Below are 144179 nucleotides of genomic sequence, written 5' to 3'. Positions count from 1 at the left end.
CATGCCAGCACACCTGTCTTTCCATTCTTAATAGATTTTAATACCATGTCTTAGAATGCTCTTCCAACATCCTTTCCTCTTCTCTTTCCCCTTCTTCTTCCTCTTCTACCTTCTTTCTCTCCTCCTCCTTTAGTAAACTTCTCAAAGACGCTTTCTCTCACCATAGCTATGACCCATAAGGTTTGCATTCACTTTATTTTGTTACTTATTTTCTTATTCTACTGAGTTGGCTTCTTACTGTCTGCTTTGACATGTGCTGTGTGTGTGTGTGTGTGTGTGTGTGTGTGTGTGTACGGGTGTGATAAGCAGCAGACACTTGGGCTACACATTAAAGTGAAAATTGATGTGCACAGTGTGCATGTGGGGCAGGTTTACGATGCTCTCAGTATGTGGGCTTAGGGTAGAGACCTGTAGGGTAATTCAGGAACCTGCCTTTCCTCCTTTGTTCCTCCCTCCTTTCCTCTTCCCTCCCTCCCCTTTTCCCTATTTCCTTCCTTTCTTCTTCCTTTCCTTCCTTTCTTTCTTACTTCCTCCCTCCTTCCTTCTGCTCTTCCTTCTGCCTTTCTTCCTTCCTTTCTGCCTTCCTTCTTTCCTATCTCCCTTCCTCTCTCTCTCCCTTCCATCCTTCCTTTCTTCCTTCTTTCCTTCCTTCTGCCTTTTCTTCCTCCCTCCCTTCCTCCCTCCCTCCCTTCCATCCTTCCTTCTTTCCTTCCTTCCTTCCTTCTTTCCTCCCTTCCTCCCTCTCTCCCTTCCTTCCATCCTTCCTTCCTTTCTTCCTTCTTTCCTTCCTTCTGCCATTTCTTCCTCCCTCCCTTTCTCCCTCCCTCCCTCCTTCCCTCCCTTTCTCCCTCCCTCCCTCCCTTCCTCCCTCCCTTTCTCCCTCCCTCCCTCCCTTCCTCCCTTCCTTTCTTCCTTCCTTCCTTTCTTCCCTTCAGATCTCTACCTGTCATTATCTGGATACCTTTTCCCTGGTACCAGTCCTGTCTCCAGAGAAGCCAGGCAACCTCCTGCCTTGCCTAAGGGCTATCCTTGCTACCGGGATCCCAGGGTTGGAAAATGAAGAAGGCTGGGCCCCAGCTCAGCCTTCACTCTCTGGGCAGCACTTCCCCTTTGCTGTGCCACAGTTTCTCTGGATGGAGCCAAGGAGGGCAAGTGACTTCTTGTCCTCCCCACTCCCCACTTTTCTCTGATAAGGTCTTGCTTATGCAGCCCACAGTTGTCTCCAGCCCAGGCACCTGCTGGGGTTGCCAGCAGCCTCCCCTGTCCTATCTGTTCTCTGTTTTCTCTTTCCCTGGGGTCTCTCCCCGAGTTTCTCCATTCTCTGGGCTCAGGCCCTATTTGTTTTACTCTTTCTATATTTATTTTAGTGCAGGTCAGTGGGGAAGAGAGGGTTAACTATACTGTTCTTTCCTGAGTCCTCCTGGACACAAGTTTGCTTTTGCATTGGGTGTCTGCTCTGTTTCGGCTCTGGTTTCTCAGTCACCTCCCGTTTGGGGTGTTTGAGGGTGTCTTCAGTGAGGTTTGCTTTTGCATTGGTGTCTGCTCTGTTTCGGCTCTGGTTTCTCAGTCACCTCCCGTGTGGGTGTTTGAGGGTGTCTTCAGTGCCCCTCCGAGATCCATTCGAGCAGTTGCCACTCATCACTGGAGAGCCTGAGGAGGAAGCAGGTGGCCACGTACTCAGGCCCTCCTCAGTCTTCCCCGCTGCTCCTGAACAGCTCCTGACGGTTAAGGACTGAGCAGAAATAGCAAACTCCCACTCATATTGTGCCTTGTTTACCATGTGCACAGCTGTCTTGAGCCTTCTTGAGAAGTGCCTGTTTTACTTAGAAGTAATTGTTTCAAAGGCTGGTAAGTCTCCTTAGTTACCGAGAGGGAAGCTAATAAGAAAGGTCTCCCGACTGTGCCAGGAAAAGCAACAGAACAAAATGTATAGTGGGTTCCCCCCTGCCTAGCTGATCCAATAGGTCCTGTGCGTACATAACTGAGAGAAAATTGGCATATTATCTAAGATGCGTTTTTTTTTTTTGTTTTCTGGTGGGTACAAGTAGCCCTGGGTACTCGTGGGGAGTCCTTTGAGGTCCGGGAAAGAGCTGTGTGGGGAGGTGCCCTCCCCCAGATGGAGAAGCAACAGGGTGAGGCTCAGCCATGTCTACGTAACGTCCAGCAAGGGCCTCTGCCCATTTTCTAAGGCCACCATAAACATTTAGCTCAAAGGGGGTGGGTGCTTCAGACAACTTGCTTACTGTCTTATGGCTAAGCAGGTTCTAGTCCCAAACCAACAGGGTTGATTCTTCTGGATGCCCTGGATAAGTAGCCGTTCCATACCATTGTCCTAGCTTCTGGTGGTGGCAGGCAATCTGGTTCCTTTCTTTTATGACTCTGAAAAGAAAAGAAAATTTTTTTCCTTAGTTCTTACAGCTGGGACTGAATTCTGTTAACAAAAATACATTAGCATGGGAAAAGCCAAGAAGTTCTAATAAGATGTGCCATGTCTGTCACACGGGAGAGAAGCAACTCTCTTTGGAACATACCTTCTCTCAAGCCAGCCTGTCATGAATGGCGGTTTAACAAAGAGCCAGGGATATCAGCATGACCAAAGGAAGGGAGTGGACACTTCAATGTCTTAGAGTCAGAGAAACCAGATTGAGGTGGTTCCTGGATTGGTCTGGCATCTACAGGTTGATGAAGGTTTCCAGTTAGAGCTGTAGCAGTTCAGAGCGGCAGGAGGTGGTAGTCAGGGGGTGGTAGTCAGGTGGTGGAAGTCAGGTGGTGGTAGGCAGGGGGTGGTAGGCAGGGGTGGTAGTCAGAGGGTGGTAGTCAGGAGGTGGTAGACAGGGTGGGCATTTCCTTTTCTCCATGAAAATCTGTTCGTCTCTCAAGCACAGAGAAGTTTCTGACGATTGTCAGTATCTAGGGGAGAGTACTTTGGTGTTGGTCGTATTTAGTTTTTCTTGTCAATGTGACAAGAGTCTAGAATGACCAAGGACACTGACATTCTACACCTCTGGGTGTGCCTAAGAGAGTGGCTCAGGTTTAACCAAAGGGAATTAACTGAGGGGGTAACTGTCCCACGGGATGGGGGCTTGGACAGAATTGAAGGGGGCAGAGGAGAAAGGTACCTGAGTGTTGACACCCCATTTTCTCTCTTCCCTGGTCTGCCATATTGTGAAGTGAGGGGCCCTGGCACACCCTCCCTCTCATGATGAACTGAGCCCTTTGAACTCAAAATACCAAAACCAATCCTTTCCCCTAGTAGGGATTTGGTCAGAGCAACAGGAAGAAGCCTGACCGCGCTTCCTTCTGCTTGACAATGAATCTGTCATTTCTGTATCCACCTTCATGGGTCCTTCTTCCTTGTCACCCGTCACTGCCTTTAAGGACTATGTTAACCTAGCATGACTCGATCTCAGCCTCACTGCGCGTGTAAAGACCTTATCTCTAAATAGCAATGCGTTCTAAGGTTCTGAGTGAGCATGAACCCTTTCGGTTATCATTTGATCAGAACATTGCCTAGAACCCTAATCTCTCTGCCTCCTCCTACCCCAGTTCCGGTTACAGTCTTAGAGACATTTGTAGTCATGGCATAGGTGGGGACTCGGGAAGTCCCAGAGAAGATTCTGGAAGACAGAAAAGGTTGGGCTTGTGTGTGAGTCTCTCCTGAGCAGATGTTCCTAATGCGTGCTGTACATTGGAAGCACTGGCGGTCTTAAAGTCCTGCTTCCCAGGCCTCAGGAAGATTTTCAGTGCCATCAAGTGGTGCCAATGTGTGAGTCCAGGGCAGCTGACAGCCTCAGGGACTCTTCTGGGGACTTGTGCTGAGGATGCTGCTTAATGTGAGCACCTTGTCCTTCCTGATGCTGACCGCCAGTGCCTTGTCCTTCCTGATGCTCACCACCTCGTTGCCAGCTCTTGTTGGATGCAGAGAGTTTGGCATCCCTCTTTTGATTCCACTCCTTCATTTGCATGGAAGGAGAATAGCTCTGCTATTTCCTTCCCAAAACTCAAAGTTAATGTGGGAGGGGGGAAGAATATTTGCATGAGGGGGCGGGTGTGTGGGCCACACACCCACAGACAATTTTATATTTTAGAAGCAATCTTTTGTATTTATTATATCAAAGTAATGTGTGCTCATCATAGAAATGTAAAAACCATGAAAAGCACATAGAAGAGAAATCACCCAGGACTCCACTTCTCTGGGGAACGAAGAGATGGTGAATGTTCTTCTAATGATTCTTTTCTGTGCTTTTCAAAAACACAGTATGTGTCTTACAAATGCGGTGTTATGTGGCTCCAATTTCTTTTAACAAAATACCATAAAATATATATCAACAATGCATATCAATAAACACTTCCTACTAATTCTTTGGGTTTTGAATAACTGCATTCAATTCTTTTGCAATAAACAGTCCATAACTGTTTTATCAGAATGTAAAAACTTTGCTTATTGTCTAATTATTGGGACTAAAGGACAGTGGCTCTCACACCTGCTTCCCCAACCCCCTGCCATGGTCGGTACCCCATATACTCCCACCCCAACAATTTGTTTCTGTAGCTTGCCTCTGCCACCTTTATCTCCACCCCCACACCAGTCTACCCACCCAACACCCACGATACAGGGACAGGACAAGGCCTTGGACTAGAACTTCCTGGCTTATGGGAGAACACTCCCAGGGCCTGGTGAAGACAAATCAATCTTGGAGCTTGTGATCACGTAGACCCAGTGCTGTGCTTGGAGAGAGGCATTCCCTCTCTGGACCATTTGCTTTAAAATTGCCAAGCTGTATTTTGAACCCACTGTGAACAGAAAAGGAGGACCGGTTAGAGCGAGCAGGGCAAAGAAAGAAGATGCTTGCTGCTGCTCCACCCCCACTTCTTTATTAACTAGAGATGAATGGATTGTCTGCAGCCAAGTGGATGCTACAGACAGGAGACAAGTTTGTTCTGGCCCCTATCCAGAGGAAAATATCTGTACCAAGATGAAATTGGTAGGAAGCCTTTTTGACACAGGTGGATCGCAAAGGTTCTGCAACCACAGGATTGCCCTTCTATCTGAGTTAACTATGCCAAGGAAAACCTCTTACATGCCCATGTGATCCATGAGGACCCAAGGATGCCATGCCTAGTGCCTACAAGACAGGAAACCAAGGAAGGACAACAACAGGTAGAGAGCATTTTCCCTGTCACTTGTGCCCCTTCATTGGCCCTGTCCCCAAAGGATCTGGAATCAGAAGAGTGCAGAGCGTTGAGTCAGAGGCAAGAGGTGATAACTTGGCCAATTAAATCAGTGCTTGAGTGCCGTTGGCTTAGGCCTGGAAATTCACTCTGAGAATACAGAGATGTGTTTTGCAGAACAAACAACTGCTATACATTTTTTTTCTGTGTTCTAAGGAACCATAAGTTTTATGCAAAAAAAAAACAAAAAAAAAAAAAAAACAAAACAATGCTTTTCCACTACCTAACAGTTCACAGAATCACGGCTATTTGATTCCAAATGAATGTATGTGCATCTCTGTGTATGTATATGTGCATGTGTGTGTGTTCTAGAAACAGAGGTTTTAAGAAGGCATCAGATCCCCTAGAACTGGAGCTATAGGTGGTTGTGAATCACCAGACTTGGTGCTAGAAACTAAACTCTGGTCCTCTACAAAAACAGCAAATGTTCTTAACCATTGGGCCATCTCTCCATTCCCATGATGACATAGCTTTTATATAGATTTTGATACAATAGTCTTGATAATATATAGACTCACTCAAAATCTAAAGAAGGAGTTTTAAGCAGCTGGTCATTATTCAGTGTTGAAGACACAATGTTCTAGTTACTATTGCTGGCTAGAAGGAAAAAAAGGAAACTACCCCAAGTACAATAGTGTAAAATTAACAGCCACCGGATTATATTCAAGTGGTTTGTGGGTCAAAAATTAAGCATAAGGAACAACATGGTTACATGTCCCCAGAATCCTCAGGGTCCTGATATAAGAGTCCAAAAGGTTGTCCTGTGTCAAACCTCTGGGACTGGAAACATCTGGGAATGTCTTTATTCACATGGCAGGAACCTGGCAGAGATAACTTGATGGTTGGGCTCCTCTGAGACAATTGTCAGTGAGGCATTGCTGTGTGGCTCTGCCTTGCAGCTGTGGTATCCCATGGCACAGCACTGGGTCCCAGAAAGTGTCCCCAGAGGGAAAAAAATCCAACAGAAAATCTAAGTGACCTTTTATGTCCCAGTTTTGGGAGGAAGTAATGTGTTATTACACACAGCAGCTGTAAATCTCTGTCCTTTGTAAGGACCCTGTTTTTGAACAGAAATAGTGTTAAAATAGAATTCTCAATGAGTAACAAAAATATAATATCCCAGTTAGAGTCAATTCATGCTTTGTACTAATCCTCAATTATTAGTGTATATATACACACATGTGCACATAAGATGTAATATCACATACACACATTCATCTATCTTTATCATCCCTATCTCTAGCATCTATATCATGTATTTACTTCTGTATCTCTATCAATGTGTATCTGTATCATTTATACATATTTTCCAATAACAATGTTCCAACATCTACAGGTTTTCTGATGTCAGCACCCAACTCTGACCCTAAGTCCTTATTACTGTAATTAGCATGAGACTATAAGCTAAGGGCTCTGTTCCACAAGATGACCTCCACGTCAGGTTCCTGACAGTCAGAAGCCTTAGAACCCCAGTTTACCCTCACTTCTGCCTGACTTCTGACTTCTATCTTCTGACCCTCTTTTTCCAGTCTGATGATTTCCTAGAAAGATTTCGGATTCAAGAAAACACTTAGCTCACGATGAGAGGGTCTCAGAAAGGCCACATGGCAGAGCCTCGACTGAAAAGAGCTACCTTCTGAGCACCTGCATTTTTTCAGTCTAAACTCTAAGTTGGCCCGAGACCTACTTCTTAGACAGGATTATTTGACCCACTGACCACGGAGGCTTAAACTCCAGGTCCGGCTTCCTTCTCTCCCTTCTGTGGTAGACTGCTGAAAATTCTAGCAATCTAATCCTCTGGTTAATTGTTCTGAACAGCAACCACGCTCTACCAGTCACTGCTGAGGCACAGCAGATTCCAAGGCATCCGTAGCTCTGGCCCAGCAGCTGGGGGGAGGGGAGCAAAGATGAGATATACTGTGTAAAGTTGTTGCACAGTAGAATGGTCACTATTTATCTGCGGAGTGTGAAACTGGAGACAGTGTAGAGCTGCTGAAAGGGGACTGGAAATAAACAGGATTCTGAAAATTCTGTGAATTAAGTACCGAGGGGGACTTAAAGGAAGGTGACTAACTGCCGGAGGAAGTATGTGCTTCAAACATTTCTTCCCCAGTAATGATGAAATTATTTGCTTGCTCATATTCCCTGGTGCTCAAAACTGCTGCTGAGATGCTGCTGCTCCAAACGTTGACTTGCAGCCAAGGGTGCTATGTGAGCATCGGAGTGCTTGCTTTTCCCACCCACACAGTGGAAGGTTGGTCAACACCCAACAAACACAAACATGCTTCACAGGCATGTTCCTCCCGAGATGCAGCAAGCTTGCAGAGAAGCTGCTGGCGTGTGGAGACAGCCTCAGTGGTGTCACTTAAACACAGGGCTGGGTTCCCCTCAGTGTTGTGCTCCGAACCTTCCCAGGGACATCTGAAGCCATCTGCAGGCTGAGACGAAAGGTAGGAGAAAGTCCCTGGTTTAAGACGAGGGAGAGCCAAGCTGGGCCCTCTAAACTCAGGGCTGGGGCAGAAAGTGTTAGACAACAAGGTGAAATGATTTCAGGGAACGCCATTTGTCTAGTGAAAAGAGAAAGCCCTGACTAGGCCCTCTAGACTTCTACCTCTTCCCCATGGTCAGGTTTCTACCCCTGCTCCACTGCTGGTCAGAGCTGTTTTCCTTTTATCTCCTGCGGAGACAGGGCCTCTTCTCTCACCGTAATACTGGACTCATTATTTCTTTTTTCTTTTTAAGCAGTTGTGTGACTGCTTGTTGGCACTGTGCGGTTAATACCTATTTTATCCCCCACTCAATGTCCTGGGCTCAAACCAGCATTAGGCATAAAGCAAGTGACATCCCAGTTGGAAGGAAATGTAAGAGGCGCTCTGGTCGGTGCTCCAGGCAGGAAGGATGCTGGGGTGCTTAGCTGTGCTTTTCAGTTTCCTGCCTGGGCTGTCTTCATCATCATCCACTGTAGGGCTGAATTTAATAGACTGTAAGGTGGAATTCTTTTTTTTTTTTTTTTTTAATTTTTATTAGATACTCTGTATTTACATTTGAAATGTTATCCCCTTTGCCCACCACACTCCCATCCCCCCTCCCCCTCTACTTGTCTTCACAAAGGTGCACTCCCTCCCAATCACCCTCTCCACCTCAGTGCCTTGGCATTCCCCTACACTGGGAAAATGTGCCCTCCCTGGACCAAAGGCCTCTTCTCACATTGATGCCAGACACTGCCATTCTCGCTGCATGTGCACCTGGAGACCTGGGTCTCAGTGTGTGCTCAGTGGTTGGTGTTCTAGTCCATGGGAGCTGTGAAGGATTTGGTTGGTCAAGAATGTTGTTCTTCCCACGAGGCAGCAACCCCTTTCAGCTCCTTCACTACCACCCCAGCACCCTCACTGGGGTCACTGTGCTCAGTCTGATGGTTAGCTGCAAGCATGCTCAGCTGCATGACTCGGGCAGAGGCCCCTGGTTTCTGCCAGCAAGCACCTCCCAGCATCAGCTATAGTGCTGATGTAAGGTGGAATTCTTATATTTAAAACAGAACCTTAAAATTCTTAGTTGGGATTTTTGGTTAGAACATGTTTTATCAAAAAAAAAAAAAAAAAAAAAAAAAAAAAAATCTGTAACTAAAACGGTGTCAAACGCAAAAGCTTCATTGTTTCTGAACTAAGGTTCCAGGGCTGGGAGAAGAGGAAGACGCTGGGACACGGACAACAGGCCCTCCCCTTCCTCTTCCTGTTCCTGCTTTAGCTTTGCCAAAAACTGTTTGAGGCCTCACTTTGTGAGTGGCAGTCACTTCCGTTGTTCTATAGCACCGATCCTCCTCGGTCATCAGTATGTCCTGCGTGCTGGACCAGATTGGACCAGATGAAACAAGACCAGACCTGACCGGTCCAGACCAGAGCAGCGTAGTGCAATGCAGAGTCATGATTGATTGACAGCCAGACTAGCCAATAAGTAAATGCCAGGCTCAGCGAGCTGCTCCGTCTCAAAGGGAGGAAGGCATCCATTGTGGACCTCTGGCCTCCACGAACACTCATCATTTTATTATATATGTGTACACACACACACACACACACACACACACACACACAAAACCTAAAAGCAACTCACATCACAAAACATACCTAATGACAGAGGGGAAAAAGAGAAATAGGGAGAGAAGAAGACTTTTTTTCTTTAACATAAATCTGGCTCCCGTGAAGGGAACACAGCTGAAGCCCGGAGTTAAGGCAGGGTTTCTTTCGGGTTATGGAAACACGGATGGCAACAGGTCAGAGACCCATTTCCTTGATAGTTCCTTTGGAGGAGGGGTCTGAAGAAAGTGCCAAGTAGCACAAGCTCACAGCCTGAAACTATTTTCTCTTAATGAAACATTTTCCTGGAAGTGCAGGACAGACGCAAAAGCAGACATTTCTAGGAAGTAAGACAGTCCGGTGGCAGCAGGGCCACCCAGATGGAACACTTAGGTCCCAGGCCAGTCTGCTATAGAGCTGTGTGCACTAGGCTACGACAGGCAACCATGGTGCAGATGTGCACTTTCCAGCTGTGCTTGCAGAATAGCCACTAATCGCATGCTCTTCTTCCCAGGCTCACTGAAGGTCTACTGAAGGCTCAGCTCCTGTGAGTGCAAAAAGACAAGGAGAAGCCCCTGCGCATCCTGCTAGGCTGGAGCTTGTGATAGAACAATAGAAACTTCCGGTGCAAACAAAGAGCCGCAGGCAAGGGATGAGAGATCCTGCGGTAGCTCTAAGATGCCCTAAGCAGGTGACCAGGAAGCCACCACACATCTCCAGGTCTGCTTCTGCATTTATACCGTTAAAGGCATTGTAAGTGTAAGTTTGCTGTAAGTCCAGCATCCCGGGCCACTGTAAAATAATCTCACGGGAGTGGAATCATCAATTCTGGACATAAACTCTCATCTCCACAAGTCAAATGAAACTTGGGGCAAATCAAACAATGATTTTTTTGTGTGTGCTCTTAGATATTGCCGTTTGAGGGTGTCTTAGAGCATCTCTTCTCCCCAGTGCCCAGGCCCTGTGCCTAACCAGCGGTGTGAAGCAGTGCCATGCTCTCTTCCCCACCCCCTCCTTTAGTTCCCAAAGCCTCCGCCAAGTGTGCAATTGTCAGAGTCTCTGTTTGTGTCCTGGAACCTCTACAAGTCTAAAGCAAGTGTACACATGTGGTGTGTGTGTGTATGTCTGTGTGTGTGTGCCTGTGCCTGTGTGTGTGTCTGTGTGTGTGTGTGTGTGTGTCCATGTGTGTATTTCTTGAATTGTTTGCTGTAGTCTCCATGGGGACTGAAGCTCTCTCTGTCTAGCGCTGCCCAACACATTGTGTCACTAACCTCTGCTATTTCAGAGGACACCAGGGGAGTCTTTTTCTATGCTCTGTTACTTATGTCCCCACCTTGTCCCAGAATCCCTAGAGACATTTAATCAAAGTGGGTAAGAACTCAAGAACCAAAGTGTCTGGTCTGATTCCTGGTTTCTCTAGAAGCTGTGTGACGTAGGGCAAGCTTCTTCTCCTCTCTGGACTTCAGTTCCTCTTGCGTCAAATAGAGATGATAATATTATTTGTTGAGAGGGTTGCCGTGACAATTCATTGAGTTATCACACACGAAATGTTTGGGACAGTGTGTGTAAATGCCCAATACATATGTGTATTTGCACATTTCAAGACGGCTAATGGCCAAAGAGCTAGGCAGAGGCAATGTTTATTTGCGTCTGCATCCTGGCTCCCAGCACCTGCCCAGCATGGGACAGGTGCTCCTTTGATAAATGAATAAATGAATCAGTGAGTGAGCAGAGCAAACAGGGGCCAGAAGCATGCCAGAGGCTCCAGGTCGTCTGCTGCTCCTGGGGAGCAAGGGAGCCCCACCATGCCCACCTCCCACAGGCAGGACCTTCATCGGAATCAGTGCTCACATCTGCACTGTGAATGGCTCGCATTCTTACGCAGCCCTCACCTGCTGTGGAGGCCTGTTTTCTCCTTGGAGGCAGGGGAGGCGACGAGGGGTCTGAGGCAGTCAAAGAGATCTCAGTAAAAGACGGTCTCCATTGTGTGGGACTTTGAACTCCCTGGACCGCCAGTTGTCCACTTTTTTATTTCTGTCTCAATACACACCATGAAACAGAAGTTTCATTTACCTAGAATTGGGGCAGTTGAATTTACACTCCCTTCACATGCATGGCTGTTTTGTCATTCCTGTATCTCCAGTCCCTGCCTTCCTGCAATTCATTTTTGTTGCTTTACTGGCTGGTTTTGTGTGTCAACTTGACGCAAGCTAAAGTTATCACAGAGAAAGGAGCCTCAGTTGAGGAAATGTCTCCATGAGATCCAGCTGTAAGGCATTTTTTCAACTAGTAATCAAGGGGGGAGGGCCCAGCCCATTGTGGGTGGTGCCATCCCTGGGCTGGTAGACCTGGATTCTGTAAGAAAGCAAACTGAGCAAGCCAGGGGAAGCAAGCCAGTAAGCAACATCCCTCCATGGCCTCTGCATCAGCTCCTGCTTCCTGACCTGCTTGGGTTCCAGTTCTGACTTTCTTTGGTGATGAACAGCAATGTGGAAGTGTAAGCTGAATAAACCCTTTCCTCCCCAACCTGCTTCTTGGTCATGATGTTTTGTGCAGGAATAGAAACCCTGACTAAGACAAATTGGTACCAGCATAGTGGGGTATTCCTGTGACAACCCAACCATGTTTTGGGGAGGACTGTTGAAGGACTTTGGAACTTTGAGCTAGAAGAGCCATTGGGATGTTAAGAGCTCTGTGGGATGTTCTGTAGGAGCTTGGAAGATAATGTTGAGAACAGTGCAGAAGATGAAAGCCTGGCTCGTGAAATTTCAGAGGGAAGATTAAAGACTTTTATCAGGACTATATGGCTTTGATTGTGAAGATTCTGTGGTTTTGGTTAGCTGGAGCTGAAGATTAATAAGATGTGATTAATAAGATGCCAGAACTACTAAAGTGAACCTTTGCATTACTGGGCCTATTGATGCTGGTCAGCTGGAGCTAAGAAATTAATGGTGATTAAGAAGAGACCAGCATCACTGAGGTGAAATCTTCTAGGAAGTATTTTCTGAGAGCACAAAGAGGCTGTGTTCCAGAGATAACTAAGATTGTACCTAATGCTGTGGCTGGACTTAGTAATGTGTAAGAGTCACCCAGGTGGTACTGGTTTTGAGGGCATGAATCGATCATGTAGAGCCACTGAGGCTCAGCACTGTGAGAGGCCACAGAAGGCCATTGGTGAAGGTGCAGCCTCAGTTGCAATTGATGGCCCAGGACTGAAGGGATTATGCAAAGAAGTTGAGGCTTGACACCATGAAGAGAGCCTATGAGAGGCTATTGGTAAAGCCTAGTTTCAGGGGAAGACAGCAGTGATTTGGAGATGCCAGTACCATGAGATGACCACCGAGAACAGCAGAGGCAGTGTAGAACAGGCAGCTGGAGCCTAGAAGACAAGGTGTGTGCTACAAAGGGCAGAGCTGGAAGAGTGACCCAAGCTCTTGGAGGAGCCCAGAAGATCATGGGTGGATCCCAGACATTGGATGGTTAGAGATTGATTTTGCTTTTGATTGTGACTGTGCCCTGATATTTTTATCTCTTGAAGGAAGAAAGTATTTTAGTGGAACCCACAGTTAAGAGACTTGAAATTGAAAAAAGACTTTGGATTTTAAAAGAGATTAGATATTTTAAAGAGATTGAATTTTTAATATGTAAGAGTTTGTAAAGACTGTGGAACCTTTAAAATTATTTAGATCTTGAAGATGAATAAAAAAGTAAGGGTTGAGGCTTAATAGTGATTGTGTATCAAGCTGTCAAGGAGTGAATTGTACTGGCTGGTTTTGTGTCAACTTGACACAAGCTGGAGTTATCACAGAGAAAGGAGCCTCAGTTGAGGAAATGAGATCTAGCTGTAAGGCATTTTCTCAACTAGTGATCAAGGGGGGAGGGTCCAGCCCATTGTGGGTGTTGCCATCCCTGGGCTGGTAGACCTGGGTTCTATAAGAAAGCAGGCTGAGCAAGCCAGGGGAAGCAAGCCAGTAAGCAGCATCCCTCCATGGCCTCTGTATCAGCTCCTGCTTCCTGACCTGCTTGAGTTCCAGTCCTGACTTCCTTTGGTGATAAATAGCAATGTGGAAGTGTAAGCTGAATTAAACCCTTTCCTCCCCATCCAGCTTTTTGGTCATGATGATTTGTGCAGGAATAGAAACCCTGACTAAGACAGCTGCCAAAACAGAAAACATACAGAAATTTGAATGGGCTCAGGATTCTGAATGAGCAAAGTTAAAGAACCAGGGTTGATAATAGGCTTCTTGCTGGCGGTAGCCCAAGGTGATAGAGAGCATCTCAAGGCAAGAGATGGAGAGTATGCATGTGGAATCTGTTGCAAAGTCATTGTGCTCAGACATTGGGACACCACCATAACAACTTTATCCAGTCTTAATCACTTCCCCCAATCCACCCACCTGTAAACATCTCAGCTGGTTTGGTTCACAGGTTCACATTCCTACCCTTTTTGTAACTTACAGTGGGGCTTAAATTTTAATACTAATTGGCTTGGGAGGATTCAGGTTGAATACTGAAGCCGTACTGAGAACAGCATGTGCCTTTTAGGCAGACCAAAGCACTCAGAGTGGCCACCAAGGGCTCCTCAAGACCCTTCTCTTTGTCTTGCCATCTTGCCTGCCAGATAGAGTTTCATACTGTTTGCTCCCCATGATCCCTGCAAGGAGACCCAGGGCTGGATCACCAAGCTGGAAATGCTGACCTATGTCTGGGTTCTATGAGGACCAGTAGCTGGTGGCCACAGCCTCAAGAACATCAGGCAGCAGTGATCCTGAGTACTGGCATCATCACCCTCCACAGTTCCTGGTTCACATGATGTAACATTCATGAAGAAAATGAACTCATCACCTTCTCCCCGGATGAGGCTATAGATTTTAATTAGAAGACTCTGGAAAAACATTGACATTTAGCTGTAATTCCCCAAAAGAGTGTTAATTTCATTCAGTTTGTCAAAGAAAAACATTCTTCATACTCTGTTGGAAGGCAGATTGTGTTTATCAGGGGATACATTGGTTGGTCCTGAAGCCACTGTCCAACCAACCAACCAACACACCAAACAACACCAAACAACTAACCAAACAACCCACTCACCAACACATCAACCCATTAACACACCAACAACTAACCAACCAACCAACCCATTAACACACCAACACACCATCAACAAACCAACCAACCAACTGATACACCAACCCACCAACCCACCAACCAACCAATTGTCCAGTGTTTTATGGATGGTGGGGAGGAGGGATCAGCTTAACCCTAACTCCAGCAAAGATAAAAGGACATGCAAAGTCCCCTTTGACTTAAACAAAGAAAGTAATCTGAGGTAGTCTGCTGTTAGCCATACTGCCTCTTGATTGGTGTGTTGGTGGGTTGTTTGATGAGTGTGCTAGTTAGTTGGTTGATGGGTTGGTTGGTTGGTATGTTGGTTAGTTGGTTAGTTGTTGATGTGTTGGTGTGTTAATGGGTTGGTTGGTTGGTTGGTTTATTGTGTTGCTGGAGACTGAACCCAGAGCATTGTGCATGCTAGCCATGTACTCTTCATCTGGGCTCTATTCCTAGCCCCCCCTTTTTTAACTTTAAGACAGGACCTCAATATTGTTGCTGGTCTTGAACTCATCCTGTACTTCAGGGATTTTAAGTTCCACTTGTGCTGCTGTGACAAACTACCATAGACAGAGTAATGAATTTATTTTTAAGGCCTAAACATTTGTTTATTGCATGTACACATGCAATGCATGCATGCATGAGTGTATGTGCTATGACACTGTGTGGGTGTCATGGGCAGTTTGTCAGAGCAAATTCTCTCTTCCGTCATATGGGCGCCAACCTTCTCAGGTTGGTGGCAAGTGCCCTTACCTACTGAGTGATCTCGTCAGCCTGACTTATAAATAATAGTATTTTTCTTGCTTCTGGTGGGGGGGGTGTTTAAGATTGAGGCACCAGGAGATCCCATGGCTGGTGGGGATTGTTCTCTGCTTCCAGGATGTGCTGAAACCTCAATAGATAGAAGGGTTAAGGACAAGATGCCTAGTGAGATTTCTCCAGTCCTTTTATAAGGTTACAAGTGCCTTTTGTGAGGGCTCCACCCTAAAGCCTGAATATTATCACACTGACATAGAACTTAAACTATGAGTCTAATGTTCACATCATGACATTGCTCAAAGAAATCCTTTTATTTACTTATTTTATTCTATTTTGGGGGTGCCTATTTATTTCTTCTAAAGAGAGAGGGAGACATGAAATTGGGTGGTTGGGGAGCTTGGGAGGATCCAGGAGGGGTTGGGGGAGAGGAAACAATGATTAGAATGTATTGTATAAAAATATTTTCTGTAAAGTATATAGATATTTTAAAAACAATACTTTTATTATGTGTTTATACTATGGTTAGATAGAATTTATTAGCCAAGGTTTTATATGTTAGAAGCTTGATCCTCAGTGTTGTGATTGTAAGATACAAGGCCTCATGGGAGGTCCCTAGTTCATTGAGTTATGCACCCAGAAGGATTAAAGCAATTCTGTGAACCTTATAAAAGTGAAGTATTACAAGAGTGAGTTTAATACTTAAGTCACCATGATGGTTTGGACAATCCAAACCCCCATAGGCACTCTGGACTCTTTGTCCCCAGGGAGCAGTACTATCTGGGGAGTTGTAGCCTTCTGCTGGGGCAGGCTTTGAGAGTGCATAGCCTCACCCCATTTCTAGTCTGCTCCCACCTTTGTGCTTTGAGTTGAGGAGATGAGCTCTCGGTTTCTTGTTCTGTTCTTCTGTCTGCTGTTTGCTGCATTGATTCCCTGCCACGGTGGACCCTTAGCCCCCTGGAAGTGTAAGTGTAAACCAAAGGTTTGTAAGTGGCCTTGGTCTGGTGTTTGATCACTGCACCTGAAGAGTAGCCCGTCCGACCATGCTCTGGCTTCCTGCCTGATCATACAATCATTTCATGACTTCATCAGCTATCAGGTCATAGAACAAGCTGACTGAATGTGGTCCTCTAGTCTTAAACATGTTATCGTCTAAACCTGAGAACTAAAAAGAAATTATTTTCTTTATAGTTACCCAACTTCTGGAATTTTATTATAGTGATAAAAATTATTAACGGAGACCACATAAGGACACTTTGCCTTTCTCTGTTCTCATATCTTGGGACTCAGTTGGCCTCTAATTAATCGCTCAGAGCTGGAGTCATCTGGAGGTCTCTTCCTTTGGGATTTGTATTACATCTCTCATAGCTGTGTCAAAATGTCTTACAGAAACAGTTCAAAGTAGTGACTGGCCGTGGTTACTATTACTGTGACAAAAACAAACAAACAAACAAACGAACAAAAAAAACACCTATGACCAAAAGCAAGTTGAGGCTGAAAGGGTTTTTTTTTGGCTCACACTTTTACATCAGAGTTCGCCATGGAAGGAAGTCAGGACAGGGCCTCAAACAGACCAGGAACCTGGAAGCAAGAGCTGATGTCGTGGTCTTGGAGGGGTGCTGCTTAATTACTTTCTCTTTATGGTTTGCTCAGTCTGCTGTCTTATGGAACTCAGGACCATCAGCCCAAGGATGGCACCACCCACAATGGGCTAAGCCTTCCACATCAATTACTAATTTAAAAAATGCCCTAAAGGCTTGCCTACAGCCTAATCTTACAGTGGCATTTTCCCAACTGAGGTTCCCTATTCTCGGATGACTTCAGCTTGTGTCAAGCTGACATAAAACTAGCCATAATTGACTCCATGTCAACTCGACACACAAACACATTAATGTGTTTCTTGTTCATCCCCAAGATCCCCCATTAATATTGACAATATAAAACATTTGCAAACTTAAGTCTCACAGTCTTACAACTGAGGGAAGTTTATTTTTGCTCATATGATCAAAGGATGTACATCATGGTAAGGCAGGCATGGTCACATGACTGTGACAGTAGGAGGAACATGTGGCAGGGCTTGCTCATTTTCTGTCAACTAGGAATTAAAGAGACAAAATTGAAGCTAAGGTCACACTAAGTCTTCAAGGGCTTTCCCCCAGTGACCCCTCTGACAGTCAGGTCTCAGGGCCATCAAAGACTGTCATCAGTTGGATACCAGGTGTTCAAACACAAGAGCCCAAAGGAGACACTCAAGATTCAGACGTTAACACATGTGACTACTGATGTGGGGACCTCAGCGAGGTTATTGTCTAGTGTATCTGGGCTTCCACACAGCAAAGATGCTCTGGCAAGTGTCAGTTCTAAAGCAGACCTCCTTGGGAGCATTTTAAGAGCTCCTGTCATTGATGGGGCTGTAACTCAATTGTTGCATGCTTGTCTAGAAAGCTTAAGGTCATAGGTTCAATCATCCACACTCCCACACAGACAAATGTCACTGACTGTCACCCACAGAGTCTACTCAGACCCAGGAAGAGAGACATAGTAAAATGATCGGTATCTGCTCAGGATCTTCAAGACCAAGTTCTCAGTACAAAAGAGGTTTATTTGCCCCAGAGGGAGAGGGCAGGGAATAAGAAACAAGGACAGGAGACAGAGGATGAGAGAGAAGGGGAAGGAAATAAGGGAGAGGGGTGTACTGGCTGGTTTTGTGTCAACTTGACACAAGCTGGAGTTACCACAGAGAAAGGAGCCTCAGTTGAGGAAATGCCTCCATGAGATCCAGCTGTGAGGCATTTTCTCAACTAGTGATCAAGGAGGGAGGGCCTGGCCTATTGTGTGTGGTGCCATCCCTGGGCTGGTAGACCTGGGTTCTATAAGAAAGCAGGCTGAGCAAGCCAGGGGAAGAAAGCCAGTAAGCAACATCCCTCCATGGCCTCTGTATCAGCTCCTGCTTCCTGACCTGCTTGGGTTTCAGTCCTGACTTCCTTTGGTGATGAACAGCGATATGGAATTGTAAGCTGAATTAAACTCTTTCCTCCCCATCTAGCTTCTTGGTCATGATGTTTGTACAGGAATAGAAATGTGACTAAGACAAGGGGGGATGAATATTTGTCCCAGAGGAATAAGAAGAGACAGACATGGCCCATAGACAAATGGCAACTTATAAAGATAAAAGGGGAAAACCCTGTGTCAGGATGTGCTGAATTTATTTGGACATCTTAATGAGGCGAGTCAAAGGGGACTTTTGATTGCTGAACTTCGGTATCTTGATAGCTAGACCTTGGTAGTCAGCCTCAGGAGGAGGAAGTGACCGAATAAAGGAATACAGTTTGGTGGTTAGCTTTAGGGATATAATCTGATAGTTTTTAGCAAAGCAGATGGATTGTGAGACAGGCAAGGCTGGCCAGAGTCCCTTCATTTCTACCTTTTTGTTTTATTTTGAGGTTGCTGGGCATTGGGTAAGTGAGCATAATTCTTTCTGCTGTTTCTCACTGACACTGGGGCTTCATTGTTAGGGGGCCCAAGGAAGCTGGGCTGTTGGTCAGGGCCAGAAAGATCAGGCTGTGCCGGTTGATGTACAGGTTCTATGGGACCAACTGTGAGGCTAAGGAAGTGTAGTCTTGAGGTTGGACCAGATCGTAGATTTCAAGGAAACATCTGGGGCTGGGGTTGCTGGAACAGTCTGTAGTTCATTTGGAATCTGCTGGGACAGATAGATTATGGACAAAGATAAAGTAAAGAAGTTTAGAAAAAAATTATCTTGATTTTATACTTGAAACTTTTAGGTTTATGGCCCTGGTAGTTGGGAAGAGGAGTACCAAGACCAGGGAAAGGAGGAGAGGACCAGGGAAAGGAGGAGAGATCCCGCCCTTAGGAATACGCAATAGTCAGGACAACTAAGGCTGTTGGTTGGCAGGAAGACTTATCTGGAGTCTGTTCAAGAGTTCTTAGAGGAGCCGGGGAGATTCAGATCATCTGTATAGGGTAAACTGGGGAATAATTGTAATCTGAAAGCAGGGTCTTGTTGTATTGGGGACAATATAATTTTGAGAAGCTTTTGTTAAATCAAAATAGTCTTCCCTTGGGTGTTCAGGTGGGTTCTGACATTGAAGTATTCTAGGAACATAGGTGATTAAGGAGGCTCTTGGTGAACAAGAGTTTTAGGGTTGGCATGGAAAAGTTGAAAGAACCTTACTTTGGTTTCCAAAGGGGAACTTGAGTGCTGAAGGGGATAAGTGGTCAGTAGTGGGGTTAGTGGTGGCTGGGCATTGGCAACCAGGATATTGGAGGCAAGAGGAACCATGACTAACCTCAGTCAGAGCCTCAGCTTTGAAGAGATTTGCAAAGAAAGGAGTGGGAGGCATTGAAGGAGGGAATCAACAAGGGTTAAGAGAAAGCATGTTGGATGCCTTTACCAACATGAGGGTTTGGCCATGGGTGTGCATGTGCAGGTGCATGTTGGAGAGGAGATGGCTTGGATTTAGTTATGTCTTATAGTTGGGAATGTAGATTTCTTCAGAGTGTCTGATGACTGAGGACATCTGGACAGTTAATGAGTTTAGGGAAGTCAGTTGGCGGTGGATGTGTGGCAATCATTTGGTCAAGTAGGAGTCCGATAAGAGATGAGATTTGTGGAGAGTGTGTGGTCACGAGGGAACAGAGTCAAAGGATGAGGATGAACACTGAAAATGGCAGGGTCAGGGTTAGACTGATGTGGCTGTCTTACAGGAAGGAGCTGTCACGCATGTAAAAGTAGCTAGAGGACTCTCTTGCATAAGAGGGAGGAGAAAGAGGCCTTGAGAATTTTTAGACAGCAGTGTAGAGAGAGGATCTGGGAACACTGAGAAAAGAGACATGTGTGGAGTTTATTTATCTTACACTTTCAGACCATAGTCCATCATTGGATAAAGCCAGGACAGGAACTTAAGCAGGGCAGGAACCTAAAGGCAGGAGCCGACGCAGAGGTTATGGATGGATGGTGTTGCTTACCGGCTTACTCAATCTGCTTTTTTATAGAACCCAAAACCACCAGCCCAAGATCATGCCCCATTGATCACTAATTGAGGAAATGCCTTACAGTTGGGTATCTCTGATGAGTCTATCTTGTATCAAGTTGACACCAGAAACCAGCCAGTACACTAGGAATGTAGGCTCCCTCCGGAGCTGACATAAATATGCCCTTTTCTCCAAAAACAGCTCCCAGGTGCTATTGTATCCCTCCTCTTCTTCTCTTCAGCCTCTATTTCTATACTTCCTCATTCCAAAGTTCTGCACCGTTCATCCTCTGCCCTCTTCTCTAGTCAGTCTTGCTGTGGGATGCCACCCCTCCCTTGCTGTGCATCATAAATCTCTCCCTATCATACTCAAAGATACTTCTGTCTACAGCTCCAACTCCAACACTCCTACCCTTAACTAGCCTCTGCCTAGACCTCAAATCTATCATTTCTGCACCCCACCTTTTCACCCTACAATACTCATATTAACAGTCAAAAGACCTAACAGAGCCTCCCACCTAGTCCAGGAACTTGGCTTCATTAACTGTTGCCTCTTTGCACCCTAAGTCTCATATCCTCTCCATTATCTGTCACACTCACTTCTCAGTCCTAAATCTTACAGACACTTTCTTCTCAATACTCCTGGATATCTACTCCCAAACCCCTTTGTATTTGCATATATGGATCCTGATACTCAACAATCTGACAAGTTATTGGACTTTCCTCCCTTAGGGATTCAGAGAGAGTCCCTTCCTTTTTTTTTTTTTTTTTTTTTTTTAGCCAGGTACTAGCTAAGGACATCCTTCCTTTTCCTCCTGCATACTTTACTATATAGATGACTTCCTCCTTTATAGTCATTCCCTCTCTGATAGCCAACCTGACACCACCTCACTCCTCCATTCCGTCAGTTCCAAAGGTTACCAATCTCATCTCCAAAGCTCACCTCTCCTCCCTCAAGTCACCTAGCTTGGGTTCTCTCATGGGTATATAATTTAAAAGGTGCAACCAGTTCCTGGCACATTACCGTTCAGCACACCCAACCCTGCCACTTCTGGCCCCAGATGGTCTGTGAGCTACAGAGCTACAGAGCTGCAGAGCTGCAGAGCTGCAGAGCTGAGGTTCCTGAGCTGCCCCAGCATGGCATGTTGACACACTGCTCCCTGGCTTTAGTTCTGGCACTGGTGGGCCATATAGAACTTACATTAATTCATCTCAGCATCGGTCTCTCCCCTCTGGTGTCTCTCTCAGTAGAGGGCCAGCCATAAACTCTATCCATACTCAAACCCAGGGCAAGCCACTGAGGTGCCTATTTAACATATCAAAGCAGAGCTGGCCTCCAGGTTCTCCCAGCATCTCTCACTCACTGCCTGTTACAGGGTATGGCTGGCATACCCAGCCCTCTACTCTGAACTCCCCAGCCTAGGATTGGGGCTGCCGTTCTCCCAGAGGCCCTTCCCTATATTATCCAGACATTCTGGTTACCTGCCCTTTCTGGGCCTTCATGCAAATCTAGAAGATGTCTCAGAGACCTGCCCAGGTCCTTGTCTCCGAGGTAACTCTAGATCTCACGAAGCTGATAATCATTAACTATCATAGGAGAAAAGGTTTTGTTTGGCTCATGGTTTTAGAGAGATTTCAGTCCATTATGGTGGGGAAGACATGGCTGCATGCATGATGGGAAGGAAGCAGGAATCGGGGCAATTAGGCTGTGATGGGAGTAGGGATGTCTTGTCACTTCTGAACCACTCTCCAACAGTCAGGCCCTACTTCCAGTGTGAAGAGGCCAGACAGTACAGGAGTTCCTCCATCTTGTATTCTTGCTGAGACTATTTCAGGTTTTGCTAGAATTTGATCTACGTGATAAAAAATTACTCAAGTAGTTTAGGAAGAACCTAACAATTGTATGAACCACTCTTGAGTGAACCCTTATCTTAGCTCCTGTTAAAGCTGCTAGCTTCAGACTGCTTACTCTGCGAAGCAGCTGCTGAGTGGAAAGCCTAGTTGAGTTCCCTGCCCTAAGAAGCCCCTGTGTTCTGGACTCCCGGGGCCACACCTAGGCCTCTGAAGATTTGGGTATGGTCCCACAGGGATCCACATCACCAGCCGGGCACCAAATGCTCAGCATATGAAGCCCGTGGAGCATAACTCATATCCAAATACGAAGTTAGATTGAAAGCTCGAACTCAGCAAGCCCCCTGGAGTGCTGTCTCAGGAACATAGTGATTTAAGGGTATATGTCAGGCTGCAGGCTAGTCAGTGGGTTCTAGGTTCACCTAGTTCTCAGGCTGCAGGCTAGTCAGGGGTTCTAGGTTCACCTAGTTCTCAGGCTGCAGGCTAGTCAGTGGGTTCTAGGTTTACCTAGTTCTCAGGCTGCAGGCTAGTCAGTGGGTTCTAGGTTCACCTAGTTCTCAGGCTGCAGGCTAGTCAGGGGTTCTAGGTTCACCTAGTTCTCAGGCTGCAGGCTAGTCAGTGGGTTCTAGGTTCACCTAGTTCTCAGGCTGCAGGCTAGTCAGGGGTTCTAGGTTCACCTAGTTCTCAGGCTGCAGGCTAGTCAGTGGGTTCTAGGTTTACCTAGTTCTCAGGCTGCAGGCTAGTCAGTGGGTTCTAGGTTCACCTAGTTCTCAGGCTGCAGGCTAGTCAGGGGTTCTAGGTTCACCTAGTTCTCAGGCTGCAGGCTAGTCAGGGGTTCTAGGTTCACCTAGTTCTCAGGCTATATGCTAGTCAGAGATTCTAGGTTTACCTAGTTCTCAGGCTGCAGGCTAGTCAGTGGGTTCTAGGTTTACCTAGTTCTCAGGCTGCAGGCTAGTCAGTGGGTTCTAGGTTCACCTAGTTCTCAGGCTGCAGGCTAGTCAGTGGGTTCTAGGTTTACCTAGTTCTCAGGCTGCAGGCTAGTCAGTGGGTTCTAGGTTTACCTAGTTCTCAGGCTGCAGGCTAGTCAGTGGGTTCTAGGTTCACCTAGTTCTCAGGCTGCAGGCTAGTCAGTGGGTTCTAGGTTCACCTAGTTCTCAGGCTGCAGGCTAGTCAGGGGTTCTAGGTTCACCTAGTTCTCAGGCTGCAGGCTAGTCAGGGGTTCTAGGTTTACCTAGTTCTCAGGCTATATGCTAGTCAGAGATTCTAGGTTTACCTAGTTCTCAGGCTGCAGGCTAGTCAGTGGGTTCTAGGTTTACCTAGTTCTCAGGCTGCAGGCTAGTCAGTGGGTTCTAGGTTTACCTAGTTCTCAGGCTGCAGGCTAGTCAGGGGTTCTAGGTTCACCTAGTTCTCAGGCTGCAGGCTAGTCAGGGGTTCTAGGTTTACCTAGTTCTCAGGCTGCATGCTAGTCAAGGGTTTTAGGTTTACCTAGTTCTCAGGCTGTAGGCTAGTCAGGGGTTTTAGGTTTACCTAGTTCTTAGGGTGGGGTGCTTTCCAGTGATGCTTTCATCAGCCAGATATGGGGTCTAGGTCTGCACATTTGCAGCATTTTCTTTACTTCACTGTCTTTGTTTAACATGAAGCACCCACTCACCAATACCCACTCTGCATTCCGGAAAATGTGCTTCCTGTGGAGTGAAGATGTTCCATTGCCTATTCCACCACAAGAAATAAGTCTCACGTGGCTTTTCATGGTCATATTTCCAAATAAAGAAGTGGCCGGGATTCAGCACATTTAATTCCAGAATTCAGGAAGTAGAGGCAGATGGATCTCTATGAGTTCAAGGCCAGCCTGGTTTACATAGTGAGTTCCAGGCCACACTGTGCCACATAGTGAGACCCTGCCAGTAACAACAGAAAAGGAAAAGAGAACAAGAAGAAAAAAGAATAACAGATGGTGTGGGCCACTGCATTTCCAAACAGAAACCTTCATGTTTGGGGATGCAGAGTCTATTTTTTCTGCCGTGTAGGAATCTTATTTTATTTGTATTTGGAAAGCCACAGTCATTGACATGAATTCCAAAGGATACTCACAAACCCAGGGTGATCAAAAGTGCTGATTCCATTCCCCTCAGTCTTCTGAGAGCCAGTGCAGCAATGGGGTTGCCTCAGCCCCTGTAACAGTGAGCAGGCCATGCTACCCACCATGTCTTCTGCTCCTGCCTGTGCAGTGTGGACATGAAGGAATCTGGAGACGTGCAGCCCAAAGTGCCCGAGAGCCAGAAAGTATTCACCAAATGCTATGGGAGCTGGAGGTAATTTCCAACTCAGATTACAGATATCAAAGAGAAAGCTTCCAATGTGTCATTTAAAAGACTTAAGGAGTTTTACACCTGGATTTTTTTTTTCTGGGCACGGAATCAACTCACCAGTATGTTCACTGGAAGGACAGAATGAACTAAAAATGGAGACTTCCTTCAGTGCTAGGCAAAGCATATTCTCGGGTGGTGTTTCTGCTGGATACTGCTTTAAGTGAGAAAACCGAGTCAGCCAGAGCCAGGCTCACTCCATGACAGGCTGCACACTGGCAGTTTGGGAGACTAGCCCTAGACTTTTGTTTCGCAGAAATGAGGACCCCTGGTTATCCAACCACAGCTGCAGGCAGTCAATCTGAGGATGCCTTGCCACCCCAGAAAGTCTCCAGAGCCCTAACTAATCACAAAGGGGCATACAGACAGTCAAGGAAAAGAAAGGAAAAAGTTCCCAACTCCTATCCTAACAAGCCTTAAAAGCACACACCTCTCTGCCTCGATGTATGGTGGACCCTGCATGCGGGTTCTCTGCAGAATAAACACTCTTTGCTGTTGCACACTGTTTGAGTCTAGGGTATCATTCTTTGTGGAATCACGGACCGCTTACCTGAACCCCCAAGGAGCTCCATTGGTCCCATTGGCTCCCTTCAACCACATGATCATTCTTCAACAGAGACGTTCCTTTTCATTTGTGAGCAAACAGCATCCCCGGGAGTTAGACTCCTGATGTTTTCGGAGGTCAGGCTGGCTGCTTATTTATTCCTAACTTCTGGTAAGGGGCAGTACACCTTGAGACCTACGGTCCATCGGTATGCTCCAGCTGAGAACAAGTCCCAGGGCCACTCTGCTCTGGCCTGCCCAGGAGGGCCATCAAGAAGACTTCTTCCTGTGTTTCTGGAAGCTGCTCCCACAGAGTCCCAGGAACCTGGATCTCTGGTCAGAGAGAGGAGTCTTCACAGAGCCCCGAGACAAGGATGATACTCTACAGCCTGGACGAGGAGAGTGGAGGAGAGCTGCACTGTGAGAATGGCAACAGTCTGTCTTTCTGTCTGTCCATCCATACATCAGGCGATCTCAGGATTGGTCATAGATCAATGCCTTGCCCAATCACCATTACAGAGGGTTCCTCCAGCAGCGGAGGAGAGCAGATGCAGAGACCCACAGCCAAACATTAGACAGAGCTTGGGGAACCCCACAGAAGAGAAACTGTAGTAGCCAGAGGGGCTGAGGACCCACAGAATCAACAAAGCAGGGTGCACAGACTCAGAAGTGGCAACCCTGGGGTCCTCTGCATACATGCTGTGGTTTTCAGCTTGGGGATTTGGTTGAACTCCTACCACTGAGAGGGTCTTTGACCCTTTTTTTTTCTATTGAGTTACTTTGTATTATATGAGGGTTTGTCCAATCTTGATATGAGGGTTTGTGCCAAGTCTTATATCTTCTATGCCATGGTTGGCTGGTATCACTGGAGACCTGCTCTTTTCTAAATGGAAACCAAAAAGCAGTGGATCTGGGGAAGAGGGGATGGGGTACCAGGAGAAGAGAAGGGAGGGGAGGCTGCAGTCAGGATGTAGTGTATGAGAGAAGAATAAGGAAAAAGAAAAATAAAATCTCTCTCTAAATATACACATATACTACAGCACTAGTCACATCCCAGTCTAACCTGCTTAGTTAGGGTCACTGCTATGAACAGACAACGTGACCAAAGCAACTCTTACAAAGACAGCAGGTTCAGAGGTTCAGTCCATTATCATCAAGGCTGGAGCAAGGCAGTGTGCCCAGGCAGACCTGGTGCAGGCAGAGCTGAGAGTGCTACATCTTCATCTGAAGGCTACTAGGAAAAGACTGGCTTCCAGGCATCGAGGATGAGGGTCTTAAGCCCACACCCACAGTGACACACCTCCTCCAATAAGGACACACCTCCAAATAGTGCCACTCCCTGGGCCAAGCATATTCAGGCCACCAGACCTATCCTCTCTGACACCCTTTCTCTCGTAACTAGTTCCTACCAGGGGAGATTCCCTGATCACAATGCTCTTTATTCTGTTTCCATCAGTCAGCTTTCATACCTGTAACACAACATGGTCCCACCACGGAAGGCTTTCTGTATTGTTTCCTCAGGAGAATTATGGTGAATAAGAATTCTTCACACACTCATGCATGCACCCTCTTCTGCTCTAGCATGTTCTCCTCAGCCCAGAAAAACCCCCAAATCTTAGTCTTAGCAGTGATGTACCTTTCTCTTACTCAATATTCCAGTCTCCAAAGGAGCATGAAATAATCATTGTGGGCCCTTCTTTCTTACAATGTCTGTCCGAGATGTATGGGGAACATTAACTGACACTCCAGGGCCATGTGTCTGAGTTGAGACCCCTCCACGCTGAGCATCCAGGACCTTTCTTGAGATTGGCTGCTCTCTTCTGTCTCCCCCAGTTTCCTAATAAGCTGCCTCTTGCTGTCCCCACTACAGAGACGGGAACTGCACCATATGAGCTGAGTTGCATAGACACCTCAGACTTTCAGCCCAGTATTCCCTGGCTGGGAAATCTCACACAGCTTTGAGTTTCACAGTAATCTCTGGGCCAGGAATTCTTCAAAATATTTTTTTCCACAAAATAATTCATTTAATCATCAAAATTGTACAAATGTAAGCAATACTATTCAGAAAGTGTATTGTCATAAGCCATTTGATAGACACAGAGAATGAGGCAGAGGGGTTATATATTGCTCAGGATTTCTTGTTTACTGTGTGCTGAAACAGGAACTTGAAGGCAGTGTCTCTAAGTCCAGCCCTTAGCCAATCACACATATAGATGCCAGTGGGCACTGATAACCAGGAGACCCATCATGGTCCCTGAGAGCGAGGGTTCTCCTAGGCCAGGTCCAGGTCACTGTGAACCTGGGACTGTAATGGTCACCTTAAATCTCCAAGTGTGACCTTAGAGTCACCTTAAGTCTCTAAGTGTGGGCACTGGGGGTTTCTACTCACAGCTAGCTAAAAACCTAACCACGGCAGTCATCTCTAATGAGATGATTTTAAAAAATTCTTAGGCTAGCATGTAAAATTGTCTTCAATATAGGCAGACATTTGAGCTTCTGATTAGACTGTTAGAATTTTTTTTTAATGTGGAAGACTCAGAAACTTTATAGACATTTGATTTACTCCTATCACTCACTGGGAAATGATGGATTTTTTTATGGTCTGACCTAAATCGATGATTAGAAGGGTCATATGTCTTTATTTACTAAATATTTCCTCTGAACAACCTGACCTGTGAATTTCTCTGAAGATACAGGCAGAATTAAATGTCTTATTGGATTGAATTAAAGATGACTTCATAATCAGGGTAGAGAGAGTCAGAAACTAATTTTTAAACTGAATGTGATTTACAAACATGTGGTTATCTCTTCTCGAATTTATTTTTCCAAGGAATTAGGCTCTTTTAAGGCAGAACAAAACTTAACACAATTGTTACCTGTGTCTCTTTGCAAAACCAAGCCAATAAACAACTAAATAAATGTGCATTGACAGGATCCCTATTCAAGTTTTCTGCTGAGACATCCTCAGACACAAATAAGTAAATATTTAAGAAAATATATGTGTTCTTAGCTGGGTATGTAACACACGCCCATGATCGCAGAATCGTGGGAGGGTGAGGCAGGGAATTTGGCAGTTTGAGGTCAGCCTGGGCTACACAGTGAGAACCCCATTTCAAAATAATAAATAAAATGTTAACATTGTTTATACAATTTATAGTTTTGATGACCAAATGCAATGGGAGTAAAATTTTATACTGACTGATTCTTTTGATGTGATAAAGTAAGCTGTGCTGTCTATATAAATATTTCTCAAGAATAGCAGGTCTCCGGTCCCCACTCAATACCCCTGGGAAATGGTGGTCTACAGCAGACTTCCGGTGGGGTTAACAGAAAGCGAAAATCTTCCTGGTAGGTCTTTCAAAACAAGAATAAGTTAATATCCTCCTGAAGGAGTTAGCTCAGAATTCAGAGGATGAGTCAGTGGCCCCGCTGGGCCCGAGGTCCCAGGGTCATCACTGCCAAGGTGGTCTGGGTTGGCCCTGGGGAGATGAATGTGAATTGGTCAGTTCTCAGATGCTCCAGCCTCTTGGGACACAGCAGGTAACACATTGCTACAGCACATGGTTAATGTGGGAAGGAACACGCATGGCCACCACAGCTGCCTGGTTGGTTTGAACAGGTTAACTTCGAACTACAACAAGATTCTGTTCCCCAGCCCTGCCCTCTCTCAATAAACAAAGGCAAGTCATTTTCTTTAAGGAAAAATAAAAGAAAACCAAACAAACAAACAAACAAACAAAAAAAAAAAAAAAAAAAAAACCCAAAGGCCTCCCTTTAGGTTACAGATTTTATTAACCAGTTGGCAGTTACATCAGAGTCCACTTGAACGTGCTAATATTTTGTGTGTGGGAAGCAAACGTTAAATGACAGCTCACTGTTCTTTGTTAATATTTATTAATAATAAACCTTCGAAGCTCTACAGTGGAAAGGTGCTCAAGAGGCAGCTGAAGAAAGCTGCCTTGTGTGCAGAGAGACACGTGACCTCTGCCACCAGCACCCCAGAGTACGTGCAGTTTCCAAATAACCCACAACTTCTCCCACGGAGAAGGCAATCTGCTTCACTAAGTGAGGAACGGCGATCATGCCACTCTTGACAGAAGACTCATCTCGCTGGAACAACCCGTTCATCTGTCAGGCCCAAGTTCTTATCAGAACAATTGAAAGAGGTACTGGGGGGCAAAGCTAAAAACTGAGAACGTGATTTCAAGAAAGCCCCCACTGGGACACAAGAACTTCTCCACTGGGCATTTAAGTAAGCTGCTTTCTGACCAGCCAGCTCCCAAAGCACAGTGAGGGTGACATTCTGGATGCCTGTCCTATGAAGGGACAGGCCACTTCTTACTCAGCATCTGGCTAAAGCCCCAGGACAGAACTCAAGAGCTGGGTGAGAAAGCCTGCCCAAAGAACAGAAGATATAAGGGGACTTTCTGACCAAATCTCACATTCAAATGACAGCTACTTTATCCCCACATCAGGGAGTGACAAAGTATTTGGATTCTGATGAGTCACTTCTCCACAGAGAGCTGTGCTCCACAGTCATTTCGGTTTGGGTCTACAAAATCTGCCCTCAAGGTTATTCTCAGGGCGGGGGGGGGGGGGCAACAAATGACATTTGTAAGATGTTTGCTCATGGCAAAGGATGACTTTTCATGATACAATCGTTCTACTTATGGATGTGTCTAGTCTTGCCAATGGCATGGCCAGGCAGGGGATGTTCTGGAAAGTCCAACCAAGACAAAGGAATCTCTTGGTTTGTGGAAATGAGATGTGATTTTTTTGTTCCACAGACACTGCGAGACCGTGCTCAAGGATGGGAGGAAAGAGATGGGAAAGGAGGGTTGTAGAAACGACTCACACACTGGCTCCTCTCCATCACATGATACATACCTTCCTGGGACTCCCTGGGACTATAATGTGAACACTCGGCTGCTTGATCAACATAGAGTTTTTATTTCATAGGACATGCCCACTTTGGATGAGATTTTTGACTGGCGATCTACTGTTACAAGGTTCATTTAAATCGTTTGACTTAAGGGATTAAAATCTACAGAAACACGTTGAACTGTGACTAAAGCCTGCCAGTGTGTTGAGGGAGTGGGTTTCTGTGTGGTGGTCCTTAGGCTCCACATAGCGGGCTGCAATGACCTCGCACCCTCAGTGACCTTCTGAGAGATCACTAAGTGACCATTTACATTCTGATAAATACTAAACTCCACACTCTCATACGTTTTCCAATTTTCTTTCTCTCCGCAAGTACCTACCCTAGACAAGAAGACAGCCAAGAGATGCTACAATAATTGCTTCAGAGTCCAGTGGCTACTACAAAGTTTTGGGAGCCATGTCCGTGTTCCTAAGCATTACGTATTCCCGCCCTTTGGGTCCTTGAAGAGAGTAGTCTGTTTTCTTTGCTGCACCAGCTTTTCCGTGCGTGCAGACACAGTCACTTGGTTTGCATGCTCCTTGTGTTCACTGACCCCTCTGTGGGGTCCAGTCTGCACCTGCTCTGCTCATTTGCAAAGCACCGTTAACTAGCCAAGGCAACCAGAGTTCACCATCTTGTCACATCAGAATCAGGTTATCTCTGAGAGGGACTTCGGTGACTGCTTTAGATAAAGAACATCAACATGTGGGTAGTGAACGTGATTACTGTCTCTACCGTCACCCCATGATTACCGTCTCCACCGTCACCCGCCTGTATCCACCTCCCACCCACCACAGCTATGGTTCACTCAACATCATTCGCCTGCTCCATGGCCAGTTTCACTGTCAGACAGCTCAGTGTCACCCTCCCAGACTTTATTTGTTTGGGGCAGTTATTGTGGATTTAACAACTTGAGAGGCTGAGGCAAGACCCCTCCCCCCCAAGTTCAAGACTTAGAATTTGTTTCAAAATAAAAAGTTAAAAGAGGGATCGGGATATAGCTCAAAAGTAGAATTCTGGTCTGGCATGCTCACAGCTGGTTCTAATTTTCTTTTTCTTGTGATACTGTGACCAAAACCCTTATGACGGCCAATCCTGGTTGTCAGATGAGTCTGAGCATGGCCCGTCTCTCCAGGTGCTCAGATGGCTATTTTTAATGTTTTCTTTTTATGTAAGTTTCAATTATAGAGTTCTCAGACCAGTGGAAATAACTCGGCCTCTTCTCAGATTTGTCGGTTATTAATGTTTCCGACACATGCTTTGTAACATGCTGTTTGTCCTGTTTAGGATGACATTTTGTTGAGACCTGGTATCTTTATCCATAAACACATCAGAGCATATTTCCTGAGAGCACAGCTTCCTGAATAAGGAAATGCTTTTTTTTTAAATCAAAATATAAAGTTAACATATAACCCAAGCAGAATAAATTAAAGATTGTGAGTATAGAAAAAAGTACATTGCTGATTCTTCCTATGAGAAAATACTTTGGGCTATTTTGTTACTGGACTATTCCTAGACTGTGACATAGTTCCTGGCACACAGTAGGTACTCACACAAGCCTATCAGCTTCATAAAGCAGAATTTCACATGCCATTTCATAATGTGATTCCTTTCCTAAAATAAGTCAAAAGCAAAACCAGCAATAGAGGCAACCATTTCCTCATTGCCTGTAATTAATCATTTGCATGGTACAAAGGGGTGAAAAGTTTCAGATACATGATTTGGATGAATTCACTTTTTAAAGATTTTACTTCTATTATTTTTAATGTGTGTGTGCGCATACATGCGTGTATATGTACACCTGTGCATGCATGTGCACACACAGGCACCCACTTGAGTATAGGTGCATACAAAATACAGACGGCAACACTGGATTTCTTGTAGGTGGAGTTACCGAAGGTTGTGATCTGGGAGCTGGGGACCATGTTCTGAGCCTCTGGAAGCACGTGTCCTTTACCACTGAGCAGCATCTCCAGATCCGGGAATCCCTTCTCGCAGATGGCTCTGAATGGAAGTGTAACGCCGCTGTCCACAAGGCCTTCTTTATAAGTAGCGGTTTCTGATGTACTCCCGGTACATGGCGATATCCTCCTTGCCAAGGGGCTGCATGATGCCACGGCTAGCCTGGATGTGAGCCTGGAAGATCTCTGTGGACTTTCTGTCTACTCTTGGGGGCTGAACTTCATAAATGTTGTCTTGTGAGAAAGCTGAGATGGGAGTTCTGTAAAAGACAAAAGAGAGAGCTGCATTCGGAGAACCACTCACCGTAACACGAGCTTTACCAGCCAAGAGCAACCTCTGTAGCTGTTGCTGCCTGAAAGACCGAGGGATAACACTGCCCAGGAAGCTGTCCCCAATGCCCAGGCAGGACAGGGGTCCCTGCTCCTTACAGAATGTCAGCTCTATACTTGTGTGTCCATCTGGGTCCCACTAGAAGCAGCTTTGGGTGACGGCTACACCTAAGTTCGTTCATTGTCCTTGCTTGTTTTTTTAAAGAACAAGTGGGAATCAATGCTGTGGGAGACAGTGATAATTCTGGCCAGTGAGTTCATGGCAGGAAAATGCCTGCTCAGTGTAAGACAAGCACTCAGCAAATAAGAACCACGGTTTATGTGTAATTTCTTACTTGAAGTTCCAAAATCCTAAAAGATATACTGCCCGAGACATCAGGCCTACCCAAAACACTCTATGACATGTGAACGCCAACATGTCATACACGTCATACATCAGGCATGGCCTCAGATCTTGCTGGAGATGTTAGTATGAGGTGACTGTATCTTGGGGTGCCAACACCCACTTTTGAATTCTACAGCAGATCTGGTTTTTAAGGTAAGTAGCTGTGGCTATGTGGTACTGTCCCTTCCTTTCTGAAGCATCCAAGATTTCTCTATTCAAAATCACCTCCCCACTCCCCAGAGATCTCACACCAGACTCAAGACCCATCGCATCAGACATTTGCAAAGGAACATGTATGGACAGAGGGACGACATACTATGGGACACACTGTGACACACTGTAGCCTCCATGATGAGATGTTTTCTATGCTTTAATTTGGTAGTTGTTGTTGGTGGTGGTGGTGATAGTGGTGGTGGTGATGGTGGTGTGTGTTTGTATGTGTGTGTGTGTTTGTATGTGTGTGTGTGTGTGTATGTGTGTGTATGTGTGTGTATCTGTGTGTATGTGTGTGTGAGTGTGTGTGTATGTGTGTGTATGTGTGTGTGTGTGATGTGTGTGTATGTGTGTGTGAGTGTGTGTGTATGTGTGTGTATGTGTGTGTGTGTATGTGTGTGTATGTGTGTGTATGTGTGTGTGTCTGTGTGTATGTGTGTGTGAGTGTGTGTATGTGTGTGTGTGTGTGTGATGTGTGTGTATGTGTGTGTGAGTGTGTGTGTATGTGTGAATGTCCCTGTTCTCTCTTTGAACTTTGACCTCTGCATGGAACCCCACGTGCATAACATTCCTGGCAAGAGTAGCAGACTTCCGATGGCGGTCCAAAGACACCGTCTGGGAACTGGAACCTTATGACCAGCAGAGAAAGAGACCCTGCCATTGCACGGGAAGTAGAGTCAGGGAAACCACAAATGGGACCATGCACTTCAACAACTTTGATTTCTTATCAAGAAGTAAATGGGAGTCCTCCCTCTGCTTCTCAGAACCTGATCCACTGAATGCAGACTCACAGAAAATGATGACCAACTCTTCAGACAGGACATGCCAACCCCGGCCGGCATGGCTTTGCCGAGCAGCCCGTGATATGAGTGCTACACTGAACAATAAGACTTCGATGTTAAGATGGTTCCTGCTGCGTTTGGGTCAGAAGAAAGCTCAAGATATCCCCAGGACTGCTGGAATAACAGGAGCAGGAAGAAATGGATTCACCAAGAACCACTGTTTCCTGATCCAGTCACAGGTTCAGATGTCTGAACGCTGGAATTACAGGGCCAGACCACTCAGTTTTTATCATGCAGCTTGGGCTACCCGCTCTGTGTCACAAGTATTAGGAGCATTGAACATTTTTCACCACGAGCTTTCCTTTAAATGACAAAAGACCAGCAGCCCTACACTGGAGGGCACAGTTTAATTATAAAGACAGGAGCAGCAATAATACATTCACCTGTGATTTTCTAATGAGGAGATTTTATTTGTTTGTTTGTTTGTTTGTTTTTACTTCTCAATTGACGTTTGCATTTCTGAGGTGGGGAAGAAAATGAAATCCATAACCTCAGAGGCGGCTGGGCAGAGACGGGGCGAAGGGAAAGACCAGCACCCCGACAGTCTCTTGTCTCAGGGGTAGCACTGGCTGCCAGATTAAAACAAAAGCAAGAAAGCTAGCATCTAATTACCACACACTGTAGGCCCTGTGAGGGGAACTTCTTTATGGATTCCAGCAGAGAGACCTAGCTTATCAGTGTACCATGACAACAAAAGAAATTAATAAATTAAAATAAAAATTAAAAACTCAACACTTGTCTCCTGGGCACGAACAGAGGGAATTTTGTTTTAAATTCCTCACAGCCTCAAAGGGAGATGACTTATTGCCCCCCACTCAAATGCCAGTTGTATTTTTGGACATAAAATATTATAACTACATTGCAGATGCTGACAGGGTGTTCAGTATTTCCCCCCAAGGAATGATGCAGTCTTATTTAGGATAATATATGTAACATTCGTTTACAGGCTGCTTAACACACAGCATTCAGGGAGCACCGCTGACATTTAGCCTTAACTGCGGCTCTCACGTGAGGAAGAGACTCCGGGCAGAAACTCATTAGATACACCAGATGATTTTAAGGAAAATCCTTACTGGTGTCATTTAATATTCTTTGTTCAGTGGGGTTGCTATTTTTTTTCTTACAACTTTATTTTTTTAAAAAAGAGAGATAAATGTACAGATTTTTAAGAGCATTTTGGCATAAAACTATATGAATATATTTTTGTCAGTACTTGATTTTTTTTAAGGATTGATAGTGTGCATTGAAATCTTACTAGTTACCATAAGCATAAAGTACATGTAAAACATAACGTAGCACGGAAATAGTCAGTTTTCTTGGTGTGTATAGATTAGACATAATGATTTTTAAATACCAAAAATTGCCACAAGGCTATCTTCTTAGCTCTTGAGTTATTACTGATTTAAGGCCTAGGTGTACCACACTAAGAGTGGGTGCTATACACTTGGTTTTTTGTTGTTGTTGTTGTTGTTGTTTGTTTGTTTGTTTGTTTGAGCTTCATATGGTCTGTGAGTTGTTTCTTGGGTATTCAGAGCTTTCTGGGGCTAGTATCCAATTATCAGTGACTGCATATTACATCTGCTCTTTTGTGACTGGGTTACCTCACTCAGGATAATATTCTCTAGATACATCCATTTTCCTAGGAATTTCATAAAGTCATTGTTTCTGATAGCTGAGTAGTACTCCATTTTATAAATGTACCACAATTTCTGTATCCATTCAACTACTGAAGGGTATCTGTGTTCTTTCCAGCTTCTGGCTATTATAAATAAGGCTGCTATGAACATTGTGGTGCATGTGTCCTTATTGTATGTTGGAGCATCTCTGGAGTACATGCCCAGAAGTGGAATAACTGGGTCTTCAGGTAGGACTATGTTCAATTTTCTGAGGAACCGCCAGACTGATTTCCAGAGTGGGGATGCTTTTAATACAGCCATTTCTGATAAAAAACAAAACAAAACAAAACAAAAACTCTGCCTTATACTTGAATACGGAACTAGTGTGTGAGCCCTTTAGAGTTTAATCCTTGTTAAGATGACTTCTCTGGCTTGCACATATTGTATAACCAGTAAATATTCACTGGCTTGGGACTGAGATGTTTCCAGAATTTGGTGACTTCATGAGAATTCATGGTTAGTGGTGAAGCTACTAGACAAAATTTGGTGCTTAAACTATTAGACAACACTTATTTAATTTTAACAACTGTATGTGAACTTTTTGCTATGACAAAATCTTATACATTCAGGGAAATGCAAATTAAAACAACCCTGAGATTCTATCTTCCACCAATCAGAATGGCTAAGGTCAAAAACTCAGGTGACAGCAGATGTTGACAAGAATGTGGAGAAAGACGAACAGTCCTCCATTGCTGGTAGGATTGCAAACTGGTACAATCACTCCAGAAATGAATCTGGGGGGTTCTTCAGAAAATTGGAAATAGTTATTCCTGAAGACCCAGTTATACCACTCTTGGGCATACACCTAAAAGATGCCCCACCATGCCACGGGGGCACGTGATCCACTATGTCCATAGAGGACTTATTTGTGATAGTCAAAAGCTGGCAACAACTTAGATGTCCCGCAATGGAAGAATGCATACAGAAAATGTGGTTCATTTACACAGTGGAATACTATTCAGCTATTAAGAATGAGGACATCATGAGTTTTGCAGGCTAATGGATGGAACTAGAAAATATCATCCTGAGTGAGGTAACTCAGACCCAAAAGGACATGTGTGGTATGAACTCACCACACATGGATATTAGCCAAAAAATAAAAAACAGTACAGAATACCCAGGATACAATCAGACTCAAGAAGGGTAAGAAGACAAAGGGCCTAAATGAGAATGCTTCAGTCCCATTTGGGAGGGAGAAGCAGAGAGCAGAGGGGGAGAGGTGGGGAGGGGGTGAAGGAAAACGTAGTCAGGTACTGGGGGCGATGAACCAGGAATGAAGCTCCAAAGACCAGCAGAATGAATGGAAATATACAACCTCGGGATGTAGGGGGACCCTCTAGATTGTACCAGAGACCTGGGAGGTGAGAGACCCTCAGGACTCAAAGGGAGGGGCCTTCGATGGAATGCCCCACAGTGGGGAGAGGGAACTTGTAGAGCCCACCTCCAGCAGAAAGACAGGGCATCAAGTGAGGGATGGGGTTGCCATCCCACAGTCAAAACTCTGACTGAGGATTGCGCCTGTCTAAAAGGACTGCAAGAATAAAAATGGAGAAGAGCCTGAGGGATAGGAGGTCCAGTGAGAGGCCCAACTTGGGATCCAGCTCAGGGGAAGGAAGGCTCCAAGGCCTGACACTATTACTGATACTGTGGTGTGCTTACGGACAGGAGCCTGCCGTGGCTGCCCTCTGAGAGGCCCAACAAGCAGTTAAGTCAGATGCAGATACTTACACCCAACCGATGGACAGAGCCAGGGATTTCTGGGGTTGAATGAAGGAAAGTCTGGAAGAAGCTGAGGAGGAGGGTGACCCCATAACTAATCCAGACCCCGGAGATCTCTCAGACACTGAGCTACCAACACCAACACACATACAGCAGAGGACGGCCTGGTCTGGCCTCAGTGGGAGAAGATGCACCTGACCCTTGAGAGACTTGACGCCCAGGGAATGTGGAGGCCTGGAGGGGTGTGAGAGGGCTTGGGGGTGGGGACATCCTCTTGGAAACAGGGGAGGAAGAATGGGACAAGGAACTGACAGAGGGCAGAATGGGAGGTAGGAAATGACTAGACTGTAAAAAAAATTAGATAATAAAAAATATTTTAAAAGTATTACACACTTTCTTTGATCAGTATTTTGGGACACATAAACCCCCTTCCCAGTGTTCTGCCTGTTGCTACCAAAACTTTCAATATCTCCCACAAGGTTTACTATCACCACCACTACCACCATCGTCTCATCAAATGCTTCCTTGCTGACCGCATCTTAGCCGGAGGACAGAGATATTATGCTGAGGACCAGAAGGTGGCTTTGTCTCCTTTCTGGGAGAAAACCCTCATCAGGTCCAACTCTAATTTGGGTCTAAGCCACAGAAGACACACACATCATGATGAAGCAAAACTCCGGCAAGCGCCTTAGTGATCTCGCTCTTTCCCAGTCTCCAGCAGGAAGTCCAGGCCCCTACCGTCCAACTGCTGGTGCTGTGGCTGTGGCAAACACTCCCAACCACGTCCTCAGGGCGGCCTGTGGTTTGTGGGCACAGTCTGCATTCTCCACCGATACCCACTGCTTCTCTCAAAAAAAAAAGTGCTTTTGCATCTTTCCAACACGGCAGGCAGCCTAGCCTTGAGTCTACCAAGGCGAAAAGGTGAAAACGTGTCCGGCTTTTTAAGTAAGATGTACATCTCGCTCGCGTTCTGAGGGTCACAATATAGACACCTCGGTCTAAACAGCGGCCCTTGTACAATATGGTAGCAATTAGCTGTGTGACAATTTAAATTTACCCTAAATTGATTTAAATGAAACACATTTAAGATGGCTTTCAGTGTCACCTGCCACTTGACAAGGGTACAGCAGCCACAGGCCACCAACGGCCACTGTGTAAGACAGCAGAGAAGTAGGTTCCAGAGTTCCTGTAGCATGTGGGTGCGCTGCGCTGTTCTGGCGTCTCTCCTGTTCTGCTTCCCCTAGAGACTCTTGGTTGGTGCTTTGGTCTCGGGAAGCCGCTGTCCTCTCGTAAATCCACGCGTGGCAGCTCTTGGCACTTAGCCCCTAACTACAGTGCTGACCTGCTCTCTGCTCACTCAGCACTACTGCTCACGGCCTCTACGGAACTGTGACGCTTTCCTCTCGCTGTCCCATTTCCAGATAGATGGCTGTCACCCTTCAGAGCGACGCGCTTAAAACCTTAACAAGCGCACAGTGTCTCTCTGCTGCAGCTGTTCTTCTGACAGGGTCCACATTGGCCTATCCTTGTCCTGTGAGGGCTTCTTCAAGCTCACAGAGTCCTCCTAGAAGGTCCCCACTTTTCTCCAAGAGCTTTCATGCCACACAGATCAATGAGAAGTTTCAGTTTTGTGGTGTAAGTTTCCGAACACAGGCCCAGAATCAGCAACTTCCGGGAGCCCTGGTTCCTATCAGTAGGAAACCGACATTCTAAGACTACAATGTAAGGCTAGAAATACCCATTACCAAGCTTGTGTGTGTGCGTGTGAGTACATATGTATGTGCATGTGTGACTACATGGGTTTTCTGTGTGTGTGTGTTTGTGCACACCAGTGTGCTTGGGTGCATGCATGTGCATGTGTGCTCATGTGGATATTTGTGTGAATGTGTGCATGTGTTTGTGTGTGGCATGTATTTGTATGTGTGTGTATATGCAGGAGTGCATGAGTGCTTGTGTTTGTGCATGCATGGGTACATGTATGCACTTGAGTGTGTATGTGTGCATGCACATGCACATGTGTATATTTGTGTGTGTGCACACGTGCATGTTTACATGTATGTGTATATGAGGGGTGCAACTATATGCATGTCTGTGGGTGTGTGTGACATGAAGGATGTTGAACATAAGAGGATGACAATTTATAAATACTCATGATTTATTTGGTTTATCTCATAGTAAACACACACCAGCCTCAGAGTAACAATGAGAACAGTATCAGCATGTGTGTATGCTGAGAACAGATTGCATGTGTGTATGCGCTTCTGTCTAGTTTGTTCAGAGCTGTAGTGCATACGACAAAGCACACTGTTGGACCACAGAGCTGCGGCATCTTAGCCTCTCCCTTAGCCCTTTATTTTGCATCTGTAGTGAGCACTGTTTACCACTGACCGTCTACAACAGTGTCTATGCTAACCAGCTTCCTGTTGCTGTCACAAGACAACTGGGACAATTAGCTTAAAACGAGGGGACAGTGTACTATGGCTCAGTCTGAGGTTTGAAGCCATGTCTGTTGTCCCGAGCCTTTGGGCTGTAGTGAGGTAGTGTGCCCCGGAAGGAGTGAATGTCTGTTGTCCCCAGCCTTTGGGCTGTAGTGAGGTAGTGTGCCCCAGAAGGAGTGAATGGTGGGAACTGCTATGGTGCCCAGACAGGAGAAGAGGCGAGAGCCTCGGTGTCCCTTAGGGCTATGCTTCTGATAACCTAAGTTCTCTGCGCTTGTCCCTTCCCTTACAGCCAACACTGCCTCCTGGGCGTGCCACCAGCCGGACCTTGAAAATGGGCTTTTGGGGTCACTTGTCTAAGCTGCAGACTGTCCCTGGTCATGTAGCCTGAAGCTCCTCTCTACTGTGCCATGCAAACAGCAGTCCAGGGGCTCCCACTGACAAAGAGATCTCATTTCACCCTGAAAGCTCTGAAGCGGTGAACGGCGCACACATTCTTTTCTTCAGAGTTTGAATCACACTGCTCTTTTTTCTTCCTGGTACTAAGTACTGTGCCTAGCACACCTTACAGCAATCTAATATTCTTTATGTCTAGATACCTAAAGGACATTTCCCCTTATGGCTACACGGCATCTGGTGCTAGCCAACACAGGCCATCTCTCAGGCACTTGGCGTGCTCTTACAACACCGGCCCTGAAGAAGGGTCACGGTCCAAGAGAGACTCTCCTTCCTGTATCACCCACCATTCCTAGTAGCTTCTCTCTTTACCCACATTAAACTTTTGCCAACTGTCAGTATTTAACACTTAAATCTCTTGTTCTGAACTTCATCGGTTTGTATTTTAGCCCGTTTTGAACGGGCACATGTCACTACCAGGCTCTTGTGAAGTTGGGCACGTGTTGCTTGTCTATGGGATGTTCGTAGGCTCCGAATTCTCTTGTTCTCCTAATGTTAAGAAGGGTGGCCTCTGGCACTCCACTGATGGAGTGAGCTCAGAAGAGCTTCCCTAAGCCCCAGGGCCCCCTTTTCCTGTTCCATCAGTCTGTACCATGTCACCTTGCCCTCTGAGCCTTCCTTTGTGCTTGAATTCTTGCATCTCTTTACATTTCTTTTTGGTTTATGAGGAAGGGTCTCATGTAGCCCAGGCTAGCCTTAAACTTGCTATGTGGTTGAGGCTAGCCTTGAACTAGGCTGTGTAACCTTGAATGCTCAGTTCCTCTGCTTTCATCCCAAGTGCCGGGGTGCAGTCACGTGCCTCATCTTTACTGCCAATGTCCTGCTCAGTTTCAACACGTCAGGAGTCAGGAGAGGAGCCTCGCTTATTTGGTTTCAAGGGTTTAAGTGATCTACTCAGCGTCAACCCCTTTGAGAACTCATCAAGGACAACAGGACACATGTGGTACTGAGTTGGCTAATGCCCTTTGCTGTATAAGCAGCCACACAATTGTCGTCTTTAGGGTTCTAACGCTGAGAAGAGACACCCGGAGTATGGCAACTCTTATAAGAAAACATTAAATTGGGGCCGGTTTACGGTTCAGAGGATTAAGCCACTGACATCATGGAGGGAAACAGGGCAGCACACAGGCAGGGTGGTTCTGGAGGGGTAGCTGAGCGGCCGACATCCAGATCAGCAGGCAGCAGGAAGAGAGAGACAGTGCACCCGGATTGAGCATCTGAAACCTCACAGCTTAACCCCAGTGACACTTCCTCCAACAAGGCCACAGCTCCGAATACTGTCACTCCCTATGGGTCTGTGGGGGCCATTCATGCAAACTGCCATGTTCACATCACATGCTATGACTTCCAGTGGGGACCTCTACTCTCAGACCCTCATACTGGGAGCTCATCAGATACCCCAATGCTATGCACAAACCCTGGCATTATCTCCACTGCCTGCCTTTGTTCTGAAATTTGTAGAATACCCTGCTGTGTAGTTGTGATTGTGAGTGCTGTCCATGGGTGATGCCAATTGGACACGGCCTGTGATAAAAGGCTTGGCTACCAGCTGATGTGCCTTGGGGAGGCCATTGTGTTCTGAGGGCTCTGACATAATCTGACTGATTCACTGATGGATTTGTCACAATCTGGTGGCACTACTGGGAGAAGTGGGATGCAGAAGGTGTAGCCCAGTGGAGGAAGCTTCTGAGGGGCAGATCTTGTCCTGGGCTCTTCCCCGGCTACCTCTGCTTCCTGCCTGCTGAGAGGGAGCAATCTCACCCGCAACAATGCTTTGGTCTGCCACGATCCAGAAATAATGGGACCAGCCACATGTGGACTAACAATTCCTGGAACCAGGACCCTTTATCATGATCCCTAAATTGATCTATCCTACTTTTGCATGGTTTTTATCAGATACGTGTTACAGAAATCAAAAAGGGGCAGGCATCACTAGCTTTGCTATTCTACTATTTCTGCTGTTGTATTAGTTCAGAGTTAGTTTTAAAATGATTTTATTTGTGCCGGCAAGATGGTTCAGTGAGTAGAGGTGTGGGCGCAAAGCCTGGTGACCAGAGTTTGATCCCTAGAAGCCCCACGGTGGAAGAGGGGCTGACTCCTCCAAGTTGTCCTCTGACCATCACACAAGCATAGTGGTATGCATGCACGCACATGCACGCACACACACACACACACACACACACACACACACACACACACACATCAAATAAACAGAAACCAAACCCCACTTGTATTCTTCCCAGAACCCAGCAGACATATTTATCTTAAAAGTATATTTTCTTCACTCCTATCCCAAATGGACAAGTGAATACAAGACTCGTGTCTCTGTCACTGCTGACTGGCGCTGCCATGCGTCTCTGCTCTCTCAGAGGGTCACCTGCTCACTCCCACTTTTCTTCTGGCAGTCACACCACAGGAGTCCCAATGGGGCAGCCCTTATCTCCCTCCCTGATAGTTTGTTTTCCCTTGCCCCCATAGTGTCTGGGAGACAGTCCCTGTTAGTAGGTTACGAGGCCACAAGCCACCTGATAGGGGAGCTGTGCATGCTCAGGTGACTTGGGCATTTAAGTCCCACTCCAACAAAGAGTGGGCAGCTATGTGGCTAGAGGGACAGATTGTGACAGATTCTTCAGGATTGACTCCTTCCAGTATACCAAAATCCTTAAAAAAAAAAAAAGAAAGAAAGAAAGAAAGAAAATAAAAACAAAACCACAAAAACAAACAAACAAACAAACAAACAAAAAACTAAAAGCCAACCATACCCTGACTCCCTTAGGATTTGACTTCAAAATGTGACCATGGTTCTTTTCCCTCCATATTTGAATGCTACTTTGATCTGTAACTGGGTCCCAGGGACAGTAGTGACCGTGTATCTACCTTGTAGACTGAGGCAAAGGCGGTTGCATTCTTGACTTGGCCAGAGCAGCAGTGACTTTCTGCAGATGGAGGAGGCAGATGGTTGGGAGTCAGTCCTGACAGAGGCGACACCGCAGAAGTCCCTCTGACAGCCTGCCATATGGTTCAGGGAGTGAGTGATTCCTAGAAGTCTGGTTTGCAGTCTGTTTCTACTGCCCTCCCGTGACCCGGAAAACCCCAGACTAAGTCACTGTCTGCTCACTCAGCCTACAGTGGATCACCACGCTTTCTGTGACTGACTCCTTCCTGCCCATCAGAGCCAGCAGGATGATGAGACACACCCAGCCACACCCTCCCGGAGCAGATGCCAGGTTGTGGGTGACTCCCGTCTTCAGGTGAGCATAAGTGTTTATTCCCCAGGGGACAGAGGGACAGTCTACTTCTGCCACACGTACAGACAGTAGCCATGCTCCTTTATATTCAAGCCACAGCCACTGGTATTTCGATACTCCTTTTATATTCTCCTTGGGAACTCCAAAATTAAAATGTCGTTTGTATTCTTTTACAGAACTTCTGGTGTGTGAAATGAGGCACAGCGACTGTTCTCGGACCTGAATCAGGTAAAATGCTTCCAACCTAGGATGCGGTTTGTGGAGGGCAAGGCTCCCCTCCCCCGCCCCCCATCCCCATTAGCTGGACATATTATCTGCCTTTTGTGACTACGAATGAGCTGCTCTACCTCAGCCATGTTTATTATAGACACAAGGGAAGTAGCAGTGATATTTGGCTGGGTCGTTTCGAGGGTTCTAACTAGAAGATTTAACAGCCGTTTAATGAGAAAATGCTTGGCTTTGAACCCTGCAGGCAACATGGCCGGTCTGTTCAGAGGGGGCACTTTTGACAGCAAGGACAGGTGGCATCAAGCACAGACAGGTGTTTTCAAAGGGTAAAGTATATGATTGCTCCTGTGTGGGCTAGGTTCTCACTCAGGGCAACAGGCCACCTCTGAGACTCAGACCATTAGGATTTGTGTCCCTGATGTCCTTGCATTTCCTGGAACAGCAGCAGGTGTGGCTTGTCACTCCTAGAAATACAACCTAGTGTGCTAGAAATACAAGCCATGTGTCTTGCCTCTCACGTGCAGGTGACAGGACCTGGCTTGTTTCCTTGACACCGATTCCAATACCAGCAGTAGGGCAGTGATTCAGATGCTATGAGACTTCAGTATAACCAGACCTCTGGAACCCAAGAACTGGGACGAATTAAACTGTGGTGAACAGGATGCTCCTTCAATATTGAAACTCATTACAAAAAGAGAGAGCCACACTCTTGCTCTCCCTCAACCCCCACCCGAACCAGCTCTAAAGCCATGCCATGGACAGACATCTGCCTACTGAGGCCATCTTTATAGCCACAGGGTCCATACCACATAGGTCAGCGGAGTGAGTATTGTGCACACTTAAGATGGGGAGGGCACCCGTGAGGTTACTGACTCTATAAAGGGGGTCACAGCCTGAGTGGAGGGCATCTGTACTGGGGACAATCCTGGATGAGGGGAGGCAGGAGATCAGCTACATATGAGGACTAACCAAACAAGCAGTAATGGGAGTCAAATTTCTTCCTGTTGGAGAGAGGAGTCTGGAATAAACGCCAGATGCGTTATAATTAAGCATCGTTACCAACCTACAGATGCAAATGTATTTTGTTTGTATCTATAAAGATATTGAATATTTATATTACATAATAAAATAATATATAATAGACACATATGTATTTCTAAATATAGTTGTATATAATATGTGTATATATATACATATATATTATATTATCTGTGAATGTCAACATGGCATTCTATTTGAGTTGGCCTGGGATTAGTGACCCTGCAGTGACAACAGGTACACCTAGTGCCCATATCTTGGCTTTAATATGATTTTCCACTAAAAGGAATCAGGGACCCTTGCAGAAGTGACTGATTTCAAGGCTCGGACAGGCAGAGAACATGATGAGCTCAAAGCATCTTGTGCCAGAAATGGGGGAAGATGAGGACATGCTCAAAGGACACGGGGGCAGGCTGAAGGAGCTCTGGCAAAACTGGGGACAATCTGAGTATCAAAATGAATAGTGACAATGATGAATCCCACCGAATATAGTAAGTCAAGATCTCATAGTGAGAAAAATAAACATAATGACAAAAATGGATGGCTTAACGAATAAAGGCTAGTTCTGTATTTCCAAAGCACCTCGCTAAAATATTCATTAACTAAAATAGTAACTTAACAGCCGAAGAGTTCAGAATATCCTACTTTAGTCAAGAAATTGAAATAAGCATTATGAATAGAGCACAGTTTGAACTTGTATGTCATCTGAAGCAATGAAAGCCCACGTCACGTGTATAGCATTTCTGCCTGTATTCATGACGTATCTTAAGCCAGCAGACATTTACTATGTCTTACTATGTGGCTACTCACATAGAACTAGTCAGGAACTTAGGAAGGACCTAGCCTGGTTCTGGTTCAAGGTCTCTCACAGGGCTGCTACCAACTCACTGGCTGTAGCTGCCATCAGTGGAAGACTTACCTGGGTTGGGCATCTTATAATCTAAGCTCTTTCCCTCGGTGGACTTGACAACCATATGCCTTAGCATTTCCTGTGTTGTGCAGAGGGCTGCCTCCGGTGTGCATGAAAGCTTGCTCTCCCCAAACAGGTGACCCAACAGATCACTTTAGAACCCAATCATTTCTCCTCTATACACTTGGCTAATAATCTGGATTTTAAATCACCCCAAAGGCGTGGGGTTACCATCTTGGATCCCTAGTAGGAGGTCTTGGGTAAGTGGGCGCACAGCAGGGACTATGCAACCCAACACGTTCCTCTTGAGGCAGATCTGTCTGCCTCACTCTCCTGTCACTACGCTCTGATGGATCGTGAGCTTTTCATACTGTGAGCCAAAAGAAACATTTATCTTTATGGGTTAATTGTCTGATGTATTTTGCTATAGTGATGGACAGTTTGCCTAAGACACCCCTGGCCATAGAAACAATTGTGGTCCAAAGTGGTAGGGATGACAGTGGGGCATGGATAATAGAAATAGGGACAATTTGAAGGCCAGGCACTGCACTTGGGCATAATCAGAACTAACTAAACCAACAGCCAGTCTACAAAACAGCTGACTATATTCTTCAAAGTGTCAAGGTCATGATATCCAAGGAAGGGTGGTGGTGTGTGTTCAGAATAAAGGAGATTTTAACAACTAAATGCAGTGTGAGGTTCTAGGTTGGACCTTCTCCTAAGCAAGGATGTTACTGGGACAACCGAGAGTCCTGAATGAAAGAACAGCAATAGTCTCACACCTAAGCTTCTGTGAGCCATCTGTTCTGATCTGCCCCACCCAAGCTCACCCTACCCCAGAGCCCTTCATCTATGGCTCTCACCGCCTTCTGCTTGCCTCTCTGATCTGCCCCACCCAAGCTCACCCTACCCCAGAGCCCTTCATCTATGGCTCTCACCGCCTTCTGCTTGCCTCTCCGATCTGCCACGTTGGTTCCTGCCCACTCCTTAGTGTATTTCTCTCTGCACTGAACACTACCCAGTCATCTCATAGCAGACACCTTGGATCTCAGGTTAACCCCTTCGAGAGATCAGCTTTGTGTGCACTCAACTAATCCCATTTGAGAGGCAGAAGCAGGCAGAGCTCTGTGAGTTCTAGGCCAGCTAACATCTACATAAAGAGATCTTGTCTCAAACAAACACACAAACAAAAATACAAAACCCTAAACTAAACAAACAACCAACCTAATCTAAAGTCGTGTTGGGCTCTTACTTGCCCAATCACTTTTTCCCATTTCCTTGGGTTGCAAGTCTTCAAGGCATTTGTTCAAAGGTGAAGTTGTCTTATGCATGATGTTACTGATTCATCCAATCTGCATACCCCAGATCAGAAGGATGCTGAAGGACTCAGATAGCTTTGACCTTTACTGTCTGCCCAGTGACAGAGCAGTACCTGATACATGTAAGTACTTAGTACTTAAGCCATACCTAATGCATAAGTGAACCTAATATATAGCTAATGCATAAATGAATATAATCCATATCTAATGCATAAGTGAACTGCCTACTTTCTGTTCAAGCTGTTTATAAACTCAGCTAGACTTGTGGCCGCAATAATGACATGCATTTTTACAAATTACTTTTATTAAAGGTCACTTTTCCCAACCTCAGACCAAATGAAGAGATGCTACAACGTTGCCGCAAACAACACAGCTTTCACTTGAGTGCTCTGGGTAACGCAAGAACGTGAGTCTCAATGAGAGAGGTTCTCATATCACTGTGGAGAGCTCCAACTACTGCAAAGATTTTCTTTTCAGGAATCTTAAATCTTCATCCTGATATGTTCTACTTGCTGGTTTCCAAATCAACGTAAAAATCCTGCTTTACTTCACAGTGACTCAAGCATTCATTACTCAAGAAAATGGTCACATGACTTCTAATCCTCTTTTCTGAGATAAGCACCCTGGGCTATCTCAATATGAAAAATTAACAAGCCGAGAGCATGAGAAAGGGCTGGAAAACTCTTGTAGCTTGGTTTGAAGAAGAAAAATAAAATAAAACCTTCCTGAGCATCTTATCTGAGAGCTACAGGATGCTGTCCTTGGGCTTTCAGAGAACATGGTCTCATTTCTCAGGGCTGTCTTTCTGCTCTCTGGAACAGCTTGCTTCTCCGCCTCACTCTCGTTCTGATACTGAGCGAGCCAGGCATTCATGGCTAGTTATGCTTGCAAGCATCCTCCTGTGGACTTATCATTTCCAAACACATTTATGGCTTTATATTTTCTGTGTGGGATACATTTTACATTCTAATAAGATGAGAGAAAACCCAGGTAACATAATGGTTTGCTAATGAGCTTTGTGGCAGAGGCTCTTTGCTGAGGGCACTAAACAATTTATTTCATGACTGTCCTGTGAGGAAAAGGCCATTTTTCATTGTCCTCTCCTTCGGGCTTTCACTGTGTTCGTGGTGTAGGAGGGTGGACTGTGGTTACACAGACAATCAGCATCCTCCACTGTGTCTTGATTAGGAGGGACAGCCGTCAGTGGGTATTACTGAGTAAAGAGATGAGTACGTAAACAAGGACTCACAGAGCTGGTGTTCTAGCCCAAGCCTGCACTTCACAAAGGGAGCCACGGCTGAGACAGGCAGGGATTTGGTTCAGCAATGGCAGTTGTGGGGCCAGATCCCAGAGTCCTGGTCCCCAGAACCACACAGCTTCTCCTAATGGACACTTGGGCAAATGAGTTGCAGTTAACTTGCCATGCATGGAGGGTTTTGTTTGTTTATTCTAATTTGTATTTAATAAATAACTCACTGTGGTGGTCTTGCTCTATCCACACACTGTAAATAACAACTTTTAGCCAATCACAGTGAATCCTGCAGTAACAGGGCTTGAGGGCACTGGTACTCTTTGTTCCCGGGCAGGAGAATGGAGCCCACCTCCTTTGAGGCCGAAGGAGGCTGTGACAGCACCACAGGGACACACAAAGCTCGTCAACACTCTGCTGGTGGCCCTGTGTGTACCTTTCAGAGAAGATAATAAATGACATACTGTTTGAACCAGAGGACGTAGGTGCTCTGGGAACCGGGTCTGAAAGGTCCAGGGAACTTTGGGAGAAACTTTATAAACAGAACACTTGCTTCCTTTACTCTGTAGACAACTTTTTTTTTTTTTTTTTTTTTTTTTTGTTAAGCACAGAGAAGAAACGAATGCTTCTACAGTCGGCTGGGATGTCATTGCTGGAAGGAGCTACCTTAATGGCCTTGCAGATAATTCTGGATATGTAGGGGTGATAAAACAGAATCTGACAAGTGTTTTAAAGTTTTGCAGTGTGGAAATTACATGGACTGACAAACTCCATACTTTAATCTAAAATCCTCTGGTCTACCTCAAACTTGGGATTTATTTTTTCTCCACCTGAATGTAATTTTTTTTTAACAGCCTGCATTAAAATCCACTGAGCTTTGACAATTGTTCACATGGCAGATAACAGAGTTTATTTTAACAGTATTACTTTAAAAAACTATATTTGAGCTGGAGAGATGGCTCAGTGGTTAAGAGCACTGACTGCTCTTCCAGAGGTCCTGAGTTCAATTCCCAGAAACCACACATCTGTAATGGGATCCAATGCCCTCTTCTGGTGTGTCTGAGGACAGAGACAGTGTACTCACATATATAAAATAAATACAACTTTAAAAAACCATTATTTGTTAAAACAATTTCTCATCTTATTGGGAATATATATTGTGTGTGGTGCCACATGCATACTTTCAAAAATTTGCTTTTCACTTGAAAATTCTAATTCTATTATTGGTGACGAATACTGCTGACTGTTTTCCCTAAAATGACAGGCCTGATTGATCATTTTTGTGGCTGTGTCTGCCAAATACCCAAGCCTGGAGAAGCACAGTCCTCTGTCAGTCGAACTGGCTCTGGGAGGGAAGTGTGGAGGTCTCTCACAACTTAGACAATTGCAGAAGCCCCTTCCCTCACACGCCACATGACTGAGCAGCAGAGAGACCTCATGTAAGTGCATTTCAAGTGGTCAAGGTCCCCAGATGCCCCCTTCTTGGGCTACTTAACACCTTTACTAATCTATCAACTGACTTGAGCATACACGTGTTTCTCCCTGTCACCATCACTCACAGCTCCTCCTCTGTATCCAACCCTTCTCTAGGAGTTCACTCACCTCTAGGGCGGGAGCCTTAATCTCACAGGCTCACTGAAAAGGCCTTGGCACCCCAGGGGTCTGCAGACCACTTCAGGAGGACCGATGCTTTGTGTTGTCCCCCTTTGGTGACACATGCCACTGTCTGTGTGTCCTGTAGGCACCCCTCCCATCAGAAGCACTTACCACGTAGACCGTGTTCTAGCGCCTTGGCTCCCGTCCAGGAGAGATGGGTTCCAGGCTCAGTTTCACCACTGAAAACCCTGAAGCTGAGTGAGCTACAGACCCTCTCTAAGCTGCTTATCTTAGAAAGATCAGGAAACTGCATCCAGTAATCTCCACTTATTTTCTGATTTTATGATCACACACACACATGGGGGGGTGGGGGACAGAGAGACACAGAGAGACAGAGGTGGAGACAGAGAGAGAGACACAGAGAGTGTGCACATGTGGAAGGAATTCTAGAAACGCCATCTTGGAACCCTCCCCATGCCTGGTTGTGTTGTGAAGCCCAGGGTGTCATCCTTGGCAGGCTTTGGACAGAAATTCAAGTGATGCTAAGAGATATTTTATGAGACTGTTGAGAAATATCCAAGGTTGCTGATGTGAGACAAAAACTAGACTAAAGGCTGAAAGGAAGCAAGAACTAATTCAACAGACGTCTCTGACAACCCTAGCCCCAGAAGAACCTATCTTACCAAGGCTGCTCACAGGACCAGAAGCATAGACTTTGGGCCAGTGGAAAATGCAATGAAGAGAGGAGGCTCCTCACTCACGGTGACGCTTCAAGTATAATTTTGTGTATACTTGCTAAAAAGACACCTTACATACACTGTTCTCTCTACTGGACATGATCTGTTTTCTTAGCTCTACTTTATTATAAAAAAAATTCAGTTGAGCACCCTAACTTTAATTAGCTAATTTACTCTCTATTTCCAAACTATTTGAAACAGGAATGGTTTAGCCATTTATCTTCTGAAATAAGCTTTAACATTTTATTTTCGAAGAAGGAATACATTATTTGGAAGTTTGATGTCTCAAAAGCATTAATTTATTTTATTTTAACATTAAGTAACGTGTTCTAACATAATTATAAAACATAAAATAAAATGGTTAAGAAAGTCAGGAACCCCCACCCCTAGACAAAGAACCACAGGCAACCAAGGAATTGAGAAGGAAAATTAGTCTTCTGCAGAGATGAACCCCTAATTTATTATCCAGCACCAAGTGGTCAATTCTGAGATTATACATGGCCACATTAACTCAGAACATTACATTCATATGGCTGTGCACATAAATGTGTATATTCAATATAAAGATCCAACATATATGTTGAAGAAATAGAGAGCCCATGAGTTTGATGAGGGATAGCACAGAAGGAGCTAGAGGGAAGATGAGAAAGGGGTTAACTAATGTAATTAAATTATAATTTAAAATTATATATATATAAGAAAGCTTCAATCACCCTTTCTTTATGGGTAAAGACAGGATGCATTTATTCTGATGTTTGGGGTTTAATCCGCATTTTGGTTACCTCACACATACAGAATAGAAACCGTGGCTATAAACCTGCTTGGGTATTTATTACAAGAGAAGAAAATGCAGCTTTGAGGAAGATTTAACCTCTACATCCCCACTCTGTCTAACTGAGATCCAGTTACAACACACTCTTTTAAATCTATACGGCAAACGTGAGTGCTCTGTGTGCCTGAAGACAAAGGCAAATGCAAATTGGGAAATTATGGCTCTGCTCTGTGCAGATTGCTCACCTGATTTTAAGAACTAGTCACAATATAGAAAAGACTTCCCTCATCAAGTAGGTAATAAAACATCAGAGAATCTGTGGCCCATTTTACTCCATCTCAGTAATGCGTAAGTTAACTAAACACAGAAACAATGTATCCATTGAGAACAATCATGAGACACCGGCTAAGAGCTCTGAGCCGCTAAGTTTAACACAGAAAAGAAACCACATTAAAATGAAAGCTTACAAATGTGGTTCATTGTCTTACAATACATTTCAATCTGTTCATCTTGGCATTTTTGACTGTCAACCGTTATCCAGATTGAAAGTAACACTGTGTATAAGGTATCACCCTAAAGACGGGTTATAAGCCAGGTGAACTAACACCTCTCAAATAACTTACCCTTTCCAGTGTGTCTTAGAATCAACATGCAACATAGTAGCATCAGTTTGCTAAGGACTTTCTGTCCTTATAAAAGTGAGAGGGTAGTTAGAAGCACGTCTTTTTACCTATGAAAGTAGGTAACTGGTTTTGGTGGTTTCTGGCGTCACTCCCTTGTAGACGTAAGGAACAGGAGCAAAAGCATTCCAACGTCAAACATAGGAATGCATGATAATAAGAAAAGATTTGCTGGTGAGTTTGAACTGTAACTAGGATGCAGAGGCGTTTGTGTTTTTAAAAAGTCATGCATGAACGCTGAGTCACACCTAGGCCAGGTCAGCTGTCTGTACATATAAAGTGAACACTTGCTTTTACCTTTAGCCCATATTTTCTCTTAACTAGAAGATCTTCACCTTTGTGCTGGAGGAACCTTCCGAACAGAAGTGATGTCAGGAAGGCACAACATAGCACACCCAGCCCCACAGGAATACCCCTTATGTGGCCTTTTCAGATGCCCAGTTCTCCCCAGGTGCACAGGTAAAAAGACAGTGTTCTATAGGCCCAACTATATCCAAACACTATAATAAACTCTTTAGACTTTTTTCACCTTAATGTGTTCACAGATCCCTAGGGCGGGGGGAATCAAAACATGTATCCATTTACCCTAGATGAAGGATTAAAAGAAAAGCAAGAAATGGTTTTAAAAATCAAGCATAGAAAAATCTCCTAAATTCCCGAGTCTCTTTAATCTAGAGCTTTTGGGGTACAAGCACGTCTTTTGGATGTCCTGTTCCTGTCCGAGGCTCACTAATTTAGCTCCTAGATCTGCACCTACTGGGTCCTGGCTATTCCAACAACGTATGGCTTTATCTAGTCAAGCATGCTACGGAACTCCTGGTTCAAATTCCTGGTGTCCTGAGCTGGATGGGAGGCAGATGCCTGTGAGGCCGGCATGTGAGAGTCTGACACAGGAAGACCACAAGTTGCTGGTTAGCTCGGGCTAATACCACCAGGCCCTCCTCTTCTCTAAGGGAAGTGCCCATATCTAGTTCTGCTGCAGTTCTTGTCCAGTAGATATGTTCTTTATCCTTGATTCAAATCCATTCTCTGCACAATTTCCAAACTGACCTTTCTAGAATGTGAACACAAGCACAGCACTCTCTTGACTACAATACAACTTTGAAACTAAAGGTCACGTTGCCTCAGCCAGTCGCTTCCACTGTTGTTCCCACCTGTGCGTGCCTTCTGACCCATCACTACCTTCTCAAACTAGATGCATAGGGTTACTTTTCGGTCTTCCGATGGTTTGGATGTGGTTCGACCCTGTCCCCCTCAATGGCTCATATGATGGCCGGAGCCTCACTCCCTGGTGTGGGGGGTATCCTGAACTTCCAACATGGTACTGAGGTGGTGAACATTTTAGGGATGGGTCCCAGGGTAGGGATGATAAGGCGTTTAGGCAGGAAGAATGACTTCTTAGTGAGGTTTAATAAAAAGAGTGAGCATGGTCTTGCCCTGGTGTCTTGGTTCCCTATGTCCTGTGTCACCGTGTGAGCTCTCTCACTTCCTATCACTGTGATGTCCGGCATGAGCTCCTCTCCAGAACTGATTGATTAAGATGCCATGGTCTTAAGTCTTCAGAACTGTAAGCTAAACAATCTACTTTCCTTTAAAGTGTGCTGCCTTGGCTATTTTGTTACAGTCACCCCAAGAGATCTAAGGGAGCCGAGGCAGTGTATGGATGAGAATTCAAGGTCACACACCCACGTTAAGGACCACTTGGGACCTCATATAAACATATGACACATCTTATTCCTCAAACAAGACAGACAAGAAACAAAAAATGAAGTATCAGGCATTTTACATTCCTTAAAAGTTAGTAACAGGAATACCTACTATTAAAATTATTGTTCACTATGCTAGAGACCCTTCAGAATAGCCCTGCTCTGAAGTGTTAACAAATCCATCTTGACTTCCCCTAGAGGCATTGTAGGTGTGGCTGCCGTCACCTGTGCATCAGTAGGTGACAGAGAGGAGAAAGGCTGTGTCTACACTCAGCTTTCTGTCCTGTGAACATCTGAAAGATTAGTAGCCTAACACTCCCTGACAAGATAATACAACCAGCAGCCTAGCGCCAGGGCCCAGACAGGGAACTAGCAGGAGACTACCAGACCAGGGTGCCTGGGCTCCCACGATGAGGAGTGTGCTGAGGACTAGAGGAACCGCCTGGGGATTGTGGGTCCCAAGTGGGAGTGAGCCTGAGATTGACCACCCTTGACTGGGTCCCTGGTGAGGAGCCAGCCTCAGATAACTACCAGACAGGGAACTCATGCACAAGATGGCCCTAGCCTGGCACATAATGCATAGTCAGGGCACAGCATTCCTGAGATGACCCCAGACACCCAGAGACCCTGGGCTCTACTAAGAAGAGCAAGTCGGCAGTGGAGAAATGGGAGAGAAACAGAGGATGCGTGCACAACAAAGAGAGGCAGGGCTGGAGACTGGGGGTAGTGAGGGACAGACTGATGTGAGTGCCCAGTAATGCCTCCCAGGACCATGGTGGGGCTCTGGCCTCGGCTGACACTGGGGCCATATCTGGGTCCACAACCCTGCAGCTGCAGGGGTCTGTTACCACCAAAGGCCAGGCAGACCTCCCTGGTGGGGGAATGCTGCCTACAGGGACATGTTGATGTCTGAGGGACAAATGTGCAGAACTGGCCCCACCCCTCATCTGGGCACTGTGGGAGAGCTGCCCCTGCCCCTCGTCCGCTGCCTTACTTGGGAGAATGGACCCACAGATTGAGACTTGCCAAGGATCTAAGTGTTAGAGAGCTGCCCCCTACCCCTTTTCCCCTCTACCCTATATCACCTGCAGCAGATGGAAGGCCTGGCCTTGGGTCAGGAGAGCAGGGGAGCTGTCCAGCCCCTCATCAGCTTCAGCACTTGGGAGAGCGGGCCCTGTACCCCACCTGGTGGTGGAGGCACAGGCAGGGCGGCCCAGCACGAGGAAGTAAGGATGGGACAGCTAACCCCACCACCTGTCTTTGTTCAGTGACATGCATGATGGAAAGATGTGCCCCCCTTACCACTTGTCCCTGCCACAGCAGACAGGAAAGCTGGCCCCAAGGGCATTAGAGCAAGAGAGCCGGCCCTACCCCAACCTACTGCAGTGCTCAGAGAGTGGGCCCTGCATATTAGAGCTGGACCTGGCGTGTGGTTTGTGGGTGAGCCTGCTGGAGGGGGTGAGTGGGAGAGCTGGTGGGCTGACCAGCTCAGATACCTCTCAGGCCCAGATCTAGAGCTTTGAGTTGTTTCTATTTGTAGTATATTTTAAATTCATTCTTTAAGAATTTCACACACACACATATACACACAATCATTACACACACACACACACACGATACATCTGATCATCCTCTTTCATATTCCTCCTCCTCCTGATTCGTGCACATCCCCTTAAATGTCAGTAAACGGCAGTATCATGAGCAACCTCAGGAGATCCATGCGACAGCATAAACCTAAAACTTACTTCCTTACTTTTTACATTTCGCCTTCACTGCACTAGAGGAACCCTAAATCAGACAGTATCCTTACAAAGTCTATGTCTTGTATTTGGACCCATTTTCTTCAAAGGGGTTTTTCAGTGAATGACACAGCTCCCTAGAATAGGTAAGCCACAGAGAAGCAGGCATTTAGAAAATACACGCTCTGTCTTTTTGACCTACTGCTGATTGGCACATGTAGTGTACTAATTCCCAGAGAATTCGTAAGGAAGTAAAAACTACAACATGCTGGTCTTGCAGAGAGACAAAGACCTACCCCTAAGGCATCTCAATGCCAGGCACAGCAAGTCCCATTGGGTCCTTTTAACTTGGCAGGCGTAACAGGTGCAGAGGAGAGAGGGATAAGGTGGACCGCCTCCTTACTTCACAAGTCACCAGGGAACAAAGAAGCAAGGGCAGACCATGGCAGGTGAGGGGAAACAGAAGATGGGTACACCTGAAGTTCAACAAGGGGAGTTAGGAAGACAGTGAAACTAGTGGGATGCAGGGACTTCATAAAGACTGGGGAAGAGGTGGGTTGAGGGGTAATTCATACAGAGTCGGGAGCAATGGAGAGAAGGTGGGTTGAGGTTTAGTATAGTTCAACAAATATACTAAATACTGAACACATAGTTTAAGGTCTGTTATGAAGATTGAGGAGGACTCAGAGACAGGTTACCCTCTGAATGATCAAGCAGGCCTGCAACAACCTAGACATTTACCAAGGAGTTTTCAGTGTAACTGTACAAGGAGGGATGGTGTGATGGTGTGTGTGTGTGTGTGTGTGTGTGTGTGTGTATACATGTGCATATGTTCATGCATGTGTGTGGGGGGATGAGGGGGCACTAGGAAAAAAGGCACACTTTCTTTAAATATTAGCAAAAGTCAAGAGCAACAGTGTTGACTTAGAAAGGTGTCTACAATCTCAGGTCAGGTGATAAGACCAAAGTTTGTGCTGTTAATGCCAATGAACATTTCTGTTCAGGTGGTTTAAAGAGGCAGCTGCCAATCCTAAGTGTTTGCAGTTCACAGGGAGACACAGCACGGGCACTGAAGCATCCAGCCTGGGCTTGAACCCTCATTCCTCCACCTGTTGGCTGCCTGTACTTGGGCAAATTACCAACTGTGCAGCTTCCCACCTCTGAACAGCAGCCATGGTAAGAGCTGCCTCTCCGCAGTGTCTTCAGGAATTGAGTGAACACAGGGAATGCAGGTTAAAGTGCACAGGTCAGAGGCCGTCACACACCAATGTACAGTGAATGACAGTGGTGCCATTCTTTCTGCTGTAAATTAGAAAGCTGTCACCCTTGGATCAAACACAGCTTTGGGTATTTGTGCTGGCAACACAGACAGACACCTGACCCGTGAAGGCTTAGCATGAACCTCTAGGCAACCAACGTTCTCCAAGGTCTTGGGTGCCAGTGTCTAGATCCCCTATCCGGGTTTCTGTATCTATGAATTATGAAACCTCAACCCGCGGGCTTCTTGGGAGTTTTATCAGTGAGAAAAGATTAACATTTGATGTTGTAGTTCTCTCCAGTTTGGGAAAGTAAAGCTGGTGAGCATCGGAATTTCAGGAAAACCTGGGAGACTGAAGTATTCAGAGCAGAGCAGGCACAGAGACTCTGAACTTACCAGAGTATCATCATTTTAGATGTGGGACCTAAGCTTCAGACAAGGAGGCTTCGAGGGCCTCACACAAGTCCTGTTTCTGCTGCTTTGGGCGCAGCTCTAGAGAACTAAAAATGACAGTTGACATTTTAAGAACCTGGTTTAGAGTTCCCATTTAAAGGGCACACACACAACCCTCTCTAAAAACATGCTGGGCAGTTGCCATGACAGCATAAGGCAGCATTTAGCAAGGTCTTTGTTATCCTGCTGAGGATGATGTACAAAAACATACTCATCATAGACTCTTCACTAATTAAGTGGGAAAGGTTAAAATCCATTTGTAGATCCACATGGGTCACCTGCACCTGGGCCCAGGAGAGCAAATATTGACATATGAATAAGAACCAAGTAGTAAGTATGGCAGATAGCATATCTAAGACTGAAAATAAGGAAGTAGTAAGTATGGCAGATAGCATATCTAAGACTGAAAATAAGAAAGTAGTAAGTATGGCAGATAGCATATCTAAGACTGAAAATAAGAAAGTAGTAAGTATGGCAGATAGCATATCTAAGACTGAAAATAAGGAGGAAAACTTTTATTCCTTTCATCATTACCATCCCCTAACGAGGACGCCTCACTGTTTCAATGAAAGGGTCAGTGTGCACCACGATTTAGCTCTCTGAGTCTCTCAGTAACACCCCAACACACTTTTGCTGTGTCTTGCCCGTTTCACTTCACGCATCCATTCGTTAAGAAGCTACGGTGAAGAGAAATGGTTTCTAAATTAATGAGTTGATGTAATTCCCCTTGCCTCCAGAATAAAGAGTAAGGAAGGAGAGGACACTGACAGGAAGGAAGGGAGAGAGGGACCTTCAGGGGTGTGACAGCATGGCTTCATGCTCCTCCTTCCTCACTAACCACCGTGCCCCAGGCAGAAACCAAGCACCCAGCACCTACCAACTAAGCATGCACTGACCGAGCCAAGTGTCAACAGTACTGCCCAGACACCCGCCATAGACCCTACTGAACCCCACTGTGACCCTCTACCAAAGGAATGGAATAGACTACGTGTTGTCTGAAGCCCTCCATGACACCTCCATGCTTTGTCCTGACAGACAGACATGATGAGGCATGCAAAGATGATGACCACGATGGCCACTCACTAAGCACATGCTGCAGACGCCATGCTAAGTGTACTGGCTTCCTGGTCTGCAGCAGGTGCTGTGGCAACAGACACACGGAGCGTGGCTTGTTTGTCCAAGGTAACAACCCAGAAAGTGGCGTAATTTGAACATAGTTCTGTTTAGCTAAGAATTTACTCCTGTTTAACCTCCACCAAGTCATTAGCACTCACAGGATCACGGAGCAAGAAGAGACCAATCCGCCCGTGCTCTGGAGCAGTGATTCTCAACCAGTGGGTTGCAGCCCCTTTGGGGGTCAGGCCACAGCACGAGGAACTGTATTAAGGATCACAGCATTAGGAAGGTTGAGAACCACTCCAAAGTCTCTGTGGCATTGGAATTGCTTCAACATCCCCTCTCTACCCAAGTCAGGGCAGAGTTCATGGAGGAAAGCCAAGGGGTGCAGTTTAAGGTTGCAACCTCTCCTCCACCCCACCTGCTCCCCCAAGACAGTTTTCAGTAAAGAAAGTAGCAGGAAGAATGATTCTGTGCATCAAATATACTAAGTCGGTGACAAGACTGGAGATTTTCCCTAACAAATCACCAGACACTCCATGGGTGCCATGGATACAGAGATTTAGGTTTGTTTTTTTTTTTTTTTTTTTAAAGATTCAATACAAGGCCAGAAGACAGTTCTTGTACCTGATGACCTGAGCTCAATCCCTAGAACCCACATGGTGGAAGGAGAGAGTTGACTCCTTCAAGTTATCCTCTGACCTCCACGTGTGTTGTAGTGGATACATGCACACAGACACACACACGCACACACACACACATACACACATACACACACACACACACACACACACACACACAGAGAGAGATAAATGAAATAAAAAAATTTCAAAGTAGTATGGAGTACTTACAGTTTTATCACTCCGTCGGAGCACCGGGAACACAGCTGTGGGCTACTCCGGTCCTGTCTCTGCTGACTTTGCCCCAGCTGAACAAACCTGTGGATTACAAAGAACTTGTGTAAGTAAAGATGGAAGCACTTGTGATGAGTCCAGAGGCTCACACCAATCCGTGTGACACAACCATGGTGACATGTGAAGTCGCTTGTGCATTTCCATTATCATGGGGTCGGTGCTTGCGGTGACAGAGAAATGCAGAGGGGGAGTAGGCCAGAGACTGGCCCTGAGGCAGGGAAGCTGCTAAGAGTCCAGAGCATTGAATCTGCTTCCTCGGGACCTAACACGCCTCCCCATTCTCTCATTCCGCAGCCTCACTCCCAAGCACACACCAGCTTCTCACACCACTTTCAATCAAATAGAGGAAGCCAGCTGATGATCTCCCCAGGGAAGACTGTGTGGCACTAACCCAAGCATTAACTCAGAGCCAAGAGGACAGTCACACTCCTGCCTGCAGGGTGGCCAGTACCAGTCTGTCCTCCTGTTCCCAGCGGAGGCAACAGGCAGGATCGAGGAGCTGACTTCCTTCCTGTTCGTCTCCCACTTACACATTTTCCTTCGATGACTCGATAGTCTTACCATTTATCTTTCGTAAGCCTCCTGAGGTCAAGCACTTCAGGAGCAACAGCTGAGAGATTCTTACAGTCCTGCGGCAAGCTCTCTAGGGTTTGCCTTAATCTAAGGCAAGTGACCAACTGTGTCCAGTTAGCGATGGAGAATATTACGTAACATTAAGTTCCTACATTGAAAACTTCTCAGATGAGGTGGACAGTCACTATCACGTCCCTGTGAGGGTTGGGGGTGGAGAGGACTCGTGGTTAAGGGCACTGCCTGGTTTTCCAGAGGACCCAGGTTCCATTCCCAGCACCCACATGGCAGCTCACAACCACCTATAACTTCAGTCCCAGGGGACCCAGTGACCTCTTCTGGACTCCCTGTCCTCCTGTTCCTGGCAGGAAGGAAGAAGAAAGACACATACATCTATGCAGAGAAAACATACACATAAAAGTCAATTTAATTATGTAAAGCAGAAACATCGTGGCCACAGTATGAGGCTTCGTGGAATAGAAAGCTTTCAGGGCTAGTCAAGAGAGCAAACTAAAGTCACTGGGAAGGTGGAAAATGAATAGAGAGCAGGGCTCAGAGGTCAGAGGCCAGAGGTCAGAGGTCAGGACAAGCCATGAAACTGGGGAATCCTGATGTTTGCAGCTCAGTGCAAGAAAACCAAGTGGGAAGAGAGGCAGGACAGGCTGCAGGGCTGGCCAGGGGTGAGTTCTAGGGTTCTGTGGTCCAGAGTCAGCTGTGCCCCCTCATTTCCCAGGGATCTGTAGTTCTGAGACAGCTGTGCTCTCTCCTTCCTAGTGTTCTGTGGCCCTGAGTCAGTTGTGGTGTATGAGCCATCACCGTGTGTACAAACTCCAGTGAGTTCCAGTTTATTGTGTGCACTCACCTGAGGGTGGGAAGGCTACCTATTAGTTCAGGGTAGAATTATGTGTGCTCTTTTCCTGCTCTCCTGATCTAAGGAGGCACCAAGATAGCTCTAGTGCCCAGATGGGACAAGAGTGCGACCAGGCAGTCCCTGACCATGACTGGGTCACTCCTGGCCAGCCAACCCACACAAACTTCTGTAGTTTTAATGGAATGTCCCCCATTAAAGAAAGGATCATGCATGAAAGTTTGTTCCCAGAACAGGGCCACTGGTAGGTAAGTGGTGGAAACCTTAAGCTATGGGGCCTAGTCAGAGGTTTTAGGTCACTGGCAGCATGAGCCCAGATGGATCTGGGACCCTGGCTTTCTCTGACATCTTTGTGACCAGCCATGTATGTGCTTCCCACCCCAGTGTTCTGCCTTGCCACTGCCCCAAAAACAACAGGGTTAACTGAACACAGACTGTAGCTTCCACATTTGTGAGTCACAACAACCCGTCTTCCTTGTAAGCTGGGTATCTCAAGTATCATTTTAGCAGCAGATACTGGCTAGCAGACAGGCAGGGGCTGATCACACAGGGAAGGTGTGGCCAGTGCCCCTACCCTTCCCTGTTCTCTGTAGGCATCAACAACTTCGAGGAGCAAGGGAATGAAAAAGTGTATGTTTCTAAATCACAGGACCCCCAGGAAACATAGGATATGTATCCTGGAACAGTCACAGAACAGCTCTGTACCTTCAGATTTTAAAGAGACTAGTAATCTCTTCTTAAATCAACTACAGGGGTGTTCAAAGAACAAACAAAACACCACAAAGCCTTATTTGAACAAAGTGTTAATAAGAACGAGACTTATTCCAGGGTGGACGCCTTCCTGCAGCCATCCCTTCTGTTCAGATTGCCTGCCAACATCTTAGGCTGGGTGTTTCCCAGGGATGCTGAGGTTGATAAACCCTGTATCTCACTCCCGAAAGGAGTAAGGAAGTAGCTTATAGTGTGAGCCAATAAGACATCAGTGGAAGTCCTGTCTGAGGCAAAACCAACAACAACACTTTTCTCTTTGTTTTACCTGAGGCGCCACTTCATCCTTGCCACGCTGACTCGTATCTACGAGCAGCGAGAGGACTCAGCTACCGACCCCACCAGCTGCCCCTCAGACCACGCTGCTTACGGGCGCACCGCATCACAGGCTAGTTATGAAGTTGAAGAGAGTGGGAAAGTTAGGAACCGTGCTCATGTGCCCACAAGCGGGCACGTGCAGCTCCACCCTAAACGTCTGACTTGGCGACGAAGGTTTATGATGTGCCAAGTTACGAAGGCTGATTTCATAGACACGATGCACCACACATTTTACCTCAGGCATCATGGAATAGATCTTAGTGGTCTGAGATGAAATCTAGTATCCTTCAGGTCAGTGCATATTAAAAGGAAAGGCCCTCCTTACAAAGAGGCTGAGCATTTGCTCTTATAATTCACGTAAGTCAAATGTAAATAAATTAAGTGGAGCTATGTCCCCGTGGATACACAGTCGCCTGAAGGTTGTACTGAGCTCAGGAAGTGCTTACGGTGGTCCTGCCAAGTTCTTTCCAGGGAAAAGAATCCCTTAGAGGTTCTAAGAACCCTGACTCTTTCCGCACACACATCTAGTGTGGCACCGTTTCAGGAAATGCCTTTGGATGGCTTGTCCGCACATGCTCAACCGGAGCCCTCCCTTTGCCACTTCTCCCTTAACCACCGCAGATGTAAAGTGGGTGCTCAGGACTCAGTTCTGAGGAGGCGCCGGTCTTGAGAGCTGGGTGATGCAACTGTCCGTGTGTCTGGCTTCAGCTGGGCATGGGCAGCATGATACCCAGATGCCTCATCATTCCTCCCACCGGGGCAGCTTCCGAGCACTAGACTCTCCCCAGGACAAAGCAGTGCTTGAGATTGGGACATGGAAAGGCCCCTGCGCTCCACACAGAACCTGCTGCCTTCTATCGCGGTTCTGACTTTCAGGCTGGTCAGTTTCCTGTCATGGCCTTTATGTCAGCTCCAGATGAGAAGGAGGCACGTGGACCAGTCTGGGCAGAGGGCAACTGTGGGCACACCCAGTGCTGATGCAAGTGGAAGGCCCAGCTTATGTGACTGTCATTCTGGGCAGCTGAGCCTGAGCCGGCCACTAAGGAACACTCCTCCGTTTCTCCAAGGACCGACTGCGTGTGACCTGTAACCAGATCAACCACCCTTGCTTACATTGTAACCAGATCAACCTCCCCCTGCTTTCCTTGGTTTGGCTCAGGATTTATCACAGTGACAGAAAAGTTACAGTGTATGTCACAATATCCCAGGATTCACTGTTCCTTCCCCTGCTTCAGCCTCTTACCTGGCATAAATGGAGTGATCCTCCTCGGACAGGCTGCTGGAGAGGCTCACTCCATACACTTCCTTCATGGGCTGAGCCACATTCTAGAGTGTGAAGAACAAGAGCTGGTTAGAATTGACAGTCTCCACGCTGATATCCCCAGAGACGAAGAAAATGAGTCTAAGGATTTTTCACATTGCTCATTAAACTTCAGCTAATGGCTTTCAAAAAACAGTTTGCTGGGATCAGTGGCTTGTGCCTATAATCCTGGGACTTGAAAGGCTGAGGCGGGAGGACTGCAGTGAGTTTGAGGTTCATCTGGATTACACAGTGAGTTCTAGCATAGCATGGTGTGGCGTAAGACCCTACCTCCAAACAAGACAGTAACAACCACACACCCCCAAAACATATAAGCCCCAAGAAAACTATGATTCTTGTTTCTTTCTAAAATGGCTTAGTTTACATTTTTTTAAAATGTGCTAAATAAACATGGCTGCTGTATATAATGACAATTTCTTTCTTTTTTTTTTTTTTTCTGTCAAAGGCCAGAAAGTAAATAGTCTAAGCATGTTGGCTTATACAGCTTCTGCTGCTACTACTCAACTTTGGCATAGGTTGTGAGCCACCATATGCAACATGAGTAGGCAGAACTGGTTTCCAAAATAACTTTATTTTTGCAAACATCGAGTGTGCTAGATTTGGCCAGAGTCACTCCCCTAACTCCTCAATTAGCAGGATGGGTTCTTAGCATATTGTGACTTTTAGCTATTTCTAGAAAGCAACTGTTTCTGTCCACTTGTTTCCCTTACTATATTAGTAAATTGATTTGGACAGGATTCATTTCCACCAAGGCTAACCAGGGAGCCAGGTCCAAACCCTGCATGCCGAGTGTCCAGTGGGGGGATAACAGATATCAAGTGGATGGGGTGCTCAAGGAAGGACAGGACTCTCTTAAAGCTTCCAAAATGGCGAGAAATTTACCACTATAAAGAGGAGCAAAGGCATTTCCAAGGTCTGAGCATAATGCAGTCATCCCATGCCGTGCCTGGGGTGCTGTACTAAAGCAATGTGAGTTGGGTAACATGACATTTTCCTGCTCTCAGCCTTTTAAGCAAAAGCAGAATTTTAAAGATCATTCTCCGGAGCCTCAGGCTAGATCACACATGCTCCCCTGCCCCCGCACCTCAGTCACTTTGGCACTGTCTCCGGTGTCTGTCATCTTCACAGGAGTGGATCGCTGAGAGATGGAGCCTTCATCTTCCCGGTCGGTGCCAGAGTCATCCTCAGAGCTGCTGGACACGGCCTCCTCGCTGGGGGGTGGCGGGGCGCTGGCTGCCGTTTTCCGCTGCAGGACAGCTTCCTCTCTACTGCTTTTGTTCCTTTGAGGAGATGGGTATGAACATGAAGGATCTTCAAGCTGAACCTTTAGCCATCACTGTAGATGGCTGTGTCCTGAGCCAAAGTCCGAGCAAAGCCCTGGGATACGTGAGATGCTGGTGTCTAGGTTCTAGGTGCGCTTAAGTGGAAAGCCCAGTATTTATCTATATGTAACGAAATGGCCATAACTAAAAAATTAGCCAAACATAGTTGGGGAGGACAGGAACCTCACCATGGGCTCCCGTAGCCTCTTCTGGTAACTGAAATTGAGGTCTACATGTCTAATTGAGAAAGAGGATGATGCTTGAGATCTTACAGCTTGTGATGTGAGAGCTGGGGCTGGAACTCAGAGAATTCTGCTTGCAGAGCAGGGCTTGTACTGACTGAGCCACCTCCCCATACCCTGGCCCTTACTGTTAAAATAGTTTAGTATATGTTACTAAAAACACAGCAATACATGGAAAAATCTCAGGAAAGAAAAAATGCAATATATCTCATCAGAGTTAGATACTGTAAAACAAACCCAGCACACCGTCCTGACCTTCCACACCTAAAACTTCACCTGACAGTCCTGTGCCCATCTCCCATCCTGCATTTATCTGTCCCAGGATCACCGTGGGCTCAAACTCCTCGACACTTTCTTTCTTTTAAACTCTCAGCATCTGGTCAGGGCTTAATATAAAATTCCTAAAAGGTCACAGACCACACAGAAACGATGTGTCTGGAAAACACTGTATGTGACCCCACTGGGTTACAGTACTAACTACGAGCGGGGTACGGCATCTACAGTGTTGCTGCTGCTTCTGCCCCAGGTTGAGGAGCAATGTCACCACTGCAACAGGCAGTCAAGAGGCCAGAACAGTGCACACTTTACTCCAGTCTCCGTGGGAAGATGCAGACATGAGAGGGGGCTTCGTGTTAACAGATACAGAAATGTCCTTCCTGCAGATAATGTTAAAGCCACACAAGTCATCAAGTTCTCAGCTATGGCACGCTCACTTTTATGTTCCGGAGCCAACTAAAATCAGCACAGTAAGTAACGTAAGCACAGGTTTTAGGCTGGGGAACAAAGAAGGCCGGGTTCTTTACAGAACATCAGGTCCTCATCTTTATACCACATGTCATAGTCACAATTTAAATGAATGAAATATACCACGTTGCCAAGGTTATCATAAATTCTGTTTGTGACAGCAAGCATTTCAGTGACCCCAGTGCTATAAATGAGCTTCCAATATAGACGCAGCGACAGACTTTAATGATGCGACTTGACACAGTTCTGGATGGAAATATTACTGTAAGCATTTTATATGAATCTTTACATTTTCATCCTATATGCGAATCTTACCCCAGTACAGATTTTCCAGTTTCGTCTGGTTTTCGCACAGTAAATGGACTTGGATCAATGCCAATAGTTTTAGGCATAAAATCACTAGAAAAAGATGGAAAAGTTAAAATACTGTATAAAATCAGTCTATGCAGATGATGCTGGCTCTGACTCACTGTTTTCTGCTCACCTTGCCCCTGGGACTATACATATTCTAACACAGTGCTCACGAGCGCTTCAGCTGATAGGGCACACACAAAGCCCAGCAACTGATAGCTCTGGGTCATGTCCACGTAAGTATGGTGACTTCTCTCATAACTGCAGGAGTTGAGGAGTTCTGAATGTAAAGTTGTGTTTGCTGGAAAGTGACGGCATCCCGGGCATGCCTAGGGTGTAAACCATCTGCCTAGATATCACAATTATTTCTCAGATAAACAAACCAGTGGCCAGACGCTAAGCTGCTCAGGTCTATGCACCATAATGTTAAGGCTGAAGGAGGTAGACATGACGATCAGAGAGCAGGGACAGGAAGGAAAAGGGCAGCATCTCATTAAACCAGGGCTCATCTGCATGCCACTGTGGGGATGCTTCACATAGAAGCTGACCTAATGTCTGCTCAGTGAGTAAACCCAAGTCCCTTCCTCAGCAGCAAGGTCTACCTTCCTGTCACCACAGCAGCCAGGCACATCACAAGCTGGCCACCAGGACAGCAGTTCTGTGAGTTCTGATAAGATCCCTGGTTTCTCCCACACTGTGCCTGGGTGCTACAACCCCAGTCCCTGGAAAGAAAGAAAGCAATCTTGGGTCTGACTTTAAAATGTCTATCAAATGTTATCTTATTATTTTTCTGTTTTGTTTTCTTGAGATGAGGTCTCACTGCATAGACAAAGCTGGCCTTGAGCTCACTCCATATCCCAGAGTGGCCGTGAGTGCATGGTGTTCTTGCCTCTGCCTCCCACATGCAGAGACGATAGATCTGTGCCACCACACCAAATGTCTAGGCGATGCAATTGGATTTTTCTTTGAGGGGGAGGGGGAGAGGGAGGAGGAGGAGGAGGAAGAGAAGAAGAAGAAGAAGAAGAAGAAGAAGAAGAAGAAGAAGAAGAAGAAGAAGAAGAAGAAGAAGAAGAAGAATCTGCAGATTCCACAAGTGTGAATTTGCTTACTCACTAAAATGTGGAGGCACACGCCCACACTCCCGGGCACGTGTTTGTAAGGAGTGCAAGCTTGAGTTTCCAGTTCCCGTGGTCCAAGAGAGGTTCAGCCTGAACGTGGGCTGTTTTTACTTTTGCTTTCACTGTAAATGAGTGTCCTTTAAGCCATCTATTCAAGGCTACATTTTTTCACATTTGTGTGTATTTTCTGTTGGCCATCTTGTAGTTTAAAATGGTCCCTGAGCACAAGGCTGAAGCTATTTAGTGTTTCTAACAATAAAAAGCCTGTGATGAGCCTTGTAGAGAAAATACACATTAGATAAGCCAGCGATACAGTGACTTAGCTATTAACACAATGCTGTGGGGTAGGGGGGACAGGAGAGGAGGGGAGAGGAGAAGGGAGGGGAAGGGAGGGGAAGGGAGGGGAGAGGAGAGAGGAGGGAAGTGAAAAATACTGAGTTGATTCCAGATGTCAAATTATGGCTAGCAGGGGCGAGAGCTCAACTCTTCAAATAGCTTGGTTGGCAATGAGGGAGTTGGAGTGACGGCCCCATCGCAGGAGACATCCCGACTCAAGACCCATCTCTGAGCAGCTTGAGGAACAGACATACCTACCTCTATGAACTAGAGAAAAGGGAGTTTCCCAGTGCTTACGGTCAAGGTAACCACGACATACCGTGCTGAACTTGTCATGGCCAAGCAAAAGGTGTCATCAAAACTGCTCAGTTCATATGGCCGGAAGAACTCGTTGTGAATATCTATCTCTTCTTCCCATCTGTGAAATTTCTTCACCATCAACTTCCTTAAGTTTGCGGCACAGATAACTGAGAAATACAACTTCCCGTTAGTCAATCACCAGTAAAGCACCCCCAGCACACACGTGTGCAGTACCATCACCCCCAGCACACACGTGTGCAGTACCATCACCCCCAGCACACACGTGTGCAGTACCATTAGTGCACATAGACAGCCTTGTCCCAGCCAGTTTTCTCAGCTCCAATACCTAGTACTTACTCAGGAGTCCTTAGAAGTCCAAGGACAGATCAGAGTTACTTCAGAAATGTAATTGTTCGTTCCCTTAAGTTCATTTTTGCTCTTCAATCTCTCCCTTCCACAGCCTACCTTAGTCAAATGAACATGCAGCTCCTCACTAAATCTCCGCTGCCATCCATACCCTATTAATGGTCATGGGGAGTCCTGTCTAAGCCAGGTTGGTGGCTCGGTAGGTAAAGAGGCTTTGCAGCCAAGTCTAACGATGTGAGCTCCATCTGGGAACCCGCATGATGGATTTCGTGATCTCCACACACGTTCCATGCACACACACTCATATATGTACACACCCACACAAAAATAAACTAAAGTCTCTCTCTCTAAAATAGCCAATCCACTTTAGCTATATTATTAATGATTTTGTCTAGCATTTCAAGTTGCGTACACTTGGGAGATGAATTAATAATTTAGTAACCATGGTAACCTGTCAGATGCAGAAGCATAGATTAAGCAGACTCATGACCCGCTGCATTTTTACAAGTGGAAAACTGGCTGACAAATTACCAACATAGTCACAGAGTGGGCACTGCACTCTGTCTCCTGAAACTTGAAAACACCGCTCTAACGCATAGTGCACTTAGTATTCCTTTATATAATTTCTCCTGCCTTTCACATATTAACAAAATTTAGTTTCAATGTGATTATAATGTACATATACATACACATATAAATATATATGTACCCTTTTTGCTGCTTAACTACAGAAAAAGAGTTTAATTTCTGCTTGTAAATGTGTCCTTACTTCTCCATCTCTCTAAAATGTCATAGAAAAATTTAATATGAAATAGAATCAGTCCTAATTCAAAATGAATCATTATGTCAACCAGATGTGTGCACTGTGCACAGCTTATCTAATTAGATAAGGGGGCAGGGCCTGCTCAGATAAAAGGAAGTAGAATCATCTCCTCCTAGAATATGCTAAGAGATGCATGGACCCCGAACAGAACAGCAATGTAATCATGAGTCAGCTTCTTTCTAGAAGGTAGCGAGCCCGTCAGATGCTTTCATGCTGTAGACCTTTTTAGGCATAGTTTGAAAATGCGTGGTAGAAACTGTGAAAGGGGCAGGTACTCACCTTCATCGTAAGGCAGCGGCAAATGCTTCACCACCTCTGGTGTCCACCAGTGAGTATAACTGCACAAGTCAAAGGGACAAGGGACCAAACATAAATGCAGGCTTTCTACAAGTCACCACAGAGTAGGTCTTCCTACCTGAGCTGCTTCTCATGGCTTTCCTTCTTCATCTCCAACAAAGATTTGCAAAATGCCAAGACACTCTGCTATTGTTTGGTTTTAGCTAAAACCCAGATTCTCATAAACCCTGTAGACTCAAAGGTACTCCTCTAGAGAAAGTGTCACCTGTCAGAAGAAAAGGCTTCCTGGAGTCTGATCAGGTTTTTTTTGTCTAAATCCTCTATGTCCAGTTATTCCTTGGTCTTCCTATAAATCAAATCTGAGTCAGAAGACTGGCCAAGGCTTCCTGATAGTTTTACAAGCCACCAGGTGATACTTTCTCAATAGCATGTCCTGGGAACATGGAAAGAACCGAGAAGAGCTGCTTGTAGGGACTTAATTCAATGGTACAGTGTTTACTGATCACTTACACTGTATCAGACCCCATCCTAAGCATTAAAGAGCCACGCTGAAAATAACTGACACTCAGCAGGTGAGAGGGGGAGAAAGAAGGAAGCAGCAGAGCCTCTCTAATCAAGTGTCCTGGAGTGGGTGAGATCTGAGCCTTACTTCATTAGAAGTGGTTAAACTCACTCCTGATACCCTAATGTGACAGGAACACAGATTCCAACAATTACAAGTTGGCCAAGGAAACTTCAATCCCAGAAAAATTAAAGAATCAAATTTTCCATAGAGATAGGTTGTGGGTAAGCTAAAAAGACAAATTCACATTCAAATAAGCCACATTCATACTGCTTTTGTTTGCTTTTTTGGGCAGAGAATTAGGTCAGAGAAAGACGCAGATCAGCTGTTAGAAGGGGTGGAGGACGCTGGGGCACACATGCACATAAGGAGAGTGTGTATCTTATACTCTCTGATGGCCTAACCTAGGCAAAAGAAGACAGAGAGAAGATATCAGACAGTATCTAAGAAACTTGATAAAAATATGTTGCTTACAGCTTGAGTGCTTAGGGAAAGGAAGCAAACATTGTCTACACAATGAATTTAATGTAGAATACACTATACACATGTGGAGGTTCGGATGGAAATGGTCCCACAGGCTCATATAGTTCAATGTTTGGTTTCCAGTTGGTGAACTGTGTTAGGAAACATTACAGGTGGCCTTGTTGGAGGAGATGTATCACTGTGGGAAGGCTTTGAGGTTTCAAAAGTCCAGGACAGGCCCACTCTCCCCACCCCACCTCCTGCTGTGAATCAGAGTGAGCTCAGCTCAACCTGCCTGCATGCTGACCTGCTCTCGGCCATGAGGATGGTCACAGACACACCTTCTGAAACTGTAAGCTCCCAATTAAATGCTTTCTTTTATTTTCTAAGTTGCCTTGGTCATAATGTCTCTCACAGTGATAGAAAATTTAATTGAGACTGATGGACACCTAGAATTAAGAAATACCTTTGTCTCAGTGAGTTGAGACAGGGCCACAGGTTTTAAAGCCATATTACTAGAATGCATGTCCTTAAGTAATATAAAATGGTTTAAGAATATTTTCGGGAAAACCTATGTCTTACGTGTGTCTCAGAAATACGGAAGTCCATAAGAAAGGATGCCCTGGAGAAGATGAACTAAGATAAAGAGGCTGAGAGGGCCAAGTGAGGACAAGGACAATCTAACATGTCCATCTGCCAGCAGGCACGTTTGCTCACAGAGATGTCTCCACAGGGAGAGAGGTCACAGAACAGGAGAGCGACTTCCTCTGTGTACAGAATCCCATAACTCATTCTTTTCTTCTCCATCCCTAGTGTTCCACTGGGCCACGTGGCTCAAAGGGAAATTTAAGATGGATCTTCTTTAAGTCTCCTAGCCACCTGAGAGTTCCCTAGAAACAAGACAGACTATATAAACACTTCCCTGGCATCTGGGGTAATATATGGCATATTACCAGGCTTTGAGCAAAGGTTTGGTTACTGCAACATGTGTGGGATTCAGAGTAACAGAGGCAGTTCCTATCGGGGGTTCTACGTCCCCCCCACTCCCAATATCAGTAGGAACACTACGTCATTGGTAAGCAGTAGCCACCCAGTTTGAGAACACAGATGAATACATAATCAAGTGGTCACTGCTATTGCATCATACAAATAATGAAACAGTGCCGAGGTTTCCAGGTTTTGTGGGCATTCTGTGTGATTGTTAGTAGATGCTGTGAAGCAGGAAGTCTCTCCTTAGAGAACAGGGCAGTAGAACACCCGCACTCCATGTTCTAAGGTTGGCAATGATCTCGTCGGATGCCCAGGGAAGAAGAACCAGAGCAGTCGACTGACAGCGAAAGGTGGCTCGGGTGTACCAGGGCCTGGCTCCTTCACGTCCGTGTTTGTCACTCATGCATTGTGGCCGTCTCCTGCAGCCATGGCTCCCAGCCAAGGGGCTGGGACACCAGCAGCCACAAAACCTTCAACCTTCAGTCTGTCCTGCCTGCGAGATGTGCTGAGGTAAAGGTGGCACCAAATTACGGGGATGGTCAACCAATGACTGCTCCAGCTTGAGAACCATGCCACACCTGACACTACCTGGGAGCCAGAGGGGCCAAGAAGCCCACAAGAACATGGCCTACAGAACTGGCTCAGCAAGGTTCAGAGGGCCTCAGGAGACGGACGCAGCAATCAGACTCTGTGATGGTTGTATAGCTTTGTCTTCTTGTGGGATTCCTGACATGGGGGTAGGGGTGTCTGACTCCTTTGCCTGCTCCTGGGACTCTTTTTCTCTTGCTGGGGTGCCTCCTCTGGGCCTTAATGTAAGGGCAGGTGCCTAATCTTCTTGTAACTTCTTATGCCGTGTTCAGTGGCTGTCCCTGGGAGCCTGCCCTTTTCTGAAGGGAAATGGAAGAGTGGATCTGGAGGAGACGGGAGGTGGGAGAAGCTGGGAAGATAGAAGGGAGGGGAAGTGCATTCGGGTGTAATAAATGAGAGAATAATTAATTAAAAGCCTTGTGAGATTGAGTATTATCCCCTTTCTACTGACGGGAAGCCAGGGTCTCGGAGGTAAGTAACCGCCCGAGTGCCTGTTCTCAAACTCAGCACCCTGTGAGCTAGGCCGAGCCCCACATCTGATACCACCTCTGGTTTAACCGTTCATTCATGTTGGGAATTATCCCAATTTGATAGTTATCAAAATAACGTATACAGCTGGGTGGCACTAAAAAATCCCAACCCAAACACTAAACACATCTTAAAGGTGACAAGCTCTGCTTATGAGCAGTATCAACTGGTGATTTAAATCAGACAGGTCTGTCAGATACTGCAGAGGATAAACAAGTGCAGTAGAGAACCAACTGAAGCCCCGTTGTCTACCTCAGTAAAGCACGTTTTCCGTGACTCTGGCACAATTGTCTCTGTGCCTCAGTTATGTGACTGGAGGTACGTGAGCAGCTTTCACCTATAAATAGGAAATAGCCAGCAGAGCAGGAAGTGCTGGCTATTTCCATGTAGGGCGTTAACCGTTTCAGTGCTGGGCAAGGCAACTTTTCAGAAAACCAATTATATTTACCTCTGGTTAATTACCAGCAAAGCCATAGCAAGTGTTCACACACTTCATAGAACATGATTAATTCAAGGTTTTTGTCAGTAAGACTGGTAGTAAGTAATCATTTATTAACAATAACTAAAATGTTAAAACCCACAGAGCTTCATTTATAGAGGAAAATCATAAATGAAGGCACTTATTCTGAGCCAATGAACAAAAGCACAGGGCCTGCTAAGGTTTAAATATTCTTGAAGCAGCACAGACATTTCCAACTGCACCGTGGTCTTAACTGTCTGGTCTGAGCTCACAGTGAGAATGTGCTGGCAAGAGCTCTGAAGCAACTCTGCCGTATCTGCCAGAGGCTGTGAGGAAAAGTACTATGGAAATCTGATGTCACTACACACTGAGGGAAATTCATGTTCCAACTTCCTATACATGGCTCAAGGCTCATCCTATCAGCCCAGGACTGCTCACTTAAAATGCAAAGGAGCCTGGTGGCTAATGTGTTCTTAGACAACTCTGTGGGCTGTGCACCCAGCCATTCACACCTTGCACATGAGGAAAATGAGGGCCAGGGAGGTCAAAGAAATCGTCTAAGGCCACACACCTACAGATACTCCAACTCAAATTCATATAACCTGTGAGCTCACGATAGCTGACACCAGATTAAACTGTTCTGGGGAAACTGTTCTTTGCAGAAAAAATCTTATGGGCTAAAGGGTAACACACACCCACTATGGAGGCCAGGCTGGCCTCCGCGTGCAGCAATCCCACCGCCTTAGCCTTGGTGCCCCGATTAGAGGCAAGTGCCTGCACACACAGCTCGTCACTGATTTACACCTAACCGGCCTGCACTGGTGAGTGCCTCCAGAAAGCCAGACAGGCAGAAGCGGTTATCTGCCAACTGTCATTGCTCTGGGTTCCTGTTTGGACCATTAACCCAGAGCTATTTATGTTGGAAGACACTGAAAAACATTTTTGGACCTTAATGTAACAAAGTAAACACTCGCTCAGCTACCACACTCCAAGATGAACTCTTTGAGTCTTGGATTTCTCTCTCGGTTGTAGGAATCATTCAAGAATGCAGGTTCTGGCTTGCTTCAGGGGTCTGCACAACATCCCACATCCAGGTACATCCTGGAGATTTATCTGGATTTCAGAGACCATGCAGAACAACCAGCTACCAGCCATGATTTGCCAGAAATCACCAAGCCCAAAGCCACAGCACACATGCTAAGACTCACAGCTACGTGCTCACATCCTACAACAGTAATTCAACACAGCATCAGCTCTGGGCTTCCTCGGCAGATTAGGGGACCACAGACTCACCTCCTTCTGGGGGGTAAAAGGCTCATGGTGTTTTTGTGATGTAGGTAAAAGTCTGTGGGGAGTTCCCAGAGATGAGGTTTCCCTTCTGTGGGGTGGAAAACACCCAAGAACAGGTTGATGGAATCTTGTCTATCAGCATCTAAGAAGGAAAACAGATTTGAGAAAACCCATTACTGATGCAGCCTGCCCAGGAGGACATCTCAGATGACATGGATCCAACTGTAGCTTCCTAGAACAGATTTCTAAAGAAGACACTATTATATTTCAGATTTCATACACATATACAGACTCAGTCATGCATATTCGAGGAGAATAAAAGCCTTGCTTCTAACTGATGCTTCCCTCTCGCCTGATGCCTCTCATGGCACGGGGAACAGGGGATATAGACTGCTTCTTGAATGTTAGCTTAAAAGTCACACAATGTTTAGAGTGGTTTTATTTTTAAAATAAAAACCCTAAGGACTTATTAATGTATCTCAAGTAAACACCGCACTTTGTTCTACAGACAAGCAGGGCTATGGGGTGGAAAACTGACCCAATTCCTACACAAATCAAACTGTGTGACCTTGACCAAGTCAGCTGCGCAGCTCCTGCTCCAAACACCCTTTCTTCAGCTGAGATGCTGTCTCTAACATTGCTGCCCCTCAGCTGCAAGACTGGCCTCTTCTGTGACAATAAAGACAGCACATGAACAACAGCCTCATGCCAACTCTGTAGCACCTCAGCACTGTCCTCCCACAAGTGCTACCCAGTGACAAACCTGACTGGCACGTGTGCCCTTTCCGTCCTTAACTTGGCAGTAAACACACACACTGAAGTGCTCTTCACACCTGCCCTTGCCATCTGTACTTTCTCCACCCCCTCCCTTCACCCCTCCCCTGCTCCCTTCACCCATCCCCTGCTCCCTTCACCCATCCCCTGCTCCCTTCACCCCTCCCTGCTCCCTTCACCCCTCCCCTGCTCCCTTTACCCCTCCCCTGCTCCCTTTGCCCCTCCCCCTCATTCCCTTCTTGCCATTCTTGCCCCCAGGCCTCCCTTTATCCTCCCCCTCCCTCTGCCCTCATTCCCTTCTTGTCCCCAGGCCTCCCTTTATCCTCCCCCCTTGCCCTTCCCCCTCATTCCCTTCTTGCCATATTCAAGTTTCCCACAGATATCCACGAGAACCTCTTTCTGAAAACAGTGAAGGACTAAGAAGGAAGCAGAAGTGCCTGTTGTGGGGGCCAAAAAATAAAATGCATTTTCTTCTAACAGCTCTGGTGAACCTGAATATATACTGACATATCTTATCACTGTTGCAAAAGCAAGTGAAATGTCAAACATGTATGCCCATGGTTAATATGTTGGCAGGAAAGATTCCATTAAAACTGCATGTACCTTTCAGCTTAAATATAAAAGCAATGTGTTTCTATGCCCAGTGTCCTTGGGGCCTTCCATCTGCTGAGGAAAACGAGTGTCACATGACACAGGCTGTACCATTCCAATTTTTGCCTCAGCACACGGCACTTAAGTAAGCACGCTGTTCTCAGGGTGATTGTACTCTGTCTTCTTGAAGAGATTTATGGCCCCTGATAACTTGTTATATACAGTGCCCCAGAACAGCTCAAAGCTACCTAAAGCAACTTTGGGTTTTCCAGCCATGTTCTCAATGAGTTCCTACTACCTTTACATACAAGGGCATCGTCCTTAAGACGTTAGTGAGTGCTAAACACGGAGGGGTGACAGAGGCTCCTCGTGCTCGTGGGCAACGCTTCGAGGATCACTGAAGCTGCTGCTGCTGCTACTGTCACTAGAGTCTCTCTGTGGTGGCAGCCACCTGAGCCTGGGCTACAAGGCTATAAGACTGAGCATTGCTGGGCACTTGCTGTTGAGCATTGTCTATGAATTTATTATTGCTGTTGTTGTTATACGTTTTTATGATTTGTTTGTTTTATGTTTGACTGCATGTACATCTGCACACCAGAAGAGGGCATCGGGTCTCATGGAACTACAGTTAGACAGTTGTACGCTGCCAGGGAGGTGCTGGGAACTGAACTCAGGACCTCTAAAGAACAGCCAGTGCTCTGAGCCATCTCTCCAAGCCTAGGGCTTTTTTTCCCCCCTGCCTTTTTGAGACAGGGTTTCACTCTATCGCCCTGGCTATCCTGGAACTCCCTATGTAGAGCAGGCTGCCCTTGAATTCAGAGATCTGCCTGCCTCTGCCTCCCAGGCACCGAGAGCAAAGGCCTGCACTGCTGTGCTCAGTCTGCCTGGACACTTTAAACTGTAAAAAGCTTTCTCCTGTGAGGTGGGCCATTTGGTTCTGGCCAAGTGCTCAACAGAGGGTGGTCCTCTGTAGTGCGGCCAGAGTGAGGACAGTGAGCGCCTGCTTGCACACTCAGTTGTGCTCTAAAAGCAGAGCACCTACGAAATATCCAAATGCCATTCAGTACTAACGAGTTTTATTACTAATTATAGTTAAATGACACAGGACTGGATATAATAATTTAAAATCAACTGACACAAAAAAACATTTGGGCACTAAATTATCTGGTAGTCTAGTATTAAGTTTTTGATGAAGTAGCCTCTTTTGCCAGTAACATAAGTAATATTTATCAGTTTAATAAATAGTCTTTTGAACTGTTAGGGAGAAGAAGATATTAGATGCCCCTCTTGTACCAGTGAATGAACAAACACTACTGAAATCTAAGAATGGCCCAGATCCACGCGCAGTAAGATCAAGCACAGTAACACTGGAAAGACAGATGGAACCAATGAACATATAAAAATCCAGTTTTGTTATTTATCCACAAAGTATTATAAACCACTTCTACCAAGGTGGTAAAGACTTCCGAGCTGAGACTCTGCTGAAAGGACATTAGCTGATTAATCTGAGGAACTCCATCAGTGGTTGAATAGGAACAGCCCCCAAAGACTCATGTGCTGGAATGTGTGATCCACAGGGAGTGTGGCACTGTTGGGGGGGATGGCCTTGTTGGAGGAAGTGTGTCACTGTGGGGGCAAGCGTTGAGGTCTCCTGTGCTTAAACTATAGTGTTCCACAGTCTCCTGTCGCTGCTTGCTGATCAAGAGTAGAGCTTTCAGCTCCTTCCCCAGCACCATGCCTGCCTGCATGCCTCCATGTGTCCCACCACCACAGTAAAGGACTAAACTTCTCAAACTGTAAGCCAGCCCCAATTAAATGTTTTCCTTTGTAAGAGTTGCCGTGGTCATGGGGTCTCTTTACAGCAATGACACCATGCCTGTAGATAATCTTTTTCGTCAACCTAACTGGAGTGGGACACTCCTAGATTGGTGAAGCACGCACATCTGAGTTTGTGTGTGAGAGTCTTTCAGAGACAATAGCATTATTTGTGGTGGTAAAACATAGGCGATGGGCTAATTCGTAGGAGCAGGTCACTGGGGACATGTTCTTAGGAACTGTCCTGCCTGTCAGCTTCCTGTCCTGCCTGTCAGCTTCCTGTCCTGCCTGTGTGCTTCCTGTCCTGCCTGTCTACTTCCTGTCCTGCCTGTCTACTTCCTGTCCTTCCTGTCTGCTTCCTGTCCTGCCTGTCAGCTTCCTGTTCTGCCTGTCTGCTTCCTGTCCTGCCTGTCTGCTTCCTGTCCTGCCTGTCTGCTTCCTGTCCTGCCTGTCAGCTTCCTGTCCTGCCTGTCTACTTCCTGTCCTTCCTGTCCATTTCCTTACGTTTCTGTCAGGCATTCTGTCAATGGTGGGGCTATTGCATTAAAGCCCTGAAAGGTATTTTTACCTTCTGACCTAGAAATATGTTTCTAAATTTCACACAAGTAAAGGTAAGAGGTGAGCAAAAGGCTGTGTTCAAAGAAGTTTGCTCAGGAGTGTCTTGGACATACAATAAAAACAAGTAACTAATAACACTTCTAAAGGATAGAGCACCATACAGTTACGAAGCAACCGTGTTGTAGAACAGTCAGCATCATAAAGCTTATTCACATCATCACACAGGGCGAGAGCAGATTATGACTCACGTACAACAGAAGTAGGGCAGTCCTGTCTGCCTAAACAGACGCAACTGGCGGTCTCTGGGGTGGGATTATGATTTATTTGTTTAATTGAAAAGAAATCAGTCATTCTAGAACCATCCCTGCTCTACACTGTAGTCACAAGGAGTTTTATGATTTAATAAGAAGCTAGTGTTTCTGTGTGTGTGTGTGTGTGTGTGTGTGTGTGTGTGTGTGTGTGTGTCTGATTTTAAAAGTAATAGAAATCCCAGAAAGTGTTTCTGGTTTTGTTTGTTCTGAAGAGGGAGAGATAAGACTAATTGGACTCTTTTTTAATTATTTTTGATTTTTTAAACATTTTATTGATTCTTTGTGAATTTCACATCATGCACCCAATCTTTCCATCCTCTGATCTGCCCGTGCTACCTCCTGACAAAAGAAAAGAAACAAACGACTCTTGCTATGGAAGCTGCAGCGTGTCACAGTGTGTCACGCGGTGCACCTTCTGTTCACGCGCAGCCTTGCTTACAAATGCTCACTGCAGAGTCATCGGTCTGCTTGGAGGCCCCTGGCGTCTGCCACACCACCAACAGTAGAACTTTACTGGGACTCCTGTCAGATACCCTGAGGGTCCCTGTGCCACAGGGACGTCGCGGCTTTGGACCTGCAGGACCAACCCCTCAGGTACTGCAGCAGCTCACAGATGAGGGGGATGTTGAGGTGGGTCAGCTCACAGTCCTGGGTCAGCTGGACAGCTCTCCCATCCTGACTTAACTTCAGAACACATAAGTCATGCTGGCTGAGGGACACAGTGCCACCATGTGATGTGGTTGAGCAGAACAGCACTGAGTAAGTGTGGTGGAGAGGAAGGAGAGAAGGGAGGCGGAGCAGTGTGTGCTCTATGAAGAGAGGCAGAACTGGAGGCCTGTGTCGTCTGTGCTGCCACCTGAGGTCACGATGAGGTCCCAACCTGTGCCAACGCTGAGGCCCACGTCTGTCTGAGTCCACAGCTGTGCAGTAGCGGGGGTCTGTGTACCATGGCCCATGGTACTGCCAAAGGCCATTTGGGCACCCCTGGACTGGGGTGCCATGGTGATGTCTGAGGGCTGTGCAAATCTGTCCGTGACCCTCAGCTGCAGAGTGGGCCCCGCCCCTTGCCAGCTGCAGCACACAGAGCAGATCCCATCCCTGGTCAGGGATGCTGGAGAGCTAGCCACAGTAGCCTTAGTGGGAGAGAGCTAGCCACAGTAGTCTTGGTGGGAGAGAGCTAGCCACAGTAGCCTTAGTAGGAGAGAACTAGCCACAGTAGCCTTTGTGGGAGAGAGCTAGCCACAGTAGCCTTTGTGGGATAGAGCTAGCCACAGTAGCCTTTGTGGGAGAGAGCTAGCCACAGTAGCCTTAGTGGGAGAGAGCTAGCCACAGTAGTCTTAGTGGGAGAGGGCTAACCTGTGTTTTTGCTGGCTGCCACAGAAAGAACTGGCCCCGCCCCTTGCCTGGGCAGGAGCACTGGCTCTGGTGGCTCAGATGCAGGACAGCTGCCACCAGAGCCAGCCGAGATTCAGGCCTTTGACTGGGCCCACCCCCAACGTTTACCCCACCTATGAACTGCCCGAGCTCATAAAGGGGCAGGTCCTGCAGAACAAATCTGCAGGGTCCCCATGACACAGGGCAACAACAAACTGAAAGGAGTCCCAGTGAGGACCCAGCATTGATAGTATAAGAAAAGCCAGACCAATGACTCACCACAGTGAACATTTCAAAGGAGAGCAGTTTGGGCGAAGGGTGTGCTGGATGACATGCTGTCTATATTGTCCGTGACAAGACCTTTCTTTCTTTCTTGTTTTGTTTTTATTTATCGTATTTATTTATTGCTAATTTTTATTTTTTTGTTCTCTTTTGGAAGGGAAGTTGTAAGGGCAGATATGGAGGGACGAGAAGGTGAGTAGGATTAAGGTAATGATGTGAAATTCACAAAGGATAAATAAAAAGCAAAAAGAAAAAAGAAAAATTGAAAGAAAGAAAATCCTCAGCATAAGCAATTCCTCTGGGGAAAATAAATAAACCGCACTATGAACAGCTAGGCCGACAGCAGACTAAGGGATGAGTCAGAGCTCCTGTGAGGTGGAGAGGGCTTAGGGCTCAGCTCAGCAGCAGAATACTTACTGGGCACATAAAAGCCTTGGGTTTGATCCCAGTAAAAGGTGGGAGGGGAAGGGGAGGGAAAGTAACGGGATTCGATTTGTATTTAGGACGTGCAATGAACAAGATTTGCTAACGCAGGAGACTGTGGGTAAGATGCTGATAAGGAATGTGAAGGACTCAGGGACTGTTTTTCAGTTTTAGGTAGAAAAATGAGTGCGAAAACAGGTTAAAGATAATTAAGGGTTTCTGGCTCAGAAATGGTAAGTTTGAGGGGAATGTACATAGCTGGGTTGTGTGTGTATGTGTGTGTATGTGTGTGTGTGTGTGTGTGTGTGTGTGTGTGTATGTGTGTGTGTGTGTGTGTGTGTGTCTGTGTCTGTGTCTGTGTGTCTGTGTATGTGTGTGGTGGGTATGTGTGGTGTGACTGGGTGTCTGTGTCTGTGTGTGTGTGTATGTGTGTGTCTGTGTATGTGTGTCTGTGTATGTGTGTGGTGGGTATGTGTGGTGTGACTGGGTGTCTGTGTCTGTGTGTGTGTGTATGTGTGTGGTGGGTATGTGCGGTGTGACTGGGTGTCTGTGTCTGTGTGTGTGTTGTTGTTTGCCTTACACATGCTGGGCAAGTGCTGTACCAATAAACCAAATTTCTAGCCTTTGTTTTTCTGAATCAGGTCTCAATGTGCAGCTTGACCTGGCTTTAAGCTGGCTGTGTAGTGCACACTGGCCTTAAATTCAAAATCACTCTGCCATGAGTGCTGTGATTACAGAATGCCCTGCCAGGCACAGTTATTTGAGACTCAGATATATTAGAGAAATATGGTGGGAATAATAATCTGCACCTAACACATTTGTTCCCTAGTATCTTACCTACAAACACTTTACATGGCATTGTAAAAGGTATTTTGCGAATATAACTGAATTGCTCATAACAACTTCAAGATAACAGAGAAATTATTCTGAATTATCTATAGTCATGCGAATCCTTTACAGGCAGAAGAGGAAGGCAGAAGGGACAAAAAGGATTCGGTGTGCCGAGGAGGGCTATAAAACAGAATAACTCACAAGTCACCTCTGGGATCAGAGCCAGCTGCCCATGAAATTACAGGGCCTCAGTCCCTCAACTGCATGGAATTCTGATGCCAGCCAGAAAGGGCCAGGAAGCCTGTGCATGCCAGCCCAGGTTAACAGACCTGCTGGCTTCACTTTCACTCCGCTTTTCTCAGTAGAGAACACAAGTTGAGTATCGCCGTGGTTCGTTACTATGGAAAAGGAATGCGGATTCAAGAGGAGGGTGAGCCAGGCACGCAGAGGTAAAAGTGCAGAAGGAGAAGAAAGGACAGATTTTGAAATAGAGCAGGTCACCAGAGTCTGGGCGAGATAGTGCTGGGGTTGTGGGAAAGAGGAAGTGTTGGCCCAGACCACAGCTGACTGAGTAAGAGGGAGACAGAAGTAACCAAGGAATATGGCAACCATTGCACAGGTACTAGAGGGTGTGCTCAGGTGGGCAGAGAGCTGGGGCTGTAACAGGAGGGAGATGTGGGGTCAGAGAGAGGCAGGAGGTTAGTGGAGAATGTCCTGTGCATTCCTTAAAAGAAGGGGTGGAGAAGAAAGAGAGAAACTGGGCAACAGTATAATCCCTCTAAAGGTATATTATAGGAATGAAAGAGCAGGCCGCAACTCAGATCAGGGCGGAAGGCAGGCACCCCAAGAACAGAAACACAAAGTAAGGCAGACTGCAGGCATGCTCGGTGTCTGCATTTGGTAGGGAAGGGAAGTTCCACACTCGGTGAAGCGTTGGCCAATGTAGGCTGGGGTTCAGGTCACAGAGGAGAGGACAGGGCATGGAGCAGCCATTCTAGGGAGAATGGTTGCACTAGGTGACAGTGTCATCAGACTGCCACACCGTCTGCAGTGTGCTCTGCCCAACCTAAATGGGAAGAGACAACTTAGAGCTTCCCCTGAGGAGTCTAACTGCTGTGTGGCAGAAGGGGTGGGGGGACCTGGCTCCACCAGAGTTATCAGTGGCTTTCCAGATACTGCGAGGCTTTTTGCAGTTGTGTTTACTGCTATGGCCAAATAGGGTTAGCTCACTGCTGTCATGGGGATGACCTTCCAAGGTCATCCCACTATCGGTGACAAGCTGACATGTTTTCCATGTACTCCTTTGCATGTTCCCTTTCAGAAGTAAGCCGTAAAGGGAAAATGGTGGGGACCCAAAGAACACCTCTTGGCACTGGGGAAATCAGCTCAGTACTGCCTTCCATAATCACCTCTTTCCCCGTGGGCAAGCATGGCAGTCCTTACTTAGTGAGCATGCGCTTTATTTTTTTTAATTTGTTTGAAGAGGATATGGTCCACTTCTTTTTTCCACCTTTTTTTTTTTTTATTGGATATTTTCTTTACTTACATTTTAAATGTTATCCCCCCCTCCCGGTTTCCCCTCTGGAATCCCCCTGTCTCATTCCCTCCTCCCCCTGCCTCTATGAGGATGCTCGCCCTCTCAGCCACCCACTCTCTCCTGCCTCCCCGCCCTGACATCCCCCTACACTGGGGCATCAAGCCATCACAGAACCGAGGACCTCTCCTCCCACTGATGCCCAACAGTTCCGTCCTCTGCTACATGTGCAGCTGGAGCCATGGGTCCCTCCATGTGTGCTCTTCAGTTGGTGGTTTAGTCTCTGGGAGCTCTGGGGGGAGGGGGGTTGGCTGATAGTGTTGTTCTTCCTGTGGGGTTGAAAACCCCTTCAGTCTTTCTCTCACTCCTTTATCTATGCATTCACTACATTTAAATTATACATGTGCATAGTGTGTGTTCTATTATTAACTACATCATGTAGTCTGTTTTTTCCCCTTATAATAGGATTTAAAATCAAGAGGCTGAAGCAAGAAAATTCGGGCTTAGCAAAATTTAACTATTAAAAAAAGTTTCACAGGGAATTAAAGGGTCTTCCTGGCGTCTACGGGGAGTGCCTCGGTAACTGCTTCACATGCCTGGGAAACTTGTCAGGCTGGAAGCCAGCATACACTCTCTAGAGACAAAGTCCTGAGCACACTGACGTGTGGAGCCTCAAGAACGGCTGCATGTTTGTGCATGCGTGAGCATGTGTGTATTTTGAGATAGATCATGCTATGTTTCCCAGGCTGCATATAAACCCTTTATTCAAGTTGTCTTTCCACCTCAGCTTCCCAACTGGGACCACTGGCCTGAACAACAGTGTCTAGCTTTAAGAACTGTTCTTAAAATGAGTCCAATAAGAGGTCCAAAGAGAGGCTCATAACAGCAACCACCTGTCTATACCCATAGGGTGAAATTCCCAAACATTTACTTTCAGTACATTAGCCTTAATCCTAAATATCTTCCTGCTCAGCCCAGAGGCATCACACGGAACTGATTAACTGTGGCAAAGTGGTCTTTAATACTTGAAAGAAGACCATCTATACTTACTCAGCATTATATAATACTCGGCTATGACAAAATAAGGTGCACACCCCAGTGACACCGAGCTTCTTAGAATAAAGACGTGTGACAGCCGAGTTACTCACACAGCTTTTCATAACATCTCACCCTTCAGTCTGCATGACTTTGCTGTGCCTTTCTCTCTGCACACTCTGATCTTTGGCACCAGCGTCACCTTCTAAACTGTGCCTTTCCTTCTAAATCCTCTACGCAATGACATGCATTTGTCTCCAAGTCCTGCTAAGCAGCCTTGGTCCTTAGGTGTCAATCACAATCCCTGCTGCAAAGGCAATGGTGACAGGGATGGGTGGGAGGGTGGATGGACACTGCTTCTCTGAGAGCGGTCCTAAACCTGCATCATGGAGGCACATACCCAGGAGTCTGTCCCTGATGCTTACACTCACAGCCTTCCAGCTTCTGTCCCCACAGAGCCAGGGAACGTGACCATGCTCAGAAACAACATCTTTGTAGATATAATCAAATTGAGGGAAGCACAGAAGAGAACGCCATGAAAGCTGACTTCAACACTAGGAGTAAAGCGCATGGGGAGGCTGGAGGCAGAGGCGAGAGAGAGGAGCGCCACTTTGCCAGTCAGTGGACACCAAGGCCTGCCAGCCGCCAGCAGACAGGGCAGCTTCTCATCTGTGGCTTTCAGCGGGAACTGCCTGCCGACACTGCTACACTTCAGCATCCACATCGGGAAGACAGTGTCTGCTGGTCGTGTTAGCAGGTCAAGCAAACCGTGGTTTGCTTCTGCTCAGTGGGGTCTGGCATGCAGTGGGAAGTCGTTCTCAGGACGATGTGAGCTACGGGAGACCATCCTGCCAGCAGCCTCGCTAACAGGCTCTCTTCCCATAGCCATTTGTGAAGCAGCAAATGTCCTGCGTCCTACAGGACAGACGTGCATTCTGTCAACAAACACATGGGCCTGGAGGTGGCTCCGTCTCTAGCTAGGGCTTCAACTGAAATGGCCTGATTGATATCAGCAGGAGACCCCATCCCTACCCCCAGCTGCCTGGACCGCTGACTCACGAAACTGTGGAAAAGACAGTGCTGCTTTGCACTGCCACGTTTCTTTGTTGCATACACACAGAGCCACAGCTGACTCACTGCCATCTGCTCTGGGCCCCATAAACACTGAAAGTAAAGACTGAGGCCCAGGAATGTTTCTCAGGCCCCTACTGCTAGGGACTCTGGCAACTCCCTAGGTATGGGCACGTGCATCTTTTTACTGAGAGAAGGTTTCCAGTTCTCCCCCTGATCCTTGGCCGTCAGAGCCTCTTGGTCCTCTAGGGGAACTCACTAGCTAGGGCCCAGGTCAACCCAATGTTGACAGTCTGTTTCTAGAAGGCTCCATCTGGTTACCACTAAGCCTCCTGTTTAGTAAGGTTTACTCTGTATGCAGACAGTTCTCAGCATATAGCATTCTCCTCGGCGATCCCTCTGCCGTAGAGCTGACGTGTGACCATCTGAGTGAATCCATGAGATCCCTCCAAAGGCAGTGCCTAGAGCCCGCTGAAGCCTCTCTCTTCACTTGAGGTAAAGAAGTGGGAGGCTTGGGGAAACAACAGAAGTTACCCCAGAGAACAACTTTACTTCCTTCCTCCCACAGTCCCTGAAGGCTTCGTCCTTCTTCCATTCAGGAAGGAAAATCTCATAGGATCGACAGCTGGGCTCTTCCTGGAGGAGCTCTGTGTGGGTAAATGTGTCTCCTGATCGCTTCAGTCTGGACGTATGTTATGTTATGTATATTGACCGTGACATCGAATGCAGGCAGGAAAAGGACCGCTGGAACGTGTACTCCACAGTTTAGTACTTGCAGGTCATAAAGTGTGATTAAGTGAGTCATTTCATGCTAATGTCATTATTCACGTCTAGCTGACATTTTTAAATTGAGTGACACGCTCATAAATAACTACCAAGATATTAATACTTGTTTGAAAAAAACGATTCAACACTTTTGAATTTCTACAAGGAACCCAACCATGTCCCGTCACGGAAACTCTGCAACTCTGAGTGGTGGAGGGCAGCAGTGCCCTCCTTTAAAACTCAGAATTTAGGCACAGAACTGTCGGCAGACCTTTGCATCTAATCCCCAGCACCCTGTACACCAGCACAGTGGGGCACTCCTGCAATCCCAGCATTCAGGAAGATCAGGAGTTCAAGGCCACCCTCTGCCACTCAGCAAGCCTGAGGCCAGCTAGGGATGTATGAAACCAGCCTCAAAAGGTACCTTAATATTTATTCACATATTGAACAAGTAGTTTCTGAAGTACCTCCTAAGTTACAACGTCCATTTTATTTAAATTTATCAATAGTTTAAACCTTATTTAAGTAAAGAGCTCGAGGCTGTGTCCCAGGAGAACAGCAGCTGAAGTGTGCCTCGGCACCGCCCCTGCCGGGCCTTACCTGAGAAGGCGTTGCTATAGTACCGGGACAACGTCTGCATGATGTCCTTGGAGTGCTGGGTCCACGGCGCTATCTTTCTGTAGGTCTTTACCCGATGAACCAGCTGAGAGCCCCCGTACTGCAGGGAGAGGGTGTCTCCGTGGTCTTCATAGAGTTCCTCAAATAACCTACGCAGAAGGAAGACGCACATTATACAGTGCTGGCACCGGGCCTGGTGACCCAGATCCATTATCCCAGCTACTAAGGAGGCTGAAACGGGAGGAGTTTGAGGCCTGCTTGAACTCTGGGTGAATTCAAAGGCAGCCTGGTAAGTTAGTAAGACTCTTCCCCAGAATGTAAAATGGAGAGAGAGATTGATTGGGCAGAACTCAGCGACAGAAAATGTGCCCTGGGGACAGTGCCCATTATGAAGAAAAATTAACCAAAATGATTGTACAAGCCACCCAGAAGGTAAGAGTTGGGGAAAAGCCTTTTACGTTATGAATTCTTCTGAATCTTTCATGTGGACTCTTCAACAGCTTGAAATGAGAGTAAACGGAAAATGCATTGCTTTGTACAGAAAACTCTAGTGAGAAAATGAGGCACCAAAACTGTAACTTATTAAAGCTGGACCACACTGTTTCTAGCCATATCAGAAGCACTCCACTCCACTGTATGCAGGGTGGACTTCCCTGACATCATCTGGTCCCTCTGAATTGTTGTTACACAAAACTCACGTGTTACAGGCAGTGCCTTGTTCTATTTGGGGCACTGCAACAGCGGAGCATAGGTAAGGTGACTTATGAACAAGAAACCTTTATTTCTCATGGTTCTAGGAGCTACAGCACCTAAGGTAAACAGAGTCACGTAGCAAAGACCCGCTTAGTTCACAGGCGGGGCCGCCTTGCTTCGTCCTCACATGAGGAGACTCAGAAACATTCCTTGGTCACTTTTGATATGCCACAAATCCCAGTGACAGGGATTCCACCTTTAGATCTAAGCATGTCCCAAAGGTCCCACCCCCTGATACCACCACTTAGGGGGTGAGGATTTCAACACGGACCTAGGGGTGGTAAGAACATTCTGACATCAGCAGACATGCAAGCTATACACTTTCTATTTCCACAGAGCTGACAGACAATGGAGGGACAGTAATGCTGAGTGAAGGGTCTGTCCTACACACTTTTGTACTTTAGTTCAGCATGTGTGCAGAAGCTGTACCATCTAGCAATGCCAGGTAGCTTTTAATTTAACCTATTAAGTCTGTCTATGTACTCTGAATTTACCTTTAAAAACAGTGTTTAAAGATGACACAAGCAGACAGTGCAATAAATACCTAATGGCAGTAATGGCAGTAATATACACGCTGTAGGAATACAGCAGCGACTTGAATGCTGTCATTTAGCTAAAAGCCTCTGAGAAGCTAAAAGCAGAAAGGAGTTATAGAAATCCGGTGAGTCAGGTCTGCTTCTGGTGATAAGGATTACCTCACGGCATCCGTATCGAACTGCAGGTTAGGGTTGTCAATCAGTCCTAAGGAGTACAGTTGGTAAGCCAGGGCACACTTGCCCACCATGAACTGTGCGGTGTTGGTGCGATCCAAACAGTCCACACAGTTGGTTCGAAGGATGCCGGTCTAGAGAGAGCACAAGGAGGTTCTCAGGGCACTGTTCAGACACCTGGGCTACTTCCAACCACAGGGACATTCTCTTGAAGTAACAGAGGAAAAGCTGTGGGTGCTAATGCTGAACAAGTATTTACGTTTTGGTAGAGTTCAGAGTCTAAAGCAATAAAGAACAATGTGCCAATCACAGGTTATAGCTACCGTTCATTGCTGCGTTGACTGCATCACGGAGCCCAGTCTACATCTGAACTGACTGTGAAGACTCAACAAGATAAAGCACACAGCTAATACTTTCTAGATTTACTAATTAGTCAAATATGGTCTTTTACATGATATTGCTCCTTCCTTATACAAACCAACTATTTAGTGGTTAAAGCTGTGCGTGTATGTGTATATATGTGGTGTGTGTGTATGAGTGTGGTAGTGTGTGTATGCTTATGTGTGTGTATGAGTGTGGTGTGTGTGTGTATGAGTGTGGTATGTATGTGTGTGTGTCTGCTTGTGTGTGTGTGTATGATTGTGGTAGTGTGTTCATGCTTATGTGTGTGTATGAGTGTGGTATGTATGTGTGTGTGTATGCTTGTGTGTATATGTATGAATGTGATCTGTGTATATATGAGTGTGTGTGTATATGAGTCTGTGTGTGTGTATGAGTGTGTGTGTATATGAGTGTGTATATGAGTGCTGTGTGTGTTTATATGAGTGTGTGTGTATGAGTGTGTGTGTATATGAGTATGTGTGTGTGTATGAGTGTGGTGTGTGTGTTTGAGTGTGGTTTATGTGTTTGAGTGTGGTGTGTGTGCGTGCCTATATGTGCTAGTGCCCACAAAGGTCACAGATGGCACCAGCTTCCATGAAGCAGAGTCATGCTGCGGAAGGGTGGGATGGGATGCGTGCTGGGAACCAAGCTTGGGTCCTCTGCTAGAGCAGAAAGCCCTCACTCCAGTCACCAGCCATGTCATACTAAAGCACAGCTAACAAGTGTAATGGACACTAGCTTGTTTTCCAAAATCAATCTGACCTATCAGCTCCATATTCTTGTTTTTAATTTCTAGCAATAAAAATTTACACATAGGAAAAATGTACATAAACTGTATCATATCAGCTATACATATTTATATAAGATTCAAACAGTAGCAAGAAGGCCTTTAAAAACCATTTTTGAGTTATGAATAAGTATGCATCTTCACATTTGCTAATAGAAAGCACTGGAAAGCATGACCTGGGCGTGCAGCAGACAGCTGTAATCCAGCACCTGGAGAGCAAAAACAGCAGATCCTCTGCAAGTTCAGGGAAAGCCTGGTCTACAGAGTGAGCGCCCGGCTAGCCTGGGCTACACAGTAAAAGCCTGTCTCAAATCAAAACAAAACAAAGCAAAACAACACCCAAGTCCCCAACCCCAAACATGACAGAGCACGGATGCATTGTGGATATAATGTTACCCATACCTGGAGCCGACCAGTGGGGATCACATGGCCTCCTAGTTCATTCCACCTGTGTGTAAAAACAGATGTGGTACATGTTACATCACATTGTCACTCCCCCGAGCACTACAGCTAAGCCACTCGACAACCCTGCTTTCTCTTTTTAAAGGGGCGGGGACAATACAATACACACTGTCGCTTCTAAAAGCCACAGCAATAGAAGGGAAGCTGCCTGGCATCAGACAGTTCCACCCTCTTGCTCGTCTAGGTGCGAATAACTGAGTCCTTTGGGTAAGATGCCTGTGTCTCTTGGGCACCTTCTGTGGTCTACCAGACTGCCCTGGCTTTCCTTCCAGCCCATATCTTTCTTCAGTCTCTGTAACCACGCACAACTGCAGGCGTCTTCCTAGTAAAACCTTCCACCGCTCGGTCTTCTCCCTGAACCTTAAGATTCCCCGAAATGCAAACCCTGCAAACTATAGCAGAAGCTTCTTCCAAATGTAGACACCGTGTTTGACTCGGCCTTTCTTATCCCATCACCGTAGTTACCTCTGCCGACTACAATCAAAGGCTGTAAATACGTGAGACTGGCTCCTCTCTATACAAATGAGGAAGCCTCCAACAAACAAGCTGTGGGCGAATCACCATGGCACATCCAGATTCTACATTCATCAAAGTATCCCGTCAATCAGAAACACTTCCCTGCTCTGCTACAGAGTGAATTCACTACAGACAAGTTCACTTTACACACATATTTATGTGATGTGTCTTCACACAGTGAATGATAAGACCCCTGTGGCTTCCACCTGAAGGTACATAACCATGGCAGGAGTCCCCAAGCATGCAGGGAACGTTCCTGCACAGTCCCCTCAGCAGCCTCCCTACCCCAAACCGGTAATCCGTCCACCTGTCCTCTAATTAGCAGAGATATGCTGTACTCATATTTTAGAGTGTGTGTGCCCGCACACCTGTGTGTGTGTGTGCATACGTGTGCACTTGTGCACATGTGCGAGCTTGGAGCATTTGGAACGTGTCTCTCTGCTTCCTATGCTGGCGTTACAGGCACACACAGCCATGCCTAGGTTCTCACATGGGTGCTGGCCATTCACACGCAGGTCCTCACACTCACAAGTCCTCTGCCTAACCCCTAGAATATTTGTTCATAAGAACAAATACCTTGACTTAAAATTTCTTTGTATGTGTGGTAATGGGGTGGGGGTGGGTGGGGCACCCGTGTACCTCACGGTATCCAATTCTAAGGTCAAAGGCAACATGCAGGAGTCATTTCTCTCATATATGGACCAGGGATCCCGGCTAGGTGGACGGAGACTTTAACTGCTGAGCCATTTTGCCCCGGGGATTTGCCCTCCTCTGCCTCCTCTGCTGGAATGACCAGCACATGCCTGACCTCCTGGTGTGGGTTCTAGGGGGCCGAACTCGGGAGCTCGGGCTTGTACAGCAACGGCTTCATCCCCCCATTGCTCACGTTAAGATTGTAAGAATCGTACATACTTTTCATCTGGCCGTAAAATGCTGCAGTAAGAATCAGGGCGGTTTACAAAGAAGCCTGTCTTCTTTACCACGCTTTCTGCAATCACATTCAGCCGATCGAGAACGTTACACAGCTTACTGAGAGGGAAAAGCGGAAGAGGGAGAGCTTAGGTGCTAATACATACTTACTCTTCCATCTAAAGCAAACAGCATCAAACCCCTATATAACCAGGCAATGGCTATGCACAGTGTGGTAGCAGGGGAAGAAAATGAGAACGTAGTTAATGTGACTGTTTTAACTACCTAACTAGCATTCTCCAGGAAGTGGGTGCATGTGTGTGTGTCTGGTGTACTAACTCCATAAAAAAAATTCAGGGGAAAAGAAAACACAGCACGTACAAAAGAATATGGTAAATAAACCCAGAGCTTCTTTGATGCCTGGGAAGAAGGCAGAGCAAGGTTCAGTGAGAAGAGGTTCCTTACAACCAGGGAGGTTAGAGGGGAAACATGGGACAGGGCGGTGAGGGGTTGGGAGGCAAGCGGCAGGACCACCCTGGGGTGGGACTAGCTCTAGGCACAACGATCAGGCTTTTGAAGACAGATCAGCCATGGGTCACTTAAAGTTACAAAGTTCCAGAACCGACCAGCTGACAGCTTGTTCGCACACTGAGGGGCTAAGACTCCCTTACTGCTCGCCCATCTAGGGGAGAGATGACCCGAGAGTAGGGAATGACTTGGAAAATGGTAGCAGTGGTGCCTGTCAGAACAGAAGGGAGGAGGTGACAGACTGCGCAGGAGGAAGCCTGCCACCTGGTCACAAGGGAAGCGGAAGGAGTGTGTCACCCAGTCCACTCAGCCGGCTCCGCACCTCACTCACCTCTTGGTGTACTTGGCCATGTCCCAGGGGATGTAGACAATGGTGTGCTCCGGGGGCAGGAACTGGTTGAGGTAAGTGACCGCGGCCACCAGCTCCTCACTCAGGATCCTCTCGTGCTTCCTCTTCTCTCTCTCCTTCATCAGAAACATTTAAAATTACGTGTGGGGCTGGAGAGCTGGCTCCGTGGTTAAGAGCACAGGTTTCTTTTGCACAGGACCCAGGTTCAATTCCCAGCTCCCACGTGATGGTTTATAACCAAGCATAGCTCCACCTCCTGGGGAATCCGATGCCCTCTTCTGACCTCCTCGGGCACTAAATAGTGTCCAGATATACACACAGGTAAAACACACACAAAATAAAATCAATAAATCTATTCTTACAAAGTGTAAAGAGCCGGGATGGGGGTGGGGGATCACATGCTTTTATTCCTAGCACTTTGGAAGCAGAGGTAAAGTAAATGTCTAGAGTTGCAAGTGTCTTAAGAGACTTCACAGACATTTTCCCTTCTCCGCCCAAGCCCCAATACTGACATGAAACCAGTTTACTAAAATGAGAACAGTGTAAACGCAGTTTAAGACATCTTCACTGGGTGAGGGCCTGCAGCTCTCAAGAGGCACCGGGAGGTCAGGTTTCTCTGTTGACCTGGCAGTATTCACAAAATGCTCCGCAGCCTCCTCTCCTACAGCGACACTCACTTATCCACAACCAGAAGAGAACCACAGAAACCAGACAGGTGCAGGGGTGCAGAGAGAAATCAGTGTGGTCTAGACAAGCAATCCCTACGCAGAGGACTGCAATGTGCTTTTTCAAATTCAACCCACAAAGCAACCGAGAGGTGGGGGATGGGGGGCACTTAACTTCACCTGCCTCACACTGCGGCAGAGCCTGGCCCTGCCTCCCAGGTCACCATACTGCCATTCACTAATGGAGTCTATACCGCTGTGCAGCTCTGACTGCTGCCCAGTACCCTTCAGCAAGGCTGTCACGTTTCCTGGGGCTAACAGTAATATCTGTTGGGATTCTGTAAACCCCACCTCTCAGTTACCTAGCAACAGCCAGGTATACCCCATCTCTCAATTACCCAGCAGTGGCCAGGTATGCTCCGCCCCAGTGACCTGACACTATAAAAGAGCTGCTTGACCCCTCCTCTCTCTCTTGGCCTCTCTTGCCCTTGTGCTCTTGCAGCCTTGCTCTCCCATTTCCCTTCCCCCCTCTCTCCCACGTGCTCATGGCCGGCCTCTACTCCTCTACTTCTCTCTCTCTGCCTCTACCACCCTCTTAACTCTCCCATGACCTGAATAAACTCTATTCCGTACTATACTATTGTGAGGCTGGTCCCTCAGGGAAGGAATTTCCAACATGGGCCCCCCAGAGGCATCTCCCTTGCCCTCAGGCCTCGCTGCACCCCCATGGGCCATATGTCCCCCCACTCTCTTCATCCTTCCCCTAACAATATCTCCCTCACAGCCTTAATGTAGGGTTTAAATACAGCTAAGCATTGTGAGTTCTTAGCAAAGTCTTCAGTAAAAACTATTACTGTTACCTTCACCGGGCCTTTACTTAAAACAGAAAAAACTGCAGCAGAGGTCTGAGACTTAGAGTGTGGCTGCTGACACCAAGTGCTCCTGTGGGTTCCCAACCATGATGGCTGTCCAACTGTCAGCTGGACAACGACCAGTGTGGAACACACAGGAGCATCTTTTCACAGCTGAACAAACCGAATAGAGAGATTAAATAAGAAATAAGAACAGAGGATTGAGAATCATCCTGGGCATCAGCAGGGGGCCCAGAGAGGGGGTGCACACAGAGGGAGGGGTTCACAACAGGGCAAATGGGCAAAGGGAGGCAGAAGTGTTTCCTCACAGCAACTTAACACCACAGCAGTGTGAGCGACGGACAACCCTTGGTGTAATCCTCTGGCCACAGAAACTCTTGGACGATTTAACCACAACTCACCAAGACCCTCCTCCAAGTGAAAAGAAGGAGCATCTGCTTTATCCTATTAGCAAGCTAGCTGACTGAGGGCGCGGCTCAGTGGCTGGACTCTTGGCAGGCATGTGAGAGGTCCTAGGCTTGCACCTCATTGTCACCCCATCAAATGAAACCATATCATTCTGATGGCTCTCCCTCTGTCAACAGGGGCACACGCATTGCAAATCATGTGCTATTCTAGTAAATCTCTTTACACCCGCTGCCCTGCTCTTAATCCCTGCTGGATCCACATTAATGCTCTTCATTAAAACATTTTCTTAATAAACTCTAAAGCTGCCTCAATTTTTTAAAAAGCCAATGGTGAAAAGACTTTCGGTCCTGTTCTATGAAACAGCAAGTTAATCTCTATTCTCTAGTGTGATCTCTGGTTATTGTCAGACCAGTAAACAAGTACAATTTCAAATCCCCTCGCTGGTCTCTAGGAGTCAGAGTAAACACATGAGGTAAAAAGCATGTGGGAAACAGGAAGCTGGGCAGAGAACCAGACAATCCTCCCGCTAGGCCTGCCTTTTCCTCATTAGTTCTTGACCGTTTGAGAGGTCATGTGGCTGAGCAGACACCTATGAGCTCTATGACACTGGGTTGTCAGGGCAACCACGGCCCAGCCATTTTCTAACAACTCAGGTACTGCCTCTGTCCACTTTAAACCAACCGCAATCTCCGATTCCTTGCTTGGGTTTGCACAAGTGTCCCGCGACTGACCTTTGACACCAGGAGATAAAAGTCCACCCTCAGAGCACGCAGACACTACTAAATCCTCTGGACTCACACCCTATGAAGAGCGGTAGATCATCAACGTGTCCACCTTTGGTTACTTCCAGTTACCCTTCCTCGTGCCTTGGACCGTCCCCGCCCCATCTGCCCACCCTCCCTCTTCAGCCACAAACACACTGCACCCTACACTGAGCAAAGGGGCAGCCCTGAGTCCAGCTTTCCTGTCTCCACATGTTCGGCCACCTTGTAAGTAAACGGTTTTTGTAAAACTCACTTAAAACTGCACTGGCCTACTGCAGGAAGGCAAACCATTCTGAGCTCAGCTACAGGCATTAAGTAGCATTTTTAATGAGCATAATTAACACAGAATTCCAAGCACTGTAGACAGTCAGGGTTCTGTCTACAAGGACTGTTCAATTCTACTGAGAAAGCAGGAGCCAGGTCCACTCATCCCGAGTCAGGTATTTGTTAATAGCTCATCACTTGCTGCTTTGATGGTAACTTGCTTCTACACTAATAATCTGTGCTGGAAAAGCACTCATACTTGTCACAGTTTGCACAGTACCAGGGACTGAACCACCCAGGGCCACACAGATGCAGACAAGTGCTCTACCACTGAGCCACATCCACCCCTACCTTCTTTTTACTTTGGGACAGGGTCTCACTAAATTGCTCAGGCTAAACTAATTCATTCTGCAGCCTAGGTAGACCTTAAACTAGTGATCCCCCTGCCTCAGCTTTTTGAGTAGCTCGGATCATAGGCCTGTGCCACCAGACCTAGCAGCAGATCAACAAATGTTTTCATTGAAGTTTTCCACCTTAATTTTCAAACTGTATACATTATGGCTAGTTTCCAATATTAAATAAAGGTTATAGATTATCCAGTTCCAACTTACATTCCCCAGAGCAGACAGGAACAGGACATGAGTATACACTTCTGCATTCATAAATAGACATGTATGGAGTTGACATCTAATGACAGTGCTGAACTCTGTGGAGAGCATTTTGGCGCCACTGGACAGGTGGCAGCGGGAATTTTTTACATCACCAAGGACAATCAGAAGCTGGTCAAGGCAGAAATCTAACTCTAGTCCTATACTCAGGGAACTGGCCCAGATTAAGAACATTTACGTTGGAAGCTCATGCTTTGAAAAACACTTACTTCATAGCTAAGGGCAGAACATTTACATCTGTAGCTCAGGGTAGGTTTGGTGGATGTAGGTGTGGCAGTCTCTTTGTCCCTTGGGACCCCCTCTTGTCCCTGATCTCCCCCACCTGGCCTCCAAAAAGATGGCTACAGGATTTTTGATTATTAACTTACTTATTACCTGACTCAGAAATGATGCTATCTTTCTGCATGTAATTGAAGTGGTTTAAAAGAGGACTTAAATTTAAAATTTAAAAAGGCTTTGCTTCAGCCTCAGAACAGGCTGAAGTCATGTTACAATTTTGACTAACTGTCTCTTTTTTCTTTCAATTCTTGCTCCTGCCATGGGGAACCTACTGTTTGACCGAGTTGGCCTCGGACAGTGAATAAAGACTATATTAATATACATGAATAATAAAACCTTTATATTGATGGTTTCAAGGTCTTCTTAGCCACTGGCTGGGGTGTTTTTAGTTCATTTAGGTACAATGGATATAAATAAAATTTATTGGGTAGTCTTACCCTCTACTGACCTGCATATCCAATTATGCATACACTCTGTCTGGACTAGTCAGTGTGCTCTGATGGAAAGGCTGAGAGAATTACACCACCTTCCTAAGCTCCTCACAAGCCCACCTGATTCTTGACCCATATTTCCGAATGAAACCTTTTGGTCCTGTTGCTACACTGGGTTGTGGTTCTTAATAAACTGTCAAGGGGGTAGGCTGTATGATGGTGAGGGTGGGGTAGGCTGTATGATGGTGAGGGTGTAGCCTTTGTAGCTGCATTCTTTCTAAGGTGTGGGACTGAGGAATTTAATGCATATCTAGTTCACACAAAGAAATCGGGAGCCTGGTAGAATAAATCACCCTCTTCCTTCAGAAGGATCTAGTCAAGGCAAGCCCAGAAGAAGTCACATGAAACCTAAGACCAAAGAACAGTAACTCAGACACAGCACGCTGGCACAGCAGACACCTGTCCTCTCCCCTTCCTCTGCCCTCCCTCCATCTCTGTCCTCTCTCTCTCCCTGAGGAGGCAGAGCATAGCCAATGGACACCTCTGGTGTTCAGAAATGCTGTCAGTGTGTCTGATAAGCACGTCGTACCTTCACTAAGTTCAGGATGATGATGGGAGAGCCAAACCTCTGAAGCATCTGGTCAAAGTGAAGAGCAGCCACATGTGCGAAGGGATCTGCCTGGTCCACTGAGAACAGAAAAGGCGAATGGAACTATGAGGCAGAAATAGTGCTTTCGTTTCCCCGACTCTGAAGCAGCTCAATGGACACTCAGCGTGAAATCTGAATGAGTCTGCCATCTCTAAAGCAAGAATTCACTGCAGAAAGCGAGTAAAAGTTACTCCTTCATATAATCTTGCTCAGACGACCAACATCTCTCCCAAACCCAAGCACTTATTAGCGTTATCTGACAGCAATCATCATCTAGAATGACAGCACACCAAAGTAACTCCTGACAAGCTGGCCCACGCACATGTGATAGGTGGTTTCGGCATCATAGTTGAGATGTCTTGGGACCAGAATAAGGGGACAGAGCCTCTCACTTGCACATAAGAAGAGTAGCTGCCTGCGGTAAAAGACATCACAGAGGCGTCACAGAGGATTTGCTCAGTCTCCACCTCATTCGCCACATCTCCCTGGAAAGAAAGGCACAATTAAACATAAACGAAAGAATTCAAGTACACAATAAAATTATAACTTTATGTGTCTTTAAGAGGTGTTTGGAGTACACAGTGGAAACGCAGAACCATTAAAGCATGATAAGGAAAAGCAGAAAAGCACGTACAGAGATTTAACAGACGTGGATAATCAATAACCTACAGAGAGGCTAAACAAAAGAGATGCAAGTAAAAAAATAAGCTCGATAAAAAAAAATTTAAAAACCTTTAAACTATTAGCAAATAAGATAATAAATTAATAGTCTTGTCTAAAAACAGAAACAAAAAGAGAAAAACAGGGAACGGACTAGAAAAAAAAAAATCAAGTTAACACAAATAGCAAATAGCATTGGCCAGTGTAAGATAGGACGGCAAAAGGGTAATAATAATCATCATCCTGTGACATCATGCAGGAGATTAAGAATGCAAGAACCTGAAACTTTCCATTCTGAAGACCTAAGTGAAGGTTTGGGTAACACTGGTGGTCAGAAGGACTCGAGGGGAGAGAAGGGAGACTTGGGAGGCCAGTGACTTACAGAGGAATATACAGATGGAAGAGATACTTCCAAAAGCATTGAGAACCTGGCTTGATACCCTTTCATTACTTAAAAGCTAACAATAGAGCCACAAAGTGCTAATTGTTCCTAAAGTAACAAATAAAAGGTCTTGAAGTGCTGATGTGGCTACTTGAAGCTAAGGTCAAAGGCCAAGCTTCAAACACTGGAGACTGGAAGTCTGTTGCGAGAAGAGTACCTGGGAGCCACCTGGGAGCCGGCATGAAGGTGTGAGGGAAAAGGGAAAGGGAGAAGTGAGCCATGCCCTGCTGTACACTGCCTTCCCACAAGCACGTCCTCTCCTCAGTCTTCAGTGGGTGCCTGGATATCTTGTCCCTACATTTTCCAAGTATTTCAGCTGGGGCTCCCCCTCCAAAACAGTGGCCATCTCCAAACTCCACTGCTCAGCTCTTTCTGATATAGTTTACTAATCAACACATTTGTAGATTGGCCCTTTTTTCTTAAAAGTTTCACACTCTGGATAACTATTTATTCTCTAAAAACTAAAAACACTCCACTTTTTAAATCCACCCATGAGGGCAACTGCGGCCAAGCCTGGCAATCTGATTCCATCCCTAGGAGAGAAATGACGGCTACGAGTTGTCCGCAGACCGCCACATGCACATACATGCGCATGCGCAGACCACGTGCGTACCCACGCGCATGCGTATGCACACAAATAAAAATGCATTCGAATGTTACATTAATTAAAAGCCTGCAGCCTTCTCATTATCAGTGAAGCTGACATGAAAGGTTACATTACAGCAGAGCAGCTGCTTACCTCACAGTTTGCACCTCTCTTGAGGAAGCGCGTCCCAGCAAACCGACTGGATCTTCTGGCTATTAGGGTCACGTACACTGGTCGTCCATAGATCAAAAGCTCTTAAGAACTAAGTTAAAGTGTTTCAGCATTTGCAATTCGCACAGAAAGCTACAAGAATCATTATCCTTTATGCATTGTGTCTTTAGACAGTAAGAGTTCCCTGGAGAACTTCCTGAGATCTGTCCTGGTTCGTTGACAATGCCCAACACGCTCAAGTGGTCATTTCTAAGGGGCTCCAAGGAAATATATAGGTTGTTGTATTATGACTCTCCTTGTAACCAAGTAAAAGTGTTGGAAGTACAACTAATCCTTTCTTCCTGGAGCCATGCCTCTCCACGAGGGCATGTGTCCTTTAGTGTTCAGTGTAAATTAGGTAGAGAATCTTTAACACCGAGGTTAAAGTATATAAGGCTGCAGAGGCAATCCAAAGCCCAAACACGGAAGTAGTCCACGGGAACTGCTTGGCATCATCTAATTTAACTTTCTGAGTTATAACCTCACCTACTGAAAAAAATCGATCAAAATCAGCTATGAGTTGAACTGAAAGACCCCCGAATTGAGGAAGCCCCTCACTCTAGTACCTGGAGAACGCAAACCCAAGAACTCACAGAGAGCCTATCTTGCTGCAATCAGGCAAGAGGTTTATTGGAGGGAAGGGGAGAAACCACAGCTCTGGGGATGACACAAACCTTACACAGGAGATAGAACAGTCGAACAACTGTGATCTAAAGATCAAAAATACCTTGAAGTCTGAAATTTTTGAGTGTCACTATGACCCCACAGTGTAAAATTCTATACCTGACCCTGTCAATCAAAACCTAAGTTCTATAAATAAACAGCATAAACATTTTCAGTCCCAAGGTGTCTATGAAACATCAATAAACTTGAATTCCATCTTCAAGTTATCCAAGGTTTAGGCAAATATTCTAAAATTTAAAAGAATCCACACTCTGAAGCACTGCTGGGTAAAATGGCCACGGATCTGTGCTGCTGCGAAGTTGTTGGGAGGCTGGGCTGAGGTAACTGGTACAACATTTCTGGTGTCTGGCCTGTACTAAATGCTTAATAAACAGCAATTACTCCTAGTGCCACACAGGCTTCCAGAATTCGTTAAATGCCTGATCACCACAGCCCAGACTCATCAGCTAAACTAATGAGCTTTAAAATGATAATCCATGATGCTGTTTACTATCTTAAAAACAAACATTTATTACGATTACTATGTGCCAGGCCCTGAGCTAGCTCTTGGAAATGCAAGCCAGGCTGGAACTGCACCTTACAAATGGTCTTGAGACGCCGCCATTCTCTTTGGTGGGGAAAAACTCACGTTCTTCCCAGGAAGACTACCTCTGTACAGAGACAAAGGTGACTCAGGACAAGCTTATCAGGTGGTGAAGTAACTATAAAGTAGTGAGCCAGGCATCTCCCCAACCTCCACTTCAGAGTCTGCACACCCCACTTCTCCTCCCCACATGTGGCCTCTCCGCAAGGCTGTGCCCCTCAGCTGCCCCTACAAATGCCGTCTGTTGTCTCAAAAAGTGGCAAGAAAACTGAAGCCATACTAGATAGCATGCCCTGCCCTCCTCTTCCTCCTCGCCCTCCCCCTCCTCCCCCTCACAGCATGATGGTACCCTGTTGAAAGGTTTCAACATTAGTTAGATTAGTGAGAAGTCAACCTGCAGGAGAAAAGCCAAGCGGTCACCAAGCGGGCTCGGCAGCCTAGCTCAAGGACTTCCATTCCGATCCTTCCCAATCCAGGTCTGCGCTGCACATGCAGTTACTGCTGCAGCCTGTTCCATCTGATACACATCCTGCATCTCACTGCTACTTCATGTAGCTGGAAAATACTGTTGATGGGTGGGGCCACCCATGGGCAGAAACCAGGCTGTGGAAGCCATAAAGAGCAAGCCAGGAAGCAGCACGCTTCCATGGCCTCTGCATCAGCTCCTGCCTCCAGGTTCCTTCCCTGTTTGAGTTCCTGTCCTGACTTCCTTATGAACAGTGATGTAAGCACAAGTCAAATAAGCCTGTGGCTCCCAGTGTGGGTTTGGTCATGGTGCTTCATCGCAGCAATAGAAACCCTCAGTAGGACAGGTACACAGAGGGATAATCACAATCCTGTGATGTATGGCCTTTCTACACGCTGACACAGCATGTGCATCTTAGATGTTTATAAAAAGGATACTTGACTGCCCGCAGAACCCATGAATGATATACAACAGCCAGTCACGATGCACGGTGTTTTTAATTATATCCAGAAGTTCACCGTTCCATACATACTTCATATAAGGCTCACTGGAGATCCCAAATACGCCTGAAAAACAAAAGTTGGTAACAAGAACATAAGGACATTGACTGGCATCCTGCACACTGCTACGTCCCTCCAGTTCTGCTGTCAGAGTGCACGCCTCAACAGCACTGCACTGTCCCTGCTGGTTTCCATGGCACCCAGGGCAGTGCTTCAAAGTCAAACAAGACGTGGGTTTTCTGACTTTGCTATCAGAAGTTTTTAAATCAAAAGAAAGTGGGAGTCAAATGAAGGATGTAACGACAGGTGCATGGATGAAGACAAACGGGGCAAAGTGAACGAGCCAGAGGACACAGTCTGCGGTTACCGCGACCAGGACTAGGACTTCCGGCACCATGACAGGCAGGGTCCAGGGCCAGAGGACACAGTCTGTGGTTACCGAAACCGGGACTTGGACTTCCAGTGCACAACATAAACCAGGCAAGGTGGTCATATCTGCCCCACACCTCTAACTTCAATTTTTGAGGAGAAGACAAGAGGAGAAGTTCAAGATCATCCTCAGCTCTACAGAAAGTTTGAGGCCAGCCTGGGCTACATGAGACCCTGAAGAGAGGAGAGAAAGATCAGGGCACACTAGGAGGGTAGGGTAGGGGAGTGTTGTATCAGTCATTCTCCGCCCTGTCACTTTACACAAGTGACTTAGTTTTGGAATGGATAAGGTGACACCATCTTGTCCTGACTTTGTGTCTCTCCAGACCTTCCTCAGCCTTCCGCCACCCCTCTCACGGCCATATCCACCTTGGCAACACTTTTGGAACTGACCCTGCCCTGACCGTAGTCCAGACATATTAACCGCAATAAATGACGTTTGTGTAGGATAAAGAATAAAACTAAAATTACTAAGAGAAAGTGTAAGTCAAAAATAATTGTCGAGTAGTGTCTGGAAAATACTGCTGAGCTCTCCAACCCCCTTCAAATATAGCTGTAGTTGTGTTTTTTCTGTAAAAGTGCTGTGCACGTGAGCTTTGGCACCAAGAGACTTGTGAGAGGTGTGGTCTCTCTCTTGGTCATTACTAACAGAGACTGAAATCCTCCTAGTGTGTGATTAGTGTGGTTGTCAATCACTGTCTCACGAGGGACACCTCAGTGCCTGCATTACTTAGCCCGTAAGCAGGAAGTTCTACTGCCCATCACAGGAGTCTGGGCTGACTGATGTGTCAAGCTGAGACCAGTCACTTGATGCCTCTGGACTCTGAGCATTGCATCTTTACCTTTGGGCCTCAGTTTCCTACTTAGTCTTTTTGTCTATACATCTGGCTTATGATTACCCAGCAGACCAACACCCAGCACATAATAGGCAACCTGTGGCAACGTTTGCTTCAAATTTGAGTCATAATTGACCAATTCTATGAAGGAAAAAATGATGGTGTACACTCTACAGTATCCAAAGGTAATTCTCCAAAAAAAAAAAAAAAAACGTTGCCAAACGACTAGATCTGAATGTACTCCCTTAAAAAGCATATGAATAATTTATAGAAACTGACAACATATAATTTCTGACCAGCCTATAAATAAAATCACATGGTGATTTGTAGAGACAATTTTGGAATTTTGGCTTCTTCAAAAAAAAGGAGGGGGTGGGGAGATGTTCTAAGAATGTGTTTTCATTTTAATCCCAAGTGTGGGATACTGGGGCTACTTTGGACTGACCATAGCTGCTGGCTATGATTTGCCTCATGCTCTAGCAGAGGTATAATTTTGCTAACTGCAGACAGTTTCTGCAATTGCATGATGTTTGGAATTCTGGGAAGTTTTCCAGAGGTTGGGTGGGTGGCTGGTGGCGTTGGTCACTCAGGGTTGATTATGGTTTGTCATTAGACATGCTCAGAGAAGAAATGAGAAAACAGATTAGATTCAGGGAACTAACTTCCCTCTCTCCCTTCATCCTTTTTCCTCTCCTGTCTAGTGTTAGGTGTTGAAAGGTGGAAATTGGGTAGAGAAGATGGAAGAAAGGAGAGTCCGAAAAGTGGCAAATGCCAGCAACGGTGATTAATGAGAGCTTTGAAAATGAACTGGTCAAGTCCATGTTTCTCAAACAACCCAACATACAGAGGCCACTGTGGGATAAAGGATGAGAGATCGGAGAGACTTTGATGACGCCACTTTCTAGGACAGCAAATATGCAGACATCACCTACCAGTGCCACCCTGGGTAATTAACCCTTCATCTTCAAAGATGTCAAAGCTCTCCGGGCAGGTCTTGGATGTTTCTGACTTTAACATCTCCAGGGGCATTCGCAGGACGGTAAGATTGTACTGAAGAGAGTGGGACAAATCATAGCTGTAACTGAGAGAATTTACACGTGAGAATCACAGAAGCAGCGGCATCTCACAGTCCCTGCTCCCACGGGAACTTACAATCTACGAGCTAAATTACTCTGCACCTGGCATTCCGCTGAAGCAATGCATTAAACAAGCAAACACAGCCAAATACAAACACGACTGGAAATTAAATAGAAGCCTCACCACCGACTTACACATGTGCTCTAGAAATACACATTTGTGATGTGAGTCACACCCATTGGCACATGTAAAGGTTTTTTTTTTTTTGTTTCATGATGAAATCAACCTCATATCTTGTTCCAAATCATACTATCATGTGCCCCATGAATGTGGTTCTACAGACAGGACACTGGAGTACAGAATCCTCATCAAAAGCACGTGCCTTTATACCATAGTTTGCATATGAGCAAAAGTAACAACAAACTTCATAACGAAACAGAGGTAAGAATATAATGTCAGATCCTACAGTGAAACATGTTCTAGGAAAGTAAGAATCATGGAAAATTAACAGTCTCTGTACGAATAAAATCTGATCTTTAAACAAAAAGTATAAGTCTAATTTCATAAGATCAACTATTTTTATTGAAAATAGGGGTTTTGTTCCTATTACATAATAAAACCTGATTACAATGTCCCTCTCTCTATTCGTCCCAACTTTTCCCCACCTCCCCTCACATCTGAATCTACCCTCTTCTGTTTCTCACTTTAAAATAAACAGACTTCTTTATGTGCTAATAATACAATAGTATAATATAATAAACAAAAACTACCACACCAGAGTTGGACAAAACAAGCAAACAGGAGGAAAAGAGGCCAGAGAAGAAAGAAACCCACTCATTCACACAGTCGGGAATGCCATCAATACACTAACCTGGAAGCCATAATATATATGCCAAGGCCGTAAAGGTTAAAGGAGAAGAGAAGGGACATATATAAGTAAAACTTGATATGATGATAGAAGATCCATGACAAGACATTCTGAAACAAGGGACCTCCAAAGATGCTGCTGGGTTCATTTCTGCTGGCTGCTGGGCATGAAGCCTATCCTTAAGAGTAGTTTATTTCCCAAGTGAGACCACCTCAGAGGAAAGAAATGCCCATTTGCAAGTGGCTATCAATTGAAGAAAGATGCTTCTGGGTTAGGGGTGGGGCAGGTGTCCTCCTCTCCCTTCAGCTCTAGGACCTCAGCTGACGCAGACCTGAGCAGTCCATATGCATGACAAACACCAACAATGTTTAAGTGTCTCTAGTTATCCATTGTAACACGGAATTTCAGAAACTACCTTGAGGCTCAAGTAGAGTATTTAAGCAATATCTTAAGTATTACAATCCTCTTGGGAGAGTCACACATTAATTATTACTTCCCCAGTTTAGTTCCATAATTTGACTGAAATTAATTTCAGTTTTGTCTGTTAAATTCAGTTTCACTGAATTTAATATCACTTAGCCATGAATGGAGACGAGTTATATTAATAAGCTGGTTTCCAGTTGGGCATGGGGCAGCCCTGAGATCCCAACATACGTATTATAACTTGAGGAGTGACTTGATTAAATTTTGTATGGCCAAGAATGACTCAGTAGCCCATTTCAAACAGCAGTGCCACCAAGTGTCAGTATTAGCTCACAACACTGTGAGCGTAAGATGGCAGCCCAGAAAAGTAGATGAATCAGACACACATGAAAACACACAAGCCACTCAGCACTTGTGGATTAAAAATCACTTCACTGAGAGCCCTCTGTTCATTATGTTTGTGTTTATTTTATAAATAAATCACGTAACTCTATTAAGGACTAAAGATATGTCTTTAAAAATGCAAAGCGCCTGGTCTGTGCGCACAGGTCGCTGGCGAGCACTCTTCTGAGTTCTGTCTCAGTCTGGGCACTACAGCAGACAGACAGACTGCTCCATCTATCACACCTGTGTGTCTAGACGGTCACACTGCCATCTAACACTTGGTCCCCATGCTCTTCCGTCTGCTTGCTGCCTGTTTGTCTGCTTGCTGGCTATGCTAAATAGATCACAAATGTCAGATCTCCACAAACGTCTCTGTACCAAGAGAGGTTTCTCTCCCCAAACGGATTTTTAGGATGTTTCCAATCTGATTAGTGCTACAGTCATTCCGGCAAAGCTACTTACTATGCTACCAGCCATATATCGGTACTGAAATACTTCTTCCTGCCTCTAATTAGCTTTTACGTGTAATTTTGCAACATCATTAACTGGAACTGAACCATGGCACTGTTACAACTCTGCATTAGAACTAATACAATTTCATTTTTATGATTAAAAATTCCAAAATGAAGTTATTTCTTTAAATCATATTAATTTTTTCCTGAAAGGTGATTTTCACAGTGACTGTAACCGTCTTTACACTATCTATTTAAAAAGAGTCAAGTTTTTTAAAGGAAGAAACTTACCTAAAGTAAAAATTGCTAGATAGATCCACATTTTGAAATATCCTTAGGTACCTGAAAGAAAGAAAGAAAGAAAGAAAGAAAGAAAGAAAGAAAGAAAGAAAGCATGCTGTAAACACAAAATGCTTTTTTTCCCTTTTTTGTGGCTTAACATACAGTCAGGGATATCCTTACCCTAGTGAGCATGCTCACTGAGCTGAGCAATCCCAGCCATCTCTGGCACGGGCATGCCTCTGCAGTGGCTCAGATACCTTTAGCCCAGCGTGCATCCCCCTTACGCAATGATTGTGCTTCCAACCAGGCAGGGCAGGGGCAGGGTATGGGGGGCAAGGGAGGAGTAAAGACTGTTGTGGTTGTTCCCAGTGAGCTTTACAAATCTTGAGCAGATGGAGAAGTGAAGTCACAAAAGTGACCAAGACGCTGAGTTACAGAGCCGGAGCTACTGGCAGCTGGGAGCTGCTAACGGCGGTGCTGGGAAGCAAACCTGGGTTTTCTGCAAAGGCAGCAAGCAAAGTGCGTCTCACTGCTGAGCCCTCTCTCCAGCCCCTCAACAGGAATTTCAACCACTGGATTCATGGGCTTTTCATTCACAGCCAGCCATTGTGGGATTAGCTGGACCACAGCCTGAAAGATGCCATTCTAAGGAATCTCCTTTCTATATACAGCATTCATCCTGTGATGTCTGATACTCTAGAGAACCCTGACAATATACTGCAGATGGGAGGAAACATCGCTGGTTCTTACACACTGACTACTCCCCTCAGTCACCTTTGCTAAATGTTTTGGGATAGTTCTGGAAGTTTGCAGGCATTCTTACAATTGCTTGTCTCTGGTTTAGCTTAATTCCTTATTTTTCCGACCAACTTCTTGTTTTATAAACATTGCCTTAGCCAGAGTTCTAAATACAATGTTGAATATTAGTTATGGTAGCATATTCCTTGATAGTTCCTGACCTAAATTAAAGGTTTCGCTTTTAAAGTTTTATTGTAAGAATGATTTTATTATAGGCTTTTAATAAAAACCTTTGGAGAGATTGAGAAACACTGTTGTTAGCTGAGATTTGATCATAAAGATCTGGAATGGTGCCAAGTATATATCTGTTCCTATGAAGATGCTCATAATTCTCTTCAACAACACCTTAAAGTGACTAATTGTTCCAGTCAATTTCCTAATATCAATATAACCATGTAATGCAGAGATACCCTCTACTTACCAAATGTAGAAAATACTTTGTAGTACTGCACTTTCTTTCCTGATATTTTCCCAAACGCTCTTACTGTACCACATATCTCTATAATTATATTAGGAAATATCACTTCATTCCTCCTATAACAAGCTATTGATACAATTGAACTGTACTGTAGATAAAGTCTACATGGTACACAGTAGTAATCATAGATAATTTTATTTTTAAGATTATCAAATCACTATATTAAATGTGACGGAGCATGGCTAAATTCTAAACTATTACCAACCATAAAAATCTAAGTATGCCTTGGTGTCCTTGAGTGTTTAAAGCATGACATCAGTTGACCCTTGGTTTATAGTCCATAAGTTTCCTAACACTGTCCCAACAGTCCTTGCTAGCTCTGTGTGCATGTGCACCCAGGACATGTCTTCACCGGGAATCCGACTGAAGTCACAGGATGCACCTGTCGTGCTGGCCCTTAAAGCTGCAAGTCTATTTTTTTATTTGATGGCTTGCACATTTGTAAGGGTCCTGGAAGTACAAAAGGTCCCAAAATATGGGTTTGCTTGATTATTTCTGTTTGGGTGAGAGGCCATTTCTCGAGAGAGTACAGCAGAAAAACTATAACACAGGACACACAACACCTAGCCTCTACATGCACGCAAACCCAGGAACATATGTGCACACAGACAGACACAGAACACATACAACAGATAAACACAGGTGACACTAGGTATCATCATTTGGTTAAATATGCCTACCAGTTTTAATGTAAGAAATCATTGCTCATCCCTGTAAATGATCAAAAGCTATACATTGATGTTAGCATGCTTATGCTATGTGAGCCTTGTTTCCCACATCTGGGGGCTTCCGCGGTGACTGCTGCTCCTTGTTGGACTGTCAGGAAAGAACTTCACAGCCCCTAGCAGAATCTGGAATTTTGGTCCAACATTTCATGTTTCTACAAAACGTTTGCATTTCTTTGGTTCTGTTGCTGTCAAAAACAATAAGTTGCCAGTACCAGAGCATACCTGGCTTCATCGGGGTGAGTCATCCGAACAGAGTCATTGGGGATATAAATCATACTTGTATCTTCAATCTTATATATCGCATGGCCTCCGATATCTGCCATCTTCCTCCGCTTAGTTATTAATACAATATAGTAGCCTTCTAAGAACCTGACAAAACCTGTAAAGAAAAATAAATATGTCACATAAACTTAGCAATGCAGATGATTTTAGAAACATATTTAGCAACGACCTTACACATTTTCTACTTTAATACTTTTATAACTTTACAGTCATATAAATTTTTGGCACTTACATAACCTAAACTTATTTTGTGTGGTGGCTGGAGATATGGCTGAGTTGGCAGAGGACTCACCTAGCATGCACAGTCCCAGCACTGATTAAATCAGGCATGGTGGCATGGATTTAGCATCTCATCCCTTGGGATGGAAGCAGGAAGATCAGGTATTCCAGGTCATCTTCAGCTATATAGTGAGTTTGGGGATAGTGTGAATTACATAATGTGTTTGTACATGTATATATATATATGATTAAACATATAGAATTCCTATAGAATATATATTGTATAACGTATACATTATATATAATATTAAGGAGGGTTGTTCAAGGAAACACTTTCAATTCTGTATAAAGAAAACCTTCTAGAAATCTGTCACTAAAAACAAGTAACACATTGAGTTATATACTTAAAAATGAATAAGCTGGAACATTTCATGATTTATGCCACAATTCTATTTCTATATACAACACACACACACACACACACACACACAGAGTTACAGGCACATTCACACAGACACATACAAGTGGAAGAGATGTAAAAAAGGCTGAAAAGTGGCTCAGAGGTAGACTGTTGATCATCGGCACTGGGAAAAGGGAGAATGAGATAAATCCATACAAAAAAGACACACATAAAAAAGCACACTGATGTCCTCTGAACCTTCCATACCTGTCTCTGCATTTCCCAACTGATTCAGCAAAGGAGCTCACTTCTGACGACACCACATAGAGTAGCTGAGAGATAATCATCACATGAGCTACTTAGAAAAGCTCTGGCAGATCCGAGGTTTGGGAGCATTTGGGACTTTCAATTTTCTAATTAAGGATATTCAGCCCATACTCAAGAGTTTTTAACTTTTTGTCAAATAATTGGAATGTGTATATCCTATATCAACGTGTCAATAAGGGGGCAGATGCTCTGTTGTTAGGTAGTGTTAAGTGTGTGGCAGCCCAGTACTTACAAAACAAATGCAGAACTCTGGCTCTGGGGCTAAAACAGCTCCCCTAGAGGTGGAGAGGGACTGGTGCTGCGGAGGCAGTGGGAGGATCCTGGCAAGCTCTTGCCCCAGTGAAACAACCACATCTTGCAAAACTTATAAAACAAATAAAACACTGAAAGTTCAGTCTTGCTGTAGAAACAAACATACAAATGTTTACTACTCAACTTTGGTAAGAGCATCAGGCCATGGAGTGTGTGACTGTTCTCTGAGCCGGATGGCCATGCCCGCTTGTAAGACAGCACCCAGGGTTTGACTGCTGACCTGCCCTCACAGCAGGAAAGGGTCAGTAGACCCGAAGCTGAGCATCTAGACACTCCTTCCAACTAATCGTATACAGTTCTGTAACTGTTCGTGGACTCGGGATCTGGGGGAGGGCTTAGTATATATGAGCTAGGACTGAGGGAAGGGGGCCTCCATTTGAGCCACCATAGGAAAGCCACTTTCTATCCTGGGTCCCCACTTTACAGTGTGGCTGCTTTGGGGTCACATGCTCCCATCAGTAACCTCTCACTAGGGTTCTGTAGGCTCAGTAAACACAGGGGTCCTTCAGGCGAGTTTTGGTGGGGACTAAAGTTCGATCTGTCACTTGGACTTAGGGAGAGAGGGAGACACTGCTTTGTCCCCACAAGGATGACAATTCCCAAGACAATGGCATTGAGTCCAGTTAGTTTCCTCTTTCTTTTTACTACCAAGTATAAGTGCCCCACTTTTTAAAAATATTCCTGTCAAATAAAGCTAGGAACTAAAGGCTTCTGTTTGACACCAACATCAACCAAAACCAGCCTGTCTCCATTCTCTGGAGCTCTGACCCCAGGCCAATTTCCTTGAGTACTTTCTACAAGACTAGATAACAGTCCTAGGTAAAAGCGGATCCTCTCTCTCTAAAGTAAAGAAGGCCACTTCACCTTGAGCGTGATATTGGGGACACTGGGCTAAGTATGTATGAACAGAATTTATGGGACCCTGGAGGATGAACCACCTCCACCAACCAGTGACCATGAATAACACCCAGTCCAAGAGTTCCTGTGCCAGCTCCTCCCTGAAAGTCCTCGGTGAGCACTGTCCTCCAACCAAGAGGGATGAAGACCTTCACACGGCACCCAGGACCTCACAGCATAGCTCTTGGGAAACAAAGCACCACCCCTAAAAACAAATCTCTCCGAGACTCACGCCTTGTTGTAATTTCCACTGGGGTCCCGCATCCTCTGCCCCCATCACCCCGTCTTTAATGGTGCTTTACTTTTACCCTGGTTCACTGTGTATTTTTGCTACAGCCCTTCAGCTAGGGAAGGACACAGAGCAAAGAACTAAGTCTCAGAATGACTGCAGACCTCCATCCCTATGCTCCAGGGACAGACAGAACAAGTTTGTGACAGTGTTCATGGCCCCACCTGTGCTTCCCACAACTCCTGCAGATCACTGAGTAACAAGGGAGCAGCTCCAACCGAGGCTCCAGTCCATAACTGAGAATGATTGCTGAGAAACGTTTGCACCTTCGATGCTGCCACAACACCCGTGTCTATATACAAGCACCGTATGGATGCTCTGTGGAGCTCACGCTAAACAAGGCGCAGAGGAGATCGCATGCCATACACGGCATATTACACACACAAGTTATGAATCGCGGCACTATATGTGACTGGGAAATACTGGTGGGAAGGCTGGCACTGAACTACAAAAAACTGAGGAGGGCTGCTCAAGATTCTTATAAGCTGTGTATAAACATAGTAGCTTAAGAGAGTCCAACACAAACATCTACTAATTTGGCGTGGCTGGAGGTTAGCAGAGAAACCATTTTAGAATACAAGGCATGCACCTGTAATGTAGCCATGTAAAATTCTAGTCATTTCACACATGTGTTCTTTTGACAGTAAGATGATACGTTTTTAAAGGTAAGCATTTTCTATAATTTCAGTGCCTTCATTATTTCTAAAATGAGACTATAAAAAGCAGAGACTTTCAAAGCTCTCTGCTGAGTTCTCACTGATTGCAAACTTCCTTCATGCAGGCAAACTGAACGTATGAGACACATGTCCATACATTCACAGTATGAGACACATCACTGCACAGTACACACTGTATCATTACATCAGTGCTCCAATGATGTCATCACCTAGGGGCAGCCTGGAGCCAAAGAGGGCTCTCTCACTCAAAGAGAGGTAGCTAACGCGACCCCTGCACAGAGTGTGTCTTAAATTAATAACTAGTTGTCAGTTGAGTCAAACAAGCTTTCTAGTACTGAAATCTCGGTGATCAATTAAAAATTAGGTGAAGAAGACTGCTAAAAAGCCAGCATGTCAAGAGCAACAAAAAAATTACCAAAAGTGTCTCAAAGAAACAACGTTGCACAGTCTAGACATTGTTTAATGCAAGGGCAACCAGCCCAATTCAATGCAGAGCACCCCACAGCACCTATTTTAGTGTGAGTTTACAATCTAACTTCACTTTCTTATACTTAATCATCCAGGGAATTTGTTTTAAATACTAGCCAATAAGACATTCTATGCCACATACACATTAAAAATTACTATCAAAAAATTGCACCATGGGCTAGAAAGATGACTCAGCAATTAAAAATGAATTGCTCTTTCAGAAGACCCAAGTTTGATTATCGGTATTTACGGGGTGACTCACAACCTCCTGCAACCCCAACTACAAGGGATCTGATTTCTTCTCCGACTTCTGTGGGCATTTTCATACAAATGTATACACACACATACACACACAGACACACACACACACACACACACACAGATACACAGACACACAGACACACACACACACACACTTACAAATAAATCCTTTGGACTAGACTCTACTCCAATGTTCTCAACCTTCCTAATGCTGAGGCTTTTACTACAGTTTCTCATGTTCTGGTCACCCACACCCAACCACAAAATTATTTTGCTGCTGCTTTGTAATGGTAATTTTGTTACTGTTATAAATCATAGTGTAAAATTCTGACATACATCCCATGGGGTAATGACCCACAGGTTGACGATGACTGCTCTAATGCATCTCGTCACTAGAGAGATGACTCAGCAGGTAAGAGCACTGATTGCTTTTCTAAAGGACTTGGGTTTGATTCCCAGCACCCACACAGTGGCTCACACTCATCTTTAACTCCAGTTCCAGGAGAAGCAACACCCTCTTCTGGCCTCACAAGCACCAGGCATGCACTTGGTGCACAGACATACGTGTAGACATAACAATCATATGCATAAAATAACAAAACATAAGAATAGGTATTTTAAGTTACAGTAAAATGTCAACATTAAAATTATTAGGTAAGACAACTAAGTAACTATTAAGTTAAAAAATACTATACTTAATATCTACTCCTTCCTAAGCCTTTTTTTCTTAATTCTAAAATATAATCAGTACTGGATTTAACAAACTTAACCAACATGGGACTAATTAATGTAAGCGGATAAATGCTTACAATATCAAATGAGCATTCTCATCCCCTCAAACATGTGTCCAGAAATCGCAGAGCCTTGAAGGACTTGTCAAGACTCAGGAGAAGGCAAGTGAAAGGAGCCAAGCAATACAGAAGCTAACTGTGCTAAATCTGCTACTTTTCTTGTTAAGGGAGGAAGATTTATTTTGGCTCCCTGTTTGAAGAGGTAAACAGTCCACAAGGTGGAGAAGAAATGGCACAGAAGCATGGGGAAGAAGGTCCACACTATATCTACAATTAAAAAATAATAATAATAATAACAGAAGCAGAGAATTGCCATCATCCCCAGGTCAGTCTGAGACTCCAGCCTATGGGATGATACTGCCCACACTGGAAGATGGCGGAGACTCCAGCCTAGAGGATGATATTGCCCACAGTGGGGGATAGGGAAACTCCAGTCTATGGGATGGTAATGCCCACACTGGGGAATGGAGGAGACTCCAGCCTACAGGCTGATACTGCCCACACTGGGGGACGGGGGCGATTTCCTGCTCAGGCATGACTTTCTGAAAACATACTCATAGATATACCCACAGAGTCTCTTATGACAATTCTAAATCCTACCAAGTTGGCAACCAAGCCTTACCACTCTGTCTTCGTGGGCAACCAAAAGACCCAAAATGGGCCTAAAAGTGAATGTAGAAGCTGAGACACCACACTGAGAAAATAAATAAATAATTCAAATACGGCAGAGTATAGTAAACATTTCAATAAGCAGAGTTATAAATAGAAAGTGCTAATTGGAAACCTGCAATGACATAAAGTCCATATTAATCGCCAACATTAGTAGCAATGACCCAGTATATACTGAAGCAGGTTTCAAGAAACTCTCCAAGTTCCAGCAGTGAGAAGCAGTGACGTGAATGCTCTGCTTAATTCATATTCAAGCTCCCCAAAACCCTGAGCAACCTGCCTTTGTCATGATGAATACTTGCCAACACCCCAGATCCTAAAGGTACCTGGGCACCTACGGCCTCTGCTGTCGCTCCTGCGGAGCCCTCGCCTCTCTCCCCTCTTTCCACCTGGACCATAATCCACCCTCAAGATGCAGGGTAAATCTCTGCTCCTGGAATGCTCTCAGGCCATTCCAGATCTGAGTAATACAAACTCATATGAACTTTCACCATGTGACTTGACTGTGTGATTACAGCCTCCAACCGCCTTGTCTGTACTGGCTTCTCTCCTCTGGCCTAGCCCAGTCAGGCACAGGGCTATGTGTGATAGCTAACATCACCTAGAAGACACATCTCAGGACGAGTCTGAGAGACCATTCCCTGAGTGGATTAGCAGAGGCAGGAAGACTCATTCGGAAGGAAAGTGTGAGTGGTAAGCCATGGGCTGGGGGCGAGGACCATGGTCTGGGCCTGGGGTGGGGATGGGATAAAAAGGAAAAGATGGGAGAAGCTGAGCGGAGAGCCAGGGTCCACGCCTCTCTGCTTCCAGCCAATGTGCTGTGACCAGCTGCCTCCTTCCTTGCCATGGAGAACCATGCCCTCCCACTGCGAACCAGAGACCTTTCTTGGGCTGCTTTCCCACAACCATGAAAGGAAGTACCGCATGTCATCATACGGTAAAGATGGGTTTAATGGTCTGGCACGAGGAAGGGAGCACAGAACATCTAAGTATGGGGAAAAGGAGGCAGAGCTTGAGTGAAATGGTAAGAGGCAGGCTGAGGCTAGAGCAGACTGTACTTAAAGAAATCAAAGCTGTGGAGGCACACACTCTTAATCCCAGCACTTGGGAGGCAGAGGTCAGAGGATCTCTCTGAGTCCGAGGGCAGCCTGGTCTACACAGGAAACTCCAGGCTAGCCATACAAGAAGACCCTGCCTCAGAGAGGTTGGGGAAGAGATCAATATCAGGTCTTTGAGGTGAACTAAAGTCCAATTTCCCTGCAAAGCTGCTACAGCTTGGAATCCCTTATCTCAAGTTCTACTGAACTTGCTCTAATGGAAACCGTACCTCTGAGTCCCAGAGATTTACACTATACAATAAGAACAGAATCTTTCCCTCTGATTTTGAAGAAACGTTCTCACTGAGTAAGAAAGCAGCCACTATGCTGGCTAGTTTTTATGTCAACTTGACACAAGCTAGGGTCATCTGGCAAGAAGAAATCTCGATCAAGAAAATGCTTCTCCAGGACTGGATGGTTCAAGCTCACTGTGGGTGGTACCCTCGGGCTGTATGTGAAGGTTCAGCTCACTGTGGGTGGTACCCTCGGGCTGTATGTGATGGTTCAGCTCACTGTGGGTGGTACCCTCAGGCTGTATGTGATGGTTCAGCTCACTGTGGGTGGTACCCTCCGGCTGTATGTGATGGTTCAGCTCACTGTGGGTGGTACCCTCGGGCTGTATGTGATGGTTCAGCTCACTGTGGGTGGTACCCTCGGGCTGTATGTGATGGTTCAGCTCACTGTGGGTGGTACCCTCGGGCTGTATGTGATGGTTCAGCTCACTGTGGGTGGTACCATCAGGCTGTATGTGATGGTTCAGCTCACTGTGGGTGGTACCCTCCAGCTGTATGTGATGGTTCAGCTCACTGTGGGTGGTACCCTCGGGCTGTATGTGATGGTTCAGCTCCTGTGGGTGGTACCCTCGGGCTGTATGTGATGGTTCAGCTCACTGTGGGTGGTACCCTCGGGCTGTATGTGATGGTTCAGCTCACTGTGGGTGGTACCCTAGGGCTGTATGTGATGGTTCAGCTCACTGTGGGTGGTACCCTCGGGCTGTATGTGATGGTTCAGCTCACTGTGGGTGGTACCCTCAGGCTGTATGTGATGTTTCAGCTCACTGTGGGTGGTACCCTCAGGCTGTATGTGATGGTTCAGCTCACTGTGGGTGGTACCCTCAGGCTGTATGTGATGGTTCAGCTCACTGTGGGTGGTACCCTCCGGCTGGTGGTCCTGAGTGGTACAAGAAAGCAGGCTGCCCAAGCTATAAGGAACAAGTCAGTAAGCAGTTTTCCACGGCCTCTGCATCATAGTTCCTGCCTCTAGTTCCTGCCTTGAGTTCCTGCCCTGCCTTCTCTGGATAATGAACTATAAACATAAGTTAAATGTTGCTTGTGGCCATCTTATTAACACAGCAACAGAAAAATCCAAGTAAGATGTCATCCAAAGAGTCTGTGACAGGCTGTACTGTAGCCTGTCCTGTTCAATTTAAAGCAAGTTTTACTGTATGTGTAATTCGAGCTAATTTTTACGTTTCAGTACACAGAAGCCAGACATTAGTAGATACCTCCAAGCATCTCTCTATTTGCTTGCGTCTATATAAACCTGAACAGTGCTGAGCACATAAGCGGATCTTGTCAAATATCTGATTGATGATGATGTTCGAAGCAGCAGGAGCCATAGCAGATGTGCTAAGACAATACCTGGCGATAGTGCCATATGAGCTCTCTCTAAGTAATCTGTACCAAGACAGACACAGATAAGGGAGGCACACTTCTTACCTACAACGCCAAAAGCTGAGACAGCTCGAAACAACCCAGAGGATCCTTTCTGGCTCATCTTTGTTCTGTTTCCTAGATCCAGGCGGCCAAGAAGCTCCCGCACTTCTTGCTGCGTGTAGACATGCTATGAAGCAAGCACAGGCCACGTGAGACTGCTTCCCCGGGGTTATTCATCTGCCTCTGCAAACTGAAAGTTACCTCTGGACTCATAAATGGTGAACTGTGAACTGTGTAACACGTAACTAAGCTACCACTGGAGAAAGGCAGCAGGTGTGGAACAACACATGAGGTTGGTGCCCGGCTCACACTGCTGTGTTTGGAAATTACGCCAAAGCTTTAGAGTGTGCACTTGAGAATCAGAGATTAAAGGGATCCACCTATTTCAGTAAGTTTGCGAATCCCTTGAAATGACATGCAAACCCTCAACTAGACGTGCATTTGTATGAGGTGGTCCATAAGTGTTAGCTCCCCAAGGGTCTCCCTGATCAATCATCCCCAGGACCACGTAAAGCCAGAGATATTTCACTATATTAATAGAAGCTTCCAGGCAAATCCAGGGGCACAGAATCCCAGGATTAATTCATGAAATCAAAAACTATAATAATGAATTTATCCACAATTGTTAGAACACAGGACACAGTTCTGCAAAGATTTACTGAAAATTATTCCAAACTATAACTACAAATGTGTTTCACAAAACAGGAGCACATATGGATTCAGAACTATTTGTCTAGGAAATTCAACACAAAGAGTAAGTTCCCTCATTTGGAAAAGCTAAAAATTAGCAGGTCAGCACACTACCTTATTCGGCACCGCTGACTAACAGTCTCCTGCTCTGGCACTTTGTGCTCCTGAGTGCAGACAACACAGGACCTGTATAACAACTGCTTAGCTTAGTGTTTTTAGTGCACAGCAAGCTTTACAATGCTCCATCCATCAGCACGACCGAGCATCTGCGGATACACACTCCGGTAGATGCAATGTTAGTCATACTGAATCCTTAAAAGGTCAGTGGACTAGGGAAATATCTTCATCGTCTTTCTAGAGGAATGGGTGCTCTCAGAAACAAGTCAAATTGAAGGGCAAAGTATAATTCTGCCTAATTTCTCAACACCAGTAATTTCTAGAAGGCAATTAGAAAATCAAGGTGTGTGATTAAAATAAGATAACAAAAATAACGACAAGAAAAACCCCAAGTACTATCCCACCGGGAGCTGTGATCTCACCTCCTCTGCACAGCACAGACTGAAGTCCCTGCGTGAGGGGCTCACAAGGAGGCCTGACACTCACCCTATCATCAATTACCACCAGATCCTTTGGTTCTGTTCTATCGATTTTCAGGACGCGGAACTTCGTTTCTGCATGATTGCTCCCGACTAGAAAGTATCTCTGGAAAGAAAGAGAATGTCATTTTAAAGGCGTCTGGCCCTACGAACATTTTATAAACCCTGTTACATTTTGAAGACGCATTAATAAAGTGAGGTTGCTTTCTAAAGTGCATGCTGGTTATGTACAACTAAAGGACTGAAGGGACCGATTCCAAGAGGTCAAGTTTTTAAAATGAAATGTTCTTGGAGCTTCGAGATAGGTATCATTCTGATGTCTGAAGTAAGCCCAGGACCCAGGTCAAATGAACTATTATAACATTTGAGTCTGGCTTATGTGATGCCTAACCTTTGGCTGGAAGCAGCAGTGCTGACAAGCATTGACACGCTCAACACATAATTAGGAAGTTTAGACAATTATAGCTATCAAAATATTATAGTTTCTCAAATAGTGTGAAAGTCTTCCGAGTAGGAAAACGGCGGTGAGAGAGCTCTGAGGGCTTGCCCCTTCGAAGTGACTGCAAGGGTATACAGTTCCTGCAGGACATGTGGGCCATGGGACTGGGGAGGTGGAGCATGCTCGAACCCTGGGAATCTCAGAGATTTGAGATGACATGAAGGGAGCTGCTCCTCCCTGCCTCCATTCCTCTCATTCCTCCATTCATGGAGCCAAGACCCTCAGCTAAGATGACCACGGGAAGTCAGTCATATCACACAGCACATGGAAGGCCTCTCCATGCTAATGAGGCATCTCAACAGCCTTAGCCAATGACCTTCACTTCCTGAATATTCTCATGCCCCTCCCCCAAATTATATAATCCCTGGTTCATTCCAAATAAAGCTTATGCATTTACATCCACCTCCCCCGCAATAAAGCAATATGGACAAGCTAAGACCATCTCAGAGAGCTGCTCCACCACAGATCGCCATGAGGAAGGCCCGCACCTAAACTGTAAGTAACATGAAGACTCCCAAAGAAGGCCTTCTCCTCTCCCGTCCACCCAGCACTCAGCACTGGACCCAGACCTTGCTCATCCCATGCCCCACTCTCTCCTTCCAGCCTGGCATACAGCCTTGCTCTGCTACCCCACTTAGATATGGGCTCGCTGTCCTGGACTTCACCCTGTTCCCCCCAAACACTGGGGAGCAGTGTATAGGCAGCACCCAGACACTGCCAGAGAGTCAAAATGTGGGCCCACCAGTCCCAGTGCCTTTCCCAAAGAAGTTACTGGAAACAATACTCATCACAGCCCTTAGTTGCTGCATCACTGGGAATGATACAGATGATAACAATGTCAAAAATAGCAATCCTGTCTTTAAACATAAAATTCGTAGGCAAAACTAAGTGGATTGCTTTATTTATGGGCGGTGCTAAGAATCAGACTGAGAGCCACATAATACACGCTAAGCACACACTGGGCCAAGCTTTCTCCCTAATTCAATTACTATTAAATTACTTGAAAGAAGGTAAGTAAAATCTCATTAGCAAAACTATACGATGTAAGGATATCTTGCGTCAAATGTGTGCTTTAGAAAGTGATACTTTTCACAATGAAAAGGCTGAGAAGGCACTGCCACCATTGGCCAGCATTTTGCCACCCCGCTGGTCCTGCGGTGCGGATGGAAATAAGCTGTCTGTACCGAAGGCCGAGCTGGAGAGCATCTGCCATGGGAAGCCAGAGCAGAGCAGGCTGGGTGGTGGCTGGAACAGTCAGTCGAGCACTGGGGCTTCCTCAATGAGGACAATGTTACAATGTTTTCTATCTGAGTCTGTAAGGTCCATAAAACTCACCGGAGCTTTTACTAAGTGTGCATGTGTCACATAACATCATCATCACATCTTGTTAAAGATGTCCCTCGCATCTATGGGGACATAAGACTGCACTGTCTAGTAGTAACATAACTGTGTCTTAGTTTGGGTGTTTGCTATGATGTTTGCAGTGACAGTTATCTAAGGTCACATTTCTCAGAATGTGTCCTGTTGCTAAGCAACAATGACTTGGTTTATACGGGTCTGATCTAACCACAGGTTATGAAGAGCATGCCTTATGTGGGCCAACAGCAGATAGAAGAGGAGTAGCCAAAGTGCTTAGCCCTTGAATCCCAGAATAGGCAGTGTCTCCCTGGCACTGTCAGCTGTAAGGAGGTGGGAATAAAGTGATTATAATAAGGATCAGAAAACTAGGTTCGGGCGTACAGGAGCAGGACTCAGGGCACTGAGGCGGCAGCCAACCAGAGAGGGAAACTGAGAAAGAGACACTCAGAATCTCAGCCATGAGCCTCAAGTCACGGCCTAGAGGAGGGGGTGACCGACCTGATAAAATGGCCAAACAAATAAGTTAGGAAGAGTGATTTGCAAGCTATTTACACTTGTTGACAGAAAGGGCGCCACCTTCCTGAGGCCATGAAGATAAACAGCTCCCAGAAGAGCAACTAGTGAGAAAAGGCCTGAGAGAGATTGCTGTGCTTATGGCACAAACAAGATGAAGCCAGAAGATGCTCCCAGAGCACCTGAGACACAGAGCAGAGTCTTCTTCCCTCACAGGGAGCAGGCCCTCACAGGGAGCACTCCTTCACAGGGAGCAGGCCCTCACAGGGAGCAGGCCCTCACAGGGAGCACTCCCTCACAGGGAGCACTCCCTCACAGGGAGCAGGCCCTCACAGGGAGCAGGCCCTCACAGGGAGCACTCCCTCACAGGGAGCATTCCCTCACAGGGAGCAGGCCCTCACAGAGAGCACACCTTCACAAAGAGCACACCTTCACAGAGAGCACACCTTCACAGGGAGCACACACACCTTCACAGGGAGCAGGCCCTCACAGGGAGCAGGCCCTCACAGGGAGCACTCCCTCACAGGGAGCATTCCCTCACAGGGAGCAGGCCCTCACAGAGAGCACACCTTCACAGAGAGCACACCTTCACAGAGAGCACACCTTCACAGAGAGCACACCTTCACAGAGAGCACACCTTCACAGGGAACACACACACCTTCACAGGGAGCAGGCCCTCACAGGGAGCACTCCCTCACAGGCAGCAGGCCCTCACAGAGAGCACTCTGTCACAGGGAGCACTCCCTCACAGGGAGCAGGCCCTCACAGGGAGCAGGCCCACAGAATAGTTGAGAAAAGGACAAGATAAGCAATAATGACAATAACAGAAGGGCCCTCCCAAAAGGAAGTTAAGTTGCAATGTCGGTCTAAAATGGGACTGGCCTGGGAGGATATACCAATCTGATATCCATCTTTATCCTAGGAGAGACAACCATGGAAACTAGCACTGACACACGCAGAGCACAGGCGCCCTCACTGAGGATGGTCAGAGTAAGTCAGCCAGGGAGACAGTGCTGTCTGGATACTGTGCTCTCCTGGAAGGGCTTCGAGACCATGATTTATCGCCTGTCCCACTCAAGTTATGTATGAACGTAATAGCTATTTCCAAAGGCCTTGTGTGGTTTTTACTACCCCCTTCAGCTAGTTTTATATCCCTCAAGAACTTGACGCTCCCTCCCCCTAAGCTCTATGGTTTTCCCTTCCAGGGCAATCTATCTCCACAGGCACTGGAGTTAGGAGAATGACCCACATAACACAGAGTCAATCCCCTTTCCCTGTCGTCTACACTACTGCCTCTTCCCTGGCCAAGCACGCAGAGAGACGGGTTTTCTCATCCAACCACTCAGTTAAGGCGGCACGTCAGCGTTCAAAGAGGTAAACTGCCCGCAGGAAATTCCCTGGGACAACCCCTGAGGATCTAAATAGTAGTTGCAATGAGACTACGGCACTTCACAGTGAGAGAGAAGGATCCTGACTTGGTGGTGGGCATCGGCCGCCTTTGGGGCACATGTAGGATGACAGCTCTTTACCCCTCACACCCAGACTCTCAGTCCATAGACTGAGAACGGGAAGTCAGGCGACTCTCCACAGAACTGCTCTCTTAAAAGGAGAAGAGTGCCCTCCGGTGGGCACCGTTCAGAGGCTTTGAACGGCCTGAGGAGGATGGAACTGTCTGCACTGCCCTCTGATGGCTGGCCAGAATCCACTGCGGCACCGACTCTGGATTCATCATCATCATCATCATCATCATCATCATCATCATCATCATCATCATAATAATAATAATTTTAAGTAAAGAGGTAGTTTTTCCACTCAATCCCGTTCTCTCCCTGTTGATACGGCAATTCTGTGAGTACGCAAACTCACACTGTGTCGTGCTGGATATCACTCAAGATGGATCTCATTTGGAAGATTAAATGCTTTTTCATTGCTTTTTCCCATTTTGGTTTCAAATCTACAGTAAAACAACCATGCAACGCACACCCTGACCTCTCGCCTGGATTCACCAGCCGTTAGTACTACTTTAGATGTCCTGGTTAGGTTTTCAGAGTCACTTGGGAAGAAGGAACCTCAACTTAGAAAATTCCTCCATCACACTGACCTATGAACAAGCCTACGGAGTGTTTTCTTGATTGGTGATTGACATGGGAGGACCCAGCCCTCTGTGGACCCTGTCACCCCTAGACTGGTGACCCCGAGTTGTATAAGAAAACAGACTTAACTTCCCAAATCTTGAGAAAGACATGATATCCAGGTACAAGAAACATTCAAACAGACATGACCATAGAAATACAGTGGCAGACATGCTCAGGACAGAGAGGAGCATCACCCTGCACAAGAGGGGCATGTCAAGTCACATTAGAAATGGACAGCAGACTTCTCAGAAGGACTCTAAATGCCGGGAGGGTGGAAATGCTACATTTTGGGTCCTGAAAGAAAATAACTATAAGCCGAGATTACCACAGCCAGTAAGGTTCTCCTTCGCAGTGGGAAGGACTGTGACAAGGACAAGCGACGGAGACCATGGCCACGAGGCTGGAGTCACAAAAGAAACTTGAGGGAATTCTATACCTCAAAGAGAAAGAGTCTCGTGAACACCAACAGTGTGTTCAACAGTGTGAATACATTCCACTAGGAAAAGGTATGGCCACGGGGAATAAGAAAGCCAGGAAACCTAAGCAAAACCAGAATGAGCCAAAACAGAACAAAGAAAAACACTCCGACAGACTTGCTGGATAAACTTCAAAAGGAGAGAAAAGAAGAACTGTGCCTGGCACATGGGCAGGATTCTGAGAAAGAGGGAAGAGCAAATCCTTCTGATCCTCTGAAACATCCAAACCACAGTGTGCCTCTTGTTAGGAAACGCCAAGGGCATGGGAGGAGGCAGGAGAATCACTGCAAAGGAAAAGCTTACCCCAGAAGAGAACTGACCTACACAAACGTGCCTCCAGCAGGAATAGAAGATTGGGGTTCTGTGGACCGCAGAGTATTAGAAGATAAAAAAGACATCACTCTCATCACCCCACAAAAAAGAAACCAAAGCAAAACAAAATGAAAAACAAAAACAAAAAAAACAAAAAATGCAAAGTCGGCACACGTTTCTGCAAGATTCAAAATAAAAATCAAGACTAAGACGACAGACATACTTTGTCCTGTGGGTCATTGTCATTTGGGGGGTTCACAGCTGAGTTAGATGATGATGACCCCCCACCCCAGCCCTAGCAGCCTGCACAGCACCTTCCAGTTCTGTGAAAGCTAGCCAGCAGGGGAGAGCTTCCTGCTCAGTACCAACTTGATGTTTTCTAGGTTCTGTGACCAGTGTGTGTGCTGTCTTCAGCAACAGGCTCTACCCATCAAGTGCTGCTGAACAGAATAGCAAAGTCTTCATTGCTGAGGGGTCTGAGCATCGGCTCCTGGGCACTGATACTTGTAGCTCTATTTAGTTGGCAACTTAAGGGATTCTGGGAGGAACATTATCCTCTGTATAAGATAACTCCAGTTAAAGCCATTTATTAATATTCTTGATTCATATATAGTTATATATAGCTACATAAATTCATATATATGCTATATACATAGCTTATAAAATAGACTTTATATAGCTTTTTCAAACATCCTTGGAGTTATTTATCCCTCTCCTCACTTCCTCCTCACTCCTACCTTCCATACCTGTCCATATGCCATGGCTTCAACAGTGGCAAGAATGTTTGGGGTAACCAACTGCTTTCTGGCTGGATTTGGGGTAACCAACTGGTTTCTCGCTAGATTTGGAGTAACCGCTTTCTGGCTGTATTTAGAGCTTGGTCTAGAGGAGGGAACGCCTGCCTAATGCAGTAGATTGGCCGGGACGCACCGCTGAAGAGCTCACACTCACCAGAGGAGCACCTACTACTATTTTTCTGCTAAATGGGCACAGTGTCAAACTGTCCTTCAGATTCTTAGCTCTGTACAGACAGATGAGGGTAGATCTCAAACTGCACCAGGGAAGTTTCCTTTTGCAGTAGACAACAGATAATGCAGAGGTTCACAACTGAACATCTGTAGCAACACGCACGTGCACACAGTTCAAGGGCCATGATGGAAGAGAGGGCAGAGAGACTCTAGATAGAGTCAGAAGTCAGGGAGCACCAGAACAAAATGGTGTCTTCAGGACATAATAGGTCGACTACTGTACTCAAGACCTAGCAGCTGTGGCTGCCTATACAAAGCAAGAGCAAAATCAAGCCAGTCAACACTGCAGCAATGGGGCGGGAAGTTCATGAGCCCTCACCACGAGAAGCTATGGATAGTCGAGAGTCTATTTATAGAGAGTCTTCTAGAGAGAGTCCCTTTTTCTTAAAGGCATGGGCTCTGGTAAATCGACCACACGTCAGTGGAAGTCCCCACACCCAAGTAGGATACAGGCAGCAGGAACTGGACTCAATAGGTTAACTATCTAGAAAAAGCATAACAAAGTTGGAGGGAGATGGAGGTGGAGAGGAGCTGTGGGAGGATCTGTAGGAGGAGCTGTGGGAGGAGCAGTGGGAGGATCTGTGGGAGGATCTGTGGGAGGATCTGTGGGAGGAGCAGTGGGAGGATCTGTGGGAGGAGCAGTGGGAGGAGCAGTGGGAGGAGCTGTGGGAGGATCTGTGGGAGGAGCTGTGGGAGGAGCAGTGGGAGGAGCTGTGGGAGGATCTGTGGGAGGATCTGTGGGAGGAGCAGTGGGAGGAGCAGTGAGAGGATCTGTGGGAGGAGCTGTGGGAGGATCTGTGGGAGGAGCTGTGGGAGGATCTGTGGGAGGAGCTGTGGGAGGAGCAGTGGGAGCATCTGTGGGAGGGTCTGTGGGAGGATCTGTGGGAGGAGCAGTGGGAGGATCTGTGGGAGGAGCTATGGGAGGATCTGTGGGAGGAGCTGTGGGAGGAGCTGTGGGAGGATCTGTGGGAGGAGCTGTGGGAGGAGCTGTGGGAGGAGCTGTGGGAGGAGCAGTGGGAGCATCTGTGGGAGGGTCTGTGGGAGGAGCTGTGGGAGGAGCAGTGGGAGGATCTGTGGGAGGAGCAGTGGGAGAAGCTGTGGGAGGAGCTGTGGGAGGAGTTGTGGGAGGAGCTGTGGGAGGGTCTGTGGGAGGAGCTGTGGGAGGAGCTGTGGGAGGAGCAGTGGGAGGAGCAGTGGGAGGAGCAGTGGGAGGAGCTGTGGGAAGAGCTGTGGGAGGGAGCTGTGGGAGGAAGGGTGTGGGAACAATCAAAACACAGTTTATGAAATTCTTAGAGACAGTAAAATAAAAAAACAAAATAGCATTAGTCTAGCTCTAGGGGATCTGACACCTCTCCTGGCCTCCACAGGAGGCCTCTCTCTCACTCTCATCTCTCACCTTCACACACACACACACACACACACACACACACACACACACACACACACAGTTTTTAAAAGCACAGTAAGATCATAGCATCTCCATTCATCAGACATGCAAACCTGAATGTTTTTCTTATGAATGAGGCACATGACATGCCCACCGCTAGGCAAAGGGGCTTTGGAGCCACCTCCCCATCTCTGTGTCTGCAGCACTCAGAGCTCGGTGAGGGACGGGGTGCTGACAACTGGGTACTGGAAAACAAACAAACAAACAAACTAGCCGTACTGAAGTGAGTTGAGTCTTATCTGAAAACTGCCTTGTTCAAGAAGAGCTTGAAATGTGTTGGTAACTCTGACAGTGGTGGTGAGGTAAAATGTGTTTCTAAAATATCTATACAGGAAAGAGGAAAGGAATACAATAGGCAACCCATTTAACAGGAAACGCAGGGTCTACTAACATTCTCTCCTTTTATGACAGGCTAATTAATCATTCCCTTTTCATCTGAGGGAAGAAAAATCAGCCTTCTTGGAAAGGAGGAGATTTCGGGTTGTGTGACAGCTTCGAATCACGCTAAACTTCAGCTGAACTTTCATATTAAATAGACATATTAAAGAGAAGTCTCACCGTGTTGCAGGCCTGCTGACTCCGGATCTGATCTAGCAAACTGAGCGGAGAGGGGTTAGCAAATCTGACAAGCATGCAAGCCTGACAGGTGGTACCCAGCTTGACTGAAGGGGAAGCTTCACTTCCTCCAGAAGTGAGTGAGATTCCATCTGCCCACCCACTGCTGTAACTATGCTTCTCTCCTGGATGACATCATGGCTTCCTGCTCCTGTCCCTCTGCACTGCACTACCCTCTCTTGCTCCCCAGTCAGAGGCATTCCTTGTGATGTGGTTCTGACTTTACTCAAGTACATGGGGATAAAGGGCAGCTCTCTAAATCCTTTTCACAGGAGTATGCTCACATACCCATTAAGTACCCATAAACTGGAAGTCTCACCCCAAGATAACTTCGAGCTGCTAAATCTCCTAGAGCAACTCCTGCTCTTACTGACTGGAACAACTCTCCAGAGCAAAAGGCAGCCTGAGGATGCTGGGTACCAGAGGAGCAGGTACACTGGCTAGGGAGCTCCAACTTCAAAGACTGGAACCTTCTGTGTGCCATATACCAACCCTTCCCTTTCCTATCCAAAGATACGTCAAGATTTACCTCTCGGCAACAAACTGAACTTCGGAGCAGGAGCAAACACATCCAGTTACCTTTCTAGATGAAGGCTGGGCATGAGAGGCAGCCATCTTGCCTAATATATTGCTCTAATTCCAAGCTATATGTTCACACCAATCAAAACAAGTATGCTCACGCCTTTCAAGTACCTGTCAGCTAAGACTTTAACACATAAAAATGGGAGTCTGCCTCCACTTTAAAGCTTTAACTACTGGCAAGCTGAAGAGCTGGTCATAGTCACTGTTCTTTCCGCCGGGTTATCTACTTATTACTTAGCTTTCTAATAAAAATGTGCTTTTATTTATGTGGAGGGTGAATTAGGCATATACATGTAGGGGCTCCCAGAGAGACCAGAAGAGAACATTGGCTCCCCTAGGGCTGGAGTTACAGGTAGTTGTGAAGCACCCAATACGGGCGCCGGGAAACTGAACTCAGGACCTCTGCAGGTGTGGCAAGGGATCTTACCCACTGAGCTGTCTCTCTAGCCCCTACCTGTACACTTTATATACTATTTAGAATATAAGGATATATTGCACTATTATTCTGGCTAATGTTAGTTAGACTAATGTCATTAGGCTTTTGATTATTTTTAACTTATATTTGCAGTTTTAAACCAGGAAAGAGAAAACTATAAATAAACCATGACCCACCTTATGAAGCTAAAGAAAGAGGAACTTGTTGCTGTGGTCTAAATGTGTTGAGATCCAACCCCCAATGCAGCAGTACTATGAGGGGAGGCCTTCTGGATGTGACTTGATCTGGACAGGATTGACACCCTATAGCAAATGGCAAGAGGAACTTATCTATCTCCTCAATGAAGCAGACACAACTTGTCCCTCACAAACGCTGAACCTGCCTGTGCCTTGCTCTTGGGCCTCTCTCCCTGTCTCTGGAACTGTAAGAAATATGTGTAACTGTTCATGCACCTCGTCAATGGGGTTACTGTTTGTTTTCTGAAGACTGTCAACAGTGCTGAGACACTTTTTTTTGCTAAGTCACGCTCCCAAGCTGCTGAAGAATTTCTAATTTTGAAGCAAGGTCACAGCGGCAAACTGAAATCATTTTATATGTAAGTTGATGTCAAGGGGACACATGATTGGACAGTAGAGAGTGGGCAGGGGACAAAGTTTTTTAAGGCGGGTGAGAGGAGGCAGGAGAAGCGGTGAAGAGTATTTGGACTCGGGTGATCTTATTGACGTTAGGGAGCTAGGACTATTTTCAAGGGTTTCTATAGGTCAATTTGTCTTATCCAGGTGGGCGGAATATGTCTTTGTCAAACAGTTGTAAGCTTACCGTGTGGATGTATTGTGGATTGAGACTTTAACGTATACATCTAATTGCTAAATTACAAGTCTCTGGGACCCTGATTTTCCCGGGCTGTGAAGGACAGTGTGTGAAAGCGATGGCCGAGAGGCAGCTGGAGCGGATCCCGGTGAGATCGAGAGAGACGTGTGTGCGCCAGGCGTGGTAACTGCCCGCCTAGGGGACCACGTGGCAGAGTAGCAGCCGGGTCCACATATGGTGCCGGCACTGGACGGGATCAAAGGTTACCACACTTTTTAATTTAGCACAACAATTCTAGAGCTGAGAAAACTGTTGGGAAGTGATAAGCTCCAGATGGGTGCTATCCGTGTGGATGATAACAACCACCCCCACCCTGTCAGTTCTGCTCCCCTGTACCCACTCAGCCAGAGCTGGCGTCACAGCCACGCAAAGCAGTATGAAAATCCACAGAAAGGCTTCTTTTTAGGTATGCAGAGCATACATACAAATAAATGTCTCAGTGGCCCGAAGTCACCAAAGAATGTCCTGGATTTATTTCCCCTTGCTGTGATTAAAATTTCCTGACAAGCACCGTTTAGGAGAGAAGGGGTTAATTTTGGCTCATGAGGGGTTATAGTTCATCACCATGGCAGCAGGAGCACCAGGCTGGCCCACCACAGTGAGTCAGCAGCTAGAAACACAGGGTAAATCAAGGCACACCGCTCTGCTCAGCTCACAGTCTTCACTATTGTAACCCAGGCCACACCCACTCACTAGTGCCTCCAACCAGAGCCAGGCAGTCCATCACTGGGACGACTCCTCTCCTAGGGTACTCTGGGTCCTGTAAAGTTGATCAAACTAACCATCACACAAGGATAGGGGGAAAATTAACACTGAAGTCGGGAGCAAAAAGGCAATTTTTTTTTTATAAAACCAAAATACTGATAGGAAAACATGAGATTATTGGTAACTTGATGCCAATAAATTCAAAACTGAGATGAAATGGGCAAATTTCTTGAAAAACACCAATTATCAAAACTCAAGATCAATTAAAAACCAATCAACTTAATCCATTTATCTCACCCACAAAGCAACTCAAACACAGGACTGGAATTACGGACATGATGAGCTGCCACAGGGTGCTGGGATTGCAGGTGCACACTCCTCCTGTCTGCACAGCTGGGATGCAGGTGTGTACTCCTCCTGTCTTCATAGCTGGGGTTACAGGTATCCACTCCTCCTCTCTGCACAGCTGGGATTGCAGGTGTGCACTCCTCCTGTCTGCATAGCTGGGATGCAGGTGTGCACTCCTTCTGTCTGCACAGCTGGGATTACAGGTGTGCACTCCTCCTGTCTGCACAGCTGGGATTGCAGGTGTGCACTCCTCCTGTCTGCACAGCTGGGATTGCAGGTGTGCACACCTTCCACTATACAGCTGGGGTTACAGGTGTATACTCCTGTCTGCACAGTTGGGGTTATAGGTGTCCATTCCTCCTGTCTGCAGAGCTGGGATTGCAGGTGTGCACTCCTTCTGTCTGCACAGCTGGGATTACAGATATGCACACCTTCCACTGCACAGCTTGGGTTATAGGTGTATACTCCTCCTGTCTGCACAGCTGGTATTGCAGGTGTGCACACCTTCCACTATACAGCTGGGGTTACAGGTGTATACTCCTGTCTGCACAGTTGGGGTTATAGGTGTCCATTCCTCCTGTCTGCAGAGCTGGGATTGCAGGTGTGCACTCCTCCTGTCTGCACAGCTGGGATTACAGGTGTGCATGTAGATGCTGAGGATCCACACCTGGTCTTCCTGTTGGCTTGAAGCACCTTACTAAATGAGTCATCTTCAGAGACCCTTCAACAGGACTTTCCATGCAAACTGTTATAACATACTATAAAAGTCATAAGAAAACGCATAGGTTCTAAGTATAGCCAAATAAGTTGGAAAAACATTTAAGTCTAAAATGTAAACTCTAATCTTCAAGAAAAGGTAGCAAGTCCAGTCAAGTAATTTTTCACAAACATGCCAAAGAAGTTCAACACAAAAAAAAAAAAAAAAAAAAAAAAAAAAAGAATCTGACCAACATATTGTACTGGAAAATCGATTTATGTGGAAAAAGTAAACCTCAGCCTGACAGTGACCAGTCTCCAGGATCACAGTTCCATCTACAATGAACAAGGCTAACCTGGGCAACAGACAGGCTGCTGCAGAAATGACAGAGTATGACTTCTGAGGTCACACCACAAAACACATTGTGACACCTTCCCTGTTTCTGTTTCCCTCCCTCTGCCCCCTGGCTTCCTCTCTCTTCTCTTCCTCCCTCCTCTCCTGTGGAAGACCCACAGAGTCAGTGACCACATCATAAGGACACCTAAGAAGTCTTAAGACATGCTCATGAGCCAGGAGCTTGTTCAACAATCAGCCTGGTTTACCAAGCCGGACAATCCCATCTAAGTGCCAAGCCTGGCATGGCCCTGGTGGGGACAGAGTGACATGGCTCCTACCCTTGGGATAAGGCCCCGGTGTGAACCTCCACAAGTGTCAATGTCTGCTGTGGGCTTAAGACTTGTTTATATAATAATGTACATATGTCACATTCCTTGGAGGAATGTCCTCTCTGTTAATGTTAATGACTGTCAGGAGTCATCACAGGAGAAGTTAAAAACTAGCAGGTGATCTTCCTGAGATGGGTCCACCTTGGATTAAAATCTGTGATGGATTTGCCCCAGTAGGCAAAGTCCAAGAAAAATCCATTTTAGGAAAGATTGCTGTTATTAATTTGCTTTCCTGTTATTATTAAGCACACATAACAATCAGTAGGTACTGGCCCGCCTTTTTGAGAAGATCTCTGTAGTCCTATGAAGATGCACTGTCTTATAGCGATGCTCTAGAGACAAATGAATAATGACTCTATAGAATTCCTGACCTGATTTCAATAATTTTAGGAAGAAAGCTTTTAGAGATGGTCTTAGTTGCTAGAAAGATGTAATAAATTTAGAATCAAGAATAGAATGTGCCCACTCCTCAGAATAGTAAGGAAAAGCTGCATAATAAGAAATACAGTGAGCTTTCATGATCACACTAAAATGAGAAATGGACTGGGGACAATTTTGTGTTCAAGGAGAAACAACTGTCGGGCCCACGCAGAGTGTGGGTGTGTGAATGTTTGAATGTATATGTGTCTGTGAATATTTGCCTCTACACAGCATCATAATTCTTTTCCTTTCTTTCCTCTCTGGTTCACAAAGAGTTAACCACCTTAGCCAGAGGGATTTCTGGCCTGCTGACCAGAGAAAGGAGTTCCAGTAATAAATCTTTTCACTTATCCCCAGCTGATTTATGATGAGATGCTAAAAGTTTTCTCACCTCAGAGGAACTCAAGACAGGCAGGTGAGCCACTGAAGCCAACTAAGTGACTTAAACTTAAGACAGGTGTGATGGTTTGCATATGCTAGGTCCAGGGAGAGGCACAACTGGAAGGTGTGGCCCAGTTGGAGGTGTGTCACTGTGGGTGTGAGCTGCCTTCCACTAGCAACCTTCATATGAAGATGTAGAACTCACAGCTCTGCCTGCACCATGCCTGCCTGGATGCTGCCACGCTCCTACCTTGATGATAACGGACTGAACCTCTGAGCCTGTAAACCAGCCCCAATTAAATACTGTCCTTATAATGTTGCCTTGGTCATGGTGTGTGTTCACAGCAGTGAAGCCCTAAGACAGCAGTTAAACATTCTCTTATTATACAGCAATCCTAAATCTCTAAGACCTAATCTTACCCCCACCGATGCTCTTTCCTCTCTGATGCCTCAAAAAGAACAAAGAACAAGAAAGAAGACCTGCAGGGGCTGCCCCACACAGCAAGTGACTCCATGATGATCAGACAGCATGAGTCCAGGAGGTGAAGGTATAGCTAATGTGTCTCAGCAAAATGGTGAATGCTGGGACCTTACAGCCTTTAAGGCTGTGGGAAAGAGCTCTAAATACATTGGGCTCAGAAATAAATAATTTCTCAATTATGCAAAAATATAATGATGCACTAAGAATTCTGAGAGGCTTCATAAATCTAAAGAACAAAGGCTACACTATGTATGAGCCACCTTGGACAGATCTCTGAATTCTTTTGCAATGTTAAGAAAAGAAATGTATGCTTGCTGTCTCTTAAGAATTGCAGTAAATGACTGGATAGATATGTAAAATAAACAACTAGACTTGTATTCTAATGGAGATGAGCTATCCAGAGAATTTAGGATAAAAAGAACTGCTTGGAGAACAGAAAGACATATAGACACACACACACACACACACACACACACACACACACGCAAGCAAGCAAGCAAGCAAGCAGGACATGAGCAGAGAGATCTCTTAGAATAGCAAGCAAGCAGAATACAGACAGAGAACTCTCTGGGGAGAAAGCAGAGCATACAGAAAAGCAGACTGGAAAGGCTGTATCAAGAAGGACACAACTTGGATCCACAGTTTGACTTCAAGTTGTTCTTTTCACTGCTCCCAGATACCGTCTCTCAGAACCCCTCTCCTTGCTGAGGCTGGTCCTTGGCATCTAAGCCTCCAGGTGACCGCACCCCAGGTGACATTTCAACTGTAACTTCTGAGACCTTGAGGCAGAGCCGATCAAACGCCCAGTCTACTGAAATTACATGAAATAGTAAATGCTATCTAGATCCACTAATTTGGGGGCAACTTGTTGCAATAGGTACGTCACATAAGGCCTGCATTATGTCGTCCTGGTTAGTTTTATGTCAGCTTGACACAAGCCAGAGTCATATGCATAGAAGGAACCTCAATTGAGAAAATGCCACCATGAGATCCAGCATAAGACACTTTCTAATTAGTGACAGATGGGGGAGGGCCCAGCCCATTGTAGGTGATGTTATTGAGCTGGTGGTCCTGGATTCTATAAGAAAGCAGGCTGAGCAATCCTTGAAGAACAAGCCAGTAAGCAGCACCCCACCCCCCATAGCCTCTACATCAGCTCCTGCCTCTAGGTTCCTGCCCTGTTTGAGTTCCTGTCCTGAATTCCTTCACTGATGGACAATGATGTAGACATGTAAGCTGAATAAATTCATTCCCAAGTTTCTTTAGTTGTATTTGTTTCATCATAGCATGAGTAGCCCTAACTATATGTAAATGAATTTAATATAAACCAGATGATAACATAAAAGCTAGAATTGTGAATCTTTTCAATGAGGCAAAGCAAAAGATCATCATGCTTCAAATACAAAGCAAAGATTGTATTTGAAAAGTAATACACCCAGAGAGAGAAAGAGAGGGAGACAGAAAATATGGCCCTTGTTTATAAACCTAGCACTGGGGAGGTCAAGACAAGAAAGTCATGATTTTGACACACACATACACACACACACACACACACACACACACACACACACACCCCGCCTCACATGCACTTAACATAGTTGATCAAAATAAAACACTGGTCTGGAAATTTGGTTTAGTGGGTCAAGAGTACCAGTGAAAGTCCCACACAGGAAGTCATCATAAGTCCAAAGCTGGGGGGCAGCATAAAGACAAGTGGAGCCCGGGGTGGGGGTGGGGCAGTCATTGGCCAGCCAGTCTAGCAATTTGGGAAGCTCCAGATGTAATGAAAAACATGTGTCAACCTCCGGCCTCCACACTCCTCCCCATGGGCACACACACCCACACACATGTACATGCACTGCACACAAAAATAAAATAAAGATTTTCTGACAGGGTTTGCCCTCCTTAGCAGGGGCACCACTGAAGACTTTCAAAAAATAAATTCTGCTTTATTAAAAACACAACATCTCAACCAGGTCCTCAAAATGCTCGGCTTATTGGTGGGCTAAAACTCCTATGTGACAATTAATTTGAGTTCCTTACTGGTGACATTTACCAGCACATTTTACAAAAAGTAGAAAGTTGTTTCAGTGTTAAAACTTGGTATTTCTATGTGGCTCTCTGAGGAGAAGTGATGAAACTTGTAAATATTATTTTCCATCTTCTGGTCTTGAGCCAATCAAATGGACTTGTTTACCAAATTAATTTAGAACCAGAAGTTGTACACAAACAAACCAAGATGTTAGGATGTTGTGACGACTGAAACTGGGGGATGAGGGTGGGGTGAATACTTTCTTGTGCTCCTCCTATTGAAGACTAGCCACTGTTCACTGAATACGGGATACTCCTCAGTTTGTGAGCGTGAAGTGAATTATCTTAAACACACACCCTAATATCATGGTGAAGGCCAGATTCAGAGAAGCCACACTTTAATAACTTGGTTTCCCAACCACAGAAATGAGAAAACAGTAAGTTCTATTAGCACCACTCTGCAAGCCAGGGAACTATTAACAGAAGTGTCCGGGTCACTGAACCTCTCGAATCCCAGCAAAAACAGTGCACGTGATTAAAAACCAATCAAGTGATAGTATATCATAGAAGGGCAAAATAGAAGCTACCTAGGCGAAGTTCACTTTTTTTTTCCATACCCCCTGACTTTACTATAAGGAGTGGACTCAAGAACTTCAAGATCAGGGGAAAGCAGTAAACCGAACTCATTCAGAAGCTGTGCGCAGGTCCTGTGTGCCACAAGCACCTGTTTGCACACACCTCTTCCAGCCAAGGCTCCTAAGCAGCACAGACGTGCAAACCCACCAGTGCCTGACTGCATGGCCCTAGAGGGAGAGCTTGCAGGGGAGCTGGAAGGAAAGTGGGGAGTACAGGGTGCTGCCCCCTCCCCCACGCCCGCAGCTCTCTCCTCCCGCCCCTTTCCACCGCTGCGGATACTCACAGCTCTGGTCTCATATAACACCAGCTTCTGGACCGAACTGATGATGGGGGCAGCGGCCGTGGGCATGGCTCCAGCCAATAGAGGTCCCCCTACAGGGCACCAGGCCGCGGCCCAGGTCGTGACAGCTCCGGGTACCCCTGGAGAAACACTCAGCAGCCAGCAGCCGCCGGGCGCTTCCGGAATCCCGGAGCCCCGCCTCCCAAGGAGCCCGGTCTAGACGCGAGGGGCGGGACTACAGGATCACTACGTTGCTAAGGGCGGACGCTAACGGTGCCATCTTTCTTAAGGGCAGGCTCAAAAAAAAAAAAAAATCTGGTCTATGTTGATCTTTAAAGAAAAGAGATCAGGTGATTGGGTTCTCCTTTTGAAGTGGCTTCTCTGTGATGTAATTGGTCTGCTTTTTCCTATCTTTATTTTCCTGAAACCTGTCTCCTGGATGCCTGTGATTTTCCCCTCTTTTGTCGCCTATTTTATTCCTAGGAGAATCGGTAAAGTTCATATTGTGGCAGTATGGCCCACAAATCTTCCTTAATTACTTAAATGTGGCGTCTTTGGTATTTGCACATTTTATGTGTGGGGCTAACGGTCTGAGTTCTAAAAGGGACCGTGCTGTGTAGGGGTAGCGCGCCGCTGTTAGGGTCTGCTCTAGTTAAGGTAAGGTTTTCCTGTTAGTCTAAGCGTAAGAACACAATATATGCACTCGCTTTGTTCGTCACTTCTACACTGTGGGAAAGGTCTTTCATAATCATGACTACATTTAAGCACAAGCTTAAGAATGACAGCGCCACCTCCCGAGGCCCCGCCCTCCAGAGGCCCGGCACGCCTCCCACGGGTTTCCAAGGCAACCGCCTAACAGACACCTAGATCTTCAGGAGGTAGCTGCTGTCCGGTCCCCAGTCCACAGGGACCAGGTAAGAAGGTGCAGGAGGGCATCGTCCACCTTCTGGGTGAATTTTGTTCTCGGTTGCAGGGAAGAGCACTTCCGGCGGGGACCCCATTCCAGTTATTTTCCTTGCAAAGCTAAACCACGATCTCTTCATAAATGCACTTTTCAAAAACCAGTTCTCCTTTCAGCTAAGGTATTTATCTCACAATTAGAGACTAAACATCTGCCTCAGAGTGTAACACAGTGGTGGCTAAACTAGCAATAGCAGGAAGTGCTAGGCTTCACGGGGGACCCCTCTGTATTCCTGAAATCACCGCTGGAGGGTTCTCCTGCTGAAAAGGTAATAAACCCTTAACATGCAAACGCATAGCTGAAAAGGATATTATAGTTTGCTGTAGACTCGAAGTTAGGACGTTTCACGGTTTCTAAAGTATGAGTATTACAGGTTTTGTTTCAGTTTGGTAACATCTGTTTTTATTGAGAAACTAGAAAGGGGTCAGGAGTCTGAGTTCTGGCATTTTAGGCTGGTGTGTGTGTGTGTGTGAGAGAGAGAGAGAGAGAGAGAGAGAGAGAGAGAGAGAGAGAGAGAGAGAGAGAGAGAGAGGGAGGGAGGGAGGGAGGGAGGGAGGGAGGGAGGGAGAGCATGTGTGAGTGTGCATGTGTGAGTGTGTGTGTGTAAGCTAGAGAGCTTAGGCTAGATGTAGTCCCTCAACCAGCGAGCCCCAGAGGTCCATTTCTCTCCATCTTGAATTGCACCGTCTAACTTTTCCATTTCGTCCTGGAAACCAGCTCTTCCCAATGTACCCTGAACATCTGCAGAGCGTTTTTGATCTAGGAAAGGCACTTTTTACAAATAATGTGATCTGATTTTCAAAGATTGTTTTCAATTATTATACGACAATGAAGCCCTTCCTAGTTTACATCACCCAGGAGCGGAACTGATGACAAACAAAAGAGCCACGTTGTTTCTGTAAGGGTAATCCCAGGAAACAGAAGCTGCGCAGGGAGGGGCCCTTGGGAAAGGGGAATATTGTCCAGCAAGCTTGAAGGTCTGCTAAGTCAGCTACGAAATGAGGAGCACTTGCTTTGAACCATTCCCTTTCCCCGGAGCAGGAGCCGGGTGTTGTGTTCACTCCTGTGTGTGACTGCTTGAAGCCTGCTATGGCAGAGCATGGGGTCCCGGAATTTTCAGTTCGCCTGTGCTCAGAGAGGGCACAGCAGCTGGAGGAAGTTCACGGACAGCGTCCCACACGCTGGTAACCTGGAAAAGTTGCATCACACACGCATGAGGAGAGATCTGCTGCATTCTACCCCGTGAACCACTCATGCCCACTGTCCCCACACTGAGGTCACACCAGCCCATTGACAATCCTTGAAGATAGTAACTAGGGACCTTAATGAGGTTAGCTGCAGAATTCACCGCTGCAGTTAACCCCGGGTCTCTAACTGCTTCCTCATCTCTAACATTCCTAGGCTTCCCTCACTCTTGGCCTAAGTTACTTGTCCTGCTTTCACGCCTGTGTCATGGCGCGAATACATGTCCCAGAGGTCCTGAGTTTAAGATTACCTTTCCGATCCCAACTATATAATCCCTACCTCCCCTGCTGGTCCAACTCCTCATAGGCTTGTGGACCCAAAAGTGACCAGTTGGTAGCAATTCTTTTAGTTTTATGAAACCTTGACTGAGATCTTTGATACACCCATCTATCTTAGCAATCAAACCCAGTCTACCACCACCAGAGCCTAAAACTGTGAGAAATTGCCCAAGTCGATCAGAATTGCCCACGTTAATCACAGGGTGGCGGGGAAAAGAGCCACTTCTCCTGTTTCTTGAGCTACACTGGCTTCCTCTGTCCCACACAATACTAAACTGTGCCATACCAGGACCTCTGAGACGTCTGTCTAACACGCCAGCAACTTCTCAGTGAGCTGGGATGTGGTAGAGAAAGTAGACCTCACGTTTACACGCATCTTGCACTCTTTACTGTAAAGCGGGTCCTTTGATTTGATGCAAGATTATATGATCTTGGAATGATGAAAGAGACTGTGCAAGCATTTGTTTATCTGTGCTGGCCCACAGACTCACAGATAGGGAAGGCACACTCACCCTCCCCACCCCCATGTCATTTGTCCCCCACAGTGACAGGAGTCCCATAGAGCCAGTCTGTTGATGATGAGCGCTCTGGCTCCTCGAGAGATTGTATCACACTCAAGTCTTAGCCTCATTGCTGCTGTGGACGTTATTGTTGGTTGGTTGTAGCTGCTAATGTGGAAGAGCCGTACTAAATCACAGCATGGTCTCAGCCACATCACCCTGCCACCAAAGCGTTTCCACCTGGGAACCTGTAGAACTAAGCGGAGCCAGGGAAGACTGGCTGGCATCTACCGGAGAAGCATCTTGCTCACCTGTTTGTTTGATGCCTCTTCATAGGTGTATGGCATGTGGATGCAACTGGTTTCCTGTGCTGCAGAACAGACTGCTACAGATTTGACATCTTAAAATGTTTATTATCTCGTGGTTTCCGTGGCCAGGGGTCGTGGCATAGATCAGTGGGGTCTCTGCAATCGGGTGTTCACTGAAATTTACTCTCCACTGGGTAGACAGCTAGAGTCCATTCCTTTATTGAGAAAATCCATCTCTGGCAGTAGGACCGGAATTCCTGTTTCCTTTACCTGTTAGCTACGTGTTGCTCTGGAGGCCAGACACTGTTCCCTACTCCATGGTCCTCCCACAATATGGCGGCTTACTTCTGAGCCCACAGGAAGTCTCTCTCCAGCTGCTAAGATGAAGTCAAACATAACATAAAATAATCACGAACAGCAAGTCACAGATCCCATCAGCATTCAACGGAAGCGGTTACGCAAGAGCGTGACTTAGAAGAGCTCACTTTTTCAAGTCCAATCATAGGCTCTCTCTCTTCTGACCTTGCTCCCGTGTGCCCTGGATGAGGCCGTTCAGAATTTCCCATCAGATTGAGGAATTATAAGCTCTATTTAAGGCTCTGCCTGCAGGAACATTTATTTACCTCAACTGCTACTTTTCAAAGCTATTTGCCAGAGCAACTAAAATCTAGATGTGTGGCGTTTACGGCTTGTGTCAATAAGTCACAATTCTCCTGTAACGTCCCTCTCTCTCTCTCTGATAGATGTTCCCAGGGAGTGCTACCTGAGTTTTGACCTAAAATAGGAACCTAAGAGGCAGATAACAGGGCCCAGAGTGGGGAAACGGGAATATATATTATGAACCTTATTCTTGCCCTTCCAGATCTGCCTAGACTCTATCACGTTCTCTGTTTTATCACCCAACGGGCTGCTGCAGCACTCCTTGCTAGAAAGACAAACGTCAGTTCCCACAGCTCTCCTCTTAATGGTTATAAGCTTCTCTTGCAAAAGAACTAAGTGTAAATATTTGTGGGGTGTGTTCAGTCTGTTCTTGAGGACTCCTGGGCTCCTCTTCAGTGAATTCATGTTGCAGACCACTGTGGATCTTGCATGAGGCAGAGCTGGCCCTGGTGGTGTGGGCATAGCAGAGCCAGCCCCAAGGGCAGAAAAGCAGAGAAGTTGGCCCAGGAAATACGGGCACAGGAGAGCTGGCAGGATGACCAACTCAGCTACCTCCCAGGCCCAGATCCAGGGCTTTGGGTTGGCCTACGCCAACATCCACCCCATCTAAGAACTGCTGGAGCATGTAAGAAGATGGTCCTGCAGATCCAAAGCTGTAGATCTCCATGACAACAGAACAGAGGGCAACAACAGGCTATCTGAAAGGAGTCCCAGTGTGGATCTAATGTCGATGGTACAGCAGAAGCCAAGGGCCTTGACCCAGACCAGTGTGAACCATTGCAATGAACATTTGCAAATGAGGATGTGTGGACAAAAAGGTATACTGTGGGACACTCTGTGACACACTGCAGCTTCCATGAAGACCTGGAGGGTTTTATTTTTATTTTTTCTTTGGGGGGATGCAGGGATGGAGGGAAGATATGGAGGGATGAGGAGATGACTGGGGATTGGGGCGCATGTTGTGAAATTCACAAAGAATCAATAAAAGATTTTTTTTAAAGTTACCATGGTCATGGGGTCTCTTCACAGCAATAAAGCCCTCATTAAGACAGCTTCCCAGTTTGAGGTTTTGTTTGTCGGTGGCCTCTGCTCTTCTAAAGCCAGTGACACATGGAAACCCAGAACCAGAACAGCCTTACCCTCAGCCCTGAGCTACAAAGTTCCACTAGTGCAGAACGCCTCGCTGATGCGGGTGCCTCTGTGCACGTTCGTTTCTAACGGCGTTAGAATGGCCCTTGCCATTCCAGCGAAGACAGCACGCTAATGGATTCTCCTACCTCATGCTCATTCTCGTCCAACTTACCAGTCCCGTGAAGCTCTAATATGTTTCTCTAATCATTTGCCAAAGCAGGTCCAGCGTTTCCACCTCAGTCACTGTGGGTTTCTGTTTCTTCCAAGCGTTGAGGAACGTTGCCAGCAGTGAGCTGTCTGTGGGTGGTGGTGCCTGGTGGTTAAGCCATGAAAGAACTGAAGTATCTGCAAACTCATGCAAGGAGTGCATCTCTCTCTCAACAGTGTCTGCCCTCCACACGATCTGCATGTCATTTCAAAAGCAATAACTGAGACAAGGGTGTAGCTTCTCCCAGAGAAATACTGGTCCAGGGTGAGAGCCCAGGACTGCTTTATCATGAGATGTGATGTACAAAAAGAGCTTTAAAGTTTTTTAAATCCAGACTGCTAGAGTTTGCCTTTTCACACTGATCTGTCAGAATTTATTTCCAACATTCTATTTTATTTTTGTTGGTTACATATTTTCTCTTATTTCTTCTTTTTCAATTTTACTTTAACAGTGTTAATTAGTAATATTAGCATGAATTTGACAATCTATAATTTCCATTTTAATTTTTTATGGATACATTGATGTATTAAAGCATATTGTTGGGATTTTTTTAGTTTTCAAGAATTTGAGCTTTGAATTCATTCATAATTATTTCATTGTAGTCGAGAAAAATGGCTTATGTTATTTTTATGATTTACATAAGAGATTCATTGTGTGGGTAAATAGTTTATCGGTTCAAATATATAAGCAATTTACAAGTGCTTGAAAATAAGATGTATGTGAATCCAAAAACTTACAACCCCAATTTATTCTGATCCCTTCCAATGAAAGCAGCATAAATTAAGATCTGCTATTATAGACAGAAGGCTTAAAGTGGAAGAAGGCTGTGCCCAGAAATCTACTTGACAGCTCGAACTAGCAAAAACTTTCTAAAAAGGATCTGCCTTGTGGAAACTTAAACATATTACAACATGATTGTGTGTGCACGGGTGTGTGTTGTCTTTTGGACATGTTGACTTTCCTCTTAAACAACTTTGGTTATATGCTGATTCTCTCTCTCAAACATTTGGTGACACAAGACAGTTCCTGAGCTAAGAAGTTGGTGGAGTTCTTCCCCACGTTTCTGCTCCGACGCTGTAAGCCTTGCCTTTCCTGTCATAGCTCCGACGCTGTAAGCCTTGCCTTTCCTGTCATAGCATTATGGCTTCCGAAGAAAAGGCAGAAGAACACCCATTTGCAGACATCTTTAATGAAGATGAAACTGACAGGAACTGCTTGCTGTCCAAACCGGCTTGCTTTGTTATATTTGGAAAACCCGTAAGTTATCTCTCCTAACACTTGATTATTTATTTTTAAAAATCTCAATCTTGTATTAGCATACAAGAATGGAATCCACAAAGTGTGTTTAATTATTTTAGTCCCTAATAGATTTTCATATTACTTCAACTCTGATACAATAGTTGTTTTGCATTCACAACTGTTTCTCTTCTTACACTGGGCACTAGCAAAGAAACCTCGGCTATATTAACGTTTGTTTTAATGTCATACGGAAATAACTTACAGAAACTCTGTACCATGTGATAGTTGCTGATTTGAGGTCTAAGGTTATTTCAGATTTTATTTGGATGTAAGGGTTACTTAGAAACTTGTTGTGAGGCTCTCTGGGTATATAAGCAGGGCTGTTTTACCACTAGTAGGTTCTGGGGGCGGGGTCAATGAGTATGTGAGAATCAACTTTTGTCTTCAGAACCAGAAGGGGTTGTTGTTCGATTGTTGGCATCTAGACAGCTGTAGGAAGGACTCCCTTGTGAATTTGGCTTTCAGCCACAGAGATACTCAATAGTTATAGGACAGGACTGTTCAGTTAGGGAAACTTCCAGAACAGCAGCAGCTAATAAAGATCCCATCTTTAGCTTAATTTCTGATAGGAACCATAGGACAGGTACCAAGAACTATTCCCAACAATTTTCATTATGTTTCTATAAAGGGTCACCATAGACATCATCCAGATGCAAATATTACTTTATAGAAACAGCCTTTTAGCTTTGAAATAGGAGATTCTTCAAAGGCCTCAGTTGCAAGATTTTTCCTGCTCCTAACCTTTGCTGAATGAGCCAAGGCTGCTGTCACCGCAGCTTAGGAGGCTGAGGCAGGAGGGTCACAACCTTAAAGCCCTCTCTGGCTGCAGAGCGATCTCAAGGCTAGCCTGGGAAGCTTGCTGAGGCCCCATCTCAGAATAAGGACTAACGCAGGCCCCGTGATATTGTTCAGTGGAAGGTTCTCACCTACATAGACACAATATGTCAAACCCCAGTACTGCAAAAAGAAGAAAGAAAGAAAATTATTAAACAGAAGTGACCAAAATTTCCATTTTCTTCTAGAAAGAAAATAAAATGACAAAAATCTCAATATATCTTATAAAGGTTTATAATTAAGATTATAAATTTTTGCACTATCATGGAGGCATAGCTTCCTGATTTCAGGTATAGTTTCCTAATTTCCTTAAAGGAAAACATACTTTTAAAAGTCAGGATATATAGAATATATAGGAATTAGTGGAGAAAATGAAGTTCTAAATGTATAGGGCTCCCTTCATTTTATAGGTAAATATTTATGCAATAATAACCGTCCATGGAATTCCTTAAGTTGGTTCCTCTGCTTAACCAGGAAATGAACATTTCATTGTATTTAAAATACCGTTTCTCTTTTGAAGGGGGTTGGGAAGACGACGTTAGCCCGCAATATAGCACAGGCGTGGAGATGTATCCGCGTTGAAGGTAAACTGGGTTTTTCCTCAATATTTTAGTATGTGTGATCTCAAAGACTCCTGTGAAACAGAAATGCATGACAGACACCCATCTGAGATTCCATAAATCATATTTTCTTCACTCCTCTGTCCACCGGAGGCATACCAGCTTTCTCATAGCATCAACCCAGCATGTTTGTTACGTATTTGGCTCTGCCTTCCCTCTAAGCCTCTGTTTCCATCAGAACTGTTTACATGTGTGTGAGAACATCTCCTTAGAGAATGAGAAGAGAAAGACTTGAAGCTTTTCTCCAGAGCGTTTCCCAGGACTTTATTACTTTTATTAGAAAAATAGGAAAAGGTGGGGTTTTTTTTAAAAGATTTATGTATGTATGTAAGTACACTGTCGCTGTCTTCAGACACATCAGAAGAGAGCATCGGATCTCATTACAGATGGTTGTGAGCCACCATGTGGTTGCTGGTATTTGAACTCAGGACCTCTGGAAGAGCAGTTGGTGCTCTTAACCGCTGAACCATCTCTCCAGCTCCTGTATTTTTAACTTATATATATTTTTATCTTTCTGCAACATGTAAGACAGCAGACTAATGTGAGTGTGTGTACACACAGACACACACACATGCACACGCAGAGACACAGACACACACACACATCCCTCTAATCAGTAAAGGTATGTAAGGTATTTATTTCCTAACCGAAAAGTAAGGAAAGAATAAATAGGAAACTCGTCACAGAAGACAGTGAGAAGGTGGCTCAGTCACACAAGCACACAAGCACACAAGCCGGGGAACCATCTACACATACAACAAGCCAGCTGTGGTGGCACATGCTTATGATCCTGCACTGGGTAGGCAGAGGTAGGAGGATTCCTAGAGCTCACTGGCCAGCCAGCAGCCCTTAATTGGCTAAAAAGCCCCAGGCCCTGCCTACAAGGTGGAAAGATCCTGAGAAATGAGACGTAAGACTGATCTCTACCTTCCACATTCTATGTGCTCATACATACACATGTGTGCACACATGCATACAGACAGTGCACTCACACACACTCTTGCACATACAACACTCATAAAATTAGAACCAAATCTAAGCAATATAAGAAAAGAAAAAATGACCTCACATCATTAAAAATAATTCACAGTGTTTCATATTTGCCTAACAAGTTGGTGAACCCCCAACCTCACTGAAATAGCTGCAGGCCATTGTTGGCAAGGCTGTTATGATGAAATGGGCACCCCACTTTCCATTGGTGTAACTGAGATGCCAAAGTGTTTGTACGTGTGTGGAGAACAGTCTGGTAACTCGGAGCACATTCACCTAGGACCCTGAAATGTCCCCCCTTTTAAGAAAAGATTTATTTCTCTTTTGTGTGTGAGGGTGTTTTGCCTGATGGAAGAGAGCCCCATGGAATGACGGGAGTCAGACCCCCACTCTTTAAGACTTCCTAAACACAAACTCCTTTAATTAAAAAATAAAGTCAAACAAACAGCTGGAGAGGTGGCCCGTGGAGATTTAGAGGGAAGGCAGAGCCAAGCACATGTAGTAAACATGCTGGGTTGATGCTATGAGAAAGTTGGCATTCCTCAGGTGGACAGAGGAGTGATGAAGGAAACATGATAAAGTGTATGCACCACGTGTGTGCCTGTGCCGAAGAGGCCAGAAGAGGGCTACGCTGCGTGCGGGTTCTCTACAAGGGCAGCCACTGGGCCATCTCTCCAGCTTTTTTCTTTCCTTAATTAAAAAGTTTATGTTTAAGAAGTGTTTAAGGATGAGCTCTCACCATTCCACTGGGCTTTGTTCCACCAGAGAATGGAACATTTCCTGGAATTCTCAGGGTTCTTTTTTTTTTTTTTTTTATTAAAACGTATTCATCTATGAATATGAGTGTTCTGTCATACACATATACTTCTGCAAGCCAGAAGTGGGATCAAAGAGGTGGTTGTGAGCCACCATGTGGTTGCTGGGATTTGAACTCAGGACCTCTGGCAGAAGAGCCAGTGCTCTTAACTGCTGAGCCATCCCTCCAGCCCAGCAGGGCTCTTGCTTTGACGAGGACATAAAAGGATCTCAACTGATATTACTGTATTCCTTTGTGTGACATGAGACATACAACTGTCGCTGCCACCTTCCCTTCTTTTTCTGTCTTCTGCTTCCCACACTGCACTCATCGGAGTTGGTGGAGTGGCCAGCACAAGGTCCCTGCAGAGCAGTCCGCTGCCTGCGCTGGGCAACCTTAAATGATGTAGCACGCATAGATTTGCATCGTAAATTCCCAGGTGACACCCCCACATCGATCTCTGCTATCGATTACCAAACGTTCAGAAAAATGTTTCTTAACTTAGGGATCCTCGTATGAGTTTGCACTCACACTTTGAACTCGTGTCCTAGCTTTATCAGTCTTGGAGGAGCACCTGGCTGCCGAGAGCGAAACTGGAGCCACGGTAAGCAAACGTACATTTCGAAGGTGCTGTGATAGCCCAAAAGTGTGAGTCCCAGATGGGGAGTTCACGGCAACGCTAACGCCTGTACCTGTTCCAGCTGCAGTCTCTGCTGGTGAGCGGTCACAGCGTCCCAGACGAGCTGGTCACGAAGTTGATCCTGGAGAAGATCAAGTCTCCAGAAGTTGCTCACTTCGGTATGCCGCCCTTCCTCTTCCCACAGCCCCAGCTGAGCTGAGCATCCCAGATAGATTCAAGTGCCATCTGCGGTTTGAATCCTCTAATGTCCACAGTTACTTAAAAAAAAAAAAAAGTGTTGTTTAGAGCTCTACTACACGAGGAGAGACGGCAGCAAAGGATGTCATGGCCCTTC

The 144179-nt window shown here is 45.9% G+C and overlaps 2 protein-coding genes across 2 annotated transcripts in view; one reads left to right on the top strand and one right to left on the bottom strand.

The window, feature by feature from the left end:
- Nucleotides 1–28775: 28775 nt before the first annotated feature.
- On the bottom strand, nucleotides 28776–133494 carry FIG4 (FIG4 phosphoinositide 5-phosphatase). Its single transcript, XM_080937815.1, has 23 exons — nucleotides 133379–133494; nucleotides 116407–116505; nucleotides 115117–115240; nucleotides 106932–107088; nucleotides 104715–104765; nucleotides 102152–102300; nucleotides 99892–100020; nucleotides 97665–97765; nucleotides 96146–96308; nucleotides 95764–95861; nucleotides 90806–90939; nucleotides 89950–90066; nucleotides 88462–88507; nucleotides 86877–87025; nucleotides 85411–85577; nucleotides 73450–73588; nucleotides 68549–68607; nucleotides 67100–67247; nucleotides 65291–65374; nucleotides 63752–63947; nucleotides 62590–62672; nucleotides 58760–58846; nucleotides 28776–32060 (listed from the first exon to the last, which is right to left on the bottom strand). Exons 1-23 carry the CDS (start codon nucleotides 133442–133444, stop codon nucleotides 31883–31885), a joined length of 2724 nt encoding a protein of 907 aa, XP_080793941.1. The 5' UTR covers nucleotides 133445–133494; the 3' UTR covers nucleotides 28776–31882.
- Nucleotides 133495–139806: 6312 nt separating this feature from the next.
- Nucleotides 139807–144179, top strand: part of AK9 (adenylate kinase 9) — a gene marked incomplete at both ends in the record, with an annotated part of 106867 nt that continues 102494 nt past the window's right edge. Inside the window, 4 exons of the mRNA XM_080938205.1 lie at nucleotides 139807–139923; nucleotides 141320–141383; nucleotides 143757–143809; nucleotides 143907–144003. Of these exons, the coding sequence (XP_080794331.1) occupies nucleotides 139807–139923; nucleotides 141320–141383; nucleotides 143757–143809; nucleotides 143907–144003 (331 nt within the window). The remainder of the gene's footprint in view (nucleotides 139924–141319; nucleotides 141384–143756; nucleotides 143810–143906; nucleotides 144004–144179) is intronic.

The sequence above is a fragment of the Micromys minutus genome (assembly GCF_963924665.1).
Source record: "Micromys minutus genome assembly, chromosome: 25".
NCBI classification, from domain to species: Eukaryota; Metazoa; Chordata; class Mammalia; order Rodentia; family Muridae; genus Micromys; species Micromys minutus.
Note: the sequence above shows the minus strand (reverse complement) of the source record. Positions and strands in the feature narration are given on the sequence as shown.

Coding starts and splice junctions, on each gene's coding strand:
- FIG4 (XM_080937815.1), bottom strand. CDS start 133,444: ATGCCCACGGCCGCTGCCCCCATCATCAGTTCGGTCCAGAAGCTGGTG. Junction 116,506..133,378: donor TGTTATATGAGACCAGAGCT/GTGAGTATCCGC, acceptor CTTTCTTTCCAG/AGATACTTTCTAGTCGGGAG. Junction 68,608..73,449: donor CTTTTACCCCCCAGAAGGAG/GTGAGTCTGTGG, acceptor TGACTTGTGCAG/TTATACTCACTGGTGGACAC.